Here is a 143,389-nt window from a genome sequence, read left to right on the forward strand (position 1 = left end):
CCTATGTTCAGGTCCCCATCCCAACCTTCCCCCACCCTACCCTACCTTACTTTACTCTTCCCCTACCGCACCTACTCTACCCTACCCTACACCGGCTCTCCTTCCTTTAGACCAGGCTGAATCCCAGCCCAGAAGCCTGGTCCTCTCTCCCTCCCTCCCTCCTTCTTTTTGCCTGCAGTCCTCCTCACACTGTTGCCCAAAGTTGCTGCCTTTTTGCTCCCAGAGTACCACTGCTGAGGATTCCTGTGTGAGCTAACACACCGTGGCAGGATCTTCTCCAGGGAAGTAGGGGCCCAGGGCTCCCTGGGGACAAGAGCTATCTAAGTGCAAAGTGTCTGCCTGGGGCTGGGGATACTGAATTATGGATGGCCCCTTGGGGCTCTGGGCTCAGGAGGGTGCCAGGAAGCTGTGCTTGCCGGAGAAGGATGGGGGATTGAGAGTGCAGCCAGTGAGGAAATTTGTTGGTGCCAAGAGAATGGCATCAGGAAGGCAGAGAGCCCCCTTCTCCCCTCACCGCATAGCCCTATCTACCTTGGAGTGGGTTGCTCCTAAGGATGCCCAGATCCCCTTTAGCCTCTGCCTAGGGACTAAAAACTGCCCTGGTACATCCTTTGGGGTAGGGCATTATTTCCAAAAGGCCCCAGGGTTACTTGGGAAGGAGGATACATAACTCATTAGTAAAAGTTCAAGACCCAGAGGGAAAAGGACCTAGAGAGAGGGAGGGAGGATAGAAAAGCCTGGGGGTCTGAAGAGCATGCACAGCAGAATTTGGAGTAAGATCAGAGATGATGCTTTAATCCAGCTTCTGACATGTGTTAGCTGTGTGACCACGGGCAAGTGACTTGGCTTCTCTGATACTTCATTGCCTTACTTGTAAACTGGGTCTAATAATACCTTTAGCATCACCATCCCTAAGCTGTTATAGCGTATAGCTATAATGAGGTAATGTATAGAATATATGTGAAACACCACAGAAACATTAGTTAGTAGCAGTAACAGGCTGGACCAGATGGGGCTGCAGCTGAAGCCCTGGGTGAGGAAGAAGGGGAGGGGGGAGGGGGACGGGGAAGCAGGAGGCTGGGGGCAAAGAACAGGGAGGAAGAAGGTGAGGGAGCTAGAGAGGGACAGGGGAGTAACATTTCAAAATGTCACCTGGGCTACCAGGTCAAGAGGAGGCCTTTGTGCAGAGAACTATGGGTAACTTTGGGACTCCAACCCCTCTGCTTAGGGTCAGGCCCTGGAGGAAGGGTGGGATGCTTGGTTTCTGGACCCTCGAAGGGATCACATTGGACCACTCCCTACTCAGGCAGTGTCAACATTCACTGGAGGAAAATCGGGGATGAAACTTCCTGGAATTTGGTTCTTAACTCTCTGAAATCATTAGGGATTGAGGAGACTAGATGCAAAATAGAGACAGTTGGGTAACCATGTTCATTCACTTTCCCTGTACCTCTGTTTCTGCCTCTTAGTCTCATTTCTCCTTCCCCCCAACTCCCTCAGAGTAGTAACTAGGGTGGGACAATTAGGACTTCACACCAGGGTACCAAAATTTAGAGGGTGTCCACAAGTGCTTGCTGTTTTTCAGTAACCTGGAGGGGAAAAACTGGGTATAGCACTTATTTACCAAGAATAATTTGTTAAAATAGCAAACTGTCATATATTACTTCCTTCCTCCTTCCTTCCCACCATCATCCCAAGTGAGCCTCTCCCCTATCTGGGCAGCCCTGATTCCCACCAACTCTCTACCACCCCTGCCATGGTTTCCCAGCACCCTGGAGAAGTTGATTTGAAGGCAAATTTTGTGTCACTTTGCCCAGGGAGCTAGACTTCCAGGAATAGAATATGATGATATTAGGAAGATGAGTGGGCCAGCTCAAGCAGCTCCTATGGGGCGTGGTCGTGAAAGATAGGAGCCCCAACCCTTCCCTGGGAGGATCCTCACCAAGCATAGGAATTGAACTATGTGAGCTAGAAGGGACCTTAATGAACCATTTAATCCAAGCCCCTCATTTGGCAATTAAGGAAACCCAGGTCCAAGAAAGGAAGAGTCTAGCCCTGGGTCAACCAGGGAACCAGTGACAAAGGCCAGAACAGCTCCAGGGTTTCCTGTTGTCTAATCCATGCTGTGTGTGTGTGTGTGTGTGTGTGTGTGTGTGTGTGTGTGTATGTGTGTGTGTGTGTCTGGCCTCAGTCTGACCCTTCTAGGAGAGATGGACCACCATTACCAGAGCTCTCCGTCAATGGCTAATAAGACAGGTGGCCCGGCGGAGCTGGCAGACGGATTCCCTCACAGGGGACACCAGGTCAATTAGAGGAAGGCAGAGAGCTGAGGAGAGCTAGGCAGAGGTGTGGGTAAGCCCTTGATCAGCTCCAGATCTTCCAAGGGGCTGATCACCAAGTTCACCTGCCAGCAGCAGCAGGAAGATCCTTGGCTTGATGGGGAGAAGGACGGTTCCCTCTCCCCAAAGTGTAGGATCCAGTGAGGATGCGGAAAGCAAAGGATCGGCTTCCCTCCAGGCTCAACCCTCTCCCTTGCCTGAGGCCCCGACTCCAGCCCCACTTTTCTTGTTTCCAAATCATAGGCTCCCTGTGCCTTCTAGGAGGATAATTAACTGTTCGGATAATAAGAGGGGGTTAGAGGAGACTCCCAAGGTTCTTCCTTTCCTTCTAGAGACAATGATCTAGCCTTCACTGTAAGCCATCAATGACCATGGCTGCCAATGTGGGCCACTCTCACCACTTAGCTACTAGTGACAGGCCCTTGATGGGAGTCAAGTCATGAATTGGAGTCCTGCCTCACAGATTTCTGAGGGCCCATAGCCAAGGCACTTTCCTGTTTTATATAGGAAGAAACTGAGAGCCAGAGAGAGCATTTCACCATGTGAACTGAATGTTCCAAATCACCATAGGGATATCCTCCCCTTCAATCAGACCCACATATACACACAAAGCAAGAAGGTCCCTTAGAACCCAGAATGTCAGAGCTGGGAGGGCCCTTAGAACCCAGGATGTCAGAGCTGGGAGGGCCCTTAGAACCCAGGATGTCAGAGCTGGGAGGGCCCTTAGAACCCAGAATGTCAGATTTGGGAGGGCCCTTAGAACCCAGAGTGTCAGAGCTGGGAGGGATCTTAGAACCCAGAATGTCAGATTTGGAAGGGCCCTCAGAACCCAGAGTGTCAGAGCTGGGAGGGCCCTCAGAACCCAGAGTGTCAGAGCTGGGAGGGCCCTTAGAACCCAGAGTGTCATATCTGGGAAGGATCTTAGAACCCAGAATGCCAGGCATGGAAGACACTTGGTAGTCTAGTACAGAACTTCCAATGTCAGGGGTAGGAAGCTCCTTGGAATATAGAACAAACAATGTTAGAGAAATAATCGGAAGGAATGTGAGATGCCACACATCAGATCCTAACTTCTTCCTTTTAATATTTTGACACCTGAATTTCAGAAGAATTGGTGTTTTTTGTAAGCCTTATTCTGTTTCCTGCATGCTTTTGAAAAGGGCCATGGGCTTCACCAGGCTGACTGCCAAAGGGGTCCAGAACACAGAAGGTTAAGACCCCCTGCTCGAGACCAAACCTTCCATTTTCTGGAGGAGGAAGTCAAGGCCTGGAAAGAAGGGGCTTGCCAGAGACTACCCAGTCTGGAATGGATCCATCACCTTTCCCTCCCAGTTTCCTATTCTTTCCACTCCAGCAGTCCCTGCCCTGCAGCCCCTGCCCCCTTGCCCCAGACAAGGAGAGTGGGAGGCGGGGAGTGGTGCCTCTGGGGGTCCTGGATGGAAATGTACTTTGCCAGCTGGTCATAGATGTGAAGACATGCTGTTACCATTCTCTCCGGAGCTGCTTGTCACCTACAGGCATGCCAAGGGAGCTGGAGGTGTCTTCTGGCCGAGGATGGTCAGAGTAGCTTGGGCGGTAGGTCCCTGCCTTCCCCTCCCCTCCCCCAAAGATCAGAGCTCTGTCTCCTCAAAGGCCAGGCTCAGGAACAATGAGTGTCACAGATTTTGAAATTCCATCCAGGCCCCTGTTCACCCTCCGTCCTTGGCTTGAGTGACCCCTCTCACGCCCTACATCACCTTGTCATGATCTCCTCAGTTCTCCCCACTTGGCTAGGGCCAGTTTGAGCCTGAGATGAGATTCACACTCTGGCCTAGAAGAAGTCCTTATATCTAGGCACAGCAGGGTACAAGGCCAGGAGCTGGACCCATAGATACCTGGTCCCCCTCGGGCCAGATGCTGAGCTTCTGGCACAGTCTTCCTTCTTTCCAGACAACCCCACTCCAACGCTCTACTGGGGGGAGAGGGCAGAGCCCAGGGCTATGACTAAGGGACTTTCAGTTGCCACCCAATGGTGATAAGGCAGTTTCAGTGTTTCCCTCTAGGGTGGGCAGGGAGCTGCAGCAGACACTGTGGACAGTCCGGGACAGGGGGGCACAGTCTTTCATGGTCCATGGCACCTGAGCACACAGATGGCCCTGGGGATGGCCCTGTCTAGCCTTGAGATTCAAAAACCCAAACAGCATCACAAATGTGAGACCTCAGAGCACAAAGTGTCGGGACTAGGAGGGACCTTAGAACATAAGCTATCAGAGTAAGAAGAGTCATTACAACACAGAATGTCGGAGGTGGGAGGGCCCTTAGAACAGGGAATGTCAGAGCTGGGAAGACCCTTAGGACACAGAATGTCAGGGGTGGGAGGACCTTAGAACACAGGATGTCGGAGCTGGGAGGGACTTAGAACAGGGAATGTCAGGGCTGGGAGGGACTTAGAACACAAAGTGTCAGAGCTGGGAGGGCCCTTAGAACAAGGAATATCAGAGATGGGAGGGCCCTTAGAACACAGGATGTCAGAGCTGGGAGGGAGTTTAGAACACAGAATAATAGAACTGGTAGGGCCCTTAGAATAATAGGTAGGGTTAACACTTATTTAGTCCTTTAAGGTTTGCAAAATGCCCTGCATTTTGCTGTATTTCATTCTCACAACAATCCTATGAGGTAGGTATTGCTATTATCTCCACTTTACGGATTAGGAAACTGAGGCACACAGAACTAAGTAACTTGCCCAAGATCACACAACTAGTAAATGTCCAAGGCAGGATTCCAACTCAGGACTTCCTGATTCCAAATCTAATACTGATAGTTCCCTTAGAATAGAGTCCCAGAGACCCGTATGTACAAAAATATTTATAGCAGCTCTTTATGTGGTAGCAAAGAATTGGAAGTCAAAGGCATGCCCATCAATTGGGGAATGGCTGGACAAGTTGTGGTTGATGAATGTAATGGAATACCATTGTGCTATAAAAAATGGGGCAGACCCGGACTTCATAATAACCTGGAAAGACCTACATGATCTGATGCTGAGTGAGAGGAGCAGAACCAGGAGAGCATTGAACACAACCACAGACACATTGCTTCTGTGATGACTGACTTTGTTAGACTTGGCTCTCCTCAGCAATACTAGGTTCAAAGACAGCTCCAAAAGACCCATGATGGAGAGAGCTATCTACATCCGGAGAAAGAGCTATCGAGTCTGAATGCAGATTGAGGTAAACTATTTGCTCTCTCTTTTTCTCTTCTTTTTTGGTTTTGTTTCTTCTTTCTCATGATTCATTCCATTGGTCATAATTCTTCTTTACAACTTGACTATTGTGTAAATAAATTCAATGCGAAGGTATATGTAGAACCTATGTGGGATTCCATGCCCATCTTGGGGGGTAGGGGGAAGGGGAGGGAAGGGAAGAAATTTTGGTACTCAAAAACCTGTGGAACTGAGTGTTGGAAACTAAAAATAAAAAATCTTAAAAAAAAAAAAAAAGAACAGAGTCCTAGAACCAGGAGGAATCCTCAAGCCAGGTATACTCCTACACCATTCTCCACTGGGGGCATGACCATGGCAGAGAACAGTTAGATATTATCTCTTTGGTCCCAGAAGCTCTGTTTTTATTAATGCAGCCTTTTGTTTTCAACTGCTATAACACAGTCAGTTCATACAGTCAGTCAGTTGGTCAATGAACATTTAGCACCTTCTAGGCACCAAGTACTGGGGATACAAAGCAGAGCCTGAAATCTACTCACACCCCAAATCTGCTTGTTTCCTTGGAGAACCACTTTCCAGACTTCCCTCCTCCTTCTCATCCCTCAGAATAGAATTCCAAGGCCAGGAATCTATTTTTTCTGAGTCTAGACAACTACTGCCTGTGTGACCCTGGACAAGTCAATGAATATTTCAGAGCCTCGGTTTTCTCATCCATAAAATGGAAATATTCCAAGCACCTACCTCACAGGGAGCATCCAATGAGATTAAACGTATGTAAAATTCAGGATTTAAGAATTCCAGTCTTAGAATTTTATTAGTCTGAATCTAGGATTCCATTATCCCGGGTCTACGTTTCTATGATTCTCAGTCGAGGACTTTGGAATTCAGACTTTGCTCAATGATTCTCTTCAGTGATGGTACCAAGGCTCATGAGAAGCCAGAGCAGAGGCCAAAGTCGGGCAAAGAGAATGGAGTGGGGGGGCTGACCCAAGGATCTCTGGGATAGCCAGAGCTCACCCGTCTCTCCACGTCCACAGCTCTCATTAAAAAGCAAAATGAGTCGCTCCCCCTCTTGCGGAAAACTTGGGAGGCTCGGCTCCAGCGTATTAGGCCCGAATTAATTAAGAGCGGATTGTTCCCATTCTGCTAATTAAGCTGAAATATACAATAAACCCGGGCAATGAACCCAACTACATAGACACCCTCACACAGGCACACACACGTGCACACACACATTGACTGGGGCTGGGGGTTGGGGCAGAGGATGAGGATTTAATTCAAAGAAAAGCCCGTGGCATGGAAGGGGGTAGGGGGTGAGGAGGGAAGTTGGAGGTTTGGGGGCTCTGGGCTCCCCCCTTTCCTACCACGTTATTGCCTTTGGACCTCAGTTTGTCTGTACCAGGTGCTGTGCCCACTGATCTACCATGAGCAAAGTCTCCGGCAGTGGGATGGAGAGAGGGACTAAAGTCCTAGTGACAGGGGTGAGTGTTTGAGAAGTGGTTAGTCCCCAATCCATGGAAAACAGGGTCTGGATCAAGGTTCAGTCCCTCCCCAGCTTGGATAAGGGACACTTGTGACAATGATCACAGGGGCTAACTTTGAGGTTTGCAATTACAACCCTGGGAGGTGGGTGCTATCATTACCCCTCCTTTACAGAGGCAGAGGCAGAGGCAGATCAAGTAACTTGTCCAGGGTCACACAGCTAGTAAGTATCTGAGGCAGGATTTGAACTCAGGTCCTCCTGACTCCAAATCAAGTTCTCTCTTTCTCTACCATGCAGTCTTCCTGCAGTAGATAGAGAATAAATGGGGATTCTTTCTATACCTGGAACCAGAAAAGACCTAGAAAAATCTTAGTTGGACATCGCTTGACCTCTTCTCTGAAACTCAGGTTCCTTACCTGTGAAATGGGGATAATAACAGCCAGGATGTTGGGAGGATCAGTAGAGGCCAAGGGCTTTGCAAACCTCAGAGTGTTACATGAGCATGAACCATCCAACCAGCAAGCATTTATTAAATGCCTACTGCGTGCCCCGCATTGGGCTGTTTCTTCTCATCTTTACATCTGATGGAGTTCAGACAGAAACAGTCCTATTGTTCTCACCGCTCCTGGAAGCCCCATCATGATCAGGACACTTCCTGGTGGTCTCTGGATCGACCGCATTGTGGGACAAAGCATATCCAATCCATGTAAAGGGAATGCCCTCGGGAGGGCTTGGTCAGGGGATTTATTCCAGCATCAAGGGGTCCTTTTGCAAAGGACTCAGACATCTTCGGAAAGTATCTTATCATCCCTTACTTCACCTGGATTGGGAAGGTGGCTTTGTGGAACAAGACTGGATGAAGGGGAGACCCACCTGGCTCTGCCTTTCCATAGGGTATGAGGAGGGGCTTCATGGGGGCCAGACCCCTGCCAGCCACTCTCACAGCCCTCTGGGCTTCGTGGGGGCCAGAGCCCTGCCAGCCACTCTCACAGCCCTCTGGGCTTCGTGGGGGCCAGACCCCTGCCAGCCACTCTCACAGCCCTCTGGGCTTCGTGGGGGCCAGACCCCTGCCAGCCACTCTCACAGCCCTCTGGGCTTCGTGGGGGCCAGACCCCTGCCAGCCACTCTCACAGCCCTCTGGGCTTAAAGGCTCACAAGCCCTTCCCCCAACACCACCTCATTAGGTTATACGTGTGATTGGAACTATTTTATCAGAGAAAATCAGAGAAGTCAAGTGATTGCCCTGGTGGCCAGAGGAGCTGGTAAGTCTTGAAGCCAGAACTTGAACTCAGGTCTTCCTCCATCCTGGGGCTTAGACCTTGTTTCTTCATAAGGGGAAATTTGGGTGGGTAGATGGCACCATGGATAGAGCTCTGGGCCTGGGCCTTGAGTTCAAATCCAGCCTTAGACAGCTCAGACACTAGCAAGTCATTTCACCTCTGCCTCAGTCTCTCCATTGGTAAAATAGGCATAATAATAGCACCTCTCTGGGTTGTTGTGTGGATCAAATGAGATAACAATTGCAAACTTAGCACAGTACCTGGCACGTACTAGGTGCTATGTAAAGGCTATTATTATTATTAATTACTATTAATTACTACCATTACCAAGTAGGTGCTATGTAAATACTAGCTATTATTATTAATCAATAAACATTAAGCACCTACTATGTGCCAAGCACAGGGCTAAGCACTAAGGATACAAAAAGGGGCAAAAGACAGTCCTTGCCTTCAAGGAGCTTACAGTCTAATGGAGGAGACCAGAAGCAAACAAATCTGTACAAAGCAAGCTAGGTGAAGGTAAATGAGAAATAATTAACAGAGAGAAGGCATTCGAATGAAGAGGAGTTGGAAAGACTTCCTGTAGAAGGTGGGGTTTGAGTTGGGACTTAAAGGAAGCCAGGGAGGTTAGTAGGCAGAGAAGGGGAGGAAGAACATTCCAGGCAAGGGGGAACAGCCAGAGAGAATGCCCCAAGCTAAGAGATTGAGTGTCTCATTCATGGAACAGCCAGGCCATTGTCACTGGATAGAAGAGTATGTGTCAGGAGTAAGGTGAAAAAGCCTGGAAAGGTAGGAGGGGGCTTCAAATGTCAAACAGAGTATTTTATATTTGCTCCTAGAGGCAATAGGGAGCTAGGGGGGTTTATTGAGTAGGGGAGGGACAAGATTGGAATTTTAGGTTATCGCTTTGGGCTGAATGGAGGATGGACTGGAATGGGGAGAGACCTGAGGCAGACAGACTCCCCAGCAGGCTATCTAACAGTCCAGGCATGAGGTGGCTATGTCAGAGGAGAGAAGGGGGAGTATTTGAGAGAAGTTGGAATGGTGAAATGGACAGGCTTGAATATGGTGGGGGGCGGGGCAGAGAGGCAGAGATAGTGAGGAGTCCAGGAGGACCCCAGGTTGGGAGACTGAGGGAGGATGATAGGAAAGGGGAGAGGGAGAGGGTTTAAGGGGAAAGTGAACGTGTTTGGACATGCTGAGTTTCAGCTTTCTCTTGGACATCCGAAAGGCAGTTGGAGATGTGAGACTGGCGGTTAGGGGAGGGGTTGGGGCAAGAGAGAGTCATCAGCATAGGGACGGTAATGAACTCCAGGGGACTGATGAGGTCACCAAGTGAAATGATCTAGAAGGAGAGGGGAGCCCAGAGCAGACCCCCGGCCAGGACACCTCTGATTAAAAGGTGTGAGCAGGTGTTATCCTCGTAGATGTTGTTCTCACCCTTGCCTCAGTGTTCTCAAGTTCCATTTCTCAATGGTCCTCAGCTCTCCTTCTCTGCCCCCCCAGGGGGCCTGGGTTTCCCCCGCCTGTCTTTGGACGTCTAACAAGGAAGGACACTCATCAAGGAGGGATGACAAGTACTGAATGAATGATAAAAACACAGGGCGATCTTCTAGGCCAGATAGATCCAATACAAACATATTTGGCATTAAGAGCCCGTAACAATCTGGCTCCAATTGACCTTTATAGGCTCATTACACATCACTCCCCTTCCTGCATTTGCATTTCCAGACAATCCGGCCATCTTGTTTTTCCTCTTTTATGATATTCCACCTCCCACCACTAAGCCTTTGCATAGGCTGTGCACCCCTGTGCCAGAGAAGTTCTTCTTCCTCGCCTCCTCCTCTTGGAATTTCTAGCTCCCTTCAAAGCTCAGCTTGTCTTACTTCCTGCTCCATCTAGATGTTAGGGCTCCCTCCCCTTCCCCCAAATTAATTAGCTTACCGAGGTAAGCGCTGTTTCCCAATTCAGGCACTCCCTCCCCTCCCCACCCCTATCCAAAGTAGGATGTGAACTCCTTGAGGGAAGGGACAGGTTTTTGCCTGTTTCCTGGCCCTTTGGACCGTGCCTGGACAATCCACTACTTCAGTGGAATGGAAGTAAAGGACACAAACCCAAGGTAACTAATCGCTAGACTTTCCAGGGTTCTAATTTCACCGGGGAATACTGAATGTTGTTGTTTTTTGTTTTGTTTTGTTTTGTTTTGCAGGGTGGAAGGCAAGGTCACACAGCTACTAAGTGTGTCAAGTGTCTGAGGCCACATTTGAACTCAGGTCCCGCTGGAGCTCTACTCACTGCACCACCTAGCTGCGCCCCCCCCCCCCCACCAGGGAATATTGAAAGCACATGGAGGGTGATGGGAGGAAGGGACTTGGAATGATGGGAGATAGCGGGTGGAGTGAAGGAGGTGTCTAATGAAGAGAGTGAAGCTTGCCATGAGCTTCAGGGTTAGAGTTCGAATCCTATATGAGGTCAGGCAAGGCCACTGAGCCTGGTTGAGGCTCGGTTTTCTCATCTGAGAAATGGAGGCAGTGATTCTCCTTCTATCACCACAGGGCTGTTAAGTGCTTTGTAAACCACAAAAGCACCACAGGCATGAATTATTAGTATTAAAATTATTAATATTAATAATTACATAATTGATAGGAAGATACTAGAGGGGTCAGTCAGCCTTTTGTAACAGCTTGTCTGCCCAGGATACACACCCTTATCCCTGAAATATAATTAAGGGAGGGTTTCTTAATCTGGGGTCCACAAAGTTGTTTTCTTCTAATATTGGAGAACCGTATTTTAATATAATTGTTTTCTTTTGTAATCATTTGTGTTTTCTTTTATATATTTAAAAACGTTATTCTGAGGAAGGGTCCCCAGGTTTCTTTAAACTGCCACAGGGGGGTCCAAGACACACGGAAAAGGTTAAGAAGCCCTAATTTAGAGTCAGCCTGGCGAGAGTGAACAGCATTTTGGACTTGGGAGTCAGCCGGCCCTGGGTTCAAGTTCTACCTCAGACGTGGGTGGCTGTGTCTTCCCAGGCAGGAACCCCTTCAGCCTCAGTTTCCTCACCTGTAAAACGGGCGTAACAACGGCGCCTACCACCTCTCAGGTTTGTTGCGAGGATCAAACGAGACCTTCCGTGCGGAGGCACGTGCCAACATTAAAACACTCTCGGGGGTCTATACCCAGAGTCCCCTGAAAATTTCTGCTGGAAGGATTGAGGACAGGCTAAGGAAGATGAAGGGGGCAATTGGGGCTCTGAAACACTCAAATCCCACAAGGTTTATTTTTATTTTATTATAAAAAAATACAGATTCCAAAGTTGGGTGGTGATGGGCAGTGGGGGAGGGGCCAGGAGTGGGAGATCCCGCACAATGGGCTGGAGGAAGAGGCAGAGGGGAACCGAGGAGGATGTCCAACGACGTCCGAGACCACCAGAACAGGGGGTGGGGCAGGGCACACCCGGCAAACCAGACCATGGGAGGGGAACCATTTCCCCTAAATTCTCCTTCCAAATTTTTCCTCTCACTGTGTCCTCAGGGCCTCGTGGTTGATATACACAATATATATATAATATATATATATAAAACACAGATTAAGGAAAGGAAGATAGAAATATGAAATCTGTATAAATGTGTTTACTCCATTAAAATGTCTGAAGGATTTTTTTTTAATTTTTGTCTGTCGGTTTTTCTTAGAAACTGTTATGGGGGAGGGAGGGCACAGATGGAGGAGAAACTCCGACGGACAAAATGAGTTTATTGCAAGTTATAGCTTCTACTCTAAACCCACCCCGAGCCCTCGAAAAAGGAAAAGAGAAAGGGAGAGGGAAGAAAGAGGGAAAAGGAGAGAGGGAGGCAGGGAGAGAGAGACAGACAGAGAGACATAGACACAGAGAGAGAGAGAGAAAAAAAGAGAGAGAGACAGAGACAGAGAGACAGAGACAGAGACAGAGAGACATAGAGAGAGAGAGAGAGAGAGAGAGAGAGAGAGAGAGGGATAGACAGAGACATGGGGGAGAGAGAGAAGAAAGAGACAGAGAAAGGAGAGGAGACAAAGAGAAAAGAGAGAGGAGGGAGAAGAAAAAGGAGAGAGAAGAAAAAGGAGAGAGACAGACAAAGAAAGAGAGAAAGAGAGAGACCTCCACCGAGTTCATTCTCAGCATTGCATTAAAAATAAATCACAGTATATACCTGCGGGCTCTATTTACAGAAATATAACGTCTGCTCCCTTCCTCAGAGACAGATTACTTGAAGCAATAGAAATCGGTAGATTCATTTGCATTTGCAAAAGAAAAAAAAAGGAGAGAAAGAAACAACAGGGTCCTTAATAAAAGGCCTTGCTTCAATGGAGAGCGGAGGAGGGGTTGCTGAACTGTGGCCTGGTGGAGGGACTTGTTAGCTTTTCTCTCTGGGACCTGGGGGAGACTCAAGCCCAGACCAAGGCTAAGAACTGGAAAGGGGGACAGAGACTGGGGTAAGAGATGGGGAGGAGGCTTTGTCTCCTCCAGGGAGGCGAGTGAGGGTTAGTTTTTTGTGTTGTTTTTATTTTCAGAAGGAATCTCCTCTGAAGGTTGGGGATCTGGGTCAGTGCAGCAGATCTGACTGGGGGAGACCGAGGGGAGCTGCCTCACCTTAAAACCAAACAGCCACCACTCCCTCTTTTCTAGGCTCTTGCTTCAGACTCTTGGCTTCCAGGGGGGATAGGAAGCGGGGACCAAGATAACAAGTGGCGCTATCCCTCCTGAAGTCTAGCGAATGTGCATGTCCCCAAGGGCTGTTTCCACCTTTACCCTAGTACTATGTCCTCCCCAAAAAGAAAAAACACACAGTCCTGGGGCCCAGATCTAGGAGATCCCAGATGGTCCATTGGAGCAGCCACGATCTTACTTGCTCAAGGGAGGATAAAGCCAGAGATAGAGGCTAGAAATCAGGAAAACCCCTATGACCCATGGGGAAAGACCATAGTGGGAAGGAGATAGGCCTGGAGCTATTCCAATCAAGTCCAGAGTAGTGGACTCAGGATACATTTATTTGGGTGTTTTGGTGGAGCACTGAGTAGAGAAAGTGATGAATAGGGGCTGGGGAAAGGAAGAAAAGTGGAGAGCAGATCAGGAGTGTGGGACCAGATCCACAGCCAGGGACTGCTGTTTCCTTCTCCAAAGTCTTAATTGGGTCAAGGGGTGTAAGGTGGTCGAATAAATTAAAAACTCGAGTCTCGAATAAAACAATGGAAATACATTAAAAAAAGAAGAAGAAGAATTGAGAGGTATTTCTACCCCTTCCTTCCCCAATCCACAGTCGTGAGCAAGTGGCTGAGGTGGCCAGTGCCTGCCTCTTGTACCCTCTCCATGCCCACATATCCCAAAGAAGTCTTTAATTGGACCCTGTAAAGGCCCTATGGGTCATGGTACTGAGCTCACCCTATTCCTAATAGATGTTCCCCAGCTCCCTGCTCTGCCCCAGACATCCACTCCTGAACTCATGGGCCTACAGCATCTATGACCCCCCAGGGCACGGGTTCCCCAATGATCTCGGGGACGAAAGTCTTCAGTCGGCTCTGTTCAGGCAGCATTGAGTCTGGTGGGAAGACAAGGGCTAGACAGTGAGTTCGGGGCAAGGAGATGGCTGGGAAAGGGAGAGAACCAAAGAGTATGGATCTCCCCACCCCCACCACCCACCCACCCCCACGCCCCGGCTCCCTGCTGTCTCTGGTCCTTCTGAAATGACAGCTTGTCTTGTGGGTGGGTGGGTGAGGCATCGTGGAGGGGACAAAGAGCAGCAGTTTGGGTGACAATGACCATCCTGGTCCAATGGCAGCCTCTTCTATCTCTGTGAAGGTCCCCTGGGCAGGTCAGAGGTCTGAGGGTCAGGGAGGAAGGGATGTCAGCACCAAATCGAAACAAGAAGGACGTTCTCTATTTGGTCTACAAGCAGCTCTCTTTCCCATGCCCCAGGCCTGGGGAGCAGCTGTTACTGCCCTGGAGAGGCAAAACCTTCGAGGATCGGAGGTCACCTTCCTGGGCAGCCATGAACTCAGTCCCTGGCAGACACCATCTGCTTCCTCCTCAGTCCTCTCTGTGTGGTCCCGAAGGTGGAAGTCTGGCTTGGAAGCTTCAGGGCCTTCCTCCCTGTCCTCCCGAAGGAGGGGCAGACAGGGTCTGAGGGGTTCCGAACAGGTGGCAAGGAGTAAAGGGCTGCCCCCATCCCCCTAGGGTTCCCTCCGTCTTCCCTGGCTCCACCTAGAACAGTGCCGATCCCTCGGTGCCTGGTGGCGGGAGGGCTGGGGGGCTAGGAGGTGAAGAGGGTCCAAAAGACGGGGACCACGGAGAGGAAGAGCTGGGGCACCCTGAGGCTGCTGCAAGAGTTATTGCTGGTGAAGATGGGTTCTGGAGACTCGTACAGAGAATCGTCTGTCGGGGGACAAAGGCACAGGTCAGCACTGTTCCTTCCCAAGTCTGGGGGCTGTCCTACCCCGCCATTAACCTCAGGAGCCATCTGGACTCTAGCACCCAGATTCAGACCCTAATCTCGTTCGTGACCATGCCCGGCACCTGACGACCCCTACCCCACTCCAGGCCCTGATGCTGACCCCTAACCCAGAATCTGCCCCAGGTCCTGATAATGACCCCTTACTCCCATCTGGCCTGGCTATAACCTCAACTTAACTCCTAACACAGACCCCTGCCAAAGAGAGGGTAGAGACACAGAAGGAAAAGGGGCTGGGGGACAGAAACAGAGACAGAGACAGACAGAAAGGGATGAAGGGGAGAGAAAGAGAGGAGACAGACAGAAAGAGAGAGAGGAAGGGGAGAGAGAGGAAGGAGAGAGAGAAACAGAGAGATAGAGAGAAAGGGAAAAAAGGAGGAAACAGAAAGACGAGAGAGAGAAAAGGAGGAAAGAAAAACAGAGACGGAGACAGAGAGAAAGGGATAAAGGAGAGAGAAAGAGAGGGGACAGATAGAAAGACAGAGAGGAAGGAGAGAGGGAGGGAGGGGAGACAGAAATAGAGAGACAGAAATGGGAGGGAAAGGGAGGAGACAGAAAGACAGAGAGGAAGGGGAGAGAGAGGTAGGGGAGAGAGAAACAGAGAGATAGAAAGGGGAGAGAAAGGGAGGAAAGAGAAACAGAGAGACAGAAAAGGAGAAAAGAGAGAGAGAAAGAGAGGAGACAGACAGAAAGACAGAGAAGAAGGAGAGAGGGAGGAGAGAGAGAAAGAGAAAGGGAGGAGACAGAGTGGAGGGAGAGAGACAGAAAGAAAGGGAAGAGAAAGGGAGGAGAAAGAAAATGAGGAGAGACAGAGAAGAAAAGGATAGAAAGGGAAAAAGGAGGAACAGAAAGACGAGAGAGAGAGAGAGAGAGAGAGAGAGAGAGAGAGACAGAGACAGAGACAGAGACAGAGACAGAGACAGAGACAGAAAGACAGAGACAGAGAGACAGAAGAGAGAGAGACAGAGACAGAGACAGACAGAGATAGAGAGACAGAGATACAGAGAGAAAGGGAAGAAAAGAGGAGGAGAGAGACAGAAACAGAGACAGAGAGAGAGGGAGGAAGGGGAGAGAAAGAGAGGGGACAGACAGAAAGACAGAGAGGAAGGGGAAAAAGAGGGAGGAGAGAAACAGAAAGGGAAAAAATGGAGGAAACAGAGAAAGACAAGAGAGACAGAGAGAGAGAAAGGGGAGAGATAAAGAAAGAAAGGGAGGAGAGAGACAGAGAAACAGGAGAGAGACAGAGAGGAGAGAGACAGAAAGGGAGGAAAGGGACAGAACAGAGATAGAGAGAAAGGGGAAAGAAAGGGAGGAGACAGAGAAAGAGGTGAGAGACAGAGAGGATAGAGACAGAAAGGGGAGGAGACAGGGAGGGAGGGAGGGGAGAGACAGAGGTACAGAAAGAGAACTAGAGACTGAGTTAGAGAGACAGAGAGAAGAGAGAGACAAAAAGGGAAATGAAAGAAAAACAAAGAGGAAACCTGACAAAAAAGAGAGGGAGAGAGAGACAGAGACAGAAAAAAAAGAGGAGAGAGAGCATCTTCTCATGAGAAAACAGCTCATTTCTCCCTCTGGCTTTCACTGAGTCTCACAGGGTATCAGAGAATAGAAGTGGCCTTCCAGATCAGACCCCTCATTTTACAGAGGCCCAGAGAGAGGAAGGGTTTCGCCTAAGGTCCCTCCCACAGTGAGTCAATGACAGGTTGTGGCCCTGGACCCAGGCCTCCTGGCTCAGCCCTGACCCTCCCCGGCCCAGAGCCCCAGTTCTGCCCAGACACTGGACTTACTCGTTGGCTTCACGTAAACCTTCAGTTTTAAACAGGACCCGTCCACCTTGTTCGTAGTGGCAGCTATGAGAGGGAAAGGGAAGACAAGGCAGTTACAGGCTTAGTGAGGACAGACACCAGGTGTGACCGGGTGGGGGGCACCCCAGGATCAGCCTAGGTCCTTTGTGTGATTGGGATGGTCACACAGGAAGTGCTAGAGTCCCGGTGGGAACATCTGCTAGCGCTCCATTCACTCGGCTATGCCCCACAAAGTCCTGCCTTGGGGCTTTTGCCTATGTTGTTCCCTCTGCCTGGGATGCCAGCTCTGCCCTCTCTCTGATGACTGAAAACATGACCATCCTTGAAAGCCCTACAACAATGCTACCTCCTCCAGGAAGCCTCCTCCGAACCCACTGACTATTTTGTGTTGTTGTAACCTGTGAATAAGCCAAGTCTCTCTATGAGACAGTGATCTCCAGGAGGGTTAACACCTGAACTTATCCAATCTCATCTCTGTCAGCACCAAACTCATAGTAGGTGATTTATAACTTTTTGCTGAATGACTAGAACACCAAAGGATCGTTGACCTAGAGCTGAAGAGGGCACTTCAGAGGCTCTCTAGGTCAACTCCTCAAGTCACCCAGCCGGCCAGAACTAGCAATCCAGGCCCCCTGGCTAGGCTTCTTCCACCACAGACAAGGTCTTGTTCTGTCATTCCAGGCTGGCTTGAAACCATGGACATCCAGGCCAAGGGATCCCCAGCCAGCGCCAGAGAAGGAAGACAAAGCCATCTTGTTCCTCAACCTCTCTGTCCATAAGAGTACGGGCCTCTCAGATGCCACTTCCCATCTGCTTTGGCTTCCCCAGTCCACGAGAGCAGCTGGCCCCACCAAAGGGCCACCTTCTTGGGCCATGGCTCCTCAAGAGGGAGGTTTCAGAGAGGCTGGGACACGACCCTGCTCGTGGCCAACGCTGACCTTTCCCGTTTCATAATCCCAAGAGCAGTGGTCTCCATCCCACTTTGGCCCCAATCATTCCCTCCCACGTAGCCTTATCAGGTAGATACTTGGCATTTCATCTCCTACTGGACAGCTGGCTTGATATAGGGGAAAGGACCCAGGACCTAGGACTCTAGGCCTAGGTCTAAATCCCAGATCAGACATAAATGAGCTGTGTGACCCTCGGCAGGTCTCTCAGGCTCATTTTCCTCATCTATAAAAAAGAAATCCTGATAGCATTTACCTCATGGGGTCAGATGAACTAACATGTGGAAAGCACTTTTAAGTGCTATCTGAATTGCTTAGCTATTAATTATTATCATCCTTCCAACAGGCCTGTGAGGTTAGGAGCACGAGGACAATCCCCCCATTTTACAGACGAGGAAACTCAAAGGCGCTCAAGCCACTTCCCCCAAACCAGAGACGCTTTAGCAAGGGACGGCTCCTGTCACCTGCAGCCCCTCCTCAGGCAGACCCGCAGGCCCAGCTGGACTCCTGCTGCCCCGCAGAGCATGTCAGGCCGTTTATTGAAGGAAGCAGCGGAGGCCTCAGCCTGTTTTGGGGACCCTGCTGGTGCAGCTGAGCTGGAAAAATAAATAATCAAACAGCCGCATCCCCTCTTCCATCAGGAGAGGGGCAGCTTCACCACTACCTCTAACACTCAGCCATTTATCATCATTAAGAGATTCTGATACCTCCCCAACCACTCACTCGGGGCTTCTGGAGGGGACCAAAGGTCAGGAGGCCGGCAACCTTGCTCCCAGCACTTCAGGATCAATCCCACCTATAGCCACAGGCAGCAGTGGGGGGCTTGGGGGACGCTGCTGACAGTGATACAGTTGTCATTCAATCATTTTCTAATTGTGTCCGACTCTTCCTGACCCCATTTGGGGTTTTCTTGGCAAAGATACTGGAGCTGTTTGCCTTTTCTTGGCAAAGATACTGGAGCTGTTTGCCATTTCCTTCTCCAATTCATTTGACAGATGAGGAAACTGAGTCAAACAGAGTTAAGTGACTTGCCCAGGGTCACACAGCTAGTGTCTAAGGCCAGATTGAATTCATCTTCCTGACTCCAGGTCCAGTGTTCTCTCCTAAGCCACTGCACCACCCTGCTGCCCTGGGAGAAGCTTGATAAATGTTTGTTGACCACATAATGGAGAGTGGCTGAAATTGAAGTTGGGAGAGACTTGAGTTTGAATCCTTATACCCTTACTTGCTGTGTGATCTGAGACAAGTCATTTAACTACTTTAAGCATTGGGTTATTTATCTGTGAAATGGGGATAATCATACTTTTGAAATATCACTTTCTCACAGGACTTGTGGTACAGGAACCGCTACGTAGACATTTAGAGCAGTGATTTTCGAAGTGTGGTCTAGGGTGCCCTGGGGGTCTTGGGACCCTTTTGGGAGTCCCTGAGGTCAAAACCATGTCCTTAAAAATAAGAAGACACTTTAATTTCTAATAAAATAAATACCAATAGATAGAACACAGAGAAACAAAAGCTCTTTGCAGAAATCTTCAGTAATTTTTAAGCACGTAAAGGGGTCCTGAGGCCAAAAGGTTTGAGAGCCGCCTCGTGATAGAAATTATAGAAATCACAAGCATTGAACTGGATGGGCCTTTAGAGATCGGTGATTCTGATGTGTTCATTTTACACATGAGGAAACTGAGGCCCAAAGTTTCAGGACGCCTAAGTTAGAAAATGCCAACCAGACAGATGAGGCCTTCCCTCCCTGGGGATTTCCCAGGCTCATCACCAGCCGGTGAAGTGCCGGGAGCCGGGAGCTTCAGGTCGGCTGGGGTGGGAAGTGAGTTCTCGGAGCCCGATGAGTTGTTAATTTCAAGCTCCGTTAGCAGCGTTGGTGGGAAGCCCGGCAGGAGCCCCAAAGATGACATTTTGCGTCTCCCACAGACGCTCATCTCCACCCCCGGTGCAGGAGAGTCGGGACATCAGAACACATCTCGGAGCGCAAATGCCAACGGCATCCAACTGCCCTTTGATGAAGCGCCCACAAGCCGAGCCAGCCAGCCAGCAGCAGATCTACTGCCCAGAGGGACCTTCAGGACATCCTAACCGTTTGAACAAATGGGGATACCAAGGCTCAGATCAGAGACATGAGTTACCCAAGGTCAGAGCTGTGAATTGAATCCAGGTGGCTCAACTCCAGACTCATAGATTTAGAGTTGACAGGGGCCTTGGAGACTGCTGGGTCCCAAACCCCTCATTTACAGATGAGGAAACCGAGGCTGAAAGAAGTTTCTCATTGCCCAGGGTCACACAGCTGGTATGTGTCTCAGGCAGGATTTGAACCCAGATGTACTGAGTTGTTTCTCCTCTCCTGGCTTTCGGCTGAGCTGAATGACTGCTGGATCAGGAATCAAACGACCAGCCTTCAATTCTTCCCTCTGACCTGACCTTGCTAAGTGACCTTGAATCTCACCAGCCTCAGCCTCAAGCAAGGGGCTCGAACAAGATGGCCACTTGGGTCCCTTCCAGCCCCAAACCTACAATGGCCTCTGTGACTCTGTCTGGGAGGAATTGTAAATCATAAAACACTTCTCTGGGCATGTGGGGCCCATGATCATCCTCCCCCCTCCTCTTCCTCCACTTTCAAACCTCCATTTTCAGCCTATTTCATCTGGTGTCTTAATCTCTATTAAATTTCCACTTCTCAGGAGGGGTCGGAAAATGTCACTTTTGTAAAAAGAAACTGGTGTCCGAGACTCCCTCCCGACTGCAGCATGTTTTTAATTATTGCTCTTTCCCACCCCCTTAGACTGTGGCCCCAGTATCATCAAGCCTGGATTGATGGCATGGGGGTAAGTTGGACATCACAAGAAGTGTGAAAATGTCAGCCAGACATACCCAGGAGTGGCCGGGCAGGCCGAGCTTGGGCCTCAGCTACTTAGGATTCAGGGCACACTTGCCACTCAAAATTCCGCCCCTTTGAGGAATCCGACTTTAGTGGGAAGAATAAAAAGGGCGTTTACCTCCTTCCCTGGCTTGGAAATTGGAATTCTCTTCCCCCTGCAGGCTCTGCCTGGCATCTGCTGCTGCCTCGACTTCTGGGTCAAGGTGAAGAGCGGGGATACAGATGGGGGGCGAGGGGAGCTTACTTGGGGCTGAAGGCCCTTTGGGGGCCCTGGAAGGGTGCCCTTGTCCAATATTGCCTCTCTCCAATGGCACCTGACATCGACTGTCTTTAGTTCTGGAAGGTTGGGGTGTCCTCATCTGACATTGACCCTATTTAGTCCTGGAAGGTTGGGGTGCCCCTCTCTAGCCCTGGAAGATTAGGGTACCCTCACCTGAAATTGACCCTCCTTAGTCCTGGAAGGTTGGGGTGCCCTCACCTGGCACTGCCTCTCTCCAGCTCTGGAAAGTTGGGGTGCCCTCAACCAACAATGACCCTCTCCAGCACCGGAAGATTAGGGTACCCTCACCTGATATTGACCTTTTTTAGTGCTGGAAGGGTAGGGTGCCCTCACCCCACACTCTCCCTCTCAAGCCCTGGAAGGAACCTGGTCAGTGATACAGGGGTTGGTGGAGAAGCTCAAACCTCTGCTAGGGGCTAGTGGTTAGAAGGAAATCTACCCAGGGGCTTCCTGTTTCAGAGAGAGCTGCCCCTGGACTGAGAGAATGCCAAGATCTAGCTCAGTCTTCTTATCCAAAGCAGGAATTCCTCCTGACAACTTCTTCGGAGAGACAGGTTTCTGCTTGAGTGCTTCCAGTGATGAAGAACTCACTACCTACTCAGTAGCCCATTCCCTTGTTGGGCAAGTCTGATTAGTAGAAAGAAGAGAGTCACAGAACCTCAGAGTTCTGGGGGCATCTACTCTAACCCCTACTGGGGCAAGAATCCCCTTGAAGAGAAGCCAGTCAGTCTCTTCTCAAAGACCATCAGTGATGGAGACCTCCCACCTAACCTTTCTCTCCCCAACCCCAGCAATGCTCCTGGCTCTGCTCTGGAGCCAAGCAGACCACACAACAGCCTTTCAGATACCTGAAGGTAAGAATCCTCTCTTCCCAACATCTTCTGTTCTCTATCCCAGACCTCTCCCTTTCCATCACTGATCCTCACAGAGGCATGGCCCCCAGGCCCCTCACCATCCTCAGACAAGCTTCAACTTGTCAATATCCATCTTAAACTGTAATCCTGGACCCCCACACCACACTCCCAGAGAGGTCTGTCCAGGGTAGATGACATCAGGGACAACAAGATGGCGGTCATCACCTCCCTCCTTCTGGACCCAACGCCCCTCTCTCCATGCAGTCCTTTTTCTATATTTTTTCTACTGCTTCTTCTACCCTTGGAGAGCTGTAACTGTTAGAATGTTAGAATGGCCTGTCTCCCCTTACCCAAACAAATTCAGTCACAGAATCTGAGAGCTGGAGGAATCTCAGGGGTCAATTAACTGAAAGGAATGGCCACCATGACACAGCAGACAAGTGGTTACTTCAGCTCAGTCTGGAGACCTCCAAGGAGGGCGGAGGGAGCCCACTACAAATTAGGTCAGGTCTAATTGTTAGGGACTTCCCTCGCTCCCTCCTTCCCTCTCCTTCCTTCCTTCCTCCTTCCCTCACTCCCTCCTTCCTTCTCCTTCCTTCCCTCCTTCCATCTTCCTTCCTTCCATTTTCCTTCCTTCCTACCTTCCTTCCTTCTTCCCTTCCTCCTTCCTCTTCCTTCCTTCCTCCCTCCCATCTTCCTTCCTTACTTCCATCCTTCCTTTCTTCTTTCCTTCCTTCTGCCCTCCCATCTTTCTTCCATCCTTCCTTTCTTCTTTCCTTGTCTCCCTCCTTCCCTCTCCCTTCCTTCTTTTTATCTTTCTTCCTTCCAACTTTCTTTCCTTCTTCCTTCCCTCCTTCCCTCTTCCTTCCAACCTTCTTCCCTCCCTCCTTCCCTCTTCCTTCCAACCTTCTTCCCTCCCTCCTTCCCTCTTCCTTCATTCCTTCTTCCCTCCCTCTCCCTTTCTTCCTTCTATCTTCTTTCCAACCTTCTTTTCTTCTTCCTTCCCTCCCTTTCTCCTTCCTTCTTCCTTCCTTCATTCCTTCTTCCTTCCCTTCCTCCTTCCCTCTCCCTTCCTCCCTCCCATCTTCCTTCCTTCCAGCCTTCATTCCTTCTTCCTTCCCTCCCTTTCTCTTTCCCTCTTCCTTCATTCCTTCTTTCCTCCCTCTCCCTTTCTTCCTTCTATCTTCTTTCCAACCTTCTTTCCTCCTTCCCTCCCTCCCTCCTTCCCTCTTTCTTCCTTCCAACCTTCCTTCCTTCTTCCCTCCAACCTTCCTTCCTTCCTTCTTCCCTCCCTCCCTCCTTCCCTCTTTCTTCCTTCCTTTCTTTTATCTTTCCCTCTTCCTTCCTTCATTCCTTCTTCCTTCCCTCCCTCCTTCCCTCTCCTTTCCTCCCTCCCATCTTCCTTTCTTCCAACCTTCTTTCCTTCTTCCTTCCCTCCTTCCCTCTTGCTTCCTTTTCTTCTTCCTTCTTCCCTTTCTTTTCTTGACAGCTTCTACTCATTGCTCCTAGTTCTTCCCTCTGAGGCCTGAAAGAACAAACCTGATTTCCCAATTCGAGGCACTTTTGCCAGTGCAGTAGTTAAAAATGCTGTGCCTAGAGTTAAGAAGACCTGAGTTCAGATCCTGCCTCACACAGGTCACAACCATGTGACTCTGGGCAAGTCACTCCACTGCTGTCTGCCTCAATTTGCTCATCGTAGCACCTACCTCCCAGGGTTGTTGTAAGGCTCAAATGAGATAATATTTGCAAGGTCCTTAGCACAGTGCACTCAATAAATGCTTGTTTCCTTCCCTCTCTACATGAACCTTTCTGCTACTTGGGGCACCTGCAATCCATATGCTCCAGGCCATACATCCCGAGTTCCTTCACCTGATCTTGGCAGGATGCGATCTCCAGTCCTCTCTCTCCTGTTTGTACCTTAGCTTCCCAATAGCAACGTGATTTTTTTTTCTAAAAAGAAAAAACAAAAGGAAGCCCCGTCTCCATTTCCTTCTAAGTTCACAGAACCCGAGTCCACAATGAGGGAGAGGACAGCTCTGTGGTCCCCTGCTTCGATCGGTCAGACAACAACAAACACTCTGATGAAGGGAGGGGGCTTGGGGAGAGAGGCCAGGGTGGCGGGGGGACTGGAGGCCACACCACAGGAGGGTCAGTAAAGGAACTGAGGAGGAAGGAAAGCGTTAGTGGGGGGAGCCTGACCACTGCCTTCACAGACTAGTCACGTGGAAGGGGGACTGCATTTGTTCCGCTGGGCCCCAGAGAACAGAGCAAAGAATAAATGGGGGAAAGATGCAGGGGAAAAAAATGGCTTTTGGCTCAATAGAAGTTAAATCATCTAAATAAGGAGATGTTTTGCACGATGGAATGAGTTGTCTTGAGAGGTAGTGAGCTACCAATCACTGAAATTCATGGAATTACGGCAATTATAGCTCAAGAGCTAGGAGGGCCCAGAGAAGCCAGCTTAGTCCAACCCTTTCATTTGACAGCGGAGGAAACTGAGATCCAGGAGGCTTAAATAACTTGGCCGTGGTCACACAGGGTAGTGCCAGAGGTGAGATTCGCACCCAGGCCTTCGGTGCTCTTTCTACTGTTACTAGAGATCATTTCTACTGTTTCTAGGGTCATCTGGTCTAATCCCTTCATTTTTATAGAAGGGGCAACTCAGGCCCAAAGAGGGTGGGGGCTTGTCCTCTGACTCTGGGACTTCTAACACTACCTGACAGTTATCTCTTGGAGGAGGGGATGGGTTCTTCACCTGGGGTGGGGAGGGGTGGAAAGGGAGCTGATGGACCTAAAGATGCCTTCAGGGGTCTTCCTGCTTGGCTAGTCTATGATTCTTGGATGCCATGAGGCACTCAGCACACTGACTAGCACACAGTAGGTGCTTAATAAGCACATATTGACTGACTGATCCAAAAGTCAAAGACGGTCACATCTTGGTCTTAACCTAGAATTCCTCTGCCAGCTCTTCTCCACACCCTGGCAGCAGGGAGTGACCCAGCGGTCTTGACATGCCCCCAGAGTAATCTGTCTATCTGCTTCTACCATCTCTATTCCCCCTGGCAGGAAGAGGGCTGGATTTGGGGTCAAATCCTCCCTCTGCTTTGTGTGACCTTGGGCATGACACTGACCTCTCTAGGACTCAGTTTCCCTATTTGTACAACAAAGGATTTAGTTCCCTGTGGTTCATTCCAGTTCTGAAAGCTCAGCTCTTCCAGTCCCCTCTCCACTCCCCAGCAGCAAGGCTGTGCACCCCTCCTGCTTGGCAGGAATAGCTCTGGGTATACAGACCATGCCCTCGGGAGACTTGGAGATCCCCACCCTCCCGGGGCTCCCGCAGTTTCAAATTAAACTTTATTGGGAGCGATTTTCCTGCTTCCATTTTATTTTATTTTATTTTAATTCAGGGAAGAAAAAAAGGTGTTTAAATTAAGTTCCCTTAATATCAGAAAAATTACATTTTTCATTCCAAGACAGGAGTTTCATAAAGATAATTATTGTAATTATTCGTCTTATCTCTCGTGACGAATATTATTTTTATTACAAGCTTTTATCTTTATCTCCCCGGTGAAAGGTAGGGGGAAGGGAAGAGCCATAAAAGGGGGTAGGGAGCTTTAGGGAAAGGGAGTCCCTACAGTGCCCCCCCTCAGGCCTTCAGTGGGAGAGCATCAGTGTAGGGAGGGCAGAGAGGGGCAAAGTTCACTGTGCCAAGGCCTCCCAAGGTGACAGAGGCCAAGTGCCGTATTTTCTATACATCTATGTTCATACACATGGGCTAGCATGTTATCTGGCCTGCCAACTACATTCGTGTAGCAATTTGACCATATATGACACAGGGTGGGGGAATGTGGGTGGAGTTTTAGGGAGCTTAGGTCCCTGGAGTACCCTAGCCAAGGGTCTTCAGGGCCACAGGCAAGCTTCCCAAGGTGACATCTGGGTCAAGGGTCACATTTTGCCCACGTACATATGGATGTATAAGAAGGCTAACACATGCCTCCACACACCAAAGATATATGTATGTGTGTGTGTGTGTGTGTGTGTGTGTGTGTGTGTGTGTGTGTCTAAGGCTATGCAGGGTTAACAGTGATCCAAGCCTGAAAAGTCTGTGTCTGTGCAGGGACCAAGCCCTGCCTGTGACATTCTCTGTTCCCAGGGCCCCCCTCACTCTCATGTCCTATATTCTGTGGTTTCTCCCAGCTCTGACATTATAGGAAATACAGCACATCTCCCCAAACTGGCTTTTAGGATGAGCCAGGAAAAAAACCAGATTGAATCAGCAACAGGGAATCTTCCGTACCCACCCTGAACCCTGCCCTGTACAATCAGGATGACAGTCAGTCAATCCATAAACCACCTACTATGTGCCAAGAGCTGAAGAGACAAAAGACAACCCCTCCCCTGACTCAAGGAGCTAATGGGCCGCACCCTATTAACCCCAAAGCTGAGTGTTGGAAGAGTTATTCCTCGTTTGGGGTTCTGTGTCTTCTATTAAGAAGCATCACATCCCCCAGCCCCAGCAAACAAACACCAAATATTTTCCCTACTATGTTTCTAGATTATTCATGGCCTGGTTACCTCACGCCTTTCAGTTCTGGCTAAAAGAGCCTTTCGAAGTATATAAAAGCAAAGGATTTTAAATACCAAACAGAAAAGAGTGTTGGAGACAGAGCTGGGTTAGAAACCCATCTCAGGCACTTCTGAGTGGTGTGTTCCTGAGCATGTCAGTTAACCCCACTGGCCTCAGCTTCCTTATCTGTAAACTGGACGTAATAATGCTTGTTGTGCCTACTTCAAGGGGTGGTTTTGAGTCTCAAATGAGACGGTATAAATAAAGTGTTTGTAACTTTGAGTGGGCTACTATGCTTCTGCGGGCCTCAGTTTCCTCGTCTGTAAAATGGACATGATAATGCTCACAGCAGCTATGACAGCTATCTGTCACACGAGGGAGGATGCACCAGGTGGCACCGAAGGTTCCTCCGGGATCTAGGTCTACAAGCCCATGAAGGCGACTCATCCCATTCCTGCTTCCCTGCCCTCCCAGCCTCCCCCGAAGGGACCCCCACACTCACAGATGTAATAGTAGTCGTGTCCCGGCCGGAACTCGAAGCCCAGGGAGAAGGGCGTGAAGAGCTGGAACTTCTCCGAGAACTTGAGGGGCCCGTTGGGAGCCATGGGCCGGTTACACTCCCAGCGCTTGAAGCCCTTCTGCCGATCACAGGAAGCGTGGCCTTCGTCGTTGACCATGTACAGGACGTACTGCTCCATGTGCGCGGCCGGGGGGAACGGCTTCTCGTAATGGGGGCAGTAGATGTCCAGGTAGTCGTTGATACTAACTTCTACCGTGTAATCGCCATGGTGAAACCTGGCGGGAGAGAGGAGGCGGCGACGGTCAGGGGCACGGCCCCCCGTCTCCTGGCAGCCCGGGGCTCCCCGCGCCTACGGAAACCCGGCCGAAGCCCCGCGGGATCCCTCGTCCGGAGGAGAGCGGCCAGGGTAAGGAGCAGACTGGGGACCTTGCCCCATAAAGCGATGGCGAGTGCAAACAATGAAGATAATAATACTTTACTGCTCAGTCTTTCCAGGCATGACCCCATTGGGGGTTTTCTTGGCAGAGATACTGGAGGGGCTTGCCGTTTCCTTCTCCAGCTCATTTTACAGATGAGGAAGCTGAGGCAAACAGGGTGAAGTGACTTGAACAGGGTCACATAGCTAGTAAGTGTCTGAGGTAGGATTTGAACTCGGGTCTACTTGACTCCAAGCCCAGGGCTCTCTCCACCTGTGACACCCGACTGTCTGGCTGAGTAAAGCCAGCGCCTGCACTTTCAGCCTGGGGGACGCAGAGAGACCCAGCCGGGCACCATGCTAGGTCCTGGGGACACAAGGACAGAGATGAAAGTCCTGCCCTCGGGGACCTTCCATTCGGAACCACATGTGTACAGCTAACGAACAAGAGGAGCGAGAGAGAAGTAAATGGAGAGATCTAGGCCAGCTTCATGGAGGAGGCAGCTCCCGGGCTGAGTCTTGAAAGAAGAGGATTTCCAGAGACAGAGAAGAGGGGGGAGGGCATCCCAAGGCACTCCAAGGCAGAAAGCCTGAAAGGGAGCACCTAAGGCTGCAAAGAGAGGTGCAAGCTGGGTCATGGAGGGCCTTGAATGCCAGGCTCAATAGTCTGTATTTGAATCCCAGAGGCAACCGGGAGCCATTGAAGAATTCTGAGCAGGGCAGGGAGAGTACCTCACTTTGGTACCTCTGTGGAGGATGGCCTGGAAAGGGCAGAAAGACAGCCCAGGTGGGACGAGAAGAGGGCCCGAAGGAGGGCCACAGCTGCCCGGGGCCGAATCCTGTCCACTCTACCTCAAGAGCTCTCCCATATAACCCCCGTTCTCTCCCCGCAAGGCCGCCGCCACACTTTAGGTCCTGACCACCTGCCCCCTGGATTGGAGCGGCAGCCCCCATTTGGTCTGACTTAAGTGTCTCCCCCTCTCTGATCCATCAGGATCGGGTCTCAGGGACTGGGCTGGGAACAAATGTCTCATCCCTGTAAAAACTGGCGAGCTACAATCCTGGGGCCAGATGTTTGGGGGAAGTGAGAGGAGGGAGACCTTGGACCAGATGTTTGGGGATGCTTGGACCAAATGGTAAAGGAGCCCCAGATGTTCAGGGGCTCTTGAGCCAAATGATTGGGCCCCCTCTGTCCAGATGTTTGAGGCACCATGAAGCCAGATGCGCGGTCCTCTTTGACCATTTGTTAATCAAACATGTCTTCTACTCTCAGCCCCTGGGGTGGGGTGGGGTGGGGAAGAGAAGAGAGAGAGAAAGTCCTCAATGCCAGAGAGGGAGGAGGTTGCCTCGCCTCGGTGGAATAAATCCGGTAGACCAGGATTCAGAGCCGTCTGACCGGATTGAGTTCCTGACCTAGACAGGGACAGGGGATGATACTGGGTGGGGGAAAGGTGACAGGGGAAAGCCTGGGGGGACGTGTGGCTTCTTATGACAAACCCTGAAGTTGGAATCTAAAGATGTGGGTTCAGGTTTCAGCTCCGTCACTTACTGTGTGACCCCGGATGAGGGATCCACTCTCTGAGTCCCTTTCCTCCCTCCTTGGAGATGATAATACTGAGACCACCCTCCTGACAGGGTGAAGCTAAAGGCTTGGGAGCTTTCTGAAAAGGGAATCCAAGGCCTGGTCAGGGGGGATCCCAGGCAGCTACTGCCTTGCTGGTCTCCCTGGCAAGGTTTGGTGCAGATGTGGCTAGTGACAGCTTGTGCACAGACCGCCTCCCAGCTGTCTGACTGTGTGTGGTCAAGACGCTGGGGGTGGCCCCACCTGCCCCAGAGAGCAACCGCAAGGAAGGTTGAGAGCCAAGACAATGGGCGCCACCAGGCTGCTGATGCTTAGGCTGGGCCCAGTACCTGAGAGTCCAGACTCCTGCTGGGGCACAGCTGAAGGCGGGGATCTCCTAGGCCTACCCTGCCCAAAAGTATCCTGGAAAAAACTGAAAGGAGCCTATCTGGTCAGGAAATCATGATACCAATGCTGAGAACACGATATGGCCTCCTCAAAAACTCTGATGTGAGCCTACTTACAAACGCACACGTGTAATGAATAGCTAGCAAAGTGGATAGAAAGCTGGACGTGGAGTCGGGATGATGTGAGTTCAAAGTCCACCCCAGACGTGTGATACTGGGCAAGTCACTTAAGCTTTCTAGCCTCAGCTTCCTCGTCTGTGAAATGGGAGTAAAAAGAGTACCTACCTCCCAGGGTCACTGTGAAGCTCTAACACGATAACATATGCAAAATGCTTTTCAAAACCTAAAACGTTACAGAGATGCTGGCTTTATTATTATTATTAAAGTCAGAGGTCGAGTTCATGCATTGCACATCTGGGATCCCAAGTTCAATTTCTGGTATCTCCAAATGGGTTTTCAGGCAACCAGGTGGGATGGTGGATAGAACATTGGCCTTGAAGTCAGGAAGACCTGAGTTCAAATGCTGCCTCAGACACCTGCTATCAGTGTGACCCCCTGGACAAGTCAATTAACCTCTGTCAGCCTCAGTTTCCTCTTTTGTAAAATGAAGAAAGTGCTTCAAAGGTACTTTCTAGCTCTCCATCTGTGAGCCTGCACATAAGAACTCAGACACATACATACGCTAATCTAATGCAGAAGAAAGATTCGGGCACCCTGGGAAGTGAGGATGGAGACACGGGAGTTTTATTTTTCCCTTCTGCCCAACTATAGATTACAGAAGATCCAACAGGATCTACGCTTACGGTGCTTTGCAAATCTTAACATGCTACATAAATGCTAGCAACTGTTGTTATAATAACAAAAAACATCGTTACTATTATTAGAGGGAGATCATTGAACACCAGAGCTGAAACTAGGAATTACCACACCTGGAACACAGAGAATGGCTCACCTGCAGCCTGTAGTCATGGGGGTGGGCGGGTAGAGCTCTATCTCCCCCCTAAGTCCCAAGAGGTCAGCATTTATCACCACTGGAAGTACAGAGAAAGTTAGATCCAGGGGAACACTGGTAAACATTTAACAACCAGGTCTTCCCCCCCCCCCGAAAATGGATATTACACACTTTAAGTTTCTCCGTCACTTTCTTAAGTCTAGATAATCAGCTAATTAATAAATCAAGCTCTGATTTATGGCATTTGCAGATTTCTGGGGTGTACATGCTCACACTGAAAATTTAACCATAGGCTCTCTGGCACACCCCTCAGTGGATCCCAGGAGAGGGGTGTCATGGTGACAAGATCCTAAGGCGGATGGCCAGGCTGGCTGCATGATGTGCTTTGGTGCGAAGCCTCATTCCTCCAATGCCAGTTAGAGCTTGGCTGAACATTTCAACATCACCTACCTTTTTTTGTTTGTTTTTGTTTTATCAATTTCTTTATTCTATGAATCATACCTTCCTACAGGGGCACAGTTATACTTAAGAGCTGTGTTCCCAACCGTGGACTTTCTATCCAAAAAGATTTGACCTATAACCATATTTACTTATCCATAATAATTTAAAATAATAAAATCATGCTTCCAGTCTTACATAAATGGGCATAAATTTACTGCATATATTGATCACCGCTAAGCTTCTGTTGGGTTTGTTTCCTCACCTCTAAAATGGAAAAATTAGATGAAGTGGTCTTCAAGGTCTAACACCGTATGCCCTGTATTCTAGCTCTGGTATTATATTCTGAAATCCCTTCCAGCTCAAACATTCTGTGTTCTATCTTCTAAGTTCCCTTCTAGCATTCTCTGTCCCGTGTTATAAGGTCGCTCCTAATTTTTTTTTCTCCTCTCCTCTATTTGGACAAGCCCTCCATTGATACCTCCAGACCTAAATTCTCTCCTGAGCTGCAGACCGCCATTCCCAAGTACCCCAAGGAGGACATTTCTACCTTCACCTCAAACCCAAACTAAATGTCCCGAACCAAACTCACTTTCTGCACCAAAGCACAGCTCAGGCACTTACTCTATGCAGGATTTGGAAAGTCGGTCACTTTACCTTAGGGAATCCAGCTTCCTCAGCTGAAAATGTGGGGGTTGGACGAGATGGTCTCTGAGCTCCCTTTAGGCTCCAAATCTAGGATCTATAGTGCTGCCTCCTCCACATTTCCATGTTTGGTTCAGAGAATCGCCACCCTCCGCATCCTCCCTAGACTCAGACTCTTACTCAAGCCAACAATAAAGAACCAAAGAATGACCTAGGCTGAAGGAACTTTAGCACATAAAACACAGAATATCAGTGCTAGAAGGAGCCTTAGAACATAGAACAAAATGTCAGAGCAAATAAAACTTTAGAATCTAGATCAGAGTGTGGGAGCCAGGAGAGAACTTAGAACACGGAGTGTCAGAGCTGGGAGGGCCCTTAGAACACTGAATGTCAGGACTGGGGGTGAAGAGTGGTGTGCTTAGAACACAGAATGTCAGCTGGGAGGGTCCTTAGGACACAGAACGTCAGGGCTGGGAGGGCCCTTTGAACACAGAATGTCAAGGCTGGAAAGGCACTTAGAGCAGAGAATGTCAGAGCTGGGAGGCCTCTTAGAACACAGGATGTCAGAGCTGGGAGGGCCCTTAGAATACTGAATGCCAGAGCTGGGAGGGCCCTTAGAACACTGAATGTCAAAGCTAGGAGACCCCTTGGAATGCAGCCTACCTTTCCAGACTTATTCCATACTACTCCCTGTCCTGCACTCTGTCCTAGCCAAACTGGCCTAGGGCAGGCTGCCCTCCACACAGGACAGTCCACCTCTGGCCTCTTCACCTCTCTCTTAGGATCGCTAACTCCCTTCAAAGCTCCACTCAGGTGCTTCATTAGGCCTCTCCAGATTCGTCCAAGTCCCATATCATGTCCCAAGAAATCACTTGGTATTTCTTTATACATCTGTGTGCACTATCTTCCTCAACAGAGGGCAAGCTTCCCGAGGACAGGAGCTGTCTCACTTTTGTCTTCTGCATCCCCAGCACCTAGCCTTGTGCCTGGTCCTTCCTCAGTGTTTAAAAAGACAGTTGGTATGAGCGGCTGGAAAAGGAAGCCTTCTCCTGGAGAGCCAGCAGGGCCTTATCTAGAACAAGGCCCGACAGACCAGCCTCATTTCCTCTCGTGTGACAGACAGGGTTATCAGGCCCATAGATCAGAGGAGTTGCCTGTAGATATTTTTACCCAGATTTCAGAAAACCATTTGACAAAGTCTCTCACAGTTTGCTTGTGAAGATAGGAAGATAGGGAGGTGGATTTGAAACTGGTCAAGCAGCTTGGAGGTCCCTGGAAGAAAGAACCTGGGGAAAGAGTGTGGAGTACACAGATGTGGGTGGGGGAGAAGGTCGCAGAAGAAGAGGTGGAGATCAGGATTCCATTTCAAGGTCGGTGTGACATTGGCCAAGTGACAGCCCTTCTTGGGCTTGTTCACACTGGTGTGAAATGAGGAAGATGGACCAGGTGATCTCTAAGATACCTCCCAACTCTGACATGTTTGAAGGGCTCTCGAAGCCCTGACATTCTGTGTTCTAAGGGCCCTCCCAGTTCTGGCATCCTCTGTTCTAAGGGCCCTCCCAGCTCTAACATTCTGGGTTCTAAGGGCTCTCCCTACTTCTGACATTCTGGGTCCTAAGGGCCTTCCCAGCTCTGATATTCTATGTTCTAAGCACATACACCCCTAGTCCTGACATTCTGGGTACTAAGGACCTCCCAAGCTCTGCCATTCCCAGTTCTAAGGGCCTTCCCAGCTCTAACACTATGTTCTAGAGTCCCACTCAGCTTTAACATTCTGAGTTCTAAGGTCTCCTAACTACGATATTCCATATTCTCAACTCCCTCTCAGTTCTGACACTCTCTCTAAGCTCCTTCCAGCTCTGACATTCTAAGTTCCTGAGGTTCTAGTCTCCCTAAGTTCTGACCTATGTCCTATGTTCTCAAGGCTACAAAGCCTGGAATCCTTCAAGGAAGAGAAGGTATTACAGATTTCAGGGTCAAAGTGTAGAAGCCCATGACCCCTGAGTGGGTATACATATGGCTCTGGGGGAAATCTCTAATGGGGCCTTTGGGACAGCCTCAGGCACAGGTCCCCTTAATTATTTCATTTCTCTCAACCGTGGCACTTTCATAAATCATTCAGGCCTCCTTTTGATCTGGGCTAATGAGGTTTCTTGAGCTAGGGTTTCAATAGGTGTGAAGATCGCTCATCAGCTAATTAAAAAAATAAAGCAGAGGCTGGGGAGGGTGATGAAGAGGGAGGGAATAAAGCAGGTGTTGGGACAGGAAGGCGTTGGGGATACAAACAAAGTGGTAAGGGGATCCCCGCCTGCTTTCACACCTCCACTTGTCTCTAGCTGAATTATTCATGAGACCCCAGGAGGAAGCCAGAAGTCAGTCCCATTGTAGAGATGAGAAAACTGGGTCCCATGGCAATTGCGGGGTCTGTCAGCTGTTCAACTAAGAACCTGAACCATTCAAAGCTAGAAGGGACTTTAGAAGGTATTGAATATCTCCTTCCCTGGGCAGGAATTGCCTCTATGGTATCTATCCCGCCTCCGTGGGGGCCGTGCAGATTCACAGATTTAGAGGCTTTGAGCCCAGACCCTAGATTTTATAGATGAGGAAATGAAGACACAGAGAGGTATAGTAATTTGCTCAGCTCACACAGCTAGTAAGGGTCTGAGGTAGGATCCGAACCTGGCTTTTCCTGACTCCAACCACAAGGCTCTATCTCTTAGGCCATGCCCTAATTCAATTCAGCAAATAGTTGAGCACCTACCCTAGACACTCTGTGCTGGGATATGATACTTGTGGGACAGTATAAAAAAAACACTGTCTCCCAAGTCATGGGACTTGAGTTCAAATCCTCCTTTTGAGGTTTACTACTTGTGTGACCCTCAGCAAATGACTTCATCTATATTGTTCTCAGTTTTCTTACCAGTAAAATAAAAGGGTTGGACTAGATCCTGCTCTAGAGGTATGAGGCAGGAAGACCTGAGTTCAAATCCAGCCTCAGATACATACTCGTTGTGTGACCCTGTCTGCCTGCCTCAGTTTCCTCATCTGTACCTTCCAAGGTTTTTGTGAAATCAGAAGTTTGTAAAGTACTTTGCTGACAATTAAGCATTATGAAAACGCTAGTTACTTTCGATTACGATCATCACGTATGTATGCAAAACCACACAGTCCCTCCCTTCAAGGAGTTTACAATCTACTAGGGATGGAGGAAGGAGGATAGGGAAGGAGCCCAAATAATACAATACAAGGAGGGGTGTGATGGGTGCAGAAGGATTGAGGAGGGACAAAAGACTTTCACACAGGGAGAGGGCAGGAGAGGCATCATGGAGGAGATGGAACCTGTCCTGGGCCTTGAAGCAACAAGGGGAAGATTTCTACTGGGGGAGACGAGAGGCATGTCTGGAGTCTGGGGAGGGGGGCAGCAGGGAAAGGTTAGTCATTCACTTCTGCTGGAATACGGAGAGCAGGCAATGGGCCACAAGGCCAGAGGCAGAGGAGAGGAGAGAGGCAGGCTCTCGAAGGCTCTGAATACCACACTAAGGCTTCTCTGATTTTCATGGAGGGCACAGAATAATGTTTGGAGCAGGCGAGTGACAAGGTCAGTTTATAGGAAGATTCCTAGGGGTGGGGGTGGGGTGTGAAGGTCATCCTGCTTGAACACTTCCAGGGACTGGGAGCTCATTACCTTCCTGAACAAGGCAGCCTCAGGAACACCAATGATGTTCAAAGGACCACTATGGATGAAGAAGACAGCTGAGTCCATACGGATTCAACCCTGAGTCTGAACCTATAGGTGATGGCTGAACAAGACGGCTACTTTCCCTCCCCTCTCTTGGGCCAGGTCCACCAGAAGCTACGGACCCAGGTGGGGGGAAGTCAAGTAAACCCCAGATAAGAGGGACTTTAGCTAGACCAGGTCAGCTAGGAGCCGAAGGCATCTTAGAGGCTTCCTAGTCCCAACCCCTCTTTTGTACAGATGAGGAACTGAGACCCAAGCAGTGGGAATAACCTGCCCAAGGTCACACAGTCAGTACGTGGAAGCTGGGTAGCTCCAAGGTGAGAGCAATGGATGTGAAGTCAGGAAGACCTGAGTTCAAATCCAGTCTCACTTATTAGCTGTGTGATCCTGGGCAAGTCATCTGACCTCTGCCTGCTTCAATTTCTTCACCCATAAAATGCGGGTAATATCATCTACCTCCCCATGTTGTTAAGAGGATCAAATATGATGCATATATAATGTATATGTATATATATACACATGTACACACACATTCTCTGACACTGCCTATTCTAAAGGCCCTTCCAGCTCTGACATTCTGGGTTCTAAGGCTCCTTCCCAGTTCTGACATTCTGTGTTCTCAGGGCCCTCCCAGCTCTGACATTCCCTGTTCTAAGGGCCCTCCCAGCTCTGACATTCTGTGTTCTAAAGCCCCTTCCCAGCCCTGACATTCTGGGTTCTAAGACTCCTTCCCAGATCTGACATTCTGAGTCCTAAGGCTCCTTCCCAGTTCTGACATTCTGTAAGGGCCCTCCCAGCTCTGACATTCCCTGTTCTAAGGGCCCTCCCAGCTCTGACATTCTGTGTTCTAAAGCCCCGACATTCTGTGTTCTCAGGGCCCTCCCAGCTCTGAAAGCCAGTCAACATGCTTGAAGAGCTTACTAAGTGCCCACATTCTGTCTTAAAAGTCCTCCCCGGCTCTGACATGTATGTTTGAAGGTCCCTCTCATGCTGATCCTGTTACAAATAACAACAGCTTTCATTTCTCCAGTGCCTGAAGGACTATAAAGGGCTCTCCTTCCAACAGTTCTGGGACGGAGGTGGTATGAACATGACCATCACCATTTTACAAGTGAGACATGGGGGGGGGGCGTGCTTGTGCGGGTACCCTGCCAATCATCATGGCAGTAAGTGCTGAACCTCGGCCTCTCCAAGTGGGGAGGCACGTCAGAGATCATCTAGTCCAAACGATCCCGCACAGGGTACCCTACCCCCCCCACACACACACAGGGCACCCCACTCCCCATGGACTATCAGGGTTCGCTTCTTTGCTTAAAGATTTTCGGGGAGGGGGGAGCTCACTCCCCTGGAGGTCAGCCCATCCTTTTTCTTCAGATCCCTGACTGATCAAGCTCAAAGCAGCCTCTGTGCAGTCTTCCCCTCACCCCTTCACCCGCCGCTCCTTGCTCTGCCCTCTGAGAAGCTAACCAAGGCTCCCATTCTGGGTCCGGCACACATAATCCAGCCTTGGAGTGTCGTAGGCCCCAGTGTGATGGCTGAGGCTCTCAGCCTCGGACCGACTTCATGACAGACCCAGGGTCCCGTGATGGCTCTGTAGCCAGGCCTCCCACTTCTCCCACACTCAGAAAACAGGGTCCCTGAGAAGCAAGGAGGGAGGTAGCTGGACCAAAGCTGTGGGAAGGGGCCAGCTGGGAAGGCCGGGCCTGCCAGACTGCTCTCCAGCCTGGTTCAGCTCTCAGCCCCTCCCAGCTCCCCCCTGCCAGGCTGGGATATTCTGCCTGGGAGTGAAGGACTCGCCTTTCTAGAGTCACTTTAAATGATAATAATAATAAAAAAATTGCTTTTTCAAACTTTCCAGTGGGTGATATTAATGCCATCAGCTATCTCCTGCTGACACAATGGGGTTACGGCGGGCTGGGGGAGACGGGAAACGGCACACGCAGACACTTTCAAAGCTGGCTGGCCCTGGCCAAGCATTGTGGGTAATGCTATGCAAATCAGTGTGCAGAAATGCTACTTGGCCGATGCTGGTGGCCTCTTTCCCCAGCCTCTGGAGCTGGGAGAGGGGGAGCCAATTGGGCCTGGGGTTCCACAGCTGCCCCAGGGAACTGTCCCACTATCATGGTGTGGCAGTAAGAACTACCAGCCCTGGGTTCAAATCCTGACTCAGCTACTTCCTACCTGTCTGACTTTTGACAAGATACTTTCCCTCCTCTGAGCCTCAGTTTCCCGAAATGGGCAGATGGCTTCTAAGGCACCTTCCAGAATCCTCTGATCTACTATGGTATTCTGTAGACCTGGCCCGGGTCCACAGTAACCACATGGTAAGGCAAGGCCTTGCTATTTATTAGCTATAGGACCTTGGGAAAGTCCATTTCTCTGGGCCTTGGTTTCTTCACCTATCAAATCAGAGAATTAAACTCAAAAGTTCCTTCCAGGTCTAAATCACAGATCCTAGGACCCAGAGTGGGCACTCCGGGACACATTTGTCTACGCCTGTCTACAACATGCATGATGGCGGCATCTCTGACTTCTCCCATCCCCTCTCCATGGGCAGATACCCTGGAAGATGCGTGAGGTCAGAATGAATACTCCCCTTTCTCAGATGAGGGGACAGAGGCTGAGAGGCAGGAAGGGGCCCGCTGATGATCTCCTAGGATCATTTGGGCCATCGAGCATGTTCTAAGTCACAGGATCCTGGAGCATTTCCTGTGTTTTGACAACAGTTCTGAAGATACAACTTGTAGATACTTGTCAGCTCACCTGGAGATTTCTGGCCCCAAAGTCAATCACCACCACCGAGCCTTTGGCCAAAGGGCCCACACTGTCAGGATGAGTTCAGATGGAAGCATCTGAATTGGTGAGCTTATAATTAGGATGATGGAAGGGGCACTTCATGCAACCCATCCCCAGGCTGTGAGCATCTGTACTGAGAGAACATCCAGCTGCCACAGACAGGGAACTCACTACTCTCTAAAGCAGTCCATTTCACTTTGGGCAGCAGTAACTCTTAGAAAACATCTTACTCTGAGACAAGATCCGCCTCTCCACTGCCTTCCCTCTCTGCTCCTCACTTTGCCCTCTGGGGCTGGGCAGAACAAAGCTCATCTCTCCACCACATGGAAGGCCTTCAGCTACTTGAAGAATGAGATCGTGTCCCCTCTGAATCTTCTCTTCCCCTGGTTTCTTTGATGGCCCTTGGTATGGCTCGGTCTCCTGTCCCCTTCCCACCCCGGACAACCTCTTCTGAGCTCTCCAGCTGGTCCATGGCTTTCCTAAAATACAGTGGCCCAAAAGGAACGCAGTAACCAGATGTGGTGTGACCAGGATGGAGGACAGAGGGACTGCCAGCTCCTTCATCCTGGACTCCAAAGACCAGTCTGGCCTCCCTGTTCCATCCTGCTCCAAGCTCAGACTCTTCATCACAGAGGCTCAGGGCCCTTTGCTCCTTACCTAGCTCTTACTTTCTTCTGTTAGCTTCAGCCAGGCCCATCTCCTCCCTGACCCTCACTATCCGGAACGTCTGCTCCCCTCCCTCCCATCTGTCCTAACACGCCATGTCTTCCCTCCCAGTCAGCTCAGGGGCCACCTCTCCTTGAAATCCTTGCCTGGCCAGCCTCGTACTCTAGCCACCAGCGGTTTCCCCTTATTCTGATCCAAAAGCCAGGAGTGCACAATGTTTATTTATTTGGTTTTTGGGTCTGTATCCATGCTTCCATTACCCGTAGGGGGGTTCCCAGAGTAGAAATCCTCTCCATTAATGCAAACCCAGCGGTCAATCAACAGTCTTAGAGAGTCATTCAAGGAAACTGTGATGTTGTAACTTGGGGCAAAGGAAAACAGGCCCCAGGGTCAGGGGACTTGGGTTTAAATCCCATCTTTGACACTTACTGGCTGTGTGTTGTGGGCAAGTCACTTAACTGCACGCCCCACCCCCCACCCCCCGCCCCAGGCCTGTTTCCTCATCAGTAAAAAGTCTGGACTCCTAACAGATCCGTGGCCACAGAGCCAGCAGAGACAGGGCTTGAATCGGGTCCTCCTGATCTGAGACCAGCCCTTCTAACCATTAGGACACACTGCCTAATTTTTAATTATGCTAATCATGACACAATCCCCATTTCAGTAGACACTTGGAAGTTTAATCAAGCCAAGTCAACAAGCATTTATTACATCTTTACCATGTGCCAGGCACTGTGCTAAGCACTGAGGCTACAAATACAATAAGCAAAAAGAATGACAGTCTCTGCCCAAAGAACTTATGTTGTAATAAGGGAAAGACAAGACATAAAAGGAAGATGAAGGAGGGGAGAGAGGGCAGGGTGGGCTTCTGCAGAAAGATGTCTAAAGAGTCAGGAATGAAGGGGTGAACACAGCTAGCCCTTTCCTGAAAAGGGAGGGGCTGGAAGGAAGCAATCGATCAGAGGAAGGGGCGCAGGGGCAGAGGGACCGAGGGACCTTCCAGGGTGGGAAGGTGTACAAAGGAGGCGGGGGATGTCAGAATTGATACCCTCTTTCACAGATGAGAGAACTGAGGCTCAAAGGTGGGAAGGGGCCCATTGATGACCACATACTGGCCTCCTTGTTTTAGGGGAATTTTGAGAATAGCCTGCACTTCAGAGAGGCCAGGCCAGCCCTGAGCCTCCCAGCACCCCCAGGAAGGAGGAGCTGACTGGCCCCCTTACACTGATTCTGAGGAGGCCGGGTCTCTAAGCAGGCTAGTGACTCTTCCAAGCTTAGGGTCAGAGCCAGCTTCTTCTGAGGCCCTGCTCACTTTAAAATCAACCCCTTCTGCTGGATCCAATCCAACAGGCATCCCCTAAACACTTACAGTATGAAGAGGCCAGGGCTCGGTGCTAGAGGAGAGGCAAAAGAGATAGGGTACCATGATCTCTGGAATCAAGAAATGTCAGAACTGTGAGCACCCTTAGAACAGAGGATGTCAGGACTGGGAGGGCCCTTAGAACCCAGAATGTCAGAGCTGGGAGGACCCTTAGAACATAGAATATAGACTGTCAGAGCTATTATGATCCTTAGAACTTGGACCAGGACTGTCAGACCTGGAAGGGCCCTTACAACACAGAATATCAAGGCTGAGAGGGCCCTTAGACCCCAGAATGTCAGAGCTGGGAGTGAGATGTATGTAGAAGAACAGGAGATAAGGCCATACCAAAACTTGTTAAAGAGTCTAGGGAGGTTTAAGGCAGAAGAAGCCAAGCCTGGTGTGGAATGGGAAGGGCAGAGCCACGGACACACTCTCTTCATGCATCTGAAGGGCTGTCACTTCGAAGAGGCCAGAGGCCTGTTCTGCCCAGTCTCACAGGGCAGGAATCAGAGCAATGAACACACGTTACTGAGACACAGATGTGGGGATGAGGCCGCAGTCCTGATAACTCTACTAACATCTCCCATGTATCAGTCTCATCAGCCCCACCAGACAGGGAGCTCCCAGAGGGCAAGGATTATGTCTCATTTCAAGAAAAGCTCTGGCCTGGCTAATGTGGGAATCTGTTTTGCTGGATTATACACGCTGGTAACAGGGATTTTGTTTTTCTTGCTTTCTAAGGGGCAAAGGGAAAGGTGGGAAAGACTATGGACCTGAAAATAAAATAAATTTTAATTTAAAAAATAAAATAAAGCCCTAGCCTTGGGAGCAGCAGAAACCTGGGGTCCAACAATGATTCTGGCCCCTATTAGCTATGTGACCACGGGCCTTCTCTGAGCCTCAGTGTCTTTATAAAATGGGTAATAAAATTGGGGGCAGCTGCTTGGCAGGCTGATATGAGGGTGAAATGAGATGCTAAAAATCATGTCCACGTGACCTGTAAAGCAGCCGTAGATGCGCTTGAGAATGACTTGCTGTTGGACTGATGAAAGGTGAGTGACTACGGCTGTTACTGTTATGTACAGTGATCTGGACACCTGAAATTGCTATTTAAACAGGACCTAGGACAATGTGGTTCTTGACCCAACCTGTGACAGGGGGCTCTCAGTGCAGAAACTCTGTCTACTGATGCAGATTAGTGCCTGCTCTCTTAGCCTAAGGGTGGCTGTGTGGCGCTGGGCCTGGAGGCTGGAGGACCTGAGTCCAAATCCAGCCTTAGATGCTTACTAGCTGTGTGATCCTGGGCAGGTCACTTCACCCAGCTTGCCTCAGTTTCTTCATCTGTGAAATGAGCTGGAGAAGGAAATGGCAAACCACCCCAGGGTCTTTGCCAAGATATGACTGAAACAAGTGAATGACACCAACGCTTAGCCTAGTTTTAAAGAACCGTCTAGAACGCTGAGAGGTTCTGTGACCTGCCCAAGCAGGACTTCATCTCAGATCTTCCGGTCTCCAAAGCCAGCTGGCAGCTCATTACTCCATGATGCCTCTCATTATTATTATAATTATCATTATGAATGGCATCATTGTCTTCTCATTCTCCTCTAGAGCCCAGGACAGTGTCTGGCATGTATTTGCCACTTAATAAATACTTGTTGAACTGAATTGAGAGAGGCCGGACAGCAGAGTGGGTAGAACACTAAACTTGGAACCAGGAAGCCTCGGATTCAAATCCTGTCTCTTGACATTGACTAAGCTGTGTGAACCTGGGCAGATGACTTCACCTCTCTGAGACTCACTCACCTCACCTGTAAAATGGAATAGACGGTCTCTAAGGGTCCCTGCAGCTGTGATGGAAAAACACTTGATGAGTGCTTGGCATTTGAATTGAACAAGCTTTACAAATGCCGGAAGCAGGATTGTTGACCCGCCTCTAGAAAACCAGCTCTGGTCTCAGAAAGTTAAGGCAGGACCTCATAACCCAGAGGGAAAGGGGGCTTCCTTCTGGGGCTCTCCACACGTCGGGTACAATGGAAAGAGCCCTCGGTCAGGAGTTTGGAATCGAAGGCCCCGAGTTCAAATCTCAGCTCTGTTCTTCCTTACTACCTGTGTGACCCCAGAAAAGTCACTTGAACTTTCTGGTCCCCAGGATCTCCATCTATGTGTAAGAGGAGGGCTCTGGACGAGATGATCTGTGACAACTCTGCCCCCTCAGAATCCAATGAGCCACAAGGAAAAGGATGGAGACATTGAGGTAATTGGCAACTTTGACTCAGTTCCAAGAGTCTGGGGGTCCCACCCCTGCCACGCCCTGGCCATGGGATCTTGGGTAGGTTCTTCCCCACTTGAGGTCTAAGTCTTATGTCCTAAGGTTCTTCCTATCTCCGGTGCTCTAGAATCCAAGGTCCCTTCCACCCTGGACGCTCTAGGTTCAGTTCTAAGGTCCCTTCTGAAACAGACACTTTAGATTCAGTCCTAAGCCGCTCCTAATCATGATGCTCTGGGTTCTATGTTCCAGGTAAGGTCCTTTCCAACTCAGACACTCTAAGCCCTAAGATCCCTTCTAACTCTGACATTCTAGGTTCTATGTCCTAAGGCCCCATCCAATGCTGATGCTCTAGGTTCTATGTTCTAGGTGAGATCCCTTCCAACTCAGACACTTTAGGCTCTATTTCCCAAGATCCCTCTCACATTCTAGGTTCTATTTCCTAGGGCCCTGTCTAATCCTGATGCTCTGGGTTCTATGTTCTAGGTGAGGTCCCTTCCAACTCAGACACTCTGGCCTCTATGTCCTAAGGTCCCTTCCAGCTGACTCTCAGTTTTTTGTTCTACAATCTCTTTCAGCTGATACTCTCAGTTCTACGTTCTAAGGTTCCTCCTACTGCTGGTGCTCTGGGTTCTATATTTTAGAGTCCCTTCTTGCTGACACTGTAGAGCCATTTATTCTATCTTCTAAAGTCTAGGGTCTCTTCCAGTTCGAATGCTCTAGGTTTTATATTCTAAACTTCCTTCTAGCTCTAAAAGTCTGGGACTTCTAATTAATATACATTAGCTTTTTAAAAAGAAGCATCTGCTGTCCTGCTCCCCTCCCCTACTGTGACCTATGAAGAATTCCTCCCATATAACAGACATGCTGACCTCTGAGATGTGTCTAATTGAAACTCGGTGTTCTTTCCACAGAGACAGAACTCTAGAGCTGAGGAGGAGCTAGGCCAATCTCCCATCTAAGCATTACAGCCTCCCTGACAGGCAAGTCACTCAGTCCTTTCTTGGTAGTTCCAGTGGCAGGGAGCTCACTACCTCCCAAGGTGGCCCTTTCAACAGCTCAGCAATCCCAAATGCTGGATAGAGCTTCCTTGCTTTAAAGTGTACACAATGTCCTTTCAGAGAGTGGACGAGAGCTCTCTTACTAGGTGGAAGATTTTTAAGCAAATCTCTTCTTTATTCTGGGCCTCTTAAGTAAAATGAGGAAGTTGAAATATAAAAGCAAAGAATTAAAAATGTAAAAAAAAAAAGAAGGAAAACTGAACCCAGTGTAATTATAATAACCAAGCTTGACCCCAGAAAAAGAGCTAAAAAAAAGGCACCTTCCTCCCATTTCTGTAAAGGTGGGAGACACATCTTCAGTCCCTGCTGAGGTACTGAGGGGCCATCTCTAATTGGAGGACAGAGTTGAGAGCTCCTCTGATAACACCCATTTCAGGAGGGCATCCAGGCCAGCCTTCACTTTCAACCTTTTGGCCTTCGCTTCCCTTCCCTCCCCCCAACTCCTTTTCAGCTTCCTTTTGGGTGTCTTCCCTCATTAGACTGTAAGCTTCTGGAGGGCATGGACTATCTCTTTCCATGTTTGTATCCTCAGAATTTAACACAGTGCCTGGCACAGAGAAGATACAAAATAAATGTCTACTGACAGACTGCATGCCCCATCAGACTCAGTAGATGTGTCTCTTAGCTTTGCTGAACTGTCTTCTCTTCTTTGTTCTTTGTTCTAAGGAATGGCTTACTAGGTGGAGGATGAGAGAAGGAGATTTGGAAAATAATATGAGGCAAAAATAAAAGATAGCAATACATTTTCGAAATTGAAAAGTACACTTTAAAAAGTTTGTGTGGTTTTTTAAAGGGGGAGGGGCACATGGGAATATGATTTGGCAACCTCTGTTCTATATTCTAAAGGCCCCCCCAGCTCTGACATCCTGCATTCTAAGGGCCCTCCTAGCTCTGACATCCCGGGTTCTAAGGGCCCTCTTAGCTCTGACATCCTGGGTTCTAAGGGCCTCCTAGCTCTGACATCCTGGGTTCTAAGGGCCCTCCCAGCTCTGACACTCTGTGTTCTAAGGGCCCTCCCAGCTCTGATATCCTGCGTTCTAAGGGCCCTCCCAGCTCTGACACTCTGTGTTCTAAGGGTCCTCCCAGCTCTGAATTCCTGTGTTCTAAAGGCCCCCCCAGCTCTGACATCCTGCATTCTAAGGGCCCTCCTAGCTCTGACATCTCGGGTTCTAAGGGCCCTCTTAGCTCTGACATTCTGGGTTCTAAGGACCTCCCAGCTCTGACATCCTGGGTTCTAAGGGCCCTCCCAGCTGACATCCTATGCTCTGAGGGCCCTTGCCCCTAAATTTTCTCCAGGTAAAGGAACCCAGTCATACTTTGTCTTACAAAGTGATTTGCAGATCCTTACAACCACTCCCTTGATGTCCATTTTATCACTCTCCCCATTTTCCAGATAAGAAAGTGGAGGATCCCAGAGGTGGTGAAGTGCTTGAGGTCCCACAACCAGAAGTGTCTGAGGTGGGATTCACAGACTCCAAGGCCAACACCATCCCCTAGGCCCTGAGATCTCTCCAAATTAAACCCATTGTTCTATAAATCAGACCAGCCAGAGTCGTGGAGCCCATGGGGGTTGTGATGGGGCTGGGAAGCATGAGAGTTGGCTACTCACCACCATGAGCCAGGTCATTTCCCTCCCCCAGGTGTGGAGGGCTGGTGAGGGAAAAGGGAGGCCCCTCAGCACTCTCTCCTGTCCTCTGAGGCCCAAGGTTGATGCCATCCTCAGGTGCTTTGCCTTTCTGTCCATCCCCTGACCCTCCATCATCTTCACCGCCCTCCTGGGGGCCCAAGGAGGTTATCTGTCCTCATCTCCATCCCTTCTGCCAACACTGCCCAGCACCGGAGCATTCATGGAGAGCAGCTTTCATCAGGCCCTGCATCCACACGAGCCCCCAGCTCAGTGCTCGTTAGCACACAGAAGCCTCGGCCAGGCCCGGAGCCCAATCAATATTGCCATTAATGGACCCTCTGGAATTAATGCGCTTTAACCTGCGCCGCCCTGACATATCCCTCTCCGCTTGCCGCCTGGCCACAGGCAGAATGCCAATGTTTGCTTCCTCTGTCTCCACTGTGTAGGAAAAAGACAGTCTGATCTTACAGCCAGAGGACCTGGGTTCAAATCCTGGTTCTGCCATTTATCTCTGTGGCCTTGGGCAAATGATGCACAATCTCTGGGCACCTCAGTTTACTCAACCATCAAAGGAGGGAGTTAGATGGGATCATCTCTAAGGCTCCTGCCAGCTCTAGAGTTAGTGACCCTAAGTTTCTCCTCCTTCCTCCTTCTGGAGTAAGGCATCTGGATCACTGACTCTCAGACCCCAGAGGATATCGAGAGACCATGGAAGGTCAAAGACCTTAGAACACAGAATGTCAGAACTGGGGTGGATGTCAGAGCTGAGAAAGACCTTAAAACAGAATACCAGAGCCAGGAGGGGTCTTAGAACACAGACTGTTGAGGCCTTAGAACACGTCAGAGCTGGGAGGGCCCTGAGAACCTAAATGTCCAAGGTGGGAGGGCCCTTAGAACACTTAATGTCAGAGGTAGAAGGGCCCTTAGAACACAGGGTGTCAGGGCTGGGAGGGCCCTTAGAACCCTGAATGTCAGAGCTGGGAGGGCCCTTAGAACACAGGATGACAGAGCTGGGAGGGCCCTTAGAACACAAATATACAATGTGAAACCTGGAAAGAACTTTAGAACCCAGAACGTTCATCCTGCCCCCCCCCCTCATTTTATGAATGAGTAAATGAAGGCCCAGGGAATGGAGATGATTTGCCCAAAGGTGAACAGTAAATCACTGGACTGGGTGGGGAGTAGAACCCAGGTCCCTCACCTCAGCCCAGTGCTTTGGACAGAGAGGACCCAAATCCCTAAGGTGACCTCTTTAGAACCAGAGCTCTAAGGTCTCCCAGGTAACCTTGTCTGATGGCTCAGAGATTATAGGATCATGGATTTAAATCTGGAAGGGGCATTAGAGGGTAGCTAGTCTAAGTCTCTCAACTGACAGCTGAGGAAACTGAGGCCAAGAGGTTAAATCCCTTACCCAAAATCTCAGAGGAAGGAGACTGAAAGAGGCAGCATTTGAACCTGCGTCCTACAACCTGAACTAGCCCTCTCTCCCCCATACCACACGGCCTCCCAGAGGCAGGGGATGTCTTTAGCATAATGGAAAATATTCGCCGTATGAGGCAGAGACACATGTCCCACCTCTGGCCTGAGCCATCCACAAGCGCAGGCAGGCCAAGGCAGAATGGGGGTAAGTAGGGGAAAGATCAATGTCCTGGGGAGCAATGGAACCGAGTTCCAATCCTGCGCTGTGACTGACTCATGACCGAGTGCCTTCTCTCTGAGCCCCAGCCTTCCCACCTATACAATGAAAGGGCCTCCCAGCTCCGACAAGGGAAGATGGCAGGCACACAGAAACAGGGGATGGACCCACAGAGCAGATGGAAACATACAGTTTTTGGAAATGACCGATGGAGAAATTAGTTTTATTTGACTATGCATATTTGCTTAAAAGGCTTTGGTTTTTTTTTCTTTACTTTCTTCAATGGGGTGGGGAGGGAGGGAGAAAAATAAATTTTCATTTACTGAAAAAATTAAATTTCTTAAAAAGGATGCCCCCTTTGGATACCCAAAACTGAACCTAGGGGTCTCTTCAAAGGGCTCATGAGGAGGACTCGGGAAAGGTAGGATGGAAACACACGCACGCACGCACGCACACACACTCTCTCATGCATCCATCCCCCCTCATATACATATATCCCTTCATGCACACATATATCTTCATGCATACCAACATCCACAAATCCTCATGCACATACACATCTTCACACACACCCACACCCACACCCATACACACACACACACACACACACACACACACTCGCCCTCTAGAACACATGCCCATCTGATCACATGCCCATCTGCCCATATTTCCCACCCCTCCCACCCCAATCACACTTAACTTCCCCCACCCACCCACCCACCCAAGCCTTCCTGAAGGAGCTCTGGGAGCCAGGCTGGGTGAAAGGCATCATCTGCTATTAATTATTGATTCATCCTATTGCTCTAGGATCCATTAGCCAGTGGGATGGGATGAGCAGCTCTGGGGCGCTGCCAGGGCCATGGAGGTGTCTGCATTAGCGGGGCTGGGGCACAAATGAAGAAAAGAGGGGATGGGACAGGATAGTCAGATGTCCTGGGGAAGGCAGAGGATGCGCCTGGGGATGAGGGAACTGTCTGGCCCAGGAGACTTGCCCCAAAGCTGAAATCTCGCCAACCCTATGCCCGCTCAGCACCTAGGGCAACAAGACTGGAGCCCACGGGCACCAGGGGAGGTCTAGAAGTCCCAGAAATGGACAGGAAGCAGGGTTAGGAGCCCCACCCCATTTGTGCTGGGCTCTGCGTGGTGGCGCTTGGGGTCTATCCCCTCATTCCTCACTCTCTGCTGCCTCTTCCACCCCCAGGCTCAAATCAGAGATCCCGTACAGGGCTGAGGAAAGACATGAGCTCATCTTGGGGTCCCTAATGCCAGCCTGGGAAGACCTGGCCTTTCAACGATCCCTGGAGTCATGAGCTTTTCAGGGCTGAGAAGACTATCATCTTGTCAAACTTCCTTGTTTTACAAATGGGGAAACTGAGGACTCAGGTCCCAAGATTCACTGACCAAAAGGAGCTGAAAAGCCCTCAGTGATTGTCTAGTCACTTCTCTCACTTCACATCTTGTGAATGGGGGAATGATAATAACAATGGTGGTGATGATGGTGGCTGACCTTTATACGTTGCTTTGGGGTCGACGAGGTGCTTTAGACGTACTGTACAATCTCACAGCAAGCCCAGGAGGCAGGAGCTATTATTGTCTCTGTCTCTCTTCCTCCCCCTCCATCTTACAGATGAGAAAACTGAGGCAGAGAAAAGTGATTTGGGCCCATAGACAGTGTCTAAGGTAGGATGTGAATCCAGGTCCTCCTGACTCCAAAGGCCAGCACTCCATCCACTAATTCAGCTACTGGACACAAGAGACTAGAAAACAGGAAAGAGGCTGAGAAATTAAAGGTCTCTAAGGTCAAGCTAGCAGTGAGGAGCAGAGCTCCTGGAGGGCAAGGCCTGGGCCCATTTCCTTCTTTACCCCTGTGGCTCCACCAAAGGGAGGGTCATGAAATAGGTGCTCAGAAGAGGCATTAGATCACAGAACATCTAAGCTGGAAGGTACCTTAGAACCCAGAATGTCAGACAAGGAGGGATCTTAGAACCAAGAGTGTCAGAGCCAGAAGATACCTTAGAACCCAGAATGTCAGAGCTAAGAGAGCCTTAGAACATGGAATGTCAGCACTGGGAGAGTTCTTAGAATACAGACTGTCAGAACTGGGAGGGCCCTAAGAACTCAGAATGTCAGACTAAGGGGCATCTTAGAACCTAGAATGTCAGAACTAAGAGAGCCTTAGAACATGAAATGTCAGAACTAGGAGGCCCCTTAGAACACAGAGTGTCAGGGCAGGAAGAGCCCTTAGAACAGAGAACTTCACTGAACACATCACTGTACCTTTTCTCTTAGAACAAAATAAAGAAAAGGAAGGAAGGAACCTTGCAGAAATAATAAGGACCAATTATGATAAATGTCTACCATTCATATAGCATTGTATGGTTCACAAGAGGGAGAAGTGCCCTGGAGTTCACCTGGTCCAGTACTGTCATTTTACAGCTAGGGAGACTGAGGTAGAGAGAGGGGAAGGATTTGGTGCAAAGTCATAGTTTGGGTCAGTGGGAGGGCTGAGAGTGGAACTACGGCCCCCTGTCATCTCTGCCACCAGCCCAGACAGATGTCACCTAGGGGATTGAGCCGCAGCCAGGACCCCTACTCCTCAACCCCATCCACCCACCCCCCACACCACCACTCCCACCCTCTCTGCCTCTGTCTCCCCCCATCTGGGGTGCTCCCCTAGAGTGACAAGGGCCAGCCGGGGGCCCCCATCCTCTCCTTCCCCTCCTCCTCCACCTTTCCCCCTGGCCGCCTCTCTCTGCCTCTGGCTAAACAGAGATCAGAAATGTTAGATCTTTCTTAACATCTCCTGCCAGAGCTGTCAGAGGCCCTCTCTAGAGTCCCCCACGCTCTCTGTTATGTAAACACGGCACACTCGCTGTCAGAGATTAAAAAAAAAGAGAGAGAGGCTCATTTCCACATAAAAGCGGCCTGTGTGCTCGTGGGCCCCGGTGGCATGTCGGGAAGGCTGCAGGTTAAACTTCGCCATAAAGGCAGAGAGCAGTGGGCTCTGCTCCCAGCCCTCCCCATTCAGCTTTTTTCTAATCTGGTCTAAAGATTGTTTGTCTTTCTGACAATTAAATTCAGGGCAAGGGGAGGAATGGAGACCTCGACTTGGAAAGAAGAAATGGGGCCTTTGCCACCTCCGCCCCCTAGAGATGCCACTCAAGGTGCCCGAGGGCACAGGCATTGAGAAGGGATGAAGAAGCAACTGTCTGACAGGGGCAGCAGGTGAGCCGAGAAGAGAGATGTGGAGGTGCCTGGGTAGGCAAGGGAGAGGTAGGGGAAATTCCTTCCATGTCAACTAGACTGAGAGAACATGGGATGTCAGAGCTGGGAGGGCCCTTAGGACATAGGATGTCAGTGCTGGAGGGCCTTTAGAACATGGGATTTCAGAGCTGGGAAGGCCCCTAGAATACAGGATGTCAGAGCTGGGAGGGCCCTTAGGACACAGAGTGTTAGAGCTGGAGGGCCCTTAGAACATGGGATTTCAGAGCTGGGAGGGCCCTTAGAACACAGGATGTCAGAGCTGGGAGGGCCCTTAGGACACAGGACGTCAGCGCTGGGAGGGCCCTTAGGACACAGGATGTCAGTGCTGGAGGGCCTTTAGAACATGGGATTTCAGAGCTGGGAAGGCCCTTAGAACACAGAATGTCAGGGCTGGGAGGGCCCTTAGGACACGGGATGTCAGAGCTGGGAGGGTCCTTAGGACACGGGATGTCAGAGCTGGGAGGGCCCTTAGGACACAGGATGTCAGCACTGGAGGGCCTTTAGAACATGGGATTTCAGAGCTGGGAAGGCCCCTAGAATACAGGATGTCAGAGCTGGGAGGGCCCTTAGGACACAGAGTGTTAGAGCTGGAGGGCCCTTAGAACATGGGATTTCAGAGCTGGGAAGGCCCTTAGAACACAGGATGTCAGAGCTGGGAGGGCCCTTAGGACACAGGATGTCAGCGCTGGAGGGCCTTTAGAACATGGGATTTCAGAGCTGGGAAGGCCCCTAGAATACAGGATGTCAGAGCTGGGAGGGCCCTTAGGACACAGAGTGTTAGAGCTGGAGGGCCCTTAGAACATGGGATTTCAGAGATGGGAAGGCCCTTAGAACACAGGATGTCAGAGCTGGGAGGGCCCTTAGGACACAGGATGTCAGTGCTGGAGGGCCTTTAGAACATGGGATTTCAGAGCTGGGAAGGCCCTTAGAACACAGGATGTCAGAGCTGGGAGGGCCCTTAGGACACGGGATGTCAGAGCTGGGAGGGCCCTTAGGACACAGAGTGTTAGAGCTGGAGGGCCCCTAGAACATGGGATTTCAGAGCTGGGAAGGCCCTTAGAACACAGGATGTCAGAGCTGGGAAGGCCCTTAGAACACAGGGTGTCAGAGCTGGGAGGGCCCTTAGGACACAGGATGTCAGCGCTGGAGGGCCTTTAGAACATGGGATTTCAGAGCTGGGAAGGCCCTTAGAATACAGGATGTCAGAGCTGGGAGGGCCCTTAGGACACAGAGTGTTAAAGCTGGAGGGCCCCTAGAACATCGGATTTCAGAGCTGGGAAGGCCCTTAGAACACAGGATGTCAGAGCTAGGAGGGCCCTTAGGACACAGGATGTCAGTGCTGGAGGGCCTTTAGAACATGGGATTTCAGAGCTGGGAAGGCCCTTAGAATACAGGATGTCAGAGCTGGGAGGGCCCTTAGGACACAGGATGTCAGAGCTGGGAGGGCCCTTAGAATTCAGAATGTCAGAACTGGGAGGGCCCTTAGAACACAGGATGTCAGTGCTGGAGGGCCTTTAGAACATGGGATTTCAGAGCTGGGAAGGCCCTTAGAATACAGGATGTCAGAGCTGGGAGGGCCCTTAGGACACAGGATGTCAGAGCTGGGAGGGCCCTTAGAATTCAGAATGTCAGAACTGGGAGGGCCCTTAGAACACAGGATGTCAGAACTGTGCCCTTAGGACACAAGAGTGTTAGAGCTGAGAAGGCCCTTAGAACATGGGATGTGAGAGCTGGGAGGGCCCTTAGAACAGAGAATTTCAGAGCTCAGAGGGCCCTTAGGACACAGAATGTCAAAGTTGGGAGGTCCCTTAGAACATGGGATATCAAAACTGGGAGGATCCTTAGAACAGAGAATGTCAGAGCCCTTAGAACAGTGGTATAGCTAAAAGGTCCAGATTTGGAATCACAGGACCTGGGTTCAAGTCTGCTGTTTAGTTTCTTCATTTATAAAGGGGTGGGGGATGGGTCAAATGCCCTCTGAAGTCCCTTCATGCTCTAAATCTGCAGTGAAGTGAGCCGTGAACCTGGAGTCAGGGAGAATCCTGACTTCCTGAGTTCAAATCTGGCCTCAGACATGTACTAGTTGTGTGACCCTGGGCAAGTCACTTACATGTGCCTCAGTTTCCTCCCCTGTAAAATGTGATTGGTAATAACACCAACCGCCCAGTGTTGTTGGCAGAATAAAGTGAAGTTACATTTGTGATGTAGTTTGCAAATCTCAAAGCCCCAATCAATGTTAGCGACTGCTGTTGCTGTTACTTCTAGATATGACCCAAGGCCAGTCACTCTCCCTCCCTATGCCTTGTTCTCTTCAACTATAAAATGAGGGGTTTGGGCTGGGTGATTTTTACAGTCGAATCTACGTTCTAAATCCCATCCACGACATTACCCTCTTAGGCACGCAAAGCACTTTGTTTGATCCTCACAACAGACCTAGGAGGCAGGGAGGTCTTTCAAGGATTACAATACCCATTTTATAGACAAGGAAACTGAGGCTAACTGACTTACTCTGAGTCATACAGGTAGTGTTAGAACTGGGTCCAAAGTCAGGTCTCTCTTGATTCCATGGCCAATACTCTCCACTATACCATACTGCTTTAGGACACACGTCAGAGCTGGAGGGGCCCTTAGAACCCAGAATGTCAGAGCTGGGAGGGCCCTTAGAATCCAGAACGTTAGAGCTGGGAAGGCCCTTAGAACTCAGGATGTCAGAGCTGAGAGGGCCCTTAGAACCCAGATAGTTAGAGCTGGGAAAGCCCTTAGAACCCAGGATGTCAGAGCTGGGAGGGCCCTTAAAATCCAGAATGTCAGAGCTTGGAGGCCCTTAGGATACAGAGTGTCAGAGCTGAAAGGGCCTAGAGATCATTTTTATTTTATAGATGGGGAAACAGAGGAGCAGAGGGGGAGGGTAGCCCTCAAGGTCATGCAGCTGATAGCTAGAGGGAGCCAGGCCTGCAGCCCAGGTCTCCTTCCTCCCAAGGCAGGGCTCCTTCTGCTGCTTCTCTGTTCTCATCTACATCTCCCAGGTGGCTGTTACACTCAGCCTTTGCCTCCGGTGGAACCTTGGCCCCCGTTCCTTTCTTCCTTCCTTTCTTTCTTCTTCTGTCTCTATCTCTCTCCTGCCCTAGAGCTGAGACAGCTACTTGCCAATCAATCCCACCCACCGCTCAGCCCTGGCTCTCCATGAATTAGAAACAGCAAACTGCTTTGTCTATAAACTTGCCCCAGTCCCTTCAAAAATGTCGTGCCCAGAACTCAACACGACACTCCACACAGAGTCCATGGGCTGGCATCAAGATCGATGACTTAGAACATAGAACACAGAATGTCAGCCCTGGGAGGGACCTTAGAACACAAAATGTCAGCCCTGAGAAGAACCTTAAAACAGAATGTCTAGGGTAGGAGGGACCTTAGAACATAGGATTTCCAGGCTGGGAGGGACCTTAGAACACAGAATGCGAACCCTGGGAGGGACCTTAAAACATAGAATATCGAGGCTAGGAGGGACCTTGACTTGAAAGAAGTTTAGAGATTGTCAAATCCAGGGGTTCTTAACCTTTCACGTCCTGAACCCCTCTGTAGGTCTGGAAAATGTGTGAACTAAAATTCCATCAGATTACAACGGAAACCAAAGGTGAGTGAAAAGAAGAGATATGATCCATTGCCATCCAAATTCCCAGACATCTGAAGTAGTCTAACCCTTTGATTTGACAAACGAGGGCACAGACTGGTCCATTCCTGTCCCGGGCAGGCCCCTTTCCTCCAGCTCTTGAACCCCACGCCCTCATCCCAAAATTCCCTAAGCACCTCACGTCGGCTTCCAGGCACCTTCAAATGAACCTAGACACCCATTTGTGTGACCTTGGGGAAACTTCACTGACTCAGAGACACAGCTAGGCCACACACACCTCGCACCCCCCAGTTTTACAGAGAGGAAAAGTGAGACTCACTTAGGCTGGTCGGCAGCGCCAAGGCCAGCTCCCAGCCCTCCTGACCCTCAGATCAGACTCTGTCCATTCTTCCAAGGGAAGCACTTTCTGCTTCCCTTCTGTGAGGCTCAGTCTTTCCCATGTGTACAATGGAAGCAAGAATATGTGTGTCCCTCGGCTGCTGTGAGGATTGAATGAGGTCCTCTAGGTAAGACTGTTACGTAACTGGAAAGAGCTTCCGAATGGACCCTAAAGACTCTAAGGGCACTGAGGTCCACAAAGGGGGTATGTGACCCACCTCATGCCCCACAACAAGTCAGAGGGAGAGTCATAGCTAGGATCATGGGATTGAGAACCACATGAACCCTCAAGGAGGGTTCTAGGAGTCTAGGGGTCTGGAGGCTCCTAATATAGGGTGCGTGACCCTGGTCTTGTAACCAAGACCAGTAACAATAGAACTGGCTTCCTTTGTAATCAGATGTATTTAATCTTATGTATTTAAAATCCTTATTCCAAGAAGGCGTCCATCGGCTTCAGCAAACTGACTACCAAAGGGTCCATGATAAAAAAATGATGTAAAAATTAGGAACTCCGACCTGGTCCAATTCCCTTAATTTACAGATGGGGCCCAAAGAGTTTCAGTTCATACCATACAGGGAACAAATAGTTCAACTGAGACTAAAACCAGGTCTCCTGGTTCCCCCGTCAGGGCCTCAAGCCCACAGAGGAGAAGCAATCCAAATGACACAAACTCCTCCATCGGCCAAAGCGGGGTGTCTAAGCTCTCCTCCTCCCCCATCTGTTGCCAGATAGGGGCATGATGACAGGTGTCTCCCCTCCAAAAAGGGCCAGCCTGAGCAGAGCTGAGAGAAGGCACATCAGACTGGGGGGGCAGCGGGGAGCTCTGCCAATCTGATGCAGACAGCATTAGCTGGTACACGTTACTGCCACACTGAGATCTCCCTAGCTTTATCAGGTCAGGCACACAAATCTTTATCTCACCTTGATGCCAGCCACCTTGCTGGCTTCTGGGACTGATAAGAGCTCCCTGGCAGTGCCAGCTCCTGTGCCCCCAGCCTAGCCCACCGCCTCCACCTGGGGGATCCCATGCTGAGCTCAATAATTGGCACACAGGGCACCAAGGGGGGGCTGCCAGAGTCTATCAGCTGGGGATCCCCCGCCGGGTCCAAAGATGTGGGATCCAGCAGGGGAGAGGGTCCTCAGGGGTCCCCCCGAGGTGCGGGGGAATTGGCAGGGGGAAGCGACTGATAGAACACACTGGAGGCCGCTTGGGATAGAAAGGAGGCAGAGATGGGAACTCCTGGCCAGTCCTGGGAGACCCGCCACCCGGCCCGGGGGCTGCTTCTGGGCATGACGCCTGACTCTCCTGCGTCTACTTGTCTGCTCTGGCTCGGCCACCTGGCTCCTTGGCGCCCCAGCTGGATGCCTGCCACCCAGGCAGGGTGGGTGGTGGTTTGGGCAGTCCTGGGGGAAGGAAGAAAGAAGGAGGGGCCGGGGAGATGGTCCTATGCAGAGGGAAAGCCCTAGCACAGACAGCACTTACATAATGCTTTAAGGTCTGCAAAAGGCTTCACATGAATTATCTTATATGACAAGATCCTGGGGTCTGTTGTGGTTCCCCTACAGACTCACTGTGTGACCTTTGCCAAGTCACTTCCCTTCTATGGGCACAGCCTCCTCGTCTATAAAATGAAGAAACTTCCAACTCTGACATCCTATGTCCTAAGACCCGCCTGGCCCTAAAATTCCTCTCTCTATATCAGGGGTTCTTACCTATGAATTTGGATGTGAGGGAGAAAATTACATCCTTCTCTTCATTAATCTTTGGTTACCGTTGTAATCCTATGTATTTTATTTTATGCATTTAAAAACATGGTACTGAGCAGGGGTCCTCAGGCTTCCCCAGACTGACTGATCTATGACTCAAAAAAGATTGAGTCCTTGCTCTATTTTCTTGTCCAACCCTTCACTTTACAGCTAAAGAAACTGAGGCCCAGAGAGAGAGAGAGAGAAGTTGGGGCAGACCCTCTATAACTGATAACACAGCCACCTCATTACCCCACGCCTCAGTTTCCCCATCCAGGTTACCCAGCCCAAGCAGCTTCAGGCTGACCTCTCGGGGGAGCCAGCCAGATGAACAGGATCTTGTCGGCCAAGTGGCTCAGCCCGCCAAGGACAAATGGTCGACAAGCGCCAGAGCACGGGCGTTAGGAAAACATGAACATATTATCCCCAGCAAATCCCCATGGCCCGGCCACACAGCAGCTTCCCCATTTCCTTTGAGTGCGAGATAGAAATCACCCGGGGAGTTGGAGTGCACTCTGCCCTAGCCTGCTCTGGCTCTCGAGGAATGAACTGTCTGTTACTGGAACAAGGAGGCATTAGAAGCAGCGAGGCTTGAGCAGGGGGCCTCGTGAAATAGGCCTGCAGCCAGCCAGGGGATTCTGCTATGGGGAGGAATGCAGGGGGCGGCCTTGGGGGGCGGACAGGAACAATGTTCACAAGAATAAAAAAAAAATTTAGAGGGGAGGAAGTGGGGAAACTGAGTGTGATACAAAGGACTTCCCCCATGGAGACCCCCTCCAATTCTGGATTCAGGATCAATTCTCCCTAATTTCTAGTCTTAGAGAGCTGGGGGCGGGGAGGAGGAGGAAGGACTGAAACCTTAAGTCACCCAAAGGCAGACAGCATCAGAGACAAGACTTGAATCTAGATGCTCCCGACTCCAAGGTGAGCCCTCCACCACCTTTTCTCTCAATAGTTACCATTATAATTTATTGTCAAGTTGTTTCAGTAGTGTCTGATTCTCTGTGACCCTGTTTGGGGTGTTCTTGGCAGAGATCCTGGAGTGGTTTGCCACTTCCTTCTCCAGCTCATTTTACGGGTGAGGAAGCTGAGACAAACAGGGGTAAGCGACTTGCCCAGGGTCATACAGCTAGTAAGTGTCTGAGGCTGGATTTGAATTCAGGAAGAGGAGTCTGCCTGCCTCCAAGCCTGGCGCTCTATCCCCTGAGCCACCTACCATCATAATACATACTCAATATAATAATTACTATCAAAGAGATATGGATCAGACCTGTGGTTTCATGGGCATAGAGAACTCCCAGAAGAGGCTAGTTCCTCCATGAATGCCATCAGCACCTCCTGGGTTGCCTTGGTCACAGAGAGGACAATGGCTTGTCCAAGGTCACCAAGTGAGCATGTGTTCCAGGTGGTTTTGAACCCCGGTCTTCCTGGTGGGCTCTTTAGCCACAGCATCATGACGCCTCTCGGCACTGTACCAACTGGTGTACATTAATTATCCCTCACACTTTAAGGGTTTACAAAGCACTCTCCTGACAGCCCCTTCAGGCAGGGCATGCAAAGACTGTCATCTTCAGTTTACAGATGAGTGAACTCAGGTTTCAGAGGTGGGGGGGCTGGGGGTGACCTGCCCAAGGCCGGGGGTCCAGGAAGGAACAAAGCCAGGTGTCCTGACTTCAGCTCCAGCCCATTTTCACAATAGCAGATCCTCATAGTGGGGTGGGGACAGAGAGGGGTGCACCCCCTGGAGATGGACCCCATCAGAGCCAACAGCACATTCTCTGGAATCCCCATAATGGTGGCAACTTTCCTTCTTTTGGAAACAGCAAGAGATTAATTAGTGGGAGACAGGTCTGGTGAGTATAGTAGAAACAGGGTGGGGTGGAGACATGGAATTCCAAATGGCGCCCCAAACATGGGGTGGAGGATGGATTTTTTTCCAATTTGGGGGTTCAGAAGCTAGCCTGGTGAAGGTTTTTCCTTGAAGAAGCTTGGGATGGTCCAATGAACAACAGACAGCTTGATGAAGGCACGTTCATGGTAGACTAAAATGACACAGAAGGGAAGTACGTTTATTTGAATGGGCCTCAGTTTCCCCATCTGTAAAGTGAGGAAGGGGGCTCACAAGATGGCCTCTCGAGTAAACCATCATGTGTTTGTAAGGGTTATTTTTAGCCACACAGATGGAACCAGGAGAGCAGTGCAATGGAAAGAGATTTTGAGTTGGAAGGCCTATGGTAGTGTGATAAAAGAAATGGCTGTTGGCTCAGGACCTGGGTTCAAATCCTGCCTGTGACACTGACTACCTGTGTGACCTTAGGTTACTTAACCCATCCTAAGCCTCAGTTTCCTTCTCTGCAAAATGAGGACTATGAGATTTCTTTCTGCTTCCAAACAATGATTCTACGAGCTGGGTTTGAATTCTGACTGGTACTGACTCCCTGTGATTTTTAGCTCACAAAGTCTCTTCCCACTCTGGCTCTTGGTTGTCCCATCTGTAAAACGAAGGGGTTGGCGGAGATGACCTCTGAGGTCCCTTCCAGCTCTCGTCCAAGTCCATCTTATACTTTCTTGGATAATAGATACAACTCTGATAACAGAGTCCCTAGGCCGGGCTTAGCCAGCTGCGAGCTGGGCTGCTGATAACCTGGCTCTAAGGCTGGCGGGCCTGGGGCTGGGCCAGGTGAGGACCCCCACGGTGTAATGAGAGCTTAGAGGAAGAGTAGCAAGTCATCCAGAATGGATTTTCTCTGGCCTCACAGGGCAGCGATCCACTTATTAGCCCTGGAGCTTCCCAGCTAATGCCCATCCCACCTTCAGCGCCTTCAAAACTCATCTCTTCATCCTTCCCCTCCCAAGGTGTTAACAGCTCCACAGCCCGGCTTTCCTCCACACACACGATGCACCCTCATACACTCTCAGGGCTCACGGCATTGGGGAAATGCCTTCTGACAGGTGGCAAAGCCCTTTCATAGGCACCCGGTGCCTTTACCCTGACCACAGGCTAGCTCTGCCATTAACACACCACAAGTGCATAAGACAGGTTACGGGCCCTCTTGGGTCTTCATTTCCCCATGGATAAAGTGAAGGGGAGTGAACAAGATAGTCTCCAAAGTTCCTCCCAACAGAGACATCCTGTGTCCTAAGGGCCCTCCCAGCTCCAACATCCTGTGTCCTAAGGGCCCTCCCAGCCCTGACGTTCTCTGTTCTAAGGGCCCTCCCAGCTCCGACATTCTCTGTTCTAAGGGCCCTCCCAGCCCTGACGTTCTCTGTTCTAAGGGCCCTCCCAGCTCCGACATGCTGTGTTCTAACGGCCCTCCCAGCCCTGACGTTCTCTGTTCTAAGGGCCCTCCCAGCCCTGACGTTCTCTGTTCTAAGGGCCCTCCCAGCCCTGACGTTCTCTGTTCTAAGGGCCCTCCCAGCTCCGACATTCTGTGTTCTATGTGCTAAGGTGCCTCCAGGTTTCAGAACTATGTTCTGTGTTTTAGGGCCTTCCCAGCTCTGACATTCTTTATGTTCTAGGTTCTAAAGTCCTTCCAGTTCTGGTACCCTATGATATGATGTGCCTTCCGAGCTCTGGACTTTCCCATGAACATCCAGCTCTCTCCCACTCCCCCTCCCCTCACCCAGAATAGCTCCTCAAGGGCATTTCAGTTTACTTTCATTTTTGTCTCTGAATCCCTGGTGAGGAGTGCAGTGCCTGACACATAGTAGGTGCTTACTGCCTGTTTTATTACATTGAACTGAGCCGCCGCCAAAGTCCCCACTGTCTTCTGCCTTGATCCAACCCCATTGGGCACATGGTGTTCAGGGCTGGGGCCGCACTGTAGGAAGAACAATGACGAGCTAGAACATCTGCAGGAGAGGGAGCCTAGAACAATCCATGCAAAGATGAGTGGAAGAGATGAGGACAGAAGGCGTGGGAGGGACGTGATGATAGCTGTGGTCAAGAGTGTGCCCGGCTGGCACACGGAAGACAGCCGTGACTTGTAATGCTCGTCTCCAGAGGTCAGACCTGGGATTAGCCATGAATGATGACTTGCTAGATAGGCTGTAGTGGGATTGTTTCTCTCGGGTATGGCTTGGGCTGGTCCCTTTCCATGTTGTCAGTGTCAGAGCTAGGAGGTAGTGGGTTCCCCCTCCCTCAAGCAGAGGTCATGTGACCCTTGATTAACGCCTACAGGGTCAAAGATCCAGAGTTGGAAGGAGCCTTAGGAGACATGAGATCAACCCCTTCATTTTACAGATGACAAAACCGAGGCCTGGAAGGTTTGTGTGACTTACGTAAGGTCCCACAAACAGTGAGTGATAGAGTCAGGATTTTAACTCATGTGCCCCAGCTGTCTTGCCTCTACCTCACACTGCCTGACTGTGTTATCGGGAGATTCCTGTTCAGCTACAGATAGAATTAAGCGGCCTCTGAGACTCCTCAGAGTCTGTGATCCTGATATTCTGTGTCATGTACTCCAAAGGCCTCACCAACATTCTAAATTCTATAAAAGGAAAGAACTTTGGACTGAAGAGTCAGGAGACCTGGCTTCAGAGCCATGCCTGTCACTCATTAACTGTGTGATCTTGGGTAAGTCACTTCACTTGGGACAAAGAAACTTGCACTCTCCCTACTTCAAAGGGTTGTGGGCAGCAAAATGCTCTGTGAACCAAAAAACGTAGCAGGAAGGTGAGAATTACTATTGTCTCATCTCCAGATTATCTGCAGGGGGAGGCACTGGGGGCCACAGCAATTCTAAACATCCTTCTCCCAAGCCATAGATATGCTGGGAGCCAGGTCAGAAGATCCTGGACCAAAAAAAAAACAGATCCCAAGAGTATTAATACTATTATTCCATGTCCTAAGGGCCCTCCCAGCCCTGACATCCTGTGTTCTAAGGGCCCTCCCATCTCTGACATCCTGTGTTCTAAGGGCCCTCCCAGCTCTGACATCCTGGGTTCTAAGGGCCTTCCCAGCCCTGACATCCTGCGTTCTAAGGGTCCTCCCAGCTCTGACATCCTGGGTTCTAAGGGCCCTCCCAGCTCTGACATCCTGGGTTCTAAGGGCCCTCCCAGCTCTGACATCCTGGGTTCTAAGGGCCCTCCCAGCTCTGACATCCTGGGTTCTAAGGGCTTTCCCAGCTCTCACATTGTGCATTTCAAGGACCTTCTCAGCTCTGACATCTTCTGGCCTTGCAAAGCCATCCCAGACAATGAGGATCCATTACCAGGTGGATAAGGCTTGGGAAGGGCTCACTGCCATACCTAACAGATAAACAGTAGGAATATCAGGTAGATAATGGGAACAAGTTCTCCTCCTTCTTCCTCTTCCTCCTTCTCTTCCTTTCTCTTCCCTCCTCCTTCCTCCTTTTCCTTTTTTCCTCCTCCTCTTTCCTCCTTTCTCCTCCTATTTCCTCCCTCCTCCTCTTCCTTCTCCTCTTCTTCCCTCTTTCTTCCTCCTCCCCTTCCTCCTTTTCCTTTTTCCTCCTCCTCCTCCTTCCTTCTCTTCCTTCTCCCTCCTCCTTCCTTGTCTTCTCCCCTCCTCCTTTCTCCTCTTCCTCCTTCTTCCTCTTCCTTTTTCCTGCCCTTCCTCTTCCCTCTTCCTTTCTCCTTTCTTCCTACTTCCTCCTCCTCTTCTTTCCTCCTTTCTCTCCTCTTCCTTCGCCTCCCTCCTCCTTCCTCATCCTCTCTCCTCCTCCTTCCTCTTCCTCCCTCTTCCTCTTCTTCCCTCTTTCTTCCAACTCTTCTTCCCTCCTTTCTCTTCCTCCTTCTTCCTCCTTTCTCCTCTCCTTCCTCCTCTTCCTTTTTCCTCCTCCTCCTCCTTTTTCCTCCTCATCCTTCTCCCTCCTCCTTCCTCATCCTCTCCCCTCCTCCTTTCTCCCTACTTCCTCCTTCCTCCTCCTCTTCTTTCCCTTCTCCTCCTCCTTCCTCTCCTCTTCCTTCTCCTCCCTCCTCCTTCCTCATCCTCTCTCCTCCTTCCTCTTCCTCCTTCCTCCCTCTTCCTCTTCTTCCCTCTTTCTTCCAACTCTTCTGCCCTCCTTTCTCCTCTTCCTTCTTCCTCCTCTTTTCTCCTCCTTCCTCCTCCTCCTCCTTCTCCTTCCTGCTCTTCCTCCCTCCTTCCTTTCTCCTCTTCCTCCTCCCTTCTCCTCCTTCCCCTTCCTCGGCCTCCTCTTCTCTCTTTAAGCCTGGTTAATAGCTAGTGTTTTCTGGTTAGGCCTGAATGACATTTCCCAAGTTATAATAACGGAGCTATTACTCGCCGTATTGATGCATTCTCCCTGCCGGCGGCTGCTCATCCCGGCCGGCCCCAAGCAGCCGGTTAAAGCTGCTCTCGTCAATATCAGTTCTATTTTTCATTACTCCCTGGAAATGTGGCTCTTGGAAGCTCATCCGTCATTCAATTATGCCCTGGTTCAGGCCTATCATACACGTGTCATAAAGTTCCTTAGATCTGAACCGCTGTTAATTCTCTGTGCCCTCCCGAGGGGGTGGCCCAGACGTGACTGGAAAGGAACCAGGCTGAGCCGAGGGCATGCTGGGTACCCCGACACCACACAGGGGCGGGGGGAGAGGGCAGAGGAAAGGGAGAAGCGGGGGTCAGACGGCGGCATGAAGGGGAAGGCCAGAGGGGAAGGAGGGAGGCCTCCCAGCCCACCCCTAGCCCAGCCCTGGGGCACACACGTGCTCTCCTCTTCTGCCCTTGCATCCTGACTTGAGAACATCAAAAGTGGCAGGGGTCTTCAGGACCCTCTAATCTCACCTCCTCATTTTTTCACAAGAGGAAAACGAAGACTCAGAGAGGGTGTAAGGTCATACATCAAGGTAGCACCTACCTCCTCCCAGGGCTGTTGTGAGCATCGATGAGACAATGGATATAAAGCACTTTGCAAACCTCACAGGGCTCTAGAAAGCTGTTCTTGTTGTGGTGGTTGGCATCACTATTGTTTATTATTGGGCTCATTTCTGAAGCAGGGTGGTACAGTGGTTAGACAGCTGGACATGATATCAGGAAGACTGGGTTCAACTCTCAACACAAACACTAATTAGCAGCATGACCCTGGGCAAGTCACTTAACCCTCTCTCCGCCTCCAATTCATCAGCTGGAGATAATTAATAGCATCTGGGAAAATCAAGGGAGAGAGCAGATCTAAGGTCCTTCGCATACCTGAAGGCAACATATAAGTGCCTTCCCCCTGTGACCATCATCTATTCACACTGTACACAGCCGGCTGTGTGCACCCATGAATTAGCCTGGGAACACCTCGAGAGCAGGAACCTTGTTTCTGCCTTTCTTGGCCTCTCCAGCACTCGGGACAGAGACAGCACATTAAGGGCTTAATAGATCCTTGTTAACTGAGTCGTTACTACTACTACTGCTACGACTACTGCCACTACTTACTATATATATTCTATGCTTTAAGCCACCACCCCCCAACCCTAGGTCTGACAGTCTGTGTTCTAAGGACCCTCCCAGCCCTGACATTCTGTGTCCTAAGGGCCCTCCCCGCTCTGACATGCTGTGTTCTAAGGGCCCTCCAAGCCCTGACATTTTGTGTTTCAAGAGCCCTCCTGGTTCTGACATCCTGCGTTCTAAGGCAGAAGCCTATGGGCCACACTACCCCCCACAGCAGGGCCCACAACACTCCAGAATGCAGCTAGTGCATCTGGTACCAGATTAAAATATAATAGTGAATAATAGTGAACAAAAAAAGATACAATAGAACATAGGTAATGTTAATATGCAGTTTTTCTGAATTCAAACATGCCTGCAGGGATCAACGGTCCCTGTTTCTGTTTGGGTTCGATACCCTTGTTCTAAGGGCCCTCCCATCTCTGATCTTCTGTAGCCTAAATTCCCTCCCAGCTTTGGTATTCTATGTTCAAGTCAATTTGACAACCATTTATCAAGCACCTACTATGTACATATCCTACCTACTATGTGCAGATAACTGCTCAGAGCTGGGAGGAAGGGGGAGACTCAAAGTTTAGCTCCTGCTGTCATAAAGTTTATCATACAGGAGGGCAACATCTCACACACACACACACACACACACACACACACACACACACACACACACCCATAGATAACCAGGATGATGAGGCTCATAACTGGATGAATAATGAGAACTGACTTTCATGGACCCAAGGTTCTAATGTCCACGGCACGCTTCCTATTCATTATCTCATTTGAGTCTCACAGCTACCCTGTGGGGGAAGCACTATGGGTATTAGGTCCATTTCATAGATGAAGAGACGGAGGTTCAGGGGAATTAAGTGACGACCCATTGCTAGTAAGCCTCAGAAGGAAGATTCATTCATAGGATCATATATTTAGAATTGGGAAGACTCCAATAGGCATTTACTGGGAACAGGAAGGGGAGGGTGCACTATAAAATGAAGTTACAAAGGAAGAAAAGTCCTGGGTCAACAACTACGAAATGTAACTCCTGGAGAAAGGACAGCTGAAAAGGTAGGGTTGTGGCACCAGAGTGTGAAGAGCTCTGAATATCGGTTGGCAGCTGGGGGCCATTAAAGATTGTTGAACAGCAGTGACACAAACAGATCTATGCCTAAAAGGGATAATTATGGCATAAACAAGTTAATGGTCTATGTTCTAAAATCCCATTTGGTTCTAATATTCTATGCCCTAAGGGCCCTCCCAGCTCAGACATTCTGCGTTCCTAGGGTCTCCCCAATCTCTTACATTCTATGTCCCTTACATTTTGTTCTAAAGTCCAACTCTGACATTCTATGTTCTAAAGTTCCATTCCATTCCAATATAAACACTTCACGTTCTATGTTCTAATCTTCTATGTTCTGATATGTCCTTCCCCAGATCTAACACTCTTATGTTCTAGGGGCCCTTTCAGCTGATAGTCCATGAGGTCCAGCTGAGATATTTGACATTCTAAGGTCTATTCTCATGTTAATGTTCTGTAGTCTTTGGTCTAAAGCTCCTCCCTTGGGAGTTGGATGGCATAGTGGATAGGACACTGGACTTGAGTTCAAATCCCACCTCAAGACACATGCTAGCTGGGTGGCTCCGGCCAAATGCTTTCTCTACACCCCAGGGTCATCATCTACAAAATGAGGAGTTTGGAGTCCAGTCCCCGCCCAGGTCTAAAGCTAAGCTCCCACTTACATTCTCTGCTCCCCGTTCTCAGGCCCCTTCCATGCATCTGATGCTCCAATGAAACAATACAGCTGAGATGCTTCTCGAAACAAAAGAATGGAGCACTGTCCCCTTCCCCCTTCACCATCTCAGGATCCAAGGAAGAGGAGAGCCAAGCCTATTCCGGAGGAGAGATAAACCCCCAAGGGTCCCAGGCCCAAGGCTCTCTCCCGCCATCCTCCGACCAGGTCCCTTCCCTTCCCTTTTGGAAAACACAAACAAGACCTCAGCTCCTCCATTTGGGGCTCACTAATGACTGGCCTAATTGATTTCCTAGTCTGTCCTCCTTCCCCCACCCCCCCCACCCCTCCCATCCACCTCCTCCTGATCGATGCTGGAATTGTTTCAAGGCTTTCTGAAAAGTCATTTTCGCTCTCTCCCCTCTGGCCCTCCCCCATTCCCCGGCCAAATAGAAAGGCCCATTGATCAGGGCCAAATCGATGGATAGAAAACAATTAAACCTAGCGGGGGCACTTGTGTGCTGAAGTTTAAACACGGGATGGAAAGAGGATGGAGTTGGTAGAGAATAAGGGAGGGAGGGACAGGAGGGGGGGGCTCCCCTGGAGACCTGCCCCAAGGCAAGGAAGCCCACTGACACCAGGATTTAATTTGGGAAGCGCTAGGTTCCACTTTGCCATTTAAACTACATTCTAGAAAAAGCCAGGGCTGGGAGTTAGGAGACCTATATACTAGTCTCAGGTTTTTAAAGTAAAAATTGGGGATTGGCTTGGATGATCTCTACGGCACCATCCAGCATTAATATTCTATATCCTAAGGTCCCTCCCGGGTCTGACATCTTATGATTTTAGGAGCAGTCCCAGCCCAGCTACATGTACTGCATGAACTAGGGGAAGGGCTCTGTCTCAGACTCAGTTTCCCCATTGGTAAAATTTGAGGCTATAATAGGCATCCTTTGTAATCCTGCATATTTGATTTTCTATATTTAAAAACATTTCTTATTTTCCCCCTCTCAAGACTAGATTTTCCTATCTCACCCAGGCTAAAGGTAAACTGGCTACTCACTGGCCTGATCCAACTCCATTTTCAACCTGAGCCACCTTTCCGTAAGGTATTTAAACAATCCCATGAGCTTATCCTATGGGACTAGACTTTGAAAACACATTTGATCAGCTCCAGCCTTACAGCAGCTCAGAACACCCAGACTCAATGATCCACCAGGCTCCAGGGCTGCAAGGATTCCAGGTGACCAACCGTTATCTAAAAACATTATTCTGACGAAGGATCCATAGGCTTTACCAGACTATCAAAGGGGTCCATGAGACAAAAAAAAAAAGATTAAGAACCCTTGACTCAACAAACTTGAGTTTCTGTCCAGCTTTGACATTCTACGATCTAAGGGCACACCCTCGCCTCTATGGGAGGCACAAAGACAAAAGAGAAACCATTCTTGCCTTCATGGAGCTTACACTCGATAGGGAGAAATAACCTTCTCATCGATAGGTATATACAAAAGAGATTCCTGATGACTTTTGCGGGAGAGGGCACTGGCAGCTGGGGGACCAAGAAATGTCTCTGGTCCTTGGGTTACGTCTTGAAGGCAACTACAGAGTGTAAAAAACAGAAGCCAGGAGGGAGTAGGCTCCAGGAATGGGAACTTGCAAAGGCTATTAGATGGGAGATGGGAGAACAATGAGAAGGCCACTTTGCCTGAACCACCATGCATGAAGGAGAATCACATCTCAGAGGGTCCCTCGGCTGACATTCTATGCCCTGCGGGTCACTTCCAGTTCTCTTACCATGATTAAGAGAGCCCCATTAAGTAGGTACCACCTGCAGTTGGGTCTTGGGTTTAATGCCCTGGCTGGCTTAGTCCTGGCTCTGCCACTGACCAGCTGTGCGACCTTGGATGAATCCCTTCCCTTCTCTGGGTGGGCCTGTTTTCTCTTTGGTAAAATGAAAGGGCCATAGATTAAGTGACTTCTTCCCCTTTACTCCTAATGTTCTGTGACTCCGTTATCATTGAGATTGCAGTCTCCCATTGTCTGGAACAAGATCCCATTTCTGAAACGACATTGCTAATTTGTACCAACCAATTCTCCCCTTAGGAATAAAATGAGGGCTTAAAAAAATTTTTTTTTGGTTGCCATGGCCCAGAATATAGTGATTTGCAAGGCAGGCAAGTATTTTGGTGGTGGATACAGAAGCTTTTATTGGCTCATAGAATGTCATTGCTGGAAGGGACCTTAGAATGTAGAACATAAAATCTGAAAGCTGGAGAGGCCCTTAAAACAGAATGTCAGAGCTGGGAGAACCTTAAGAACACAGAATATAAGAGCTAGAAGACCCTTAGAACATAGAATGTCAGAGCTGGGAGGGCCCTTAGAACATAGAAGGTCAGAGCTGGGAGGGCCCTTAGAACATAGAAGGTCAGAGCTGGGAGGGCCCTTAGAAATTATCTAGCCTAACTCTCTCATTTTAAAGAGGAGACATGGGCCTATTAGGTGGGTACAGCCAGAATTAGAACCCAGATCTTATGACTCTCTGGTGTTCATTCCCACTATATCACCCCAATCCCCAGAGCACTCCCTGCTGAATTACTAACACTACACTGGAAACGCTGAGGTAAGACACAGAGACTATTCCCATCCCAGGACCTGCTGAGGAGCCTAATGCTGGCTAGAGATATCCAGGTGAGTCAAGTCAAAAGGCGGGACCTTTTCTCCTACCAAACGGATCAGAGTTGAAAAGGACCTCGGAGATTTTCTAAGCTGACCTTCACCTGAGCTGAAATCCACAGAAAAGAGGTTTTCCATCCTCCCAGTTACCTGAGAGTAAGTAGGAAAGCCCAGAAGAGGGAACAAAGCACTGGACAGCTTGGAATCAGAACACCAGTGGTCAAGTTTTGGTTCTTCCTCTTACCTCCATGTGACCTCCCTTCCATGGGCCTCAGTTTCACCACTAAAAAAAAAGTGGGCTCACAAACTGATAGTCTCTCAAGTCTGTTCTAGCTCGGACATCCCCTAACTCCATCTGAAGCTGGGTCTGAGTCTTAACTTGGACTTGACCATCGGTGTAATCTTCATCAAGTCACCTCCCTCTTTGAGCCCCATTTCCAGAATTGGCCTCAGCTCCGACAGGCCTGGGAGACTGTCCTCCTGGGTCCTCAGCCTCTGGCCTGCCACAAGCTTCTGGCTACACTCCTTCTCAATGGGCCCCTTTCCCTGGTCATCCTATGAGCTGTCCACAGCCCCAGAGCTCCCATAATGGTCAGGTGCCCCCTGGACCAGGAGCCGACAGACCTGGGCTCTGGTCTGAGTCCACAGGCTCCCTTGTCTAGGCCTCAGCTCACCTCCCCACCACTACCCCCACCTTTAAAATGGAAGAATCAAGCTAAATGATTCTGAAGGTCCCTCCCAACTCATGACATTCTGCCTTGGATAAAAAGGGTTATCTGAGAGACTTACTCTGGGGGGTCTGTCAGGAACAAACCACTGCTCTCATTAAATCCTGGAAACTTGAGTGAGTGTGTGTGTGTGTGTGTGTGTGTGTGTGTGTGTGTGTATCTACATATCTATATATATAGATATATAATTTTAAGTTAATAGTCCCAGTGACTCCCTGGCTCTGGGTTCTCATCGGTCCAGGAGGGGTGGGGCTCCTCTGCCCTGCCTCAGTCTTCCCTTCTCATCATCACCCCAGCCTGCCTGCTTATCCACCCGCCCGCCCGTCTGGTTACACCTGCTTAGCTCACTGACAGTTCCTCACTGCCTTGGCCCCTCACAAGCCTTGTTGGCTGCCGTCCAGCCACAGACTTATGTCTCCTCATCACACTTGGTTTCCTTCCACACCCTTCCCTACCACCCCATCCCCCCAGCTCCCAGTTCCCAGCCCAGGCAGGAATTGGTCTGGGGACCACAATCGATTCCCTGGGGCCCCTCCAGGCCTACAGCCAAGGAGCAGAGAGATGGAGAGAGCTCCCATCAGGTTTCCCAAGACCTCACTCACAGACTTCCAAACTGTCAGAGGCAAAAAAAAAAAAAAACAAACAAAAAAAACCCCTTAACAGATCTTTGAGTCCAAACTATTCTTTTCTGAGGAGAAAACTGAAGCCAAGACAGGGGACTTGTTCAAGGTCACACAGCCAGATAGGGACAGAGCGAGGACCAGACCGTGAGTCTCCCGAGTCCCAGCTTTCGCCTCATATGAAGTTCAGCTAAAAGAACCAGTTTATTCCTCTTTTTTTTTCCCCTTCCCTCCCAATTTTAAAATAGGCCCATCCACTTCCCTGGCTTCCAGGTGCTGTGTTGGCATTTAGGGATCCAATCTGGCCCCGGGAACCAAACTGCCAACGCGCTGATGTCTCGCCGTGAATCACAACCAAATCCTTACCCAGGGATTCAGCAAAAGGGAGCCGCCCCCTCCCCGAGCTGAGGCACCCACCCCTCCCTGCTGTCTAGGCCTCTGCCTCAGCCCTCAGGTCGGCTGGGGAGATGGCCCAAAATGTAAATCATACAATCAGAAGGCAGCCCCGCCAGAAAGGGCCTGAGCCTGAAGACCTGGGGTGGGGGGGGAGGAACTCAAAGAGAAGCAGATGGACAGGAGGGATGCTGAGGTGGGAAATGTCTCTGGGTCTGCACTGTGACTTCATTGGTGTAATGCAGGGGCAGGAGAACCTGCAGCCTCAGGAAGGATCCAGGCAAAGGGCCACGCTTGAGGACCCAGAGCGCCACATGTGGCCTCGAGTGCCCCCACCCCAGGTGCAAGGAATTCCTGATGGGCAAGCCCCTTCTACCACCCAGGTCAACCACTGCTCTGCCACCTGCAATCTTAGAGAAATGCCTGGGGGCCCCCTGAAAAGTTGTGACTTGTCCAAGGTCACATATCAAATTCTATGTCAGAGGCAAGGCTTCAACTCAGGGTCCTGAGGATGACTCCAGTTCTCCAGCTGCCTCTCAGTTACACGGCCTAGTGTCCAACACAACAGCACCACCAATAATGACAGGTCATGGAGCCCTTTAAGATTTGCAAAGCATATATATATATATATATATATATATAGAGAGAGAGAGAGAGAGAGAGAGAGAGATACATATATATACACACATATACACACATATATATAAAATCTCTTGTGAACTTATTTGATCATGTTGAAGACACAGTGTCAGAGCTGGAAGGGTCCCCTAAGAACATAGAATGTCAGAACTGGGAAGAAGCTTAAAACAGAGACTATCAGAGCTGGAAGGAAACATCTATCACAGGGTGTTGGAGCTGGGAACGTCCCTAGAGCCCAGAATATCAGAGCTGGGAGGACCCTTAGAACACAGAATGTCAGAGCTGGGAGGGCCCTTAGAACACAAAATGTCAGAGCTGAGAGGACCCTTAGAACAGAGAATGTAAGAACTGAGAGGGCCCTTAGAACACAGAATGTCAGAGCTGAGAGGACCCTTAGAATACAGAATGTCAGAGCTGGGAGGGCCCTTAGAACGGAGAATGTCAGAACTGAGAGGGCCCTTAGAACAGAGAATGTCAGAGCTAGGAGTGCCCTTAGAACAGAGAATGTCAGAGCTGAGAGGACCCTCAGAACACAGAATGTCAGAGCTGAGAGGGACCTTAGAACACAGAATGTCAGAACTGAGAGGACCATTAGAACACAGAATGTCAGAGCTGAGAGGACCCTCAGAACACAGAATGTCAGAGCTGGGAGGGCCCTTAGAACACAGAATGTCAGAACTGAGAGGGCCCTTAGAACAGAGAATGTCAGAGCTGAGAGGACCCTCACAACACAGAATGTCAGAGCTGAGAGGGACCTTACAACACAGAATGTCAGAGCTGAGAGGACCATTAGAACACAGAATGTCAGAGCTGAGAGGACCCTCACAACACAGAATGTCAGAGCTGGGAGGGCCCTTAGAACACAGAATGTCAGAGCTGAGAGGACCATTAGAACACAGAATGTCAGAGCTGAGAGGACCCTCAGAACACAGAATGTCAGAGCTGGGAGGGACCTTAGAACACAGAATGTCAGAGCTGAGAGGACCCTCAGAACACAGAATGTCAGAGCTGGGAGGGCCCTTAGAACATATAATGTCAGAACTGAGAGGGCCCTTAGAACAGAGAATGTCAGAGCGGGGAGGACCCTTAGAACACAGAATGTCAGAGCTAGGAGGGCCCTTAGAACCCAGGATATCAGAGCGGGTAGGGCCATTAGAACCCAGGATGTCAGAGCTGGGAGGGCCCTTGGAACCCAGAATATCAGAGCTGGGAGGACCCTCAGAACACAGAATGTCAGAGCTGGGAGGGCCCTGGAAAGCAAGAATATCAGAGCTGGGAGGACCCTCAGAACACAGAATGTCAGAGCTGGGAGGGCCCTGGAAAGCAAGAATATCAGAGCTGGGAGGACCCTCAGAACACAGAATGTCAGAGCTGGGAGGGCCCTGGAAAGCAAGAATATCAGAGCTGGGAGGACCCTTAGAACACAGAATGTCAGAACTGGGAGGGCCCTTAGAACAAGGTATGTGAGAGGTGGGAGGGCCCTTGGAACCCAGAATATCAGAGCTGGGAGGACCCTTAGAACACAGAATGTCAGAGCTAGGAGGGCCCTTACAACACAGAACCAGGAAGAAGCTTAGAACACAGAATATCAGAGCTAGGAAGGCTCTTAGAACACAGAAGTTCAGAACTCTGAAACCCAAAAGACAAAGATGGTGTCCAAGAACAGGCATGGCACTGAGCCCTGGGACAGAAAAGCCAATAAATAGGCAGAATCCTGACCTGACTAGGACATCAGACCAGGAGGGAGAGGAGGTTGGGGCTGAGAGCAAAGAAAAAAGGGAGAAAGAAAGTAGGAGAGAGGCTGAGCTTCCAGGAGTCTTCCTGGGGCTGATACAGCTCCCCTCTCCTGCCTCTCTGCCCTGAAGCTGGGAACCCAAAGAAAGACACAGAGGGATTGGTCTGGAGAAGAAAATCTCTCCGAGTCAGTCCATCTCTGATCTTGATCCACACCCTCTTAACACAATCCCTGGGGTCAGGGCTGGGGGTCTTGGGAGGCCTCATCTCTACTCTTTGGATATAATTCTCCTAGTGAATAGTGGGGGCCATTCCGGACTCTGATGACCTGGGGCACCAAGCTCCTGTATTCTGGAGCAGGAAGGGGCCTGAAAGGTTATCAAGCAGAACACCTTCATTTCATGAAGGACCCAGAGATAACATCCAACTGGCCCAAGGCTGCTCGGCACATCTTCTGCCAAGGTTAGGACTAGAAGAATCGCAGACCAGGCGCATTCCTAAGCCTCTAAAAGACAGGTCTTACAGCAGCCATTTGAGGGAAGGGCTAGAACTAGACACTCCTGGGTTCTGCTAATACAAAGTCCCCACCCCTACCCCACCAGCTCCTCTGTCTAGCTGCCCAGAGTCCTTCCTAGCCCAGAATGAAAGGGAGCCTAGAGACCTCGGCAGGAATCCTGGCGTTGACATTTACTAAGTGTGCGACACTCATTAGACATTTCCATTCAGAACCTCCATTTCCTCACCTGTAAAATGGGAATGATAATCATTGTACTTTTTCCATAAATCTGAAAGTTCTAATAAAACAGAAGCCATCATTGTTCAAGCAATCAATCCACAAACACATATAGAAGGCCTGCTGTCTGTCGGAGCTTCGGGCCAGACTCCGGGGGCACAAAGACACACGTACACAAACAGAACTTGCCATAACATTTCTATGGTGGCCGCACGTATATTATCTCAAGTCCTTTCATTTCTTAGGATACAGGGGAGACGGGGGAGAAGTCAGAAGGATTCAGACAAGTCTGGCTGGGGCCCCTCCGAAAGGGTGGTCCAGACTAGGGATACCGTGTATAAATATACTGTATAGATATGTAGATACAAGGTGGTGGTATACAGCTATCTCTATGATATATAGATATCTTATAGATATATAGATATATATATATATAGATACCAGGGATCAGGGCAGAAGGGAGGGGAATGGGCTCCAGGCCTCAGTAAGAGGCTGAGCTTAGAACCCACAGACAATGATGGGGGCTGAAAGCACCGTGGCAGAAAGCTGTGCTTGTGGGATCGGGCCCTGGCTTGCCATGATACTGGGGGGTAGGGCTCTCTGGGCCTCAGTTTCCCCCTCCAGGAAGCTTTTCCCCACCATCCAACCCTGCTTGATGCTAATTAGATTATAGTAAGTACTAATTGCTAAGTCATTAACTCGCTAACAGCAAATAGCTAATTACTATTCTTACCCGACACATAAAACCGAGATCATTAGAGCATACTGTGAATTACAGAATCCTAAAATGTCAGAGCCGGGAGAGACTTTAGAACAGAGAATATCAAGGGTGGGAATAGTCTTAGAACATGGAATATCAGAACTGAGGGGGAGGAACTTTAGAACACTGAAGATCAGAGCTAAGAGAGTCCTTAGAACACAGGATGTCAGAGCTGGAAGGGCCATTAGAACCTAGGATGTCAGAGCTGGGAAGGCCCTTAGAACACAGAATGTCAGATCAGGGAGGGTCCTTACAATCCTGAAAGTCACAACTGGGAGGGCCCTTAGAACCTAGAATGTCAGAGCAGGGAGGGTCCTTAGAACACAGGATGCCAGAGCTGGAAGAGCTATTAGAACCCAGAATGTCAGAGCTGGGAAGACCCTTGGAACACAGGATGTCAGAGCAGGAAGGGTCCTTACAACCCTGAAAGTCAAAGCTGGGAGGGCCCTTAGAACCTAGAATGTCAGAGCTGGGAGGGCCCTTAGAACAGAGATGTCAGAGCTGGGAAGGCCCTTAGAACACAGGATGTCAGAGCAGGGAGGGTCCTTAGAACACAGGATACCAGAACTGGGAGATAGCTAATCTAATGCCCAGTCACCCAGCAAGTTCAATACATAATCAGGGCTATTTCTCTCAATATTGCTTCACAAAATGTTGGGGTTCTTGCTTTATTACTATTATCTTTATTATTATTGAGTCTTTCCAGGAAATCTACCCAATATGCAAGTCCCAAGAGGCGGCAGGGCCTTGGGGATTCGAGGTCAGACACTGCTCCTTCTACCAACCTTCTGCATCTCCCCAGGCCACCCCCTCCTTCACTTTGTGGGGCAGGATGGAGGCAGCCCCATCTCTCCCCTTTCCAAAAAAAGAAGCCCAAACTAAAAAAAAAAAGGATTAAAAATGCAATTGGGCCTATCAGAGCTCACAAATGCATTCGACACGGGGGCTGAGGGGGCTTCTCTCTGGCAGAGGGGAGGCAGAGGAAGCTGGGACCCCATGAATAATTCATCAGAGGCTGTCTCACAGAATTTCACTGTGGAAAAATGAATTGGGGACTCTATAAAAAAGGGGGGAGAGAGAAGAGGGCGGGAAACTTTAGCGAGGCCTGGGGAGGGCATGAAAGGGGCCAACCATCTTGGGGGAGGGGGGCCCAGGCAGGGATCAGCCATGAAAACTAAGAAAAAAAGTACCTCACACTTTCTGGGCTTTGTTCACTGTCTTAAGGAGGCATGGCCAGGCTTTTTGATGACAGGCACCCATCCGTTGGCTGGCATGGGTGAATTCAAGGTATGGGGGGTGAGGGGGAGAGGGAGGGGTGAGGGGTGAGAAAGGAGAAAGACTGTCTGTCTGAAGCCCTTCACAGAGCTGACATTGACACTGACTCCCAGCCCCTGCCTTCCCAGCAAGCCCCCTCCTTCAAATCAGCCAGCCTCATTTGTCAGGGCCCCACGCTCCGGCCGGCTGCCTGGCTCTGGGCCTGGCTCTGGGGCTGTCCCTTCTTACAAGGGTTCACAAACCAAGCTGCCACCTCACAGAGATCTCAGTCTGGGATCCCAGAAATGAACTTAGATCACACAGTAAAATGACACCTTTTCGTTTTAAAGAGAGAGGAACCGAGGCAGAGGGGGAAATGGGCTTGCCTAATGTCCCATAACCACTCAGTGACCCTTCCAGAGCTAAGAGTTTACGTTCTAAAGTCTCCTCCCATTGGAATCTTCTCCATCCTAGGGATCCATTCTGTATCCTTACTACTGCTACTGACCGTCATCCCCCCTGCCCCTCCCCATCTCCTGAAGTCTCACAGAAATTACTTCGGGGCCATCAAGGCCTCCAGAGATCATTTCAAAGAGGAGGGAGCTGAAGCTCAGAGAGGGCATGAGGCTTGCCAGGAGCCACACAGCTAGGACTCCAACCTGGGTCTCCTGCCTCTTCATTCTAGGCAGGGCCCTTTCCATTATAATCAGGCTGTCTCCCTCCCTCCCTCTGGGGTCCCCTGAATAATGCCAGGCCCTGGGTCCCCAGAAAAAAGGGGGTCCTTCCCTCCTTTTCAACCTCCCCAGCAGGGAGGGGCAGGGCAGGGGACAGAGGACAGGGAACAGGGGATAGAGAAGGGAGGGGGTTGACTGGGGGAGCCGGAGAGAGGGGGAGTCTCGATTCCCTTTAACTCGGCCACTTAAAAATAAAAATGAAAGGGGGCTTTTGAAAGGCGCGGGCAGGCCCCCCAGAGAAGACCTTTTCTGTGCTATCAAAGGCGGCTGGAGCGGCTGCTTCTCACTGCACGGCAGCTCCGAGGGGCCCGGCCCGGTTGCTTTGGTCTCCACGGAAAGACCTTCTTAATTGGCTCCAGGCACAAGGTTAGAAGCCTCCTGCCTTCCCAGCCTGGGCCTGGGCTCCTGGAAACCGATCTTAGAGTGGGAGGGCAATGGGGGCCTGCACACCCCATCCCAAGAAAGCTGACCTAAGGTCCAAAGGCTAGGGTGAGCCCTGGAAAGAAACAGGGGGAAACAAACAGCTTTGGGGGAGGAACTACTGGTAGAAAAAGCCAGAAGGAAAAAAGAGGGCTCCCTTCATTCATTTTTTTGTTTTCCCCCCAAACATCTGTCCCATTTAACAAAACATGGAAGATGACTTTCTCAACAAACTGCACATATTTTGAGGTTCCGTAAGTCTCAGTTCCCCAGTACAAACCCAAAACCTTTGCCTCACAACAAGGCTGGGGGGTAGGATTATTAAACCCATTCTATAAATGGAGAAACTGAGGCACAGAGAGGAGAATTAACCCACCCAAGGTCACATGAGTAATAGGTGTCAGCGCTGGCCTCTGAAAACAGCCAGAAGGGTCCTTGGAGACCATCGGATCCGGTGCCCCCATTGTACAGAGAAGGAGACTGAGTCTCAGTGATGGAAAGAACACTAGCTAAGGCCATACACTGAGTTAGTGGTGGGGCTAAGAGGTATCTGACCCCTTGCCTGGCTCCTCCTCCCCACGTCCTTGACCCACTTCTGAAGGCAGGAAATTTTGAAAGGTAAGAAGATAATTTACTAGCTAAAGGGCCTTTGCTTCCTTGACCTCCCGCCTTGTCCATCCCTGATGCCAGAACCCCACAGGTAACATCTTACAGCCTACCAATCATCCAAAATGGGTCAGAGGTCACCGTAGGGCTGACCAGGGAGCAAGAAACGACAGGAACAGGAAACTAACACCTTCTGCTGCCACCCCTTCTACCTACTGCCCCCAAACTGACATGATTCAACCTGCCCTGCCCTTCTAAAACTCAGGAGATAAGTGGCCACATATCTAGCGTCATTGACAGGATCTGAACACAGATTTCTGACAACCAATCTAGCATGATGCCTTGTGACTTGTTCCTTTGCCTAAATGCCACCCTCCTTCATGAAGCCCTCCCTGATTTCTCACCTCACCTCCTCCCTATCCCCAGCCCTGGGTGATCTCTCCCCCTCTGAGGCCTGGGGGCCTTCCTTGGACCTGTACCTTTCATTCTGCTCCCAGCACATCCTTGTTTGTACTCTCTGCATTGTCTGGGTTTCATCCTCCACCACTAGCTGTGATCACCCTAGGGTCATAGACCACCCCCCACCCTGCACCTTCTCTAACTCATTCCCCCACAGGGGGCAGCACACCCCTCCCCCTGACTCCCAGCTGGTCCGCATACTTTGGATGGGTGGACATCAGGGGAAGCCAAGGGCTCCAGACCTCCAAAGCTATACACATATAGGCCCACAAAGAGACACCAGCACTAGAAACACCGAGAAATGCCCTGCCCCATCAGAGACAAAACACAGGCATTCACACACACACACACACACACACACACACACACACACACAGATCCACACAAAGATTTCCCACACACACACAGAAACTAACACCAATCCACATCACACAGAGACCCTCATGTGTGTGAAAGTAGAAAACTACCCTTCAGCCACATACGTCAGTGAGCTAAGCAGCCTTCGGACCCTCCCCACTGAGACCCCCGTACCCTGCCACAGATACACAGAAACCCACCCACAGACTAACAGAGGTACACACACACTCAGAGACAGCCCCAATCAGGCCACACAGAAACCCTCCCCACGGACTAACACACATGCCTGGATTCACAGAACACACGATCCATCGGCTGATCTACAAGCATTTATTAAGCATCCACCACGGGCCAGGCATGGTACAAAGAATGAAACAACCAACTCCTATACACACACACACACTCCCAGACTCAGAAACACATGGAGGCATACTCACCCGCTAAAAGCCCCTCACACACAACGATGCATGCAGCCTCTGGGCCCAGGAGCTCCCAGGGGGCCAAGAGAACAGAGGAAGGAGTTTTCCCAGCACAGAGCCCGGAAGTGGCTCTCCTCCCATCCTACCCGGCCCCCCTTCGGGGCCCTTTCACCCCTGGCATCCGACAGGCCCCTTGTACAGGCTATGTTTCATGTCCAACAGCATCCCTGGGGGCCCAGGCCTGGGCAGCCCCTCCCTCCACTGGCCTCCCTTGCCTCGGTTCCTCTCCGGGCTTGATTGGAACCAGACCCTCAGTGGGAGCACCACATGGAGTGAGGCTGGGGGGAGAAGGAGAGGCTGACAAGGGGGGCTAGACTGGGGAGTTAGGGTGAGTGGGGACTGGCCTCCTCCCTCTTTTCCAGAGACCTCTGCAGCAGGGTAATAATTGTCCCCTTACGCACAGACAGACAGACAGACACACACACACACACACACACACATCCTGCTGCCTGAACCCCAAAGATTCAGACCTTGGCACCTCACAGCCGTGGAGACACACAGGGCTCCCATTTCAGAGTTGGTCACAGCTTGAAGATCAGAGTCCAGCCTTGTCTGTGTCCTGGGCCCCTCTGACGGGCAGTCTGGCAAAGTCCATGGACCCTTCTCAGAATCATAATGTCAGATAACTGCAGGAAGTGTTACATCCCAGTCAGAGGTTAGTGGAAAGGGAAGATGTCCTTTTTGGTTTTCCCACTGAGGTTTAAGGACTTCTGAAATCTATCTCTGGAGCCCAGGTTAAGAACCCCTGATCTAACCAATCCAACCATTTTTCAGATGGAGAAACTAAGACACAGAAAAGGACCGGGATTTGCCCTGTGATAACACAGTAAGCCAGCGGCTGATTTAGCATGAGAACCTGAGTCTCCTGCCTCGGATGGTCACCCCATGCCTCAGTTTCCAATTTCTTGATACCTGGCCCCTTACAGGCAGACTTCTAAAGGAGAAAGCCTAGCTCTTTTTTTCAAAAAACCCACAGGATTAAAGTACTTTCCTCCAACCTCCTCATTCACATAGTCTCAGAGATGGGGCCATCCTGGTAATACAGTCCTCACCCTCCTTCAAGAAGGGAAATGTCTTTTCCTTTGACTCAGGAGTCCTGGTCCCAAGCTTCTGACACACCCAACATCAGATCAGGCCAGAGGGAGCAGACCAGACAGAGCAGGCCTCTTCTTCCCCTCCCAATGCCTCCTCCCATCTCTCCCCACCCTCTCCTCCCTCTCTATCCGTATTCTCTCTCTTTCCCTCTCTAGCTTGGGACCTATTCCTATGGAGAGGCTCAAGCATCCAGGTTGTCTGGAAGAAATCATGTACACTACAGCGGAAAGCCTTGGGTAGGAGCTGGCAGATCTGGGTGTAAGTCCCATTCTGCCCCTGATTCACTGGGTGACCTCGAATGATGAATGAAGAATGAAGAAAGGAAGGAATGAGGGAAGGAAGGAAGGCACATTCCTTCCTCTCTCTAGGCCACGGCCTCCTTTTTAAAATAAGGGGGCTGAATTCAATGAGCTCTAAGTTCTTCTAGGTTCTGACATCCTAAGGGTCCTCCCAGTTCTAACATTCTCTGTTCTACGGTCTAAAGATTCTCCCGGCTCTGACATTCTCTCTGTTCTAAGGTCCCTTCCAGTTCTGACATTCTCTGTTCTATCTTCTAAGGTCCCATTCAGTGCTAAGGAATTCTTATGACCCACAGGAGCACTGGGAAGGGGAGAAGAGAGGAAGGGGGAGAAGGAAATCCTGGACTGGTCATATGTAGATGAGTCTCAGGTCTAGCTTGGCCCCAGCCCAAGGAGCCCCCTCCTTTCCCAGCCCACCCCCAGTCACTAGCCCTAAGGTCAGCACAAGGGGAGGGTAGAAGAGCCCAGGCCCGACCCCACCCAAGCCCCCAAGGAGGGACCATCCTGTTGTCTTGGGATAAGAGCCAGACAGTGGAAGCAGTGAAGCGAGACCAGCGGCTCGGCCCCTTGCCCCCGGGATCAAGCCCGTTCCACCCTTGAGGTCAAAAGAGGAGAAGCTGCCTGCCACCAGTGGGACAGTGGGGAGAGGCCCTCTCACTCTCCAGCAGGGCCAGGATAAGCAGCTCAAAGGGCCCCAGAGAACAAAGGGTCTTCCTCTCCCCGACTCCCACCTCTGGGAAGCTGGGGCAGGGCTGAGGGTTCAGGAACTAGGCCAGGAGGAGAGAGATGCCCAAAGCTGCACAAGACGGATAGTATTTTCAAGTCAATTCCACAGATTTATTGTGTCTGCTGTATTCCAGGTTCCATGTTCAGGGCAGGAGATGCAAAAGAGAGTGGGGGGTGGGTAGGGAAGTGGGGCATGAGTACACAGATAACACTCATACAAGGAAACATGAAATTAGTCAAAGATACCCTCCATGTGGAGGGCTGGAGAGAACACTAGAAGGACTCAGCTCACCTCCTGCCTCAGATACATACTAGCTATGTGACCTGGGCAAGTCACTTAACATCTGTCTGCCTCAGTTTCCATCTGTGAAATGGTGAAACTCAAGAGCCTCCAAGATCCCTTGCAGTTCTTATGAAACCAGGGGTTGGGATGAGTGATCACTTCCAGCTGGGGGAATCAGGAAGGCTTTGTGGTCCTCAGAACTGGTCTAGTCCAACCCCCTCATTTTATAGAAAGGCTCCAATCAATGTCACACGAGGTAGGCATAACATCAGAGATGCAGCAGAAGGCCCTTCCAAGAATCTTCAAACAGCAGCATCAAGAGACTGTAAGGCCAGGACTCCAAATACTCACCCTTCTGAGGACTTTGGATGCTGCCCCTCTTCCTGACCCCCAGCCTGGGGAAGCTGAGGAAAGGTAGACCAGAAAAGAGAAGAAGAAATCTACCATCCCACTAGGGACAGAGTGGAACAAAGAAGTTTGGAGACTCACAGGTAGCCAGGGAGATCTGGCTGAACAAGAGAAAAAGATCTGAGGGTTATGGGGGACCACAAGGCCATAGATCACAGATTATAAGTCGAAGAAAGGTTAGAAGGAGAAGAGGCCTCATAGACGGTCTAGTCCAACCTCAGAGCAGTCCATTGATAGAAGGGACAACCTTTGGCAGTAATGGGCTTCCTGTCTTTGAGTTGGTGGTTGGCTGTTGTCCTTTATGCTTGAAGAGAACCCAAAATGACATCACCTGGTTAGGGCCAAGGTACAGTGTGTCCGACTGTGGCTGATCAAACCAGTAGGAGCTCGGGTGTAGCCTGGATGACCCCTACTAGGGAGTACTTCTCTATCCTGAATGGGAAGTAGATGAGGTGAACTCTACCCCCACCAAGTTCCGAATCCAAAGATTCCAACTCGCCTCCAGATCTGGAGACTCCAGACACTTTGTGGGGCGTGGAGAAGGGTTGCCCAGGATACTGCCCTGCCCACCCCCACTCCCATCCCCTCAGCATCTGCCCTGTCTTAGTGGCACTACCCAGGGTCACACAGCCGATACCGTCAAAGGAAGGATCCGAACCCAGGCCCTTCCGGCTTCAAGGCCAGCTTTCTGCTCAGCTTCTATATCATTCTCACAGACAATGGAAACATACGGTGCCTGAAGACTGGGACTGTTTACTGTTTTATTTCTGTATCCCGGCACCTAGGAGAGCCTCGAGCTTAGTGGGTCAGCAGCTTAATAACAGCTGACTGGGCTGGATCATAGAACAAGGGCGGGGAGGGGAACGCTGCTCTGCCAGGGGGAAGGGGGAGGGGCACAAAATCACACACTGGTAGGTATGGCATACAGCAGACTTGATCGATGAATTGGTTGGGTTTGAGGAACAATTTTTTCCCCTTCTTTCCTTTTTCTTAATTCTTCGTTACAAGGGATGGCTCTCTGGGAAGGGGAAGGGAGGGTTACAATTGGAAATGAAAGTAATGTTAAACAAAAGACATCATTAAAAACCAATTTTCAGTGAGGGAGAAGCGATCTGAAAGGGCTTCGAAGGTCCCTTTCAGGTTCTCTAACTCCCTTCTGGACCTGCCCCTCCCAGACCAAAAGCCAGCCCTGCTCCCCTGAGTCACCGGCACTCTGGGCAGCCGGCCCAGAGAGGGAGGGGAGGCACCCTAATTCTCCGGTGAAACTGCAGCTATCTTATCTTCAACTCCTAAAGGACCAAACCCCCAGCACCCGACAATCCTGGGGCCAAGAATGTCTGGTGAAAACGCTTCCTCCCTCCTTCTCGCCCCAGGGTGTGGTGGGTAGAATCCTGGACTAGCTGTTCTAACAACGGAGCTGGAGCCGCACCTCTCCCAGGACGCTGGCTGCCTTTACTACCCGTAGGTCCTTAGACCAGTCACTTACACCTCTTGGGACCGAGGTTTCCTCATCTATAAAATGAAGCCAGTCCCTTTCCTCTTGGGCCCTGGGTTCTCCCTAGCTCACAAGGTAACCTTCTTCAGGTGGTGGTGAAATGGAGAGTGAGCTGGGCTTAAGGTCAGCGAGTCCTGAGTTCAAACCTCACCTCTGACACTTACTAGATGGATGACCTTGGGCAAGTCAATTCACTTCTCTCTGCCTCAGTTTCCCCATCTGCGAAATGAGGATAATAATAGTACTTACCACACAAGATTGTTGTAGGATCAAAAGTGCTTCGTAAACCTTAAAACGCTGTATAAAAGCTTTGTTGTTCTGTCACGCCAGACTCTCCACGACCCCATTTGGGGTTTCCTGGCGAAGATACCCGAGCGGTTTGCCATTTCCCTCTCTGGCTCATTTTACAGATGAGGAAACTGAGGCACACAGGGTGAAGTGACTTGCCCAGGGTCATACAGCTGGTAAGTGTCTAAGGCTGGATTTGAACTCAGGAAGATGAGTCTTCCTTCCTCCGGGCCCAGCACTCTATCCAGTTCACTACCTAGCTGCCCTATATAAAAGCCAACTATCATTATCACTACCCTTGAGACTCTGGGTAAGTCATTCTCCTCTCTGAGCCCCAGGCCACCAGACCCAGATGGCTCTGGAGGAGAAAGTGAGGCTGGTGACCTTGCACAGCCCTCCCTCACTCAAACCAAAGTCAGCTGCAAGTCATGTTATCACCTCTCTGATCTCATGGTCCTCCTCCAGAACTAAGGACACACACACACACACACACACACTCTCTGGTAAAGATAAGAGAGTTAAAGGTGCAGACAGTGTTCTTAGATGTAGCCCAACCCCCTCATTTTACAAACAGGGAAACTGAAATCCACATTATCTGGGTCAATTTCCTCATTTTTAAAATGAAGAGGGGAAAAAAAAAAGGAAAAGAAGAGGAAATGAAGGGGATCCCAAGAGCTAAGGGTGAGAAGAGATCATAGATATCACCATCCCCAGTCCTGTGTCTGCCTGTCTTACAGCCTCTCCTTCCCCCACCTCGTATCCTGGAGGCATCTAGTCACCCTCACTAGGCTCTGAGCCTTGGGTGTGAAGGCAGGGACCAAACCAAACCTGACCCATCTCTGTTTCCCCTTGAGCTGGGGCTTGGACGATGGGAGGATGTCAACAGGAGAAGGGTGGAGGGAGAGAACATTCCAGGCAGGAGGCATGTTATGAGGGAAGACGTGATGGAAGACGAACATGGGAGATAGAGAGATAAGCAGCTAGACAGATATGTACATGTACTGGGGGCAGGGGGGCAGCGTTGAGGAGGGTGTACAGACCTGTTTGGCTGGAGCCCAGAATAAAGGCTGGAATAATAAAGGAAGCTAGGCGGTGTAGTGGATAGAGTGCCAGATCTAGAGTCAGGAAGACTCATCTTCCTGAGTTCTAATCCAGTCTCAGACACTTACTAGCTATGTGTGACCCTGAGCAAGTCACTCAACCCTGTTTGCCTCACTTTCCTCATCTGGAAACTGAGCTAGAGAAGGAAATGGCAAACCACTCCACTGCCTCTGCCAAGAAAACCCCAAATGGGGTCATGAAGAGATGGACAGGACTGAAATGACTAAAAAACAAAAAATATAAAGGAATAAAGGGTAGAACGGATGGAGCACTCGACTTGAAAACTTGGAATCAAATTCAGATTTAAATTCTGTCGCTGATAGTCAGTTTCCTTGTCTGTGAAATGGAGATAATACTTCTACTTACAGCCGCCTCCTTACATACACCTTGGGCAGGTCCTAGCAATAGATGGGGAGTGAAGCCTGACCATAAGGAGGAGATCTGGGATGGAGCCCAGATCCAGATCAGAGGGACATGTGGGTCAGTCCCCTCATTTCACAGAAGAGGGAATGAAGACTCTGTCAGTGAGCGACATCTTCAAGGTTCCTGGGCAGAGGTGGGTCTTCTCTTTCGTGTCCCAAGCCAAAGCAGATTGAGGGGGAAAAGGGGTGCAGACCTGAGTCTACCACTAATGACCTTCATGAGTTGAGGGATCATTTAAATGCAATTCAAATATTTATTAAGTACCTACTATGTGCAAAGTCCAGGGATGGGTACTAAAAATGAGTTCAGACTAATAGGAAAATATGTTTTACATGATTGCACATACATAACCTATATCAGATTGCTTGCGGTCTTGGGGAAGAGGTGGTGAGGGACGGAGGGAGATAACTTGGAACTCAGATTTTTTTTTAAATGAATGTTGAAAATTGTCTTTATGTGTAATTGGAAAAAATAAAATCCTGTTAACAGTAGTTTATTATTTAAAATGCAATTATTTACTAATAGTATTATTTAATACTAATATTATTTAAAATTCTATTAACAGTGTTTTTTTTTCCAATTACACGTAAAGACAATTTTCAACATTCATTTTTTATAAGATTTTGAGTTCCAAAAATTTCTCCCTCACGCCCTCCCTCCTCTCCCTGCTCCCAAAGATGGCAAGCAATCGGATACAGGTTATACATGTACAATCATGTAAAACATAAAAAATAAAATGAGAGAGAGAGAAATGAGGTCAGAGATGTTCCCTGGCCTCAGGGAGTTTACAGTCTGCCAGTGGGATAAGACTCAACCCCAGACTGCCAGAATACCCAAGATCACACAGTAAGTGACCCCTCTACATTAATCCTCCTCTTTCTCATCAGCCCCAGGGTCTTCCCCTCCTTGCTGGTGACTCCCAGGCCACCATTTGGGGAACGGCCTTCTCTCTCCCTACAATCCACTCCCTTGTCAGCTCCATTATGCCAGCTTAGTTAGGCCCCCTTTCTCTCCTCCCAACTTTAACATCTCTTTCTCGTTGTCTTTCCCCAATTAGAATGTAAGCTTCTTGAGGCCAGGGATCATCCAGCTTATCTATGTATCCTTAGCCCTGTGCCTGGCACTTAATACTGGATCTATCTGTATCAGAGGTGTAAAGTGTTCCGAGAGGTTCCATGGGGAAGAAAGCTTGGGGATGGGGGTGGGGAGCTAGGGAAGGGAAGGGCTGGGGAGAAGGGGAAGGCTTCCTAGAAGCAGCAGCATCAAAGGATGGGTAAGAATTCAGCCAGTTCAAAGACAGGAACTCTTCAAGCACAGGACCGAACGCCTGCCTAGTCTGGCTATAGAGGTAAGAGACAAGTAGCCTGAGAGAAGGAAGAAGAGGAGGGTGTGGCCAGGACATGGAAACCCCCCTCCCCACCCGCCAATGACTCTCCAGACCTCAGTATCCCCTTCGGTAAAATGTGTAGGCTCGTCAAGTCAATCTCTCCAGTCTCCTGCTCTGACATTCTAAGCTCCCAGTCCCAAGCATCGACTCTCTCCAGCCCTTTCCCTGGCTCATACTCACCTACAGAGTCATGTCTTGGGGGCCAGGGAAACAGGGGAGGAAAAGAAGAGAGGGAAAGGTGGAGGGAGAAGGACACAGAGGGAGGAAAGTGAGGGCAGAGAAGAAGGAGAGGGAGGAGAGTGAGAGAGGAGAACAAGAGAGATAGAGAAGAGAAAAAAAGGAGGGAGAAAGGGGAGAAGAAGGGGAGAGAGGGAAGAGGAAGAGAGAAGAGGAAAAGGGAGAGAGTAGAGCAAGAGAGGAGAGGAAGGGGAGAAAAAGAAGAGAAAAAATTAGGAGGGGGAGAAAAGGAAGAGAGGGGGAGAGAGAGGAAGGGAAGAGGAAGAGAGAGAAGAGGGGAAGAGAAAGAGAGAGAAGAGGAGAAGAGAAAGAGAGGGAAGAGGGGAAGAGAAAAAGAGAGAAGAGGGGAAGAGAAAGAGAGAGAAGAGGGGAAGAGGAAGAGAGAGAAGAGGGGAAGAGATAGAGAGAAGAGGGGAAGAGAAAGAGAGAGAAGAGGGGAAGAGAAAGAGAGAAGAGGGGAAGAGATAGAGAGAAGAGGGGAAGAGAAAGAGAGAGAAGAGGGGAAGAGAAAAAGAGAGAAGAGGGGAAGAGAAAGAGAGAGAAGAGGGGAAGAGAAAGAGAGAAGAGGGGAAGGGAGATAGAAGAGTGAGAAAGGAGAGGAAGGGGAGAAAGAAAAGAGAAAAAAGAGGAAAGAGGAGAAAAGGAAGAGAGAGAGGGAGAGAGAGAAGAGGTGAAGAGGAAGAGAGAGAAGAGGGGAAGGGAAAAAGAAGAGTGAGAGAGGAGAGGAAGGTGAAAAAGAGAAGAGAAAAAAGGAGGAGAGAGGGGGGAGACAAGGAAGAGAGGGGGAGAGAGAGAGGAAGGGAAGAGGAAGAGAGAGAAGAGGGGAAGGGAGAGAGAAGAGTAGGGAGAAAAAGAGGAAAAAGAGGGAGAATGAGGAAGACCGAGAAGGGGGAGGGAGGAGAGGAGAGGAAGAAGTAAGAACAATAAAGTGAGAAAGAAGAGGGAGAGAAAAGGAAGGAGAGAGACAGAAAAGGAAAGGAAGAGAGAGAGGTTACACTCTTCCCGGCTCCCTGGAGAAGCCAGGGCCCCCTCCCATCATGGCATAACCTGGCTGGCCTTCCCTCCACATCCCTCTACCTCCAGGGAGCTATGTGAGCACCCCACAGGGCTGGGGTCGAGGGTCAGAGGATCAGAGGCAGCTGCTGCTGCCCCAGCCTCCCATCAGCCAGGAGGGTCCCGTATTGCAAATGGCAGGATCCCCTCCCAGAGGCAGCGGGGCCTCCCTCCTCCACGCCCCCTGCCTCCCATGATGCCTGAGGGCCCAGGCGGGAAACATGTCCAGGCATGCAGGGGTCAGTGACCCAAGGCTAGGGCCGGGTGGTCCCACAGCTGTTTGAGGCTGTGACCTCACCTCAGAGAGGGGGAAGGGGAGCCAAGCAGGAGAAGGGAGGCAGAATGTCAGAGCTGGAAGGGCCCCAAGAACAGAGAATGTCAGGGCTGGGAGGGCCCCAAGAACAAAGAACGTCAGAGCTGGGAGGGCCCTTAGAACACAAAATATAGAGGAGTTACTAGAGTATTCACCTTGGAAGGTCTCCAGTGGAGTGCCCTAGGGATCATTACTAGGTTTTAATATTTTTATCAAGAATTCAGGTAAAGGAATAGCTAGCCACATGATCACATTTGCCAATGACAAAAAGCTAGGAGAGATCCAAGGAGATTCTTACAGACCAGAATAAAGGGTTGGATCAAAATTTAATAGGGGTATATGTAAAATTTTATCCTTGGGCTCAAGAAATTGACACTACAAACAAAGATTGAAAACACACAGCTGGCTAGACAGCAATTCCTCTGAAAACTACATGGGAGTTTTGTGGACTGTGATGTAAATATTGGTCAATAGGAGAGCTGGAAAGGCTATTGTAATCTCTCCCCCAATCTCTAGCCTCACATCATTAAGAGCCTGTGGCATCTCAAGCTTAACATGTCCAAAACAGAACTCATCATCTTTCCCCAAGTCTTTCTCATTTCTCTCGAAGGCACCACTGTCCTTCCAGTCATTCACAGGTTGGTAGCCTTGGCACAATCCTTAACTCCTCACCCCACGCACCCTGTGAGTTGCTAAATCTTGCCGTCCCTCCCTCCTCAACATCTCTCCTATCCACAGCCTCACAGGTTCCAGGAACAGGAAGGAGACTGTCCCATTGTCCTCTGCCCTCACTGGACCTCATCTGGAGTATCGTATTCAGTTCTGGGCACCACTGTTTAAGAAAGACACTGATTAATTGGAGAGGGTCCATAAAGAGGAGGACAAGCAGGGCTGTAAAGGGGCCCGAGACCACTGCAGATGAGAACTGGTTGAAGGAACCGAGGCCATCTCTTATGGAGAAGAGAAGGCTTGGGGAAGGAGCAGAGAAGGGTGTGAAGACCGCTGCCTTGAGAGTGTCTGAAAGGCAGAAGAGAGAGACTATGAGATTCTGTTTGAAGGCAAATCTAGCCGTGATGGGTGAAGTGGCAAAGAGAAAAATTTAAGTCTGGTGTCAGGGAAAACTCCAGAACAAACAGGGCTGTCAAAAAGGCAAAAGGGCTGCCTCTAGAGGCCATGGGCTCCCTCTTCTTGAGCAGATGCCGGCTGGCCACTTGTTGGTTATATCATCATGGGAATTAGCCTTCCATCATGGGTTGGACTAGACGAACATGGAGAATCTTTCCAATCTTCAGAGCTGGGAGGGCCTTCAGAACACAGGATGTCATTCACAGAGAGATCTCAAAACAAAGAATGTTAGTGCTGGGGAACACTGAATTAGAACGTAGAATCAAATAGGTAGAACTATAGAAGCCAACCAAGTCAGCATTCATTATACAGATGGGGAAACTGAGACCCAGAGGGGCACGCTCACATACAGGGAATCACTGTGAAGGCCAAGAGCAGGACTCAGTCTCGGGACCCCAAGGCCAGGCTGGCAGGCACAGCCGTAAAGGGCACTAAATCCATGTTTCCCCCAGCTGTGGGCCATGGATTGCTGGGGAGGGGGGTTCAGAAGGCAGAGGTATCACATGGGATTCCTGATTCTATATGCATACCAAGCACTGTCATTTTGACCTTTATTCTGTTCCAACAAAATATGCAGCACGACTCAGTATAACAAATAAGCAAACATCTCTTCTGTAGATGGAATAAAATAATGTCTTGCATATATAGATGACTATTTTTCAAATATATGTAGATGCTTCTGTGATTAACAAAATGCAAATTCATTTAAAAGCCATATGGAATTCAGAGTCGCTTTTTTCCTCATCATATAAACTTAATCAGGGGCTGTTTGGACATTCAAAAGGGGGTGAAAAGGTGGGGAAAATCATCCCAAAAAGCTGTAAGCTGTACCAGACTATTGGGCTCAAACAGATCCTGAAGCCCTAGGAAAACCCTAGAAACAAGCAGCAAACAGATTCTCACCCCCTGGGTTCCCTCCTCCTGGGAGGAAGGCCAGACCACAGGCTGGGGACTCCTAAGACCCAGGGTCAGGTCTCTGCTTGGACACTGGCTCACTGTGAGACCTTGGCCAAGTCTCCTCCCTTCTGTGGGCCTCAGTGAGCCCATCCCTACCCTGAGTCCCTCAGAAAAGGGGTTCTAAGGATCAAAGGAGAAGGCAGCTGAGAGGAACTGTAAAATCCAATACAAACTCAGATGGCAGGCTCAGCTCCCGATGCGTTGGGTTTCTACTGGTGAGGAAACAGTGTGGAACAGTGGAAAGAACACTGGAACAGAAGAAGACAAATCAAGATTCCAGAACTACCACTTACTATCTGTGACACCTACACAACTAATTTCTTCTCTTTGGGTCTCAGTTTGCTCTGCTATAAAATGGGTAAGTAGTGGAATTAATGGTTCCCCTTTACTCTGATATTCCAAGATCTCCTCAACTCTGAAATTCTATGCTGTAATGCCTCTCAGAGCACTATCATATTATGCTCTAAGGACACTCCCAGCTCTGACATTCTGGGTTCTTAGAGGAAGATGGACCAGGTGATCTCTAAGATACCTCCCAACTCTGACATGTTCTAAGGGCTCTCGAAGCCCTGACATTCTGTGTTCTAAGGGCCCTCCCAGCCCTGACATTCCCTGTTTTAAGGGCTCTCCTAGCTCTAAATCCACTGATTCACTGATAAATCTCTGCTGGGTCCCAGAGGGAAGGCTGAGCTCATCAAAGAGAAAAGGCACCTTGGCCAGGCAGCCAGCTGACAGACTAGCACGGGCCACGCTCTACAGGAAATGCCCTTCATCTTTCTCGGGCCACTCCCATCCCAGGCCAGTGGAGATGGGCCCTTGCCTGCTCCAAGACCTTCCTGCCAGGAGAAGGTGTGGCAGATGGGGCCAGAGGAAACACTCTCGGATGCCAGGGCCTCCCCCTCGTAACCTCATTTAGCTGACACAGTACTTTGCCCCTCTCTAATGTAAGAGTACATATTGTAGTTAGACCCATCTGTCTCATCCCCTTAGTTGGCTGTGGGATCCATGTGGACAAGGGCACAACGTCATCTAAACTTTGTGCCTCCTCAAAGACCCAGCACCAGGCTCTGCACAGAGTGGGCACAGCTTGGCAGAGCAGGTACAGCTCGGCAGAATGGACAGGGCCTGGGATTTAGAGTCCAAAAAAGCTCCAGCCCCACCCCTGGCAGCCATGGGATCCTCGGCAAGTCAGGTAACTGTTTTTAGCCTCAGTTTCCTCATCTCTAAAATCAGAACCTCACAGGATTGTTGCAGGGATCACATGAGATGACGGCTGTAAAACGATTTGCAAACATAAAAATACTACAGGAATGGCACTTACTGTGATTGTTGGGTGAATAAACAAATGGAAGAAAATAGCAGTCTTCGGTCGTAAGAGACAGAGCTGCGTGTCTCTCCAGCCCAGAGCACCTCTGGACAGGGGTCACATTCCCAGGAATGATATTTTAAAATATATATAGCAATAAATAAATATTATCTATGGAATACACTGCATTTATATATTATAAAGCTAAGTATAATGCACACTGTGGTTACCAGGACAAAGCAGGTAAAGTGGGAAATTGACCTCAGAAGCTTCTCGGCTTTCTGGGGCATAACACTGGGGAGACCTCTGGCTGAGCTCCAGGTCAGGCCCCTCTGCTCCTGGCTGAGAGACTTTGGACAACTCCTTTGTCCTCTCTAGGTCTCAGATCTTCTGTACAAGAGGGGAGGGATCTGAACTGTAACATCTGAAAAACCCAGTCCCCATTTCTGACATCTATGCTGCAAGGGTCCCCCCAGCTCTCACAATCTGGGTTCTAAGGTCCCTCCCAGCTCTGACGGTCTCTGTTCTAAAGGTCATCCCAGCTCGCATATTCTTTGTTCCAACATGATCTAAGGGCTACCCGCCTAGTTTCCCCCAGCTCTCTTACGCTAAGCTCCAAAACTCTGACTTTCCCTGTGGATCTCCTGGTATGTGCCCAAGGTGGGGCAAGAGGTGTGGATGCCCAGGGTGGGGCCCTGAAGCCCTGGGCATAGCAGGCTCAGGTCCAAGTTCCGTTTGGCAGAGGCCCCGCTTCTCTCCTCTCCCTTTCACCGCTCCTCCAAATCTCCAGCATGATTTCCTCTCCAAGGTTTCAGTAGCAGGGTTTCTTCCTCTTTCCCCACATTCTCCAGAGGCAGGGGAGGGCAGGGAAACCCGCCTAGTCCAAATCAGCAGACACAAACTGCCTCCCCCGCTCCCCTGGGCCTCCCTGGAAGCCTGGCTGCCCCCCTCCACTGCCCACGGGTGGGGTACTCAGCTGAGCTGGGGGCAGAGAGAATGATAGAGTTACCTCCCAGCAGAGAAGCCGGCAGCTCCCAAGGCTGAACGTCACACACGTTATCAAACGGAGTTACTGAAATAGTACTTTTTTTTAAAACTGTTTTTCTTTTTCATAAAGAAAGACTTTATTCTAGGTGGCTCAGTGAATACAGTGCTGGGCCTGGAATCGGGAAGACCTGAGTTCTGACACTTCACCTTTGTCAGCCTCTGTTTTCTCATCTAGAAGATGGGAACAATACAGCACAACCAGCCTTCCAGTGTTGTTGTGAGGGCCGAATGAGATGATAATTGTAAAGCACTTCGCGCAGTGTCTAGCATATAGCAAGTGCTAGCTATGATTATGATGATTATTCTGAAGTAGGTTGGAGAAAGGGCATTTTATCCAAAATGCCTGAAATGTAAGAAACAAAAGGCACCAATAAAAAAAATTTTTTTAAAGAAAAGACTAGTAGAGTAAGACTAGAGAGTTACCCAAAAGCAACAAGATCCACAGAGATCCTTTTCCAGAGCTATTCCCATGATCCTTTTTCTCTAAAGTGTTAAAAGTGTACAATCACTTTATTCATGATGGCAGGGGAGGAAAAGGAGGGCAGTGTGGTTATTATCATCACTTTTACCTAAGAAGGAAACTGGAAACCCCTGAGGTTAAGAGACTGGCCCAAGGTCATACTGCTAATGAAGAGTCATGATCTGAACTGGGGTCCCTGACTCCACATCCGCAGCTCTGTCCACTGTACCACACTGCCTCCCCAAGGCCAAGGGCAGGAGATGGATTAAGATATCCCCCACCAAGGACAGCCCCGGCCCAGCCCTCTTCCAGAACATTCTCCCAGAGATGGGCACCTAGAAGGGTAGCAGGCAGTGGACCCTGTCCTAAGATGCACCACGGGCTATTGAGGCCAATCTGATCCCTTACATCATGGCCTTGTCTCTGGAGTCGGCCCTGGTTTCCAATCCCACCACTTAAGTTTACTGTTGGGCAAAGCCTTGATCTTCCTTGATGTCCGTTTCCTCTTTCTAAACTGGGGGAGGAGGATTAAAGGGACTATGAGGCCCCTTCCAGCTTTAGAGCCATGATACCACCATCCAATGGCCTGGGTTCAAATCCCAAATTCCAGGATCATGGGAGGGCCCCTTTCCTTTTCTGGGCCTGTTTCCTCATCTGTAAAATATAAGTGTCGGCCCAAATAAGTCCTGACAGCCCCTTCTGGCTCCAAAACCCCAATAACTGCCAGTATCCAGAGATGCCCTGCCTCTCCCACCCCACCCCCCCATCCTCCAAGGGCCAGGTTTCATCTTGCCACAGGGATCCAGCCCGTAAAGGGAGGATGGGTCAGTTTACAAGCACACATGGGCTGGAGCACTTTACAGGACCGATGATTAGACCATGGGTGTAGCTGGGCTGGGCCCCAGATGGGGATCTCCCTCAAGCCAAGCTTGGTGACACGCCCACGGTGACACTTTCAAAGCAGGTAGCCAGCATCTTCCCACTGTGCATGGGAGGGGACACTTGTTCCAAGCCTCTGCTTAAAAAACACCTGCTTGTTCAGTATGACTCTGGCAGGGGCAGCCGGGGGGGGGGGGGGGGGGGGGATCAGTGGATAGAGCACCAGGCATGGAGTCAGGAAGACCTGAGTTCAAATCTGGACTCAGACTCTCACCAGCTGTGTGACCCTGGGCAAGTCACTTCACCCTGTTTGCCTCAGTTTTCTCATCTGTAAAATGAGCTGGAGAAGGAAATGCCAAGACCCCAAATGGGGTCATGGAGAGTTGAACACAACTGAAAACAACAAAACAATAAGACTGACAGAAATATGAGCTGGACGCTATGCCACAGAGAGCCCAGCCTGGTAGAAAGAACCCTGGCCCAGGTCCCTTCCAGCTCCTGACATCCTGCGTTCTAAAGTTTCCCGCAACTCTGATATTTTGTGTTCTAAGATCTCTTCTTGTTGCTACATTTTTCTCTGAGCCTCAGTTCTCCAATCTGTAAAATGAAAGGCCTGACTCAGATGATATTTAAGATTCCTTTTAGCTCTTATAGGCTCTGGGTCATTCTGAGCAGAGCCAGTCACATTCTGCAGGCCGGGGCCCAGGGGGATCATCCCCTTCCCCTAGCCTGCCTGTGACCCACAAACTCCCTGTGGGTCATCCCCAACTGACTGGACCAACCTCTCAGCTCCAGAGAGAATCTCAAGAAGCAAATAACCATGGGTCTAGAGGACAGAATGGCGGACCCAAAAGAGTACAAAAGGCTTCCTTTCAAATGAGGCATAAGAGAAAAAAAAAAACTGCTGCTTGCGCGCGCTCGCGCGCGCGCGCGCGCGCGCGCGCTCTCTCTCTCTCTCTCTCTCTCTCTCTCTCTCTCCCCCTCCACCATCTCTTTCTTTGTTTCTCTCTGTCTCTCTTTCTCTCTCTCTCTTCCCCCCCTCCCCCACTCTCTCTTTCCCGCTCATTTATCTATAACAAAAGCATCCTCGTTCCTGGCAAGCAGACCCAGAAGGTTCCAGAAAGTCTCCCCTTTTGTCCTTTCTACTTCTCCTTTCCATCAAAAAGAGAAATCAAAATTATCCTTTTGGGAAAGAAACAATAATAAAATTGTGACAAAATTTCTAGTTCTCTCTCTCTCCCTCCCCTTTTTTCTGGAGAAGTGGGGGTGCGGGGAGCCTTCCTTAATAGATAAAACTTTGAAGGACTTGGCTACATCACCGAGAATCAACTCAGGGGAGGAGAGGATAGCTCTACAGTCCAATGAAGATGCACTCAGATAAATAAATAATTTTTTATAAAACACAGTTTAGAGACAGAAGCCAGATTTTCTCCCCAGAGTAGCCCAGCCCCAGGGGAGGCTGGTTGGAAGGGGAGAGGGCCAGAGTACCTGCAGAAGGTCCCCTCCCCAACCCCCACCCCCATCCTCTGCAATGACAGGATGCTATCAAACTGAAAAGGGCTACCCTGCGGCTTGGGATGCCAGGGCTGAGGGGGACCAGGCAAAGGGAAGGTGGGATGTTGAGGCTACATGGGCTGATGACTTAATATTATTGATATGTGGATGCAGAATGATGTTACCTGAAGGACGGATCTCTCTCTCCTCTCTATTAAAGACGGTAGCCAGGGCAGCATAATGAAAAGAACACTGGATTGGGAGGCCGAGGTCTCCCATATACCGTGACCTTGGGCATGTAACTTAACCTCAATGGACTGCAGCTTCCTGCTCTGTAAAAGGAGTGAGAGTGAACTAGACCAGAGGTGTCAAACCGGAATGCCTCAACCAGACTCATCAGGGAACTAATTAATTAATTAACTGGGTAATGTTTAACAAAATAAATAAAAATACAACACCACACAGATAATGTTCATTTGTGGTTTTCTAAGTCAATATGAGCTGAATAAGGAGGCATCAACACTGCCCCTTCAAGTCTAAGTTTACCTTGTATCTACTTTGTAAACATTCTGTCTATCCCAAGGGTGGGGAGCCTGCGGCCTCAAGACCACATGTGTCCTTCTAGGTCCTCGAGTGTGGTCTTTTGACTGAGTTCAATTTTTACAGAACAAATTCTTTCATTAAGGAGATTTGTTCTGTGAAGTTTGGATTCAGTCAAAGGGCTGCACTTGAGGACCTAGAGGGCCACAGATGACCTCAAGGCAGCAGGTTTTCCACCCCTGGTCTATGCCCATATATGTACAGGTCATATCCACCTTTAGATGGTAGAAGCACCTTGAGGGCAGGCGCCTTCCTTTTGTCTCTGTATCTCCTGCATCTGGCACGGTTCCTGGAACCCTGGAGGCACTGATGCTTACTTTTCTTTTCCCATTTATGAATTTCTAATTTAAACTTAACAAGCATTGACTGATTTTTTTTTTTCAGAGGAAGAAACAGAGGCTGGGAGCAAGGCACTGACATGCCCAAGGTGATAGATGACACAGCAGGGAGAGGCTGAGCCAGGATTTGAACCAGGAGGTGGGCCTCTAAATCTAGGACTCCTTCCATCACACCATGCTGTTTCTGCATGCTCTCACCACATTTCCATCCTAGATTTAGAGGAAAAAGGAATCTCAAAGATCACCTCCTAGTCCAGCCCCAGCCCATCCTCTCCCATTATACAGATACAGAAACTAAGGCCTGGATCAGCTATCTTGCCCAAGATCCCACTGGTAATGAGCGGCAGATTCAAAGCCATGACCTCGATTCTGATAGGGCTCTTCTTTTCAAGACGCCCTCAAGCTTCTCATCATTCCTGAGGTTACTCCTGTCTAAGCTCTCTCCTGGGAATGTTATCTATGCAACAATAATATTAATGACAATTACTGCTCACACCTATACAAGGCATCCTCGAGGAGAGCAAGAAAGCCAGAGTACGATCCAATCCTCTCAGGCTTCAGGAGAGGGGCCTGCCCCCAACCTGGAAGGGAAATGCCAGACCCCAACTAGCTGTGGGGACAGGAGAAGAGGACCAGGAGCCCTCTCCCCTGACATCTAGCACATCTCAGGCCTTGGGAGTTGGTGGGGGAGGTCAGAGACTAAGCACACTGGTATCAGGGAGCAGAAGCAAGGAGGCCCCTACCATGGGAAGGGAGGGATGGGATTACAGGCCCCGGGAGATAATGGACTGGAGGGAGAGGCAGCCCCTTGTGCTGAGGACCAGGGAACAAAGCCTGGGCGAAGAGATGGATTAAACCTCTCTACTCCTGCCCGCTTCCCAACGGTAAAGAGGAAAGAGAAGAAATGTTCTAGACACAAAGGCAGGGGGGGCCCATTTGTGCAAAGGAGCCAAGAACAGAAAGGAATGGGAGAGAGAAAGGAGGTAGTTTTTTTTCCTTCTGCTCTGTTCCCAGATCAAAAAAAAAAAGAGCCCTTTCAAAAGGGGAGATTTCAAGGTGGGGAAGCAGGCAGGGTCTGGCCCCTGGTTCCTCTTGTCTCCCTCCTCAGGTCCCTCCACATCCCCAAGGCCAAGCCCCAGAGTCAGGAACCAACAACTAAAAGCAGGGTGGGGTATGCCCCTTAGAATTGAGACTATGACTGCGAAGATGAGGGACAGGGGGCGGAGAGAGTGCTAACTACAGGCTTTCAGACCCTTAACTGATCAGGTCTGAATGGGCACCATGCCCGCCCACCTCCTCATCAATGTGCCATTTTCCTAAATCTGGACTCCTCCCCAACCAAGCAGAAACTCTTGGGGGGAGCTGGCACAAAAGGCAGGCGTCCCTCATGTCTTTCTCAGTCCCAAAGCTAACTGTCTTCTCCTCAGCCCTGGAGATGTCACCACCCAGGATGGGTTAGGTACCCATCTAAGCCATACATCCCAGTCTTCCTTCTCCCCAAGGTGAAAAGCTGGGCTAGGTCACAGACCCAGGGCCTAGAAGAAGATCATTCTGGAGCCAGAAAAGGAAGAGAGATGAGAATCATAATTTCTTGTCAATACAACAGCTCACTGCGCTCTGGATCCAAAGATACACAGTGAGTTCAGAGGGTGTCACACCAGGACCAAACTCTGCCTAGTAACAGCCTGAAGTGTCAGTGCTGGGCGAGCCATTCTGTAAGACAGTTTGGAGCCTTGGGAGATAAGGTGAGATACCTGTTCATATCTTTGGACTCAGCAATCCCACTATTGGCCACTTATCCCCAGGAGGTCAGAAGAAGGACAGATAGCCCCACCTACACCAAGACATCTGGGTCAGCCCCTTTTGTGGTACCAAATAACAGGACACCAAGCGGGTGCCCATGACGGGGGACCAGCTGAACAAACTACAAGGCATAGGTGGCACATCGGCAGGCCATAAACAACAAATGTGGAGGGGATTCCAAGAAACCAACGGCAGACTCATGTGAATGGGCACAGAGCGAAGCAGGAACGGGGAGCGTGATCAACATGGGGGACCAGAACAACGCAGGTGAGAGAAGAACACGAAAAGGAAGTGGAAAGCTGAGTAATCTTGGTCCAGGAGAACAGACAAAACACATGGCCCTGGCATCTGGAGAGCAGGTATCTACAGGAACAGAATGCTGCATGCACACCTAGATGAGGTCACTTGTCCACCGTTCTCATAGAACTGTTCTTAACAAAAGAGGGAAGTGGCTGGGGGAAAGTAAGGAACATCATCCAGAAATAACCATGACATAATGACAAAAGGCACTGATAAAATGTTTTCTTAAAAAAATAACAAAAACAATCCCTAGAATTGGCAACTCTTTGCTTCAAGGAAGAAATTCCCTGATCCATACCAAGAATTGTGGTTCTCACCTGCCTCTTCGGAACCCCACCTGCATCCCTGGCCCCACTCAGGCCAGCCCCACCCCAGAAACAGGGCTAGAAACAGGCCCTTAGATATGCATACATAGACACATACACACATACATGAAGATATACATACATGTGCATGCATGTACAAAGTTCTAGCATCCCTGTACCCTTGGCTGAGCTCAAGGAATCCCAGGCATCATCTCTTTTCCCTAGGTCTGTTTTCTCATCTTTAAAATAAGGAAGCTGACCAGTTTGGCCCCTAAATTGCGATATATAAATGCACCTCCCCACTTCTTTGCGGAGGTGGGGGACTAAAGTGTGGAGCACAACAAAAACTCATGTTGGTTCAATTTGTCAAACTGCTTTTTCCCCTTTTTTATTCCTCTTATTTATTTCTCTCTATTATTTATTTCCCTTTTAAATTTTATTCCAAGATAGGTCTTGGGATGATGTAAAAACAAGTATTTCAATCCAATTTAAATACAGGCATGGATCCATACCCACAAGAGTTAGGAGTGGTGTCCCAGAGGTGTCATCCAGCTCCAGGGCCTCATCCACAGGAAGCCTGGATCCTAGGCATGGCCAGCCCCACAGCTGAAGGCAGGAGCACGGCGGGTGTTCCAGGATTGCTTAGCCAAAGCAGGGCTAGGACAAGGGAGCCCCGGCCAGGCTGCTCTCAGCCTCTTCCAGACTCCATCCCACTTCCTCACACCCTTTGGGGTAGAGGGGTATGAATGACGCATTGGATTCCTCAAAGTGGCAGTGAAGAAGAAACAAATTGTTCCCACTTTTTAGGCCTGGGCTTCCCCCACAGAGTTAAGAGATGGTACACTGAGCCATCTCACAAAGAAGAGGGACACACTACTGCTATTCACCAGCAGCCCAGACCCAGCCCATTGTGTGACGGGAAGGACGGGCCTAAAGTGTGTCCTGGTAACACAAGAGCCAACGTTACACACACACACACACACACACACACACACACACACACACACACGCACACACGTGCGCGCGCGCACTTGTACAAATACACACATACAATCTCACACATTCTATCACACACATACCCTCACATGCATGCTTGCACACACACTTCCTCCCACACACAATTCTTCACAAACACACACAGGCTTGCACATCCTGAGAAGCCACTGTCCAATGTCGAGCAAGGAAGCTGCCCATCTGCTTGCCCCCACTTACAAAGGGGATAATGATGGCTGCCACGACCCAGAGTAGACAAACCACCTGCCTCGAATCATACGGCATATTGGCAGCAGAGATAAAATTAGAAGTCAGAGTGGGTAGGGTGTAAGGCGATTCACCCTTAACTCCCTTCCTCAAACAAGAGGCTCATTCCTTTAGAGAGGGGACCCGTCCCAGACACAGCCAGGATAGAGAACCCATCCACTGAGCTCCCTGCCCATTTGAGGGGACACAACTGTCCCCCAACAACTCCTTTCTCGCAGTTCTGGAGCAACCACCTGAGATCGGGTCAGAGAAATTTGAGGAGGGACGTGAGTCCACCTGGGACCCAGCATCTATCCTGCAAGCCGGCTCTTCTCATCCCTCTGCAAATGTCTTCCTCCTTTGAAATCCACAGCTCCAGCTCGGTTAAGGTCCCCTTTTAAAGTCAGCTTCCCCCACCTGGCCCTGTCTGATCTGAAACTCAGGATGCCTCATGGTAGCTGGCTCAGAATGAGACCCTAGAGGACACTTCCCATGCCCTAGATCCCTACCCCCTCAATACGGGCCTTTCTAGAGACCCAAGGCTTCTCTGTTCTCCCCTTGCCACACATGAATCCGACTTCCATCTGATCCCCTAAACACTCCCTCTTAATCACCATTTTTAAAAAGCGTATCAGATTTATAAACATAAGGGATATTAGCGATCTAGTACAACACCCCTACTTTACAAAGAAGGAAATAGGGTCACCAAACTACTTAGTAGAAGAGTCAAGATTCAAACCTGGGTCTTAGGACTGCAAATTCAGGGTTCCTTCTACCTTACCATCCTTACCACTGTTAAAGGCCAAAAATATTTTGACTCCTGGAATAAATGACACAAATTCCTATGACAAAGACAGAAGAGGAAAAGAAGACCTCCCCTAGCCAAAAGAAATCCAAGCCTCCCTCTGTTCCTGCTTTTCTATCAAGGAAAATTCCTCCCCAATGGATAATGGGAAAATAAGATTTCAAAATCCCTTTAAACACTGGACTGTGGTGGTCTTTTTTTTTAACCTTTTTGTGTATGTGAGTTTTTTAATCCAGAAACTCAGCAAGAGCTCCCTCTCTGAAGGTGCCCACGTTGGTGAGGGAATGACGGCTCGGGAACAAAAAAGGGAATCTTCCCTGATACACTAATCAATTTTATTCCTGTTCCCATTCGGGGGTCTGCCTGGCGGAGACCCTCATTCATGGGAGAGCTGCCAGCCACCCTCCACTTCAGCCACTGAGGACCCAGACCCATTCTCCTGAAATGGTCTCACCATACCAAAGGAAAGGCTTGGTGCCCAGGGGCTCAGGAATGGACCGAAGCTGTTTGGCTGAGCAGAGAGAGGCAGCCAAGGGATGAGGGGCCATCCCCACATCCCAGGTGTGATCCAGGCACAGGCTGACCCAGTCACAGAATCGAATCTCAGCATTGAAAAGAAGACCACAGAGAAGAGAGAAGCTGGGAGAGGACATGATGGGTAGCATGCAGGATCCAAGCGAGGATTGCTAGAATCAGCAATTTGGAGGATCTCAGGGCTAAAAGGAAACGTGGAGGTCATCATCACCAGCCTCTGACCTGCCCAGCACCTGCTTCTTCTCAACAGCCTCCCATATCAGCCAGAACCCTTCTTAATTGACAAGGTGACTCCCATATCAAAAGTATGATGGAAAGAGAAAGAATTGGAGTCAAAGGAGATGGGAGCCAGAATCCCAGCTCTGAGAAGTACTTCCCTGCATGACCTCGAGCAAAGGGTCAAACTTTATGAGCTCTACCAGCCTCTCCAGCTAGGATGCTATGATTGCTGGTAACCTTGGGCCAAATGTCCGCGATCCGCTCTCCTCCCCTCAGAGACCTTCCACCCAGTAACAGCCAGAGGGTAATTTTGTTCAGGGGGACGGTAGCACCAAACCACAGGGTCCAGACAGAACAGGCCCAAGTGCCAACGTCTTCACATCAGAAGGAGCCGCTTGAGGGAAGACCAGGTCACCCTCTCCCTAGGGAAGATCCAGACACCCCTCTGAATCGTTCATGAGTCACCCCTATGTCCACACAGGCATGGTGCCAGGCAGGATCCCCCCTCCTCCTCCTGGGAACTCAGGGCCCTGGGGGAGCTGGTGACCTTTGTCAGTCTATGAAGGAAAAGCAGGGACCCTGCTCCAACAGAAAGATCTTCTCTTCTTAAGCTACCCAGGAAAACGAGCTGGGGGCTCTAGAGCCAGGAGGAAACCGAAAACATCGGCTGCTCCGGGGCCCTCGTTTCTCAAAGGCAGCGACTGAGGTTTGAAGAGGGGGAGAGACTGAGCCCATAGTCATGCCTGGGATTTGATCTCAGGCCCTAACTAATAACAACAGTAGTCACAAACAACATCTTGTTCTCAGACCATTACAATCACAACTCTCATCAAAAAAAAAAAAAAGGAGATAATCACAGCTGGCACTTAGAGTTTACAAAGGGTTTTATATTCATTATATCATCTCATCTTCGGTAGGTGCTATATTATCCCCATTTTACAGAGGAGGAAACAGATATGGAGAGAGAGGGAGTGACTTGTCCAGGGTCACACAGTAGTGAATGTCTGAGGCGGCATTCAAACTCACGCTTTTGCTAACTCCAGAGCTCTGACTGCTAAAACCACGCCGCCCTCCCTCCTCACTGTCCCCTAGCAGTCTGTCTTGAGTATTCCTACCTGCCCCAGGCCCAGGTTCTGAGATAATTATAATAACAGTTAACAATAATAGTGAACATCTATATAGCTCCTACTACGTGCTAGACACTGTGCTATGCCCTTTACAATGATCATCTTTGATCCTCCACAACCCAGGGAGGGCAGAGTTGGTATCATTTGCATGTTTACCACTAAGGAAACTGAGGCAAATAGAGGTTAAGTGACCTGCCCAAGGTCAAACAGCTTTCTGAAGCCGGATTTGAATTCCGGTCTTCCTGACTCCAGATGCCGGTGCTCCATCCTCTGTGCCACCTAGCTGCCCCGCCTTCAGCTCCCACACAATCAACATTATTCCGGGTTTAGAGCGATCAGAGAGGTGCCCCCAGCCCATTTCCCCCTTTCTTTCTTATGTGCGTGCGTCATGTGTTAGCGTATTTTAACACGTTTAATTGCATGTGCGGTGGTGGATGCCCGCCTAGATGATGTGTCACCAATTATAAAGCTGTCCCTGCTGTAGCAATGTTACATCAAACAGGGCTGGTCTCGGACCAGAACCATTCTCAGGACCAGGGCCTCCCCTACATAAGTTGGCTTGCCATTAGCCCTAGACTGCCCCCTCCCCGGAATTTAAGTAGATCCCAGAGATTCCACGATCCAGGCTGCATCCTCACAGCCCAAGGATTTGGAAGCAGAGGGAAAATCAGGTACCTAGCAGCCACCTCTTCTCACTTTATGGCACTGAAGCATCAAGAAAGCCACCTTTTCTTCTCTTGAGAGTTTGATATTAAACTGGACCCTGTCTGGCTGAGGGGAGCGGAGGCCTTCCCTGTGCCATCTAAGCAGGGTGCAGGCCCTCCAAAAGCAGGTGAGAGAGAGTACCATGCCAAACTCATTAATTCCCCCCACATTTCCAGAAGGCGGCAAGTGAAATTCAGCTCTACCATGCGCCCGCCACTGCACATACAATTGCATGTGTTAAAATACTGTAACACACAACATACATACCTACAGGTAAAAAGGGGAAAGGTAGGGAAGGGGCACCTCTAACCACACTGAACCTGGAAGAATGTTTATTCCACAGGAGATGGGGGGCAGGAAAAGGGAATGATGCCAACTGGCACCTGGTACCTCTGCCATCTTAGAGGAGAATCACAGTTTTGACTTCCGCCATTTTCCAAGAAACTGGGCCATATCTCCCTTTGCAGAGTACAGAACCCCTCCAGAATCCCTTTGGTACCACCAGGGACGAACACCTGTCCCAACCCTGGCAAAGCTCAGCCCGGTTAGTTTGGCCAGCACCAGTAGGTCCCTGCTCCGCCTGGCCCAAAGACCCACTGCCATCAAGACCCTTCCTCTCTTCTTTCCAAATTCACATCTGCTTCCCTCCCTTTCCCCACCAAAAAAACCCTCAAACCCACTTCTTAAACACCCCTCCCCCCAAAATAGGCCTCTTTGTACCCAGCAGGTGGGAAGAAAGGGGTAGAAGACAACACTCGGTAGGGACAAGAAACAGAGCTCACCCTAAAAATGGCAACACTTTGCCCCCAGGGTCCTAGCCAGATGTCAGAATGATGTACAACCATCAGCCCACATCTGGATGCTAAACATGCAGCTGTCAGGAATCTCTGAGAAGACAGCTTGAGCAGGAGAGGAGAAGAAGGATAAGCTGGTAGAAATCAGTTAGAGGCATGAACTCTGTTTGCTTCTGGCCAGATGTTAACTAGGCCAGAAGACCCCAGCGAGGAGAAGATGGGGGCTGGGAGGACACAGGGAGAAGGAAGGTAACAAACACACTAAGGATGGGCCACGAGCCAAGAGGGTAGTGAGACCTCAGAAAGAAGGCAGTGGGGGGATTATATGTTCCAAGGGCTGAGATGGACAAGGAGGTGAGGGAAATGGGGTCACGTAGCCAGGCAGACACGGAGTGGCGAGACGATAGGATTGGAAGCTTCAGATAGGCTGAGATCACACAAATCCTCAGCAAAAGTATCTCCCTAGCCTCATTCCCAACAGGCGCTGCCCATGACCAAAGAGGCTGAAGACCCTGACCTGGAGACCCCCAAAGGATGTGGGTGCTGGTGTGCTTCTCCTTTGTTAATGCCTTCTTCTTCAGTCCAAAAGCCAAAGGGCCTTGGGCTGACACTCAGGGCCCTCCTGCCCACCTTCGACTAGCACTGACCTCCCCTTCCCCGCCACCTCCTCTTCCCTCGCTCTGCTCTGGAGCCCCAGTCAAGGTCTGGCCCACCTGATGGGTGGCCCATGTGCCTCCCTGGCTCAGGCTCACCCCTTGCCTTATGCCAACCAACATGCATCATCATCCCTACAACCCCCACCCCTCAAACACACAAATGCCCTTTTTTTGGCCCCACACAACAAGGGGCATGGTGAGACATAAGCCACCAGCAGCCACCTGACTTCAGTGTCACAGCCACTGTGGGGGGGAGGAAGAGCTCCAGACCCAGAGCAGAGCACCCCGTTTTACAGGGCTAGCTCTAAGGAAGAGAGAAGAGGAAAAGGATGGAAAGCAGCTAGCAGCCCCCCAACCCCTCCACCCAGGTCACACAGCTCCCACAGAGTTAAGACTGGAAGACACCTTGGAGGTCATCGAGTCCAACTCTCTCGTTTTCCAGGAGAGGAAACTGAGGCACAGAGCAGTTAAGGCACCCAGGCTCTAAGACTGATTTAGTAGAAACATCCCTGGATTTAAATGCAGACAATTTGGGTTCAATCCCAGCTCGGCTCCTTGCTGGTGATGAGAATTTGGACAAGCCATTTGATTTCTCTGGGCCTCAGTTTCCTCCCTCTGTAAAACGAGAGGATAAGACTGGATGATTTCTATTTTCCTTTCCAGCTCTAAGCTCTATTAGCCTAAAATCCGAACCCCCTGGGACCAGGGGATTGGGGAAGGAAAGAGACGGGGTAGGAGCACCGCACCTCATCTCCTGCCTGCAGGCAGACCATCCTTTGCCCTCTCCCACTTCACCCATTCCAATTCTCCCTTCCTGCCAGCTCCCCACTAAGAACCATCATCCGCCACTCCCCACAGGTCCCCCCTCTCACTCTGTCCCCAAGGACCTTGGGGGGCAGGCAGCAGCTGGCAGCAGAGCGCAGCCACCATCCTCTCATACTGGGACGAGCAGGGTGCAATGAGGATGCTGCAACCGGGCCCTGGGAGACAGCACCCTGACATCTCTCATCATTGCCCACTGGTCCCTGGCCAACCTAAACTGAACTCCTAGCCTCTAAGGAGTGACTAAAGCAGGAGGTGAGGGGGAAATGGGAAGGGTGGGGAAGGAGAAGATCAATTCAATTAGAAGATAACCCTCCTGAGGTAGCCAGCAAGCCCTTAGCAACATTCCAGACCCTCGAGCCACCAGCACCATTTGTGACCAGCCAGACCGAGTAAATTGTACCACGGGCACGTCCCTATCTTTGTCTAAATGCCAAATGGGGCTGCGTTCCCTCGGCCAGCCGGGCACGCACAGGAAATGCATTTCACAGCAGGCAAAAATGTAATTCAGGAAACACTGCCACATACTTATTACCTATATGCAGGTACAATGGAACACGGAAACCAGGAGAGAATATTTATTTCTCTCTCCTTGGCTTCCTCAGAGATGCTGGAGATGGGCTTGGCCGTCGGCCGGCCGGCTACTCCCAAAGTCCAAAAGTGCCCAGGTGTTTACCTGTCCCACAGTCATTGTCCTCAATTCCCCCACCCCTTCTCCATGCCGCCAACCTCCTCCTCCAGCCCTCCTCCAGGGTAGAGGCTGTGCTATTTGGCCGGGCACATTCCCGGCCTTCATCTTTTTCTCCAGGTTGCTGAAGAGCAAAAGTCTCGGCCCACCAGCCAGCACCAGAGACTGGAGCAAGTTATCCCTACCATCCCAATGAATGGCCACCAGGTTGGGCTAGACCTGGAAGGCAGTGGTAGGAGGGACAGCTCAGGAAAATAAGGGGTGAAAGAGCGAAAGACCTCACCGTCTGCCCAAGAGACAGACCCTTGCTACAGCCGCAGCCATTTGGGGCCTCTGTCACTAGGTTATTAGGGGACTACCTCTCTATTTCATAACCTAAAGTGACAATTATACCTTCCAAAATATTCAAAAGCCAACTATGCCTCGCCCTGGTTCCACTGGAAGTCAGGTCTGTCTGTGTCTCTTTTGTCTCAGGATAGCAAAGCCACAACTTCCCGTCGGCCTCCCCAGCGGATGGCCCGCAACCCCAAGTGGGACCACGGAAGTCCTGTCTCTTAGCTGCGGCCGGGGTGGGGGATGCAGAGAGAACCCATCACCTAGGGCTGCTGAAAGCTTCCAACAACCCCCTGAGGACCCATCAGGGCCGTCAGAGCTCCCTAAAAAGACTGCCGGGCTCCGGACAAACCAAACCCGTGCCTCCAACCTGACAATTGATTTTTAATTTGGGTACAATTATCAAGCGTGGATTACTGTAACGAAGGCAAATTGCTCACACCGTACAATATTAGCCTGATCCCGCGAGCCAAGCCCACATGTTTTCGGGATTATATCTTTTTATTTCTAATTTGTCACAGCTGGGAAGCCTTTGCACACACATTTTAAAAGATCGAAGAAACTCAGCCCCCTGTTCCCTATACAGACACCCACCACTGCCCTTAGAAATACGGCGACCTCTTTCGCTCCTCAGCTGGAAAGAAGACAGCAGACCCCAAGAGGAGAAGAAAAGATGGGACCTTAGATGGCAGGAATAGAAAACCTCCCAAGAATCCATCTCCTTGAAGATAACGGGGCCATACCGAGGCAGCTGGGGCTGGAGCTAAAAGCGATGTACAACTCTGGGACTCCTGTGTCACACCAAACCCCACTAGCTGCACCCCCAAAGGTCCCAGAACAGGGCAAGACAGAGCAATATAGAATGCCACACCTCTGGGGCAGAGGCAAAAGTGGGGGGCACATCCCAGGGCAGGCATCCCTGAAAGAGCCGATGAGGAGAGGCAGCAAGAACAAGGGACCCTATAGTCAGGAAGTCACCAGAAATTGGGGGTGGGGGAACAGTATCATTCAGGGGCCTTCTTCCAAACGGCTACTTGTCTCTCTTGTAACCCAAAGTGACGTGAAGCCCCGCAAACATCATCCGTGATTTCAGCAGCCCCTAATCCCCAAGTTTGATATATCGTGCGGCCGACAGAGAAGTCCCGTCCCTTCCTTACTTAAGGGTCTCAGCATATGTTTGGCATTTATGAGAACAAAAGGCCCAGCCACGCCAGCGAGCTGGGAAGGAATTGAAGCTGTAACCAAAAACTTCGGAAGAAGGGGGAAGGGAAAAAAATCCCCCTTCCTTCTCTGCTCCCCACAGCCCGCACCCCCCTCCCAACCACTACCACTAGAAAGAGAGAGATAATAAATTCCATACGCGACAGAATTCGACCCCTCGAGAAGGCTATCACTCTCAGCACTAGAGAGAGGGACAAAGCCAAGAGTCACCCCGGCCCCCAACTTCTGAGCACCCAGCCGGTGGGCTCACAGCTGGGCCTGGGAAACTAGGCGAGAAAAGGGTAGGATAGGAGAAAAATTGATTCAAGCTAGGGGAAAGGGGTTCGAAGATTCCTTGAAAGGGTACCTCCGATAGGGATGGGGGGGCAGGTCTGCCCTCCCAATGTCCCCGATGATACACTGGAGTCTCTGGTCCAGAAACCCCCAAAAGGGTTCAGGAAACTTTCCGACCAACTTCCACTAGAGACGTCTCCAGGAAGAAAAGAAGCTAGTGGGCTGGCGGGAGACAAATAGGAAATGGTTTTTTAAAGACCCTCTCTCTGGCGTGGGTCTCCCTTCTAAGTGACCCAGAAGCAAGGGGTGAATGAGGCAGAAGTGAGGTGTGTATGCATGGCGGGGAGGAGTCCCAGGGGGCCCAGTGAACGGCTAGACCCACCTATATTTCTCACTCTCTGCCTGTTCTTGCTAACAGCCCACATTCCTACCAGCCGAGGAACTAGGATCCCGACGTAAGGAGGGGAACACCCTCGGTGGATTTGGGGGGGAACCTGATATACCAGTACCGATCCCTAAGCTCAAGGAGAGGGAGATGCAGGGGAGAAGCAGGATGACAACTTGGGTCCAAAACCTAATGAGGAGAAATCTGCACATAAAATCCAACCCGCTTCCTGGGCTCGCTGGGGCAGGAAATGTTTCCGATCCACAGCCCTGGCCTCTCCCTCACCAACCCCCCCCCCCATTTTCTTATAAGCCCCATATAGCCTGGGGATTTTGAACAGCTCTCTCAGGTCAAGGCCAACCCTCTGCTCGGAGCACAAGGTCCTCCAGAGAGATTTCAATCTTCTTTCAACAACAACAACAACAAAAACAAAAACCCCAACCCAAAATTATTAAGAATAGGAAAGTAACTTTGATGGCTGCAGAGAAGAAATGGCCTCTGCGGCAGAAACTCCAAAATCCTACCAAACCCAGCTGAGGCCGGGAGGCCAGATGTCCACAAGCAAATGTGCTGAATAGGAGGAGAAGGTAGGAGGGAAAAACCCAGAAAACAAGAGGAAAAAAAAAAACTTTCTTGGAAACCTGGCGTTGACATTTATAACCCAGTGGCAGGAAGATGAGGCTTCCCAGCCCTGGGTTTATTGGACACAGAGAGCTGAAGAAAGAGAAGGGCTGGGAACAGATGAGGGGTGCTGGCCCAGGCACTAGGAATCCCAGAATTCAGATAACCCAATTTCCTGCCCCAAGGGGAAGATCTCCAGTAATCACATGGTGTTAATTGCCAACACAGAAAGCTTTCCTTCTGAGTTTTTGGGGGATGCCTCAGACTGCAGAGTCATGCCTCCCTGGAACTCTGCGCCCGTCCCCACCATTTACAGCTGAAGTCAGGGCCCCGAAAAGGAAGGACCCAAAAGGAATAAAGGTGACAGGAGGGGGAAATTAAGTCACAAAAATGGAGAGGCAGAGAGAAAGTGGGAACAAATTGAAAAAGGAAGGTTGAACTTGTCCCAAAGTTCAGACTAAGAGAAGAAGTCCCTACACTCTGAGCAGCTCAGTCCCTGGCCAATACAGGTAGCATACACTGAATTTGGAGTGGCAAGACCCCAGTATGAATCTTGGCTTTGCTGCTTACTTGATACCTGACCTTGGGCAATGATTTCCCTGTTTGTACCTCAGTTTCCTCACAGGTAAACTAATGGGTATAGACAAGATAATTTCTAAGGACCCTTCTAGCTCTAAATTTTTTATCCGCCCGCCCCCCCCCTTCCCCTCCTACCAATGTTCCTTTTAGCCTAAAGGCCAAACCGCACTCCAACCCAACCCAAATCCCCGAACAGAAGCAAGCCTAGCCCTTCCCTTTTCTTCCTCTCCCACTACGGAACCAAGGTGGGGGAGGTATGGACACTCAGGATACCCCAAAGCCTCGGTAGGAAGATGCCTGATAAAGGCCTCCCAACCCAGACTGTCATAGGGCACTTCACCTGCCCCAAAGCGGCCCACACCAATCCAGTACTCAGACAGCTGTACCACCACCCCTCCCATGGCAAAGGCCAAGGAGGGGGCTCCTCCAGGTTTTACAGACCCCGACCAAGCACCACAGCCTTGGAAAAGAAGGTTTGGCTTTGGACTCCCCGTAACAAGACAGGGCCCCCCAGGAGCCCTTCCGAAATGGATTTCCTCCCATTCCCCGAACGCTGGCTACCAAACACCCTTCCCCAGCAACGCCGAGAAAAACCCAAGTCCTCAGCTAATGCTGCTGTGTATGCCTGTGTATATGTGTGTGTGTTCAAGCCCCCTGGAAGAGCCTACATTGTAGCTATGAACTCCTTCCCCAAGGGCGGATTCCCCCTGTCGGAAGGCTACAGCAGACGAGAGTCTAAGGTTGGGCAGCGCTGGGATGGAGGGGAGGAAGGATGAACTCCACCAAACCTCTCCCCGGACCCCAGGCATTCCCGGGAAAGGAGCTAGCTAGCCCCGGTTACGTGGTTGACTTTTCGATGAGAAGGGAAGGGAAGGCCTCCAGGAGCCCTAGAAACTTGGCCAGGAAGGGGAGCCCCTGCCTCCCGGCCCGGGCAGGAAAACTTGGTTGGAAGTTAGGGGTCCCAGCCAGCAGGGAGGGTGCGCCCGGGGCTGGGGAGAGTGCAGAGGGGGGCGCCAGAGCTCACCTGGGGTTACTCCGGTTCCAGTAGACGGCATAGCGGTCGGAGATCACTTTGGCCGCGTCGTCCGTGCACACGCGGACCCAGGCCAGGGCAAGCAGAAGCAGCGGCAGCAATCCGGGCTGCACCATGGTGCGGGTCCGCTCCGCTCCTCGCTCGGCTCGGCTCGCGGTCTGGCCGCCGGCTTGCCGCCCTCCTCCTCCTCCTTCTCTTCCTCCTCCTCCTCCGCCCCCGCCCCCGCCCGGCCGCCGCCTCCCCCCAGCTCCGAGCTCCGGTCGCCCCTGCGAAAGCTGGAAGGTGAGGGGCTTGGGCTGGCGGACAGGCGGGGGGATGGGAGAGAAGGGGGTGCCTCCTCCTTCGGCTCCTCGGGGCTTCTAGGCGCCGCGTCCGTTCCCTTCCTCACCTTCCTCCTCCTCTCTCTCGCCTGGCAGCGCGCTCCCGGGGGCACGGGCGGTTCAAGCTGCGTGCGGTTGTCTGGACGCGCTTAGAGATCCAGCCAAGAGGGCGGCCTCCGTCCTAGGCGCACTGGGGCGAGAGGGAAAGTCCACGCTCCCTCGGGTTCCCGGAGCTGATTGCACGCCCCCGGACCCAGCAGCCAGGTCCTTGCGAAGGGTGAATGGGGGGGGGCGGGCAGCCGCTGGCGACAGGTGGCGACGAAGCTCTCCACGCAGCCGACCCCAGTCAGCTTGGGAAAGAAGTCAGGCGGAGACAAAGTTTTCGGCGCCCATGGTCTCTCGAGGGGCGGGGGAGGAAGGGGGGGCCTGGAGGCGGCGGTGGCGACTGAGCAGGCGGAGGGGGACGCGGGGACCCCTCTTAGGCCGCCCCCGGCCAAGCTGCACTGGTCCGGCGGGGCGGGGTGGCTCAGCTGGGGCGCTCACAGCCCCCTGGGCACTGCGCCCACCTCACCGATCGCCCGGTGCGCCTTCCCCGGCGGCCCCATCCTGCCCGGGCGCTCGAGTCCCAGAGCTGCCACTACCGGCGCTCTCAGCCTCCTTCCTCCCCCTTCCTCCTCCTCCTCCTCCTGCCTCTCTGTCTTTCTTCTCCCCCTCGCCCCGGCCCGGCCCCGGCCCCCGCCCCGCCCCGGCCGGGGGCCGCCTCCCCCAGCCTCCTCCCGCCTCTTCCTCCTTCTCCCCCACCCGGCGGCGGCGGCGGCGGCGGCTGCGTCCCGGGCGCTGGGAGCGGAGGGGCGCGCTCGGCGCCAAGACCACAACAGGTTCGCTAGGGGCTGGGGGCGGCCGATCGAGCGCCCCCTCCCCTCGGGGCCCCGCCCCCTCAGGCCCCGCCCCTGCGTCCGGGCCCCTCCCCCGCTTCTCCCACCCCCTCCCGCCTGGGGATTGGAGCAAGCGCCCGGACAGGCCGGGTCCAGCCGGGGCCTGGGGGGGAGGGGGGGGGCAGAGAGGAGGGACGGAACAAGGCGGGAGAGATGGGAGGGGGGAGTCGGACGCCCCCTCCCCTCCAGGCCCCGCCCCCTCCCCCTTGCGGGGCCTGACGATTGGAGCAGGCGCGCGGACTGGCCAAGGCCCGGCTGGGGCCTGGGGAGCGCGCGGGCAAGAGGCGAGGGTCCTCCCGGCGCGCAAAGTTGCGCCTCTCTGCAAGCTGAGAGTAGAGGGCTTTCCTCCCGGGCCCGGCGTCAGCCTCCCTCGGGCTGCAGCCCAGGCCTGGCCTCCCCGGCGGGCGGTGGCTGCAGCTGCAGCGGCTGCGCCCCCGGGCCGGACGCCCCCTCCTCTCCCCTCCCTTCGGGGCCCAGCGCCTTCTGCGCGAAGGCCACATTGTTACAGTCTTCGGCGCCCCCTCCCCCCCAGGCCCAGAGGCGGGGCCCGGCCGGCCGCTACTACCCCCACCCCATGCCCCCCACCCCCGCAAGGGTCCCAGCCCCTGCCCCCAACGCGCTCCGAACACACACACACACGCATCGTGCAACCCGGCGGCCCCGGGAGACACGCCACTGCCCCATCCCTCTGCCTCTGGGGGCTCATTCTCCCAGTCTCTTTCCCGCCCACCTCACATCTCCATCTCTCATTCCATTAAATTTGTGCCTCTGACTCTGACCCCCTCCCATCTTATCTCCCTGTGTCTCTGTCTCTCATCCTCACCCCATCTCTCTGTCTCTGTTTCATGTCGTCTCTCCCTCTCCTCTTGTTCCTCTGCCTCTCGCTCCTTATCTTTTTGTCTCTCGGTCCGTCCCTTTGTGTCTCTGGCCCTCAACCTCTCTGCCTCTCATCCCCTCTCTATCTCTCCCTCTCGTCATATTTCTCTGCCTCCCAGCCCTTATCCCTCTTTGTCTCTCATTCCATCCCTCTGTATCTCTGGCCCTCATCCTCTGTCTCTCATCCTGTCTCTGTGTTTCTATATCTGTCTCCTTGGGTTTCTCCCTCTCCCTGTATTTTCCTCTGCCTCTCACACTGACTCTGGCATAAAAACACAAGGATTTAGAGCTGAAGATGGGGAAACTGAGACCCAGACAGTGGAAATAGTTTGCCTAATACTCAATGGGGAAGTGCAAAGGAGAGGCTCAAAGCCTGGTCTAACTCCAAGCCATCACTCTCCACTACCAGACAAGGTCTCCCCTCACCTTGTTTCTCTCTGTCTTCTTCTCCCCTCCCCATTCCCACTGGGGGTGGGAGCTCTTAAAGAAGCTGCCTTTGTTTCCCATGTACATTAGGGGCAGAAGCTGGCTCTCCCCCTACACATATACAAACACACACACACACACACACACACACACACACACACACACACACACACTGGAATTGGGGGTGGGGGAAAGAGATGAGGGGAAGAGATAGATGCGATTTCCTAGTGGAAGGAGACCTTAGCCAGGGCCCAGGAAGGCATTATGGGATGTGCAGTAGCCCCCCACTATAGACCACCAGGGTTAGTTCTCTCCCCCTCTTCCTCCTGTCAAAATCTCTTAGGCAGGCTGCCACTGCCAGGCAGCCTCCCTCCCTACCTCCTGGCCTCCCCCCCTTCCTCCCTGTCAGTTGCAAAACTATCATAAAGCTGTCCACTTGTCCATCAATTGGGTTTGTTTTCATTGCCTACTAGGGATTGAAAGCCTCACAAACTGGGGTGGGGATACAGCTCTAGGCTTGTCCAAACCGAGTCTGGGAAATGGGGTCCCCAGGATAGGGAGAAAGAAGAGGACTGTAAGGCAAACAAACAGAGGGCCCCCCACCCAAGCCTGAAAGGGGAGAGAAGGACCCCTGGACAAGAGGCAAAGAGGAGCCCTAGACACCTGGATAAGAGAACTAAAGAGTGGAGGGGAAACACCCAAGGATGAGAGTCTGATGGAGAGGGGAACCCCAGGGTAGAGAGAAGATAAGGAAATCCCTAGGCAGAAGGGGACTGGACTCTGGTTTGGTGGTGAGGGGTGGTTAGGGCTCCTCTATCCTTCTGCCACATCCGAATCCATCCATCACAGGCGACTGAATTCATCTCTCCAGCTAAACCAGTCTCTTCTTTGTCCTGTCTCCCTGTCTTTGCTCCCACTATTTCTGATGCCTAGAATACTCCCACCTCCCCATCTTCATCTGTTGAATTCCCACCCGCTCTTTAAAGCCTGACTGAAAGGCCACCTCCTCTGGGAAACCTTCCTTGACCCCTCCCACCCACCCCCACCCCCCTACCCCATCTCTTACTGCACTTTGCCCCTCTGTAATGCACTTAACCACGTAATGTTGTATATTGGCATTATCTGTGTGCTTTATCCCCCTCCTAAACTGTGACCTTCACACAGGCAGGGATCTGTGTTTTCTTTAGACTTGCCATCTCCTCCATCCCCTAGCATAAGACTTTGTACACAGTTGATACTTAATAAATGTCTGACTACATTGATTTGAGTTTCCCTAGGGAGGGAAAAGGGAACTCCAAGGCAAATAAGTCCATCTCTGATCAAATCACTCCCCTAGTGAAGAACCTTCAAGATTTCTTTGAATAAAGACCAAACTCCTTAGCCTGGCATTCAAGGCCTCCACAATCTGACCCTAACTTACTTCTCAATTCAGTCCTTCTGGAAAGCCTTCCCTGATCTCCCTCACCCTAATCTTCAGGTTGATAACAGCCTTGGACCGAATGCAATAGTACTTTGCTTATACCACTCCGATGTGCCTTAAAGGGCTATAGAGGTGCTAGCTACTATTACTACTTACTACAAGGAGTAACCTCCTCACTGTACAACCTAGTAACATTGTATTTCACTATCTACATACTTGTCATTTCCCATGAAAGACTTCAAGGGTAGGTTACGAGGGTAGGTTAAATTCGGTTGTATATCCAGCACAGTGCTATGCACATGGTAGGGGCTTAATAAATGTGTTAAATTGAATGAATGAATGAAGAATTGAATGAGTTTAAGAATGAAGAATGATCAATCAACAAGCAACTGTTAAGCACCTACTGTATGCCAGGTACTGTGCCACATAGTGAGGAAAGCAACCCCCGCTCTCAAGAAGCTTATGTTCTGGCAAGTTACATTTATTCTGATAAATGAGTAAACGAAGAAATAAACGAGAAGCCAAAAGAGGGCTTCTGACAAGTCAGGGATGATGCCCCCTGGTGGTGAGCTACAGGCACCCCCACACATTCCCTCCCCGGGCCTGGCTGATCCTAAACCCCAGCTCTCCCAGGGCGGTCCCATCAGGAACCCACAGTCTGAAGTTTATGGGACCATTCTGAAGAATGATAATAATAGCCAGCAGTTCTAGGTAGCGCTTTAAGGTTTACAAAGCCCCTTACAAACATTTTATCCTCAAAACAACTGGGAAATCAAAACTATTGTTTATCCCCATTTTACAGATGAGGAAATTAAGGCTGGGGAGGTAAAGTAGCTTCCCAGATGTCACGCAGCGGGTAAGCATCTGAGGCAAGATTTGAACTGAGGTCTTCCTGACTCCAGGCTTAGGATTCTATCTACCGCACTGCCTAGATGGAGCCTCAGGCTCCTTCCACCATTTCCACTGTTCCCCAAACCCCATAACTAGTCTCTGATCCCAACCTTTCCCAGCAAACATAAGGAGAGCCACCCCTATCCCATCCTATCCTCCAGCTGGCTCTCAGGAGATAGACACTCCTAGAATATCAGAAGCCACTAGAAGAGCCATCCATAGACTGTCAGACCCCTAATTATTCAGATGGAAGACTGAGACCCAAAGGAGAAAAACACATTAGCTTACATAGTAAATTAGTGACCAAGCTGGGACTAGAACCCAGGCTTCCACCTCCCAGTCCTGTGCCCTGTCCACTGTGCTACACTGGTCTGCCAGAAAGACCTCCAGAAAGGGGCAGCAGGCTAGCTCCCTGGGGGCCTGGTGTTAATAAGGCTCAGAATCTGACTGCAGGCAGCCCCTCTGTCTGCCCCTGGGCTACCTGGTCTGATTGATAGAGGACACCAGGGTAGCACCAGGTGAGGACCGAACTACCTGGGGCTCCTCGGGCTGAAGCAGAGGAGTCAGAGGGACAGTAGGAAGAACAGCCCTGGTTCTGGCTTGTGAAAAGGTCAAGCTAGGTGCCTGCCACAGGATCCCCAGTTCCCAGGCCCAGCTCTGACTCTCCTGATCGCCAAAGCACACGGCCCCCTTCCTGCCCACACTCACACATGGGAAACCTCTGCAGCTTAAGAAAGACAGGGGTGAAGCTAAGGGCTCCTTGCCAAGTTCTGGGTGTGCAGAACTAGGAGGGGGTAGCTGCAGGGGCATGGGAGGGGGGGGGACGGAGGAGACAAGAAGAGAGACAAGTCCATTAACCAGCAGGGATGTCAGGAAGCCAGAAGTAACCACAGCTGCATTACCCAGCATAGGTCCTCCCCCCACGGCCTGGGCTCCTCTCTCCCCACTGGCCTCCCACAGACTGGGGTGGGGGTGGGGAAGAGACCAGAGATGGGGTGAGGCTTGGCCCTAATGGACTCTCCCTGAACAGGCTCATAGCCTTTCACTGGCCAGCGACAAGATTAACCCCTTCAAAGCCAAACCCTTGGTAATTTCCCTAAGATTGTAGGACTTAGAGTTGGGAGAACGCTCAGAGTATAGAAGAGTGCAAGACTGCCAGGGCTCTTAGAACATAGAAAGTTAGAGCTGGGAGGGCCCTTAGGACACAGAATGTCAGGGCTGGGAAGTCTCTTAGAACCCAGGATGTCAGATCTGGGAAGTCTCTTAGAACCCAGGATGTCAGATCTGGGAGTCATCTTACGGCCTTCCAGCACAGGAACAACCTTTTTTGGTGGGGGAAAGGTGGGGCTCGATGGGAATAGCTAAAAAGGAGGTTCTTGGTACCTAGAACCTTAGCTAAGTGGCTCAGTGCCTAGAGTTCTAGGCCTAGCCCTAGGGACACTGACTTCTGCCTGCCTCAGTATCTTCTCCTGTAAAATGAGGACAATAATACTGCCTGCATCCCAGGGTCCCTGTGAGGATCAAAAGGGATGTTTGTAAAGCACCTAGTCTAGTGCCTGGCACAGAGTAGGTGCTTTGTAAATGCTTCTTTCCACCCTGCCTTATAAAAAGCCCCTGCTAGTGCCCACCTCAGGCAGGGGAATGGGGCATAGGAGGGTCTCTTTCCTCTGTCTCACTTCTCCCCCTCCCTCTGCTTCCCACACCCCCAGACAAAGAGCCATGCAGCAAATAAGGGACCATAGGAAAGGTGTTGTCACCGCCCCCCCCCCCAGGGCTCCTGGCTGGGGCCTAACCCAGGGCTGTGGGGGCCCCACAGAGCAGCTCCCATGCCCCAGGCTTGTGATAGGGGACGTGGACTCCACATTCCCAAGACTCTGGGGGCCCAGGAGCCAGAGCAGTCTGAGGCTGTTTTTATAGGCCTCCCTCGTGGCGGCAGGTCCCAAGGGCTCTCCCAGCAAACAGATCCCTTTTTCAAAATTAAGGGAAGAAAAAGGCTCTTGGTTTTTTGCCCCTTCCAGGTCTATTAAAGAAACTTAATAAATGGTCTCTCTGAGTTTTATGGGGGGTGGGAGGAGGAGGAGGAGATGGAGCTGTTCCTGCTCTGAATAGAAGAGATCAGGTGGGCCAGGGGAGGGGGGTGGGGAGAATCCACCCTGAAACACTCAATCCTGGCCCTAGGGGCCCCAGAGTTGACTCAGTTTGTCTGTCCATCAGAGTGGGTGCTACTAGACTCTAAGTCTGTCCCCTGTAAGCCTGTCTCTGTTTCTGTCCCCACCTAGGTGCCTGCTGCCATCTGTAGACTTGTCCTGGGCACTCTGCCTTTCCCACTCATTGTGACTGACGTAGCTTAGAGAAGACAAGCCCCGAGTCTGTAGGAGACAATGAGGGGCTTTGTTTAAGGCTTGACAATGATGGTTGAAGAATGATAAGAAGCATTACAAAACTAGCCTCGATTCCTCTGAAAGCCGGAGCAAGGCATTGTCTCACTCTGGTCCTCAGTTTCTCTACCTGTAAAATGAAGGTATTAGACAAGAAAGGACCTAAAGCCTCATCCAGCCATGATATTCTATGTTCTAAGGGGCCTTTCTGCTCTGACAGTGTATGTTCTGTGTACTTAGGACCCTCTCAGCTCTGACATTCCATGTTCCATGTTCTAACTACCATCCACTTCTAAATGTCTTTGTTCTTTAATTGGAATGTGAATCAGGGCCTGGCCGGGGGGCAGACTCACCTGGTCCTCAAGCACCCCCTGGTGGTGGAGAGAGGAGCTCCATGCACGGAACTTCTCAGACTTCAATCTCAGAGATGTAGGGAAGAGGATAAGACCAGGGAGAAAGGACCTTAGAACAGAGAATGTCAGAGCTGGGAGGGCCCTTAGAAGATAATTTGTCAGGGTTAGGAGGGCCCTTAGAAGATAGAATGTCAGGGTTAGGAGGGTCCTTAGAAGATAGAATGTCAGAGCTGGGAGGGCCCTTGAACACAGAATGTCAGAGCTGGGAGGGTCCTTAGAAGATAGAATGTCAGGGTTGGGAGGGCCCTTAGAACCCAGATTGTCAGACTTTGGAGGGACTTTAGTACCTAGAATGTCAGAACCAGACAGTAACCTCAGAGATCACCTAGACCAGCTCTTTCATCTTACAGGGAAGAAATTGAGGCCCCTCCTCCCCCACCAAGGGTAAGGGCCTTTCCAGAAGTTGAACATTCCCTCTTACTATAGCAATGGTTTGGGGACTGAACTGTGAGTGGACCATACTGCAGAATGCATAGTCAGCAAGGGAAGCTGGGAATCCTCCAGGAGCTCTCCACGAGCTCCACTGGTTTGGGGAGAAGAATCTCGACCTCCCAGGTGATGTCATTGGGAAATACAAAGGGGCCAGGAAACACCCTGTTTCGGGGCTTGCCCTTGGGGTGGCTTCCATCCAGTGCCCTCCCCAGGGGTCAAGGGGCAAAGAGGGAAGCTCCCTCAGGACTTCATTAAGGCTGCTCTGTTGGCAGGACAACCCATCATGGAATCATTAAAACTCAAAGAAAAGGGGGAAAAATACCAGGCAGTTTTGTGTGTCCAGGAGGGCCCTGCAATCACCTCATCTAAATATAACCGCATCATGTTTGCCAGGGATAGGGAGCGTCCCCTGGGCCGTCATTACACTTCCCGGGCTGAAGCTGGTTATAAGATACACACACACCAACACAGACACTCAAACAGAGAGGCAGGAGCTCAAACACACACACCCCAACACACACACACATTTCTAAACAACCATCCTGGCACCCAGCCCACAAAGATACTGAGGGCCCCACAGAAGCACCTGGATGTTCAACGCTGCACCGATGGGACACTGGCCTCCACAGGTACACATTCCTCCCCAAGGCAGGCCTCAGAGGTTTACAGGTCTCTACTGGCTTCATTTACAACACCCCCTCCACACTGCTGCCCACCCCCCATCACTCCTCTACCTGGCCCCAGACAGCCACCATCACATCACAGACCGCTGAGATGGGGATGAGGTTCCACCCAGGATTGGTGGCAAAAGCATCACTTGCCCGGCCTTCCCAGCAGTGGCCTCCAGAGCTCTGGCTCCCCACCCCTCCCAACTGTATTTGCCCCAAGTGTTGTTATTCCTGGCTACACAAACTCATCCTCAGAAATTCCTATACACACACACACACACACACACACACACACACACACACACACACACACGCTCGCACACCTGTTCTCCACCAATGTTAAGGCCCAGGACCATTTGTAATACTCCCTCATTGTGGAGGGTTTGAGGGGGTGGTTCTTTCGTTATTGTTCCAGCAAAATTAGGGGTATGAGGGTGATGTGGTAGTTAACCAGGGTGATCTATCTGGAGATACTTGGAAGTTTTCAAATCTATTATTCATTTATTTATTTGCAATCAATAGCCAAGCATTTACTAAGTGCCTACTATGTGCCAGATAATTGGGCTAAGTGCTAGATGCAGGATGGACACTGAAAAGAAAGAAGAGGATCAAAGAGGGGTCTGGGCGTAAGTCCCAGCTTCGCCATGGACTTGGTAAGTAAAATGAGGCAGGGCACTTTTTTTTTACACTGTACATCAAGTGGAAATTTATTTGTGTGTGATGTAGCTTGGCCAGTTCTCAGTCTGGGGTAATTTTTCCATTCACCAAAGGACATTTCCCTCCTGGATCCCAAAACCCAATGTGGTCCAGTTATACTACAGGTAGGAACTCCCTGGTCAGATCATTTTAACTCCTGCAACAGGCTACGTTGCCCCCTTGGTCACATTAGTCCAAACAATTCTAACACTGGGCACTTCTTTCTCTTCCTCAACTATAATGTGAAGGGGTTGGACAAAATGATTTGTGAAATCACCCCCAGCTCTGCCATCCTGTGTTCTAAGGGCCCTCCCAGCTCTGACATCTCTGTTCTAAGGGCCCTGCCAACTCTGACATTCTGTGTTCTAAGGCCCCTCCCAGCTCTGACATCCTGTGTTCTAAGGGCCCTCCCAGCTCTGACATCCTGTGTTCTAAGGGCCCTCCCAGCTCTGACATCCTGTGTTCTAAGGGCCCTCCCAGCTCTGACATCTCTGTTCCAAAGGACCTCCCCCCTCTGACATTCTGGATTCTAAGCTTAAAAACCCTCTGAGCTCTAACATCCCATGTTCTAATGGCCCTCCCAGCTCTGACACCCTGGGTTCTAAGGGCCCTCTCTTAGAACATGTTCTATGAACTGTGTTCCATGATTTCTCCCAGCTCTCATAGTCCATGTTCTTTAAGCTTCCCTATTTCTCTTCACTGTTCCAGGCACTGTGATTCATAAACTTAGGGTCATCCTTCACTCTTCCTTCTTCCTTACCTTGTATCACAAACCATTTTCCTTGACTTACTGATTCTAATATCTGTCTCATCATTCCCCTTCTGCCAAGCCCATGTTGTTGTGACCTCTTTTGTCCCCTCTGAGGGCAGGGAGTAAGGAAGGCAAAATGTTCTGAAAAGAAGTGGGGGGCGGTGTGAAAGAGAGGACTCTACAGAATAGAAGCCAGCAAGCTTGACTTTGATCCCTACACAGTAGAAAGTATGCTAGACTAGGAATCATAGTCCTAGGTTCAAATCCTAGCTCAGACAGTTACCAGCTATATACCTGTAGATAAATCATTTTGTGTCTTTGGGCCTCAGTTTCCTCATCTGTAAAATGAGGGGGCTGTGTTTGCTAGCCTCTAATATCCCTTTTGCTTCTACATCTATGATCCTATGAATAGTAAAAGGGAAGCATTGATCACAAGCAGTCAGCTAGGTTTCGGCAATAGTCAAGTCATGCCAGACTAACCTGATTTCCTTTTGTGATAGGGTTACTAGACTGTTTGAGCAGGGTAGCTTTAGATTTTTTTTTTAAGCATTTGATAAAATCTCTCATGCTATTCTCATGGAAGAGACAGAGGGAAGTGGGTTAGATTATAGCTCAGTCAGGTATGTTGGGAGCTGGCTGAATGTCTGGTGCCAAAGAATAGTCCTAATGAAGGGTCTGATGTGAACTTAGAAGGAGATTTCTAGTGGAGTGCCCTCAGGGATCTGCACTGGGCCCTGTGCTGTGGAATACTTTTATCAATGGCTCAGCTAAAGGCTTAGATAGCAGCACCCTTTGCAAATTTTCAGATGACACAAAGCTAGAAGGGAGAGCCACCCTGTTGGAGGACAGAGTCAGGATTGTAAAAGACCCTGACAGGCCAAATCTAATACGATTATATTTAATAGGGATAAATGTAAAGTCTTACACGTCGGTTCATGAAATCAACTCAACAAGTGTAAGAAGGAGGAGGCATGACTAGACGGTGGATTGTCTGAGAAAAATCTGGGTGGGGTTGAGTCAATAGTGGGCTATGTCAGCCAAGAGCAAAGATACTCACAGCTGAGTTAATGGAGGAATTGAATCCATCCAGGACCAAGGAAACAATAGCCCTCTTGTACCCAGCTACTCATGGCCAGATGGCATGGTCTGGACTCTAGGGTTCAGACAGTGGGTGCAGCTTTTTGGGTAAGGTATTGATCATCTGGAGAGCCTCTGAAAGAGGGCAACCAGGCTGGCAAAGGGTCTTAAGGCCATGCCATCTGGGGGCTGATTGGGAGTCTTTAAGCCGGGAAAGAGAAGAGATAGAAGGAACACAATAGCTGTCTTCAAGAATTTGAAGGATTATCTTGTGGAAGACCCAATCTTAGCCCCAGAGGGTAGAATTAGGAGTAATACGAGGAAGTTGCAAAAAGAAAGATTTAGACAAAATGAAAGGGAAAATTTCTTAACTCTTGGGGAGGTAGCATGGTAAAGTAGGAACAATAACAGGTCTGGATTCAGAACTTGTATTTGAAACTTATGTGACCTTGAGCAAGTCATCGACCCTCTATGGGCCTCAGTTTCCCCATCTGTAAAATGAGCGGTTTAGATTAGATGCCCTCTAAGGTTCCTTCTGGCTCTTGACCTATGATCCTATGGAGCTATTCTCAAGTGGATTGAGCTGCTGTGCCAGAAGAGAGCAGGTTTTCCCTTCACTAGAGGGCTTCAAGCAATGGCTAGATGGCCACTTGTTAGTCCGTTGTAGGTGAGACCTTTGTTCAGAGCTTAGCATACTGCCTCACACACTGATGATTTAGAAATTCTTGTTGAAAGGAATCCTAAAATTCCTCCTCCCAGCTCTGACACCCTGTGTTCTAAGGGCCCTCCCAGCTCTGACTTCCTATGTTCTAAGGGCCCTCCCACCTCTGACATCCTGTGTTCTAAGGCTCTCCCACCTCTGACATCTTGTGTTCTAAGGGCACTCCCAGCTCTGACATCCTCTGTTCTAAGGGCCCCCAGCTCTGTTATCCTCTGTTCTAAGGGCTCCCCCAACTCTGACATTTTGAGTTCTAAGGTCGCTCCCAGCTCTGACATTCTCTGTTCTAAGGTCCCTCCCAGCTGACATTCCTGGTTCTAAGGGCCCTCCCAGCTCTGACATCCTGTGTTCTAGGGCCCCCCCCCCCAGCTCTGATATCCTCTGTTCTAAGGTTTTCTCCAGCTCTGACATTCTGGGTTCTAAGGGCCCTCCCAGCTCTGACACCCGGTATTTTAAGGGCCCTCCTAGCTCTGACATTGTGTCCTAATGGGCCTCCCTGTTATGACATTCTGTGTTCTAAGGGCCCTCCCAGATCTGACATCTTATGTTATAAGGGCCCTCCCAACTCTGACATTCTGGGTTCTAATGGCCCTTCCAGTTCTGCCAGTCTGGATTGTAATGGCCCTCCCAGCTCCGACATTCATTATTCTAAGGGCCCTCTCAGCTCTGACATTCTGGCTTCTAAGGTCCTCCCAGCTCTGATGTTCATTATTCTAAGGGCCCTCTCAACTTTGACATCTTGTGTTCTAAGGGCCTTCCCAGCTTTGACACCTTGTGTTCTAAGGGACCTCCCAGCTCTGACATTCTGTGTTCTAAGGTCCCCTCAGGTCTGACATGCATTATTCTAAGGGCCCTCCCAGCTCCGACATTCATTTATTCTAAGGGCCCTCTCAGCTCTGACATTTTGGCTTCTAAGGTCCCTCCAGCTCTGATATTCATTATTCTAAGGGCCCTCCCAGTTTTGACATCTTGTGTTCTAAGGGCCCTCCCAGCTCTGACAACTTGTGTTCTAAGGGCCCTCCCAGCCCTGACATTCTGTGTTCTAAGGGTCCTCCCAGCTCTGACATTTTGTGTCCTAGAGTCCCTCCCAACTCTCCTGTCCTCCGTTCTAAGGCTCTTCCCAGCTGGCATACTTGGTTACTTGACAGCAGTAGAGGGGTTTGCTTTAATTGCCCCCCTCCTCCTCCCTGTCCCCTCCCTCTGACAGAGGCGAAGTCAGATACAGCGGAGTTGCCTCTGTCTGCGACTTCTCTGACACCAATAACCTCTGCCTTTGTCTTTCTCTGTGACAGAAGTTCTTCTCTTTCAGGCTCATTCATGCCCCCCTTCCTCCAGCCCACCCCTCTTGAGACAGGGCCATGCGGGAACCCCTCCTGCTGGTTCCTATGGCGACAGAGGGGCTGAGGATGTCAGCGCCCAAGGCTGTACTTTTGGTGCTTGGAGATCAAACAGGCAGGGGCAGGTGGTGCCTTGGGAGTCGATGGGAGTGCCAGTGAAAGTTAATGACTCCATTGCCAGCCTAGGCTTCTTGGACAGCTCCCTAGCCCAGGAGTGGGGCACCCTCTGCCCAGGATTCCAGGGACAGGAGAGGAGCAGAGAGGAGAAGAGGGGAGAGCAGGGGGGAAGAGGCACTGTTTGGGCAGAACCCCAGATTAACCTCCTAACCCCAGTGAGATGGGGTGAGTCCCTTCCCACCAGCTACCCCACCAGCCACTTGTTGTTGGTGCCTGAAGCTCCCATACTCAGCCTTCATTACTTCGGCTTCCCCAGGCTCCTCTTTGAAGAGGTAAATGCCTCTATCGAGTAGAAGAGCACAAGGCTTCAGTTTCCCACAAATTAAGGGAACTGGTCAAGATAGGTTCTGAGGTCTGTTCCAGCTCTAAAGTTCTATGTTCCAAGACCCCTCCCAAATCTAAGATCATTAAACATCCCTGGGAGGAGAAACAGTACGTATTCATTCATTTATGCATCCAACAAACATTCATTAAAATGTCTATGTCCAGGGCCCTAGAAAAGGCCAATATACACAGCTGTGTGCGTGTGTGTGTGTGTGTGTGTGTGTGTGTGTGTGTGTGGCTTTTTTGTATCCAGATTTGTGATTTCATTGTGTGGGGAAACTCCCAGGGTAAAAACTCCCTCCAAGAAGCTCATCTCCAGTTTAGAGTCTTAGACTGCTTGTTTATAGAAGGCCCTTCCAGCCAGTCTCTCTTCTGATCTTCGCAATCTCAAGAGAAAGACAAGGGGTTACTAGTCCCATTTCACTGGTAAAGAAGCGGAGGGCTAGTTAGGGGAGTGGGTAGAAAACATTCTTCCTGACATACCTCAGCACACGTGATCAGATAGACCAGACCAGTCAGAGCAGTAGACAGGTTAGCTCTGAACGCTCACCCCCTCCTCCTGCATGGGCTTGGAGTGAGGGCTTTTGTCCCCTTAGACATGGTACATTGTCATTTATGTATAAACCAAAAGGTTTATAGACTGCTTTACAAATATTCTCTCATTTGATCCTCACAACAACCCTGGGAGGTAATGTAATTATTAATCTCCCTTTCATAAATGTGGAAACTAAGGCAAACAGAGGTGAAGTGACTTATCCAGGATCACACAGCTAGTTAATGTCTGAGGTATAATTTGAACTCAGATCTTCCTGACTCCTGGTCCAGCACTCTATCCACTGTGCCACCTAAGAAAGTCAACAGTCTTTAGGGTTTCTTTTTTTGTTTTTGTTTTTTTAGTCTTTAGTCACTTAGTTCTACCCCTTTGTTTTACAAAGAAGGAAACTGAGGTAGAGAGAGGGTAAATGACTTCGCCAAGGTTACACAGTGAATCCGTAGCACAGCTAGGACCTGGTCTCCTGAGGCTCAGGGCAGGCTCCTTCCCACCACCTCAGAGGCTCTGCCAGGGCCAGCCCTGTGGCATGTCTGACCCCTCCTTGGCGGGCAGAGGAGGAGGCTCCAGCCTAGCATGTGTGGAAGGGCCCCTCCAGCATGTCCCTGGGACGCCCCTGCCTCCCAGAGCCTCTTCTCCCGGTTATCCTAGTAAACTCCCCCAAGCCGTGTTGTTGGGAAAAGTTGAAAGCAGAAGGCAGATTCCGCTTTTGTTCCCGCCTCAGCTCCGCTCTGACCTTCAGTGTGAATAGAAAACAAGGAAAAGAGGAGGTTTATGCTAATATCGTCCCAGCCCGCAGGGAGGGAGATGGGGAGGGGGGTACCAGAACCGAAGAGGAAGATTCTGCATCTCAATGAGACCCATCGGGCGCCCTCCTCTGGCCACAGGAGGATGGGATCTCTCTGGCAGCAAGGCTGGGACTAGGGATGGCCAGACAGATGCCAGCGGCTCCTCCTGAGGCCTCACCTGTCCCCTCAGTACCCCTGGACAGGCAGCTCAGGACCCCAAAGGCCAACTAGTCCAGCTCCCTCATTTTACTGATGAAGGCCTAGAGAGTGAGTTGGCCAAGGTCACGCAGGTAGTAGGTGGCAGGTGTGACCGCACAAGAGAAAGACTGACCATTTAGGGAGAAATTGATAGACAGGTTCCCTCAGAGCAAACTGAGCTGCTATAGGGAGTCTGGAGTGGAGTTCCCTTACTGGGAGGAGGCAGGACCCACATGAGCCCTCAGATCCCTGCTACCCCAAGAGTCCACACTTCAAGGGGGCAATTGATCAATCAATGAGCATTTATTAAGCACCTACTGTGTGCCAGGCACTTTGCTAAAAGCTGATGATGTGAAAAGGCAAAACAATACAATATGGATTGTGTACATGGGGACAAGGATAATGTCTCAGCCTGATATCGCACTTTGATGATAATAACGGCTAGCATTTGTATAGCAGCACTTACAAATATGATCTCGTCTGATCTTTGCAGAACCCTGGGAGGTAAGGGCTATGATCACTCCCATTTTACAGACGAGCAAACTGAGGTTAAGTGACTTGCCCAGGGTCACTCAGCTGGTCAGTATCTTGACTCTGGATTAGAACTCAGGTCTTTCTGACTCCAGACACCTAGCAAAAACTCGGTTTTGCGAACTATTTTACATACAGTCTTTCCTTGGACCTCCTTTACAGTAAACCTGTGAGACAGGTATTATTCAGCCCTTTTTACAGATGAAGAAACTGAGGATTGGAGGAGTTAAGATTTGCCCAGGGTCACACACAGCTAGTTAAGTGTCAGAAGCAGGCTTTGAACCCAGGCCTTCTGCCAAACCCAGCACTTTTATTTCTTAGTACAACTTCATGGCCCTTTAAAGGAAGAAGAGAGAGAATCCTAAACAACCTCCCTGACTCCAGTTCCAGCCAAAGTTTGCTGTGGACCCCAAGATCCCAGCCCTTAACCTCAAGATATGAAGATACTTGGCTTCTGACTCCCAGGGATGCAGGGCTAATATCTGGAAAACCATCGAGTGCAATGCCCCCTCAGCTCCGTGCTAACTGCTGGCTTCTGGAAGAAGTTCGAATTATAGAAGGGAGAAGATACTAAATTTGGAATCTCAAGCCCTGAGTTTGAATCCTGTATCTGACACTCATTGCTTGTGTGACCTTAGCCAAATTGCTTTCTTCTGTGAGCTCAAGTTTCTTCACCTATCATATGGTGATAATAACTTCCATAGCATCTATCTCCCAGAGTTGTGAAGGAAGAGCTTGTCAAACCTTCAGGGACTGTGACACCTATGATTGTTTTATAGATATATATAGATATATACGTATGTATGTATGTATATATCAGGGTGCCCTCAGTTATTTACAAAACTGATGCTCCTGATTCAGTGTTAATGGCTCTGAATTAGGGCTCATCCCCAGAGCTACCTCCTATGAGAAGCCTTCTTTCATTCCTCCAGCTTGTTTTGTTTTTAATTTGGACCTATTTAGATCTATCTGTATAAGGCTGCTTTTTCCCCCAATAAAATGTACATAAGACCCTTAAGGGCAGAAATTGTTTCTTTCATTGGGGGTAGGAGGTTGTCTTTGTGCCCAATGCAATGCTTGACATAAAGTAGACATTTAATAAAAGCTCGTTGAGTCGAATCGAATGGATTTGTGTCTCCAGCAATGGGAAAGGACAAACTCTCTGGCTTGGTCTCCTAAAGTCAGGGCTGTGATCAAATCAGAGGCCCAGGATTAGGGACTCAGTCCTGGGCCTAGGAATATCTACTCATCCCCTCCTGGGCATCAGCCCTGTTACTTCAACCTCATTAACTCTGGCTTTTCGCCCTCCTGCTCTTCCCAGGACCCTCTAGGCTCTTGGTCCTGGATTTCCCAATCTCCTGACACCCCAGAAAGCCTTGGGCTATGATGGCTTCATAGAGCCTGGGGAGAGGGCTCTGTCATTGAGAGAGAAACAATCAGAGAAAAAGAAAAGGGGAATGGATGGTAGGAAAATCCCGGCGATGCTGCTGATGACACCTTCCCAGTCATCAAAGGGCCAGGAGTGAGTTTGCCAGAGGAAGAAGCTAAAAATATATTAGGAGAAATTTCTCATTACTGAATAAATTGGACCAAATCAGAAGTTCTCCCCTGTTTCAAATGGGTTTTATGAGCCGCCAACTTTAAAGAATGGAGTTTGCAACAGGGAAGGAGTCAAGTGCCTGGAAATAGTAATTATGGAGAAACCTAAAGATATAATTAAAACCAAGATTTGGTTCTGATCCTGAAACCAGCCCCAGTGTGGTGCTGGGGCTGATGGGCTGAGCTCAGGGGAGGCCTCGGGATGGTGCCTGAGCTCTCCCCTAATGAACAGACCCCACTTTACTGCTGCCCCCCACTGGACGTGGCAGGGGGAGGGGAGGGGAAGAAACACCACTTTCTTCCTACCTGGAAAGTTGCTACCTGTGGCTGAGTGCCCCGTACAAGGACTCGGGCCTGCTGCTGAGTCCTTGGCACCACCAGAGACTACGTATGGCCTTGTACAAGTCACTTCTCTGCTCTAGACCTCTGTTTTCTCCTATGCAAATTGAAAGTATGATCTCTAGACTAGCTCTGTTCTGGAGGCTGTAGATGTAGCTCAAGTCTGGGGCTGGGACTAAGGCTTGCTCAGGGAAGTCAGAAGTTCAGATGACCTTGAAAGTTCCTTCCAATCCTGATATTTTATTTCCTAGGAGGTCTTCTAGCTCTTCTTTCAATGTTCCAATGGCCCATTCTTCTAACATTCTTTGTTCCATGCTTTAGAGTTCCTTCTAGCTCTAGCATGCCTTGTTCTGTGTTCTAAGGGCCTCCCAGCTCTGACCTCCTGTGTTCTAAGGGCCTCCCAGCTCTGACCTTGCCATTTGGAGCTGCTTTGTCCGACGCTCCACTCTCCAGCTGTGTGACCCCTCTGTTGTCTTGCTCTCCCTGCTCTCATTCAGGACAGGCTGCAGGTCAGGTCACCCTGGTTCCCCTCTGGCTTCCCCGCCATTGCCCCCTGAACCAACCTGGCACTCATTCTCCTTTTTCTGCCTGCACCAGCTCCTGAAAAAGGTAGACCGTCCCTGCACCTGTTTGCCTCGGTGGCACCTGTACTTAAGAGATCTCAATTAACTTGGATTGGGGAGCAGGGGAACAATGGAGGCAGCTGCATGGAACTGTATCAAGGCAGATCCAATCAAAGAGAAAAGAGAAGCTCTTTCTCCAGCTCTGTCACTCGCCCCCCCTTCCCCGGGCCATGCCACCCCCATCTTCCCTGCCTCGGTGAAGCTTAGTTATCAAACCAGTAAAAATAAATATGTCACTCTCAGTATCACTCAATCCTCCAGGAATATTGGCAAAAAACAGCAGGAAACTAGGAGGAAAACGCTTCAGCTTCGGTCAAGGAAAGGCTGAGATTGGGGGGAGGAGACTTTCCTGGCCCTACTTCCCATAATCCCTGAGGGCCAGTCACCATTTATTAAGTACCTACTATGTGCCAGGCACTGTGCTAAGTGCTGGGGATACAATAAGAGGCAAAAGACAATCCCTGCCCTCAAGGAGCTTACAGTCTAATGGGGGAGACCACATGAGAACAAATGTATACAGAGCAAGCTCCATACAGGATAAAGAGGAAATAATTAGCAGAGGGAAGGCACTGGAATTAAGAGGAACTGGGAAAGCCTTCCTGTAAAAGATGAGATTTTAGTTGGGACTTCAAGGAAGCCAGGGAAGGCCGGTAGGTAGAGTGGAGGAGGGAGACCCTTCCAGACATGGGGGACGGCCAGTGAAAATGCCCAGTCTAGAGATGGAGTGTCTTGGTCATGGTACAGCAGGGAGGCCAGTGCTGATGGATTGAAGAGGATGAGTTAGGAGTAAAGGGTGAGAAGGCTGGAAAGATAGGGTGGGGCTTGGTTGGGAAGGGCTTTGAATGCCTACCAGAGCCTTTTGTATTTGGTCCTGCAGGCAATAAGGAGTCACTGGGGTTTATTGAGTAGGGAGGTGACAGGATCAGACCTGCTTGGCGGCTGAATGGAGGATGATTTGAGGCAGGCAGGACCTCCCCTCCCTCCCATCCCTCCCCACCCCTGCCCGAGCTGGCTATGGCAGCAGTCCAGGTGTGAGGTGATGAGGGGTGGCAGCATCAGCTGAGAGAAGGGGGAGTACTGGAGAGACACTGCAAAGGTGGAACGCAAAGGCCTTGGCGATACATTGGATAAAGGGGTGAGAGCCGGTGAGGAGTCCAGGATGATTCCTGGGTTGTGAGCCGGAGGAACACCTTGATTTCCTGCCCCTACCCGCTGCAGAAGAATTCAGGCCAGTGAAGGAAGGGCTCAGGAAAAAGGAAGAGAGGGAACAGGAAAGAAACCAAGGCACATCTCACCTAGGCCATGGCCATAATTACTTGTTGCTGGACATAGCAAAGGCCCCAGGACAGGGCAGTGGCTCATGGAAGGAGAGCTGAGCAGACCATAAGGACAAGAAAGGAATCAGGCCATTAGCGTAGGCCAGCTGCCAGCAGGCTGCTGGGTCTTGTGAGTCATCAAGGGTCCTTGGGCCACTGGCCCTCCACCTAGCATTCAGTGCCAGAGGGGAAGTGGTTCTTCATATTTCATGACCAGACTCCTGGACAGAGCTCTGACCTTGGAGACCTGGGCTCCATCTAGCCTCAGGACTGTCTGTGTGACCTTGAAGAAGTCACTTCATTTCTCTGGCCCTCCTTTCTCTTACTTAGAAAATGAAAGGATTTGGATCCCCTGTCCAGCTCTAACGTCCTAGAAACAGCCTGTGTTGTAAGGCTCCTCTGAGCGCCAACATTTTTATGTTATCAAATCCTTTCAGCTGTGACAAGCTATGTGCCGTATCTCAAAATCCTTCCAGCTGTGATATTCTACATGCTAACATGGTCAGCTAGGTGGCACCATAGTGGACAGAACACCGGACTTAGAGTCAGGAAGATGATTCTTCCTGAGTTCAAATCCAGCCTCAGACACTTACTAGCTGTGTTACCCATGGCTAGTCACTTAACTCTATTTGCCTCAGTTTCCTCATCTGTAAAATGAGCTGGAGAAGGAAATGGCAAACCACTCTAGCATCTCTGCCAAGAAAACCCTAAATGCATGAAGAGTCAGATAGGACTGAGGAACGACTCAATAAAAATATCCCATTCAATTTGACATTCTATGTTCTAAGGTCCCTCCTGGCTCTGACATTATATGTTTCAAGGTCCTTTTCAGTTCTGGTATCAGCTCTTATATTCTCCGTTCTAGGGTTTCTTTTAGTTCCAATGTTCTATGTCCTAAGACTTTGTAGCTCTAACATTTTATGTTCTAAGATACCTTTTAGTTCTGATGTTCTGTGTTCTTAGGTCCCTTTTAGCTCTGACATTCTAGGGTGAGGTACTAAGGGTTTTTTTTTCCCACCTGACATTCTAGGTACTATGTTCTAAGGCACATCTCCGTTCTACCACCCCAGGTGCTAGGTTCTAAAGTTCCAGTCAGCTTTAACATGTTAGGTCCTCTGTTCTAAGGTCCCTTTTAGCTCTGACATCCTATGTTCTAGGTATAAGGTTCTTTTCCCACCTGACATTCTACGTACTATGTTCTATGTCCCAAGGTCGCACCCTGCCCTGACATTCTATGCTTCTCCTTATCCACTCCCCTCACTGCAGCCTCCTCTTTGCTCCTCAGACATGCTCCCTCATCCCCCAGTCCCCAGAGGCCCACCCTGGGAGCCCCCTCCCCCAGAAGCCACCCTCAGCTCTCTCCCCAGCTGTTTGCCCTGGGAAGGGCCTGAGCAGAGGAGGAGGGAGCTCGTGTGGGAGGGGGAGGCAGACAGGAGAGCGAGCATCAGGCTGCCACATCCACACACGTGCCCGACCGAATTTCGACTGGGAATCCAGGCCTTTAATCTCCCATGCTCCTTTGACAGGCTGTCTCTTCTTGGCTTTTAGCTGTGTGAGAGTTTCCTCGCTAATGGTGCATTAACCTTGGAGAGCTTCGCCAATTACTTCAACACTAATTCTGACAGTTTGGTGTGTATGTGCTGGCGGCTTTGACAGGCAAAGGGAGCAGGAAATAAAGGCCGCCGAGGAGTGTTTAATACCTCGGCAAGAATCTGCCCCGCTTCCGTGGATTTGGGGGGAGAAGCGAGAGGTGGAGGAGGCGGGCTGGGGGAAGGCGGGAAAGAACAGATTATTTGGAGATCATGTTTTTTCCTACCCCCCCCCAGCCCCTTCCTCCCTCCCCTTCCTAAATGACAGGATTCTGGGTCTCTCCTGACCTCATTAGAGTAATTAATGTGCCTTTTGAATCTCATGAAATGGCTCTGAGCTGTGGGAGAATGCTGCAGATCACAGAGCTAGGCCAGCAAGGGGAGAAAGGGAGTCTTAACTCTGCTAAAAGGGAGTCTCAGTGGGGGGGGGGAGAAGAAGGAAGGAGGGGGACAAGGAGGAGGAGGAGGGAAGAAGGGAAGCAGACAGACAGATGGACACACAGAGACAGACCTCTAGCCCTAAAGACAAAGCTAGAGAAAGACAAAGACAGAAAGAGACACAGGGAAACAGGGGTTCGGAGGTGCAGATTGACAAGACAGAGACAGAAGCATAAAGAGATCTAGCTAGAGATGGGCAGAGAGAGAGAACGACACAGAAACAAAGGGAGACAGAGACACAGAGTGATACAAACAGAGACAGTATGGGACAGAGAGACAAAAGAAAGACAGAATTTGCTCTGAAAACATAACATGGGCTCTTGTCCTCTGTGGCAAAGTATTTCAGAAGAGTAAATGTCAACCATGCACGCAAAGTTCAGTTGTCCTCCCAAATCTGGTTTCTCTGGGCCCTTGGCCTCAGTTTACCCCACCCCCCCACCATGGGGCACATAGATTAATAAATCCCAGCCTGGCCAGGTTTTTTCATCAGAAACAACTCAAGGGAAGAGTCCACAGGCTCTTTCCTCTGTCCCTTTGCTTGAACTGCATCCTCCACCCCTTAGTATGCTATCTGGTCACCTCTGATTATAGAAATCTTCCCCACTCTTGAAGGCCCATCTCCTCCAGGAAGCCTTCCCTGACGACCCCAGCCCAGAGCAGAGCCTCTATAACCTGAACTCCCATATGGTCTATGATTGTTCCATCAAAAGCAGCAATAAGAATTTAAGCACTTAATCGGTATGTACAGGAGACTGGTGCCAGCAAAGTGTCAACAGAGCTCCCTCTGCATGTGCCCCTCAATTAAGAGAAGGGAAGGAGTCAGCCTTCACATATTACCTCCTCTGGCAGGAGGCCAGGGCTGCGGCTAAGAGGACTAACCTCTGAGAGGCCAGAGGCCGCGGCTCCTCTACAGCATTAACCAGTCAGAGGAATGGGAGATAACCAGAAGGCAGAATGTATAGGAAAAATAATGCTGCCTGGGGCCAGGGAGACTGGGCTTCCAATCCTATCTCCGGTCCTCACTAACTGTGCAACCATATTTGACCCCCTCTCTGTGAGCCTCAACTCCCTCACCAGGAAAATGAAGTTGTAACAACACCCAAAGGGCTGGGCAAAACTATCTGTACCCTTTGACCCAGCAATACCACTACTAGGTCTATATCCCAAAGAGATAAAAGAAAAAAGAAAAGGACTTATTTGTACAAAAACATTGACAACCTTGTGTTGACAAAGAATTGGAAATGAAGGGGCTGCCTATCCATTGGGGAATGGCTGAACAGGTTTTGGTACATGACTGTGATGGAATACTATCGTGCTATAAAAAAATAATAAGGAGGATGATTTCAGAAAAACCTGGGAAGTCTTACATGAACTGATGTAAAGTGAAGTGAGCAGAACCAGGAGAACAGCGTACACAGTAATAGCAACATTGTAACGGTAAAAGACTTAGCTACTGTAATCAATACAATGATCCCAGACAATTACAAGGACTCACAATGAAAAATGCTATCCACCTCCAGAGAGAGAACTGGTGAACTCCCAGTGCAGATTGAAGCATACTTTTTTTCACTTTTTATTGCTTTTTTTTTTGCAACATGTTTAATATGGAAATGTCTTGCATGACTTTACATGTATAATTGATATCATATTGTGTGTCTTCTCAGTGGGCTCGAGGGAGGAAGAGAATTTGGAACTCAAATTTTTAAGAAATGAATGTTAAAATAAAGTATAATTATATTTAAAAATCAGTGAAATGAAGTTAATAATGCCTACAGTATCTACATCATAAGATTATAGTTAGGATGAACCGAGATAATATGCCTTTTGCAAACCTTAAAGAGCTACATACCATTATTATTATTTAATTTTAATTTCTATTAATATTTTAAATGATATTATTTAATTTTAAGCTATTATTATTTAAACAGTAGGAAAAGTCAAGCTTGGCCCTTGTGGGACACCTCCCAGAATCACTGGAACTCAGAGCTGGGAGAGACCTCAGAAGGCAGCTAGTCCAAGCTGTGCCTACACAAGATCCCCACTCTGACATCTCTGGTGAGATGACTTGCTGCTAGGAGATGTCAGTGGTGGCCCTGAGCCTATGGCTTCTCAAAGCAGACTGTCCAATGGGAGGTAGCTCTGAGTCTTACAGCCTTCCTTAGATTGAGTCTGAACCTCTTTCCCTGCCTCATCCCTTTTCCCTGTGCATAAACCCAGGGACCCGATGTCCCTCTGGTCTTCTCTTCTTCAGAGCTGACCTCTCCTATTCCTTCAACCAATCTTCCAAAAGCCTGGTTTCCCGTGCTCATCACCTCCATCACCTTTGTCCAAATACTCTCTGGATTTTCTGTGTCCTTCCTAAAAGGTGGTGCCCAGAACCACAGAGGATTCTAGATGCTACTCCAGGTGTCGCTTGATTGTGGCACAGCATAGCAGGTCTTAGAGATCTCGAAACATAAGTTATAATGTGGGAAAGTAACAGAAAAATAAGAGAGCGACAAACTTGAGAGCCAGTGTGGCGTTGTGGAGAATGAATTGGGTCAGGAGACCTGGGTTTGAATCCTGACTCTTACTAGTTGAGTGACCATATTTTACCTCTGAGTTTGAGTTGTCTCATCTGAAACAAAAGGAACGCTAAAACTTGCCCCACCTACAACCCTACACAGTGCCTCACAAACCTTGAGGTTCTTTATTAGCACAGGGCTGCATTAGTCTCTTTAGGGTCATGCACCCCTTCGGCAGACTTGAAAAGCCTAAGGACCCCATCCCCAAATAATATCTTTAAATGCATAAAATGCATAGGATTGCAAAGGAAACCAATTATATTGAAGTTCAGTTAACAAGATGTTAAAAGAAAAAAAAGTTCAGGGACCTCCCCCAAGGGAAGAACCCCTTCACTAAAGAATTGTGAATAACTAATAACAATATTTGATATTATTAGAAACAATGAATTGTTTGCCATTGTAAAAGTTTATTATTTTTAAAAGTATACACAAATGTTTTCCAACAAGATCATGGTTTTATTTTGTTGTAGTTAAAACACTATAAAACCATTAGGAAAGACACCCCCCTCCAATAGTCTCGGTTGTGTTGTTCAGTCCTGTCCAATTCTTTGTGACTCCTTTTGGGGTTTTCTTGGCAAATCTGAGTGGTTCACCATTTCCTTCTCCAGCTCATTTTACAGATGAGGAAACTGAGGCAAACAATGTTAAGTGACTTGCCCAGGGTCACCCAGCTAGTAAGTGTCTGAGGCAGGATTTGAACTCAGGAAGAATCATCTTCCTGACTCTAAGCCCGGTGTTCTATCCACTATGGTCTTCCTGATCCAGGCTCAGCATTCTATCCACTGAGCTCCCCCAGCCCTAACAATCTTAAGCAAGGGGACTCTGCTAGGACAATGTCTAACCCACTGTGAGCTCCCTGAGGATGGGGATTCTTGTCTGATTTGTCTGTGTATTCCCATTGGGCAGGGGCTCTGCCAGAGGTCAGTCCTCCATGAATGTTAGTGCAATGACTACCTTCCCCAGGTTCTCCTCTGATGCCTCCCCATGGCATCAAAGTCATCCTCAATTCTTCAAGTCTTTCCCTGAGAAGCCAGACTCCTGTAGTGGCCAGCCAGGCTGGAAAGGATTGTGGATCATTCATTTATTCATCAAACATTTACTAAGTATCTGCTTTATGCCAGGTACTAGAAATGCAGAGACTAAAATGAAACAATCCCCACCCTCAAGAAGCTTACATAGCCTTCCCCTTCGGTCCCCCGCCCCAGGCCCAGGCCCCCCAGAACACATCAGGGTTGCTTGACAGCTCAAAGGCATTGAATGAGATGGGAGTCACCAACGCCATTCCTTCCCACGAGAGGATGAGATGGCCTTACCATCCAACCTGCCGCCACCTCCTAAAGTCCTCCAAGCCTTACGGTCTGCCCTGTCTGTATGTCCTGCAGACCCTTGCACTGTTATGTGACCTACCGATATCAGAGAAAGAAAGACCTGAAGGTAGCAGGAGACTAAGGCAATAGTAATCATATTACTACGAACTGTAATATTGCAATATAATGAAGAGCCTATTATAATAGTCCAAGTGAGAGGTGATAGGAAAATGTCAGTATATCTCAGTGAGGAAGAGGGGATGAAGGGCAGCTAGGTGGCTGGAGTCAGGAGGAGCTGAATTCAAATCTGGCTTCAGACACTTGACACTTACTAGCTGTGTGACCTTGGGCGAGTCACTTAACCCCAATTGCCTTGCCTTCCCCCCTCCAAAAATTTTTTTAAAAAGAAGAAGAGGGGATGGATGCAAGGAATGTTGTAACTGTCAGAGCATCCAGACTTGGCAATTTATTGGCTATGAGTGGGAGAGAAGTGTAGAGAATAATTCTGATGTTTTGAACCAGAGTGACTGGAATGGTGCCCTCCACAGAAATTGGGAAGTTGGGAAAAGGAAAAGATAATGAATTCTGCTTTGGAATATATTGAAATTGAGCTGCTTATGGGGTATGTTTAAAGATATACAATAGGCTGCTGATAAAGCAGCCCTAGCACTCAGGAGAGAGGTCAGGGTTGGATTTATAGACCTAGGCTTCATTGGCAAAGAGATGGTATTTGAACCTGTGGGAGATGGTGGAATCACCCAGGGAAAGCGTAGAAAGAGAAAAAGGGCCCAGGATAGAGTCCTGGGATAAACCCCCACCGGAGGGGCAGGATATGGCTAATGATCCAGCAAAGGAGACTAAGAAAGGGCTGCCTAAGCAGCAGGAAGGAGGAGAGCCAGGGGGAAGAATCTGGAAGGAGGGGATGTCTAGAGGGGCCAGCCTCTGCAGAGAAGGCAAGAAGAAAGACTTGACAATTAAAGGATCACTGATAAGCTTGGAAGGTGAGAAAGAAGAGGCAGGGACAATACGCAGCCTTTTCTGAGAGTTTAGCTGGGAAAAGAAAGATAGCACAGTGGGAACAGTGGTACCAAAGGAAGGTGTTTGGAAATGGGGGGTGGGGGCAGTGGCATGTTTGGAAGAAGCCAGTAAGCAAGGAGAGATTGGAAGTGAGAGGGGATGAAGGAAGGAGGGGATGAGCTGCCAGACGAGAGAGGAGGAGAAGAGATCAGGAGGACAAGGAAGAAGGGCTGACATCAACAAGGTAAAAAGCTACCTCTTCCTCTGAGACTGGAGCAAAGGAGGAGAGAATGCAAATGATGTTGGAGGGACTGAAAGCATAAAATTGGGAGGAAAAGGGAGCCCACGATGGATGGCTCAGTGAATTCATTGGCTAGATCCTCCGCTGAGAGAGCACAAAGAAGAGTGGGATAGGTGGCTTGAGGAGAGAAGGCAGGATTGGGTATTTAGCTCATCCTAGTCCATTTTACAGATGGAAAAACTGAGGCCCCGAGAGAAAGTCACTTGCCCAACACTACACAGAGAGGAAATAACAAAGCCAGGATTGGTGAATAAGCATTCTATAGTACCTATCATGTGCCAGGTGCTGCGTTAAGTGCTTTTTGTTTTGGGGAGGTTTTGGAGGTAATTAGAGTTTGGTGACTTGCCCAGGGTCACACAGCTAGTAAGTGTCTGAGGCCACATTTGAATTCAGGTTGTCCTGACTCCAGGCCCAGCGTTCTAGCCACTGCGCCAACTAGCTGCCCTTCATTGTAATTGGACCCCAAGTATTAAGATTTTAGGTGGGGGGGCTCAGCTGGACCAGCTCAGGGAAGGAAAGGAAGAGACGACTGGTAAGGCCATCCACTTCTCCCATCACCAGGTTGGACACACGGAGATGCACTTTTTTCAACCACGGCATCTCATGAAAGTGTCTGCTAAGGTGTGGAGAGGTTACCGTCCTCATGAAGGGAGTTGCCCACATTGATGAAATAGTGGCTCTTTGGAGACGCTGAAGGGATGAATGAATGTACTCTCTCCTCCTAAGTGCTAAGGATATGGTGGACTCCCAGTCAATACTGGCTGATGGGATGATTAATAACAGGCACAGGGATGCACTTCCATGGTGTGCTATAGTTACAAGGCACTTTACATCCATTATCTCAGCCGATCCTTAAACACTCCTGGAAGGGAAGCAGAGCAAGGACTATTATCTTTGTTTTGCAGAAGAGGAAACTGGGAAGCTAAGAGAAGTGACCTGCTCATGGTCCCCCAAGAAGGTGCTAGAGCCCACCCAGGATTGTGGCCTCCAGAGTCCAGCATCCTGACTGCTGCTTCACAACTGAAATCAGCATCCAAATGAGATCACTTCAGGTGCCTGGTAACATCTATCGCCTTGCTCCTATTAGCTAATGTTCTGGGTTGTTCAGGTTTTTTTCATCAACTTTTGTTTGTTCTGTTTTGTTTTTAATATTCCATTTTACAAGATGCTTCCAACCTATTTTGGACATCTACAAGGTGTAAATCTCACATACCCCAATTCTTCAAGGATCTATACTAAACGCTAAATAAATAATAATGACGACTCACAAGAGGCAGTGTGACATAAGACAGAGATCACAGAATCACAAATTTGGAGTTAGAAAGGTTCTTGGAGGCCATCTCATCCAACTCCCTCATTTTACAAATGTGGAAACAGGACCAGAGGGATTAAGTGATTTACCCAAAATCCCCACAGACAGTAGGTAATGGAGGTGGGATTAGAACCCAGTTCCTCTAACTACAAAGTCAGTGATCTTTGGACTGCACCACACTGCTGCCAAAGGCCAGTTCTGGAGTCAGGAGGGCCTGGGTTCAAGTCCTCCCTGACACATACTGTACTAGCTATGGAACCATGGATAAGTCATTGAAGCTACGTCTCTATCGCCCTAGAAAACTCTCTGAGTTATAGATCAGCTGCTGACCTGCTTGTATGGAGGGAATTTCCCCATCAGGAGTACATACACACACACACACAATCACCTGTGTTTTCTATTCTACCACATTATTTTATTTTTCAGATATGGAAACCGAGGCTCAGATAAAAATGCCAAGAATAACTCATATTTCTACAGTGCTTGGTGGTTCCAAAGCGATTGATATGCATTCTCTCATTCAACTGAAGGGTATTGGTTTTTTGCATTTTATAGGGTATTGAGGCTCAGAGAAGTCAAATGTTTTGCCCAAGGTCACAGCTTGCAAATGGCAGGGCCGGGATTTGAACACACAGACTATCCCTGGGTCTCCTGCTACTGCTGCCTTCTCTGTACCAGGCTGGAAAGTTGGGAGCTCAAATCCCAGCACAGGGTGCAGAGCTGGGGAGGGGGAATGGGAGGCAAGGGGCCCTTCCTCCTTGACGCCTGCCGGCTCAGAAACCAAAAGTCTTCTGATCTCAAACTTTCTATTAATCCCTTTTAACACCATAATAGCAGGAATGAACAGCATCTCACATCTTCAAAGTCCGTTAGCAAACAGTCACTAACATGGCCCAGCCCCAGCTCGAGATGAGACACCGTTAATTATAACCAGTTAATTAAAAAGCCAGCCATATTACCGGGGGGGAGGTGGAGGGAGGTGGGGAGGGAGAGGGTTCACCAGCAAATCTCTCACAAAAAAAGAAAAATCAAATGATTCGTTAACCTAATGCCTTCCAATGCTCTTGGTGGACAAATTTAAATGAAACCCAGGAATTGGTAACAAGATTGAAAACATTCCCCAGACCTAGCTAAAAGGACAGGGCAGGGTATAGGCAGGGAAAGAGAATCACGAAATGTCAGAGGTACAAGAGAACTTAGAAGAGAAGCTTAACCAGACCAAAAATGGAGGGAGAAGAAAGACTTGGTCAAGGTCACGCAGTTAGCAAGTGACAACGCAGAGATCTGACTCCAAATCCCACGTTTTCTGCTCTTTTTTTGTCAGATGTGGAAACTGAGGCTCAGGGAAATTGTGACTTTCCCAAGATGTCTCTAGAGGGCTGCCATGGGAATGCCAAGGAAGGGTTCAACTTCCTCTGTTTGGCTCCAGAGGACAGACCCAAGAGTGATGGAAACATTACAAGGACTCAGGTGTGGGGTCTACAAAAGGAGGAGAACGGGCCAGCGACGGGTGTTCGTGAAGTGGAGCAGGCTGCCACAGGTGGTAGGGAGTCACCCTTTATCTCAGGTCTCAGGCCAAGGCTGGGTGACCTGATGTGTTGAAGCAGGGGATTCTTGCTCAGGAATGGGTTGGTCTAGGTAGTCTCCAAGGGTCCTTCCAGCTCAGGAATTCTGTGGCACCTTCCACTCCAGGTTGGGCCATCAGGGGAGGTTTTTAATGGAGAATCAGGATGGGGGCTATGAGAGGGGGATAGCGGTCAGAAGTCCAGGCTGGAGGGCAGAGGTCAAGGAGGGGGGACAGGCTACAAGGACAGTCCGATGGTGGAAGATGGAAAGATCTAACCCTACCAAAGGAAAATGGTTCTAGGAGAGAGACATTTGGTGACAGGAGACTTGGTAAGGGAGCGGGGTGACCCAATGGCAGCAACTGTCCCACATGGTCCAGTAGAAAGAACATTGGCTCTGCAGTCATAGGAGCTGGATTCAAATCTAGCTTTTGATGCTTATTGCCTATGTGACCCTGGAACAAATTAATTTACCTGGGCCTCAATTTCTCTCTCTGTAAAATGAGAGAGGATTATCTGGCCTCTGAGTTCCATTCCAGCTCTAGATTCATGGTTGACTGAAGATGAAGTGTAGGGATGGTGTTATGTAAGCTGATTGAGGCCAGTGAACTGGGAAGACTCCTCCCAGGGTTGAAGTATACCAAGACTTGGTAACCCAGTACTCTTTATGGCTAGAACATAGAATGTCCAAGCTGGAAGGGCCTTTAGAGAACAGGGAACACAGAATGTCAGAGACAGGCTGCCTCTGCCCTAAAGTGGAATGAGGGCTGGATTTGCTATCAGAGGTCCTGGGTTCAGATCCTAACTCTGCTACTTACTATCTATGTGGCCTTGGGCAAATCACTTAACCTCTCTAGGCTTCAAGTCTTCATCTATAAAATGAGTGGATCAGACCAGAATATCTCTAAGCCCCTTCCAAGTTTAAATTTATGATCTTCAACTTGAGTTTTCCCTTAACAGGGACCTTTGAGCACATCTTTGATTGGCCCATGGTTCCAGGAGGGGGTGAGCTGCTACATTGGAGAACCCACATCATAAGACATGAGATTACAAGACTTGGAATCTGGTGGGTAGCATAGGGCTGGCAAGACAGACATAACAGGGCTAAGGGAATACTGCAGTAGTTTAATGAAAAAAGGGACCACAGCGAACCTTACTCTCATTGGATTTGGCTTAAGGAGGGAATAACATACACACCCAATTGGGTATCTTACCCTACAGGAAAGTACGGGGGAAGGGGATGGGGGGATGATAGAAGGGAGGGCAGATTGGGGGAGAGGGTAGTCAGAAGCAAATATTTTTGAAAAGGGACAGGGCCAAAGGAGAAAATGGAATAAATGGAGGGCAGGATAGGATGGGGGGAAATATAGTTAGTCTTTCACAACATGACTATTGTGGATGTGTTTTGCATAACAATACATGTATAATCTATATCAAATTGCTTGCCTCCTCAATGAGGGTGAGTGGGGAGGGAAGAAAGAGAATTTGGAACTCAAAGTTTTAAAAACAAATGTTAAAAATTGTTTTTACATGCAACTGGGAAATAAGATATACAGGCAATGGGGTATAGAAATCTATTCTGCCCTACAACAAAGTAAGGGAGAAGGGGATAAGGGAGGGAAGTGAGATAATAGAAAGGAAGGCAGACTGGGGAAAGGGGTAATCAGAATGCATGCCATCTTGGAGTGGGGGGGAGGAGAGAGATGGAGAGAAAATGTAGAACTTAAAATCTTGTGGAAATGAATGTTGAAAACTAAAAATAAATAAACAACAACCAAAAAAAAGTGACCATAGTGCCAGGAGAAACCACCTCACCCCAGCCTAGATACCAAATGCTACTCCCAAAGTAGTCATGGTGGGTCTCTCTAGCACTCAAGCTGAAGCATCCATAGGGCTTCTGGCTAAAGCTATAGTACAAAGATCAGTACTGATATGGTTCAGTTCTTCTGGGGTGTCCGTTCATTGGCTATTAAACAGCTCATCTTTAGAGTACCAATGGTTAACTTAAGGTTTATAAATGGTCTAAAAACTGTGTGATCCTTAGTACTTTCTCCCCTCTTTTCTGTTACTCTTTTGCTGTTTATCCATCATTTTCAAAGAGGACCAGTGACATCATGGGTGATGTCTTGACTTGTGCGTCAATTGGATTTATTGGGGCAGAGTTGCCTCATGCTCCATTCCTGAGTCAACAAAGTCCAGCGGCAACACAAAAGTCAGGGCAGCTGGCCATGACCTGGGATCCAATGGATGACCTTGGTGTCTTTGACATCTGACCAAGCTCTAATCCATAGACAGTGCCTGCTTCAGCTGCCTTCATGGTCATTGAAACAAATTGTTCTCATCCACCCATTCCTCAGGGGAGGTCTTCATATGCTTGGGGCAGACATCCCTCTAACTTACTCATGGGTCTGAAGCCTATGGGTTACCCTCAACCTGGTTTAGCCCATCTGCCAAGGCAGTTTGCCGGGATGTGGCTGCTATGCATGCTACAGCTTCTTAGAGCCACAGGTGAGAGTTGAGTGCCAGGTAGACACCAAAGGTAGATGACCAGCCCAGAAAAGCCCTCACGCCAGAGGTGCTGGTCCTCCTAGGACACCTCATACACAGTTACTCTTTCACTGTCACCAAAGAAGCCAAAGGGGACCAAACAGGACTGAAGGCCATTCTGGATGTCTTTATTTCATGTGTGGGTTGGGGGGAGGGGGAGAAGTGGTCAGGAGGGTTCCCCCATCAACTCAATGAGCTTGCAGGTCAGTATTGCCCTTAGATGTCTGGGGTCTCACACATACTACACTGACTACACTGTGTATGCCTGCCTGCCATCTGTTTTCCAAGTATGGTAGAGCCCAACAGAATTTGTGGTCTGATGGCCTAACATTAGGGAACCTAGGATCAACTCTGTGCCACATGAACATAGGACTTTTGTGAAAGATTTCTTCCTAACACATAGAAACTTGCACCTTTGCACTTAGACAGCTAGGTGGTGGCGCAGTGGATGCAGCACTGGACCTGGAATCCAGAGGATCTGAATTCAAATGTGGCCTCAGACACTTACTAGCCATGTGACCCTGGGCAAGTCATTTAACCTTTCTCCACCTCAGTTTCTTCACCTGTAAAATGGGAGTAATTGTAAGATTAGAATGAGATAACACCATGAAGTGCTACAGAAATGCCACTGGTGTCAATCAAAACAAGTCTAATCCTTTTTCTATGTGAAAATTCTTCAAATATTTAGAGAGATCAATTGTGCTTCCCATGCGTTCTCTCTTTTCCAAGCTAAATATCCCGGGTTCTTTCAACTAATCGTCATGTAGCATAGTTTCCCATGCTTTCACTATCCTGGTCACCCCGCATCCAGACACACCCAGTTTGTCAACATCCTTCCTCAAATGTGGGGCACATAACTGCACGTTTAGGTCCAAACAGGGCTGACCAAGGCTGAGGACTGTAATCATCTGCTTTGTTCCAGGTACTACACTGTCCTGAAACGGAATTCAAAAACATGACCTCATCCTTTTGGGGGGGGCAGTGTTGGGGGAGAGTGGCACATGAACTGCTGTCCAGCCCAACTTCCTCCATCCCAGACTTGGCACTGGTTTCTTGAACCCCAGTATGGAATTTTACATTTATCCTTATTAAAATGTATATTGTTGGCTTCTACCCATCATTCTGGCCTGATGAAATCTGTCTACCCCAGATTCCTCCACCCTGGACTTGGCACTGGTTTCTTGAACCCCAGTATGGAACTTTACATTTATCCTTATTAAAATGGGTATTGTTAGCTTCTGTCCACCATTCTGGCCAGTTAAAATCTTTGTGGATCCTGACTGCCAACCATGTAAACTGTGCTTTCACCCACAAATTTGACAAATATGCCTTCATGGAAGTCATTAAGAATATTGAACACAGAGCCAAAGGCAGGAGATCCCCCAGGCATTCCACCTGAGACTTCCTTCCACGTTGATATCCATGCTTTAATCACTATACTTTGAGTTTGCTTGTTCAACAGTTCTGAATGCTTGTGACTAAACTAATACAACTAGCCCACATCTTTCCATTTTATCCTCAAGGATTACATGAGAGACTTTGTCAGATTCCTTACTGAAATACAGTAGTTTGAAGTTCACAGCATCCCCCTGATCTATCTTTCTAGCAACACTGGACAAAATGTAAATGGAAACAATCTGCCATTTGATGAACCCATGCTGGCTCTTAGTGATCACTCCCTTTTCCAAGGGCTCACCAACTGTCTCTTTAACAATCAATGCATTCTAGAATTTTGTTTGGAATTAAAGTCAAGCTGACTAGTCTATACTCGGGAAACTATCCTCTTCCTTCTTGGAAAAAAAAATAGAATGATATTTTGCTTCTTCTATCTTTTGGCGCTTCTGCCTTCCACAATTTTCAGAGCACTGATGGTATCTCAGCAATCACAATCTTTCTCTACCATAGGTGAACTGGTGGCTTGAATTCATTGAGTACCATCAGGTCCACTTGTCTTGGGGTTCCACTCCCTGTTAATTATTTTTGTTCTGTTTTTCCAGCCTGAAGATCATTCTCCTAGGCAGGGAAAACAGAAGCAAAATGGGAGTTGTTATTTTCCCTTCTTGGCAACAATCTCATCCCGTCCTTGAATTTCCTTTTGCCCCCAACCTGGCTGTAAAAACCTCACTCTGTGTTGTCCTATATGCTTCCTCACTGGTCTTCACTCTCAGGATTAGGGGCTGCCTGTTCCGTTCTTACAAGACTATGACACATTAGTAGTCATCCTTCCTCTCCTGTCATTGTTTCCATCTATATGGTTTTTTTTTTTTAATTT

The 143,389-nt window shown here is 49.9% G+C and overlaps 1 protein-coding gene across 1 annotated transcript; it reads right to left on the reverse strand.

Moving 5' to 3' along the window:
- Window positions 1-14,544: 14,544 nt before the first annotated feature.
- On the reverse strand, window positions 14,545-108,810 carry EFNA2 (ephrin A2). Its single transcript, XM_036759732.1, has 4 exons — window positions 108,686-108,810; window positions 26,623-26,915; window positions 16,568-16,630; window positions 14,545-14,704 (listed from the first exon to the last, which is right to left on the reverse strand). Exons 1-4 carry the CDS (start codon window positions 108,808-108,810, stop codon window positions 14,583-14,585), a joined length of 603 nt encoding a protein of 200 aa, XP_036615627.1. The 3' UTR covers window positions 14,545-14,582.
- Between the last annotated feature and the right edge of the window lie 34,579 nt (window positions 108,811-143,389).

The sequence above is a fragment of the Trichosurus vulpecula genome, chromosome 1 (genome assembly GCF_011100635.1).
Source record: "Trichosurus vulpecula isolate mTriVul1 chromosome 1, mTriVul1.pri, whole genome shotgun sequence".
In the NCBI taxonomy this organism is placed as follows: domain Eukaryota; kingdom Metazoa; phylum Chordata; class Mammalia; order Diprotodontia; family Phalangeridae; genus Trichosurus; species Trichosurus vulpecula.

Excerpts from the sequence above, each read along its gene's own strand:
- EFNA2 (XM_036759732.1), bottom strand. The coding sequence starts at position 108,810 with ATGGTGCAGCCCGGATTGCTGCCGCTGCTTCTGCTTGCCCTGGCCTGG. Across the intron at positions 16,631-26,622 it reads ACACGACTACTATTACATCT|CTGCCACTACGAACAAGGTG; the intron begins GTGAGTGTGGGG and ends TCCCTCTCATAG. Across the intron at positions 14,705-16,567 it reads GGTTTACGTGAAGCCAACGA|ACGATTCTCTGTACGAGTCT; the intron begins GTAAGTCCAGTG and ends GTCCCCCGACAG.